Genomic DNA, 143,093 nt, shown 5'->3' on the forward strand with positions numbered 1-143,093 from the left:
AGTAAAACAAAATCTTTCTATACTCAGTAAGTAAAAAGTAGAGATTTACATATAACACCTCCAACAAGTATCTTAAGTTGCTTGATTTCATAGTTTTCCTCTGCACAATGGAAGAGCTGTTTAAAATTCATCCACCTAATGTACAGATATTTACCAAGCGCCATGGGAAACACTAGGGACTAAAGTTTAAACAAGATAACCCCTGCCCTCAAAAGGGGCTTACAGGTACACTGCAATTCTACAATTTTTATGATTCTATATAATTGTTGGTTTGTAATCTCTGTACTAGAGTAAAAGCCTACCACTTCCCACACTTAAACATTAAGAGATCTGTTGACAAGACACTGATGAACACACTGCTTCATTTAAAAAGTATATATTTAATTCAACCTTGAAATAAGAATTGAACAGTATTTAAAAACAGAACAGGTTAATGGCTAAAAAAAGGATTTTAATCTTTAGTTTCCTTTGGACAGGATTCTGATTGCCAGTTCCCTACAGCAAAACAATACAAAAAAAATTTCTTCAGAAGACAGAAATTTTCTCTGAATGTAAGTCTAAAAGGCCCAAAAGGGTTTAGAGATTATAAGACCCAAATCAGAAATACTCCATATTAGAGAAATCTCATTTGAATACCTAATTGACATAAATTTTATATAGTAAAAAGAGAAAAAAATGACAACCAACAAATTAACTACTCAGCATATTCAAGAGGCTAACATTCCAGATCATCAAGACACCTGGCAATAACTCATCCATTACCAGCTTCTTTGTTCTTCTAGAGCCTTCTTGGTTTCTATCTAGGCCATCCAAAGACACTGTGAGGAAAATAGATATAGATAGATGCCCATTTCTCCTACAGTCCCTCTTAGCATAGCACATAGACAATCAATGAGAAAAGGCATATAATCCATAAGATATAGTCTACACAAGGCCTCATTCAATTTGAAAAATTGCCAGTTCTGTCAAATATGCCAATACTCCAATAAGGTATTTATGACATAGAATCTGGAAGAAAAAAAAAAGATTTAAGATTAGAATAGAGTTAACTTTTACAACAAAGCTATTTGATATTTGGATCACATTACACTGGTATAATTGCTGAATTCAGTCCTTATGTTCACAGAAATTAAATCATATATATTTCTTTTAAAAAATCTTCTGCTAACACTTACATTTTTGCTATCACTGTACATTTAACTTCACAAAAGTGACAACTCAAGAAAAAAACAATTTATACCTCCTATGGGAAAGACGGATTGATGATATTCTAGGCTTATTTTAAATTCCCTATCTGCAAGTTAAGAGATGAATATGAACCCAAACCACTGCTGCTCTAAGTCAAATAAATTTTATTGAACAAAGAGTACAACTTTTAATAAAATTTACAGGGGGGGCGGTTAGAAATAATAAGACCAGGGTTCTTTTTTATTCTGGTTTTCAAAGGGATAGGGATAAAGAGGAATATATCTGAACCTTCTGCACTTAAATGCAAAATTGAGTATCCACATTTTCTAGAAACAGGCGCCATAGCTTTGTGACTCTCAGAGGGATTTATGATTCCAAAAAAGTGCCCTGTAGAAACTAAGTAGATGGCAGAAACCTGGCTGATAAATTTCAAACTTTTGAGAGGCAGTATAGTATTGCACTGAAGAACATAATCTATCAAGAGGGATAAATGGGATCAAATTCTGGCTCCACTTACTAGCTGTGTAATCTTAGGGACTTATCCTCTCCATGCTTCAGGTTGTTGTGAAATCGAATGTGATAATGGGTATAGAGTGCTTAACAATGCCTGACACAACTTAGTGCTCAGTAAATCTTAGCCATCATAATGGTACTCTTTGAACCTAGAGCCAAGTACTATCTTACATCATTAAGAGAGGGTCTTAGATTTAAAATAGTCCAAATTAAAAAAAAAAAAAAAGTTTAAGGCCCTCCCTTATATTCACAGATGGATAACAATACAATATATCAAATAGTTTTTAAATGTAGTTTACTAATAGAATGTGGGCATATAGAAACAAAATTTTAAAATATATAGACTTTATGACATTGAATTTGGAGATGCTAAAACTTAAATCATTCTTTATAATACCAAAGTAACATGGTATAATACAGTCTTTCAAATGTTTTACTGTAAACTCTAGTATGAACTAAATTTAACATCATGACTCAGTACATGCACCATGTACCCTTACCATGCGTACTACACTCATTTTTATATTTTCTAATCTTTTTCTTCCTGATTTGACTTTTAAAGGTTGTTTCTTACCATCAAAATTATTTCCTAACTCACTGTTATGCTGTGACCTTCAGTTTGAAAAATCCCAATACGTTCCATAGAATATGGACTTCTTGGAAACTAATATTTAAGAGTTCAAATATTGATTCTTCCTCTTATTACACTATCTTGTACATGTCATTTAAACCACCCTTGACCTTAGTTTCCTCGTTTTAAAAATAAAATATAGATTAAAAACACCTAATTATAAGGTTACCCTAAAGGTTAGAGTTATGTTAGCCCCTAGCACAGTGACCAGAGCACACAAAATATCCTCAGAGTATTTATTATGGTTGTGTATTTTAATATATTTCAGATGTGAACACTCAGTTTATTTTTGATACTTCATAGAACTATGAAACACTTCATAAAAAGTAAAACAAGATATTTCAACAATAATAGTAGGAAACTTCAATACACCACTCTCCTCTATAGCTAGAAAAAACAGACAGAAGATGAGCACAGAAATAGAGAAGTTAAATAACTTGATAAATGAATTAGACCTAACAGACATATATAGATCATTGTACCCCAAATACAAGGTTATACATTCTCTAGTACTCATGGAACATTCTCCAGGATAGATCATATGTTGGGGCACAAAACAGGTCTCTATAAATTAAAAATAGCGAAATTATTCAAAGCACTTTCTCGGATCACAATGGGATGAAGTTGAATCTCAATAATCACCAAAGAATGAGAAGATTCACAAATATATGGAAATTAAATAGCACACTCTTAGACAACCAGTGGGTCAAAAAAGAAATTGCTAGAGAAATCAGCAGCTATCTGGAGATGAATGAAAATGAGAATACAACTTATCAGAACTTATGGGATACAGCAAAGGCTGTGCTGAGAGGGAAATTTATTGCCTTAAATGCCTATATTAAAAAACAAGAATGAGCAAAAATCAAGAACTTAAGAGCAAACCTGGAGGTACTTAAGAACAGCAAACTAACCTGAAAGCAAATAGATGAACAAGATTGAAAGGGATTGTATAGACCTATGTGTCCACTGACTCACACGAGAAATATGAATGAGTTCTTGAAAGAATTACTTCAAAGATATGATTCTTGTATAAAGAGTGCTTAAGTCCCAGGGTACAGGGGGAAAACTGCTATTACATGCTATAAGCTATGTTCAAAAGGAAACCATCAGTACTACCACAGCAACAACACAGGTAAATAATGGGATGAGGGACGAGAGTTAAGAGGAAGTTAAAATTTCCTATTTGGTGAGGGTGTGTTTAGGGTTTTCTGTCTCTTTGGAACAATGAAATTATCTAAAATTGAGAATGCAGATGGGCTGTGGACTTTTGGGCCCTCTACATGATGCCCAATGAAAGCAGGTGGCTGAAGACAACAATGGTATGGTCACCTTTAGAAAATGCTTACAAGAAAACAGGAGCCTAGATTGCAAGCTTTTAGAGCAAACAAATTAAGTCTGGACTGGATTTCGAGAGGCTGTTGATATATATAAAACCTGATATTTAGAGATAATGAAGCTGAACAGGCTGGGGTTCAAGTAATTCAGAACATAGGGGTAAGGAAGACACTGTCTATATTTTAGAACCACACATACTCTTTGAAACCAATGGAAGAAAGGTTTATTTGGTCTGAACAGAAATTTTCTGTAGTGCATAATCTAAGTCAACCTATCTGTATAGCTCATTCAAATGTATAGCTCATTTGAAACACAGAGAGCACAGAATGAGAAAGAGGTCCTTTAACCCGTGTAGATTATTGTAATGCCAGGAAACATCCTAGAGTATAGTATGCAAATAATCAAAAAGTATTTTTCCCTCTGAGGGAGGGGAGAAAGACTATGCAACTATTAAACTTTACCATCAGGAAATCCCTTGATACTGTGTCAAACTTTAGGGACACCCAAATCAATTGGCCAATCCCTCAATCATGAGGCTTACTCTTGTAAAGCTTATGTAGGTAGCACAGAAGCTTAGACTAACTATAGACATGCCTAAGAGTTACTTCTGGAGGAACTCTGTTGTTGCTCAGATGTGGCTTCAGCCTCTTTAAGCCCAACTCTGCAAGTGAAATCATTGCTCTCTCTATGAGGGACATGGAATCCAGGGGTGAAAGTCTCCCTGGGAAGGTGGGAGAGGACTCCCAGGGATGAATCTAGAACCTGGCACCATGGGATCAACAATTACATCCTGACCAAATGGAGGGAAAGAAGTGTAATTAATAAAGTATCAGTGGAAGAGAAAGTTCAAATAGAGTCAAGAGGCTACTCTGGAGGTTGCTCTTACGCAAGCTACAGGTAGACCTTGCTACCTATCATAACATGCCAACCCCCAACCAGGACCATTCCAGACAATCCTAAAGAACACCTAGGGCAATTTATAAGATTCCACAAGGGTTCCAGGTGCTAGAGTAACTTGCCAGAAACCTACAACCTCCAGATGAGTCCCTGGTTCAGATAAGTTCTGAAACCTAGCACAGCCTCTCCAGAACATCTTATAGTTCCATCTCCCTACCCCACATTAGTGACAGACCCTTCCAGTATCAAAAATTTAGAATTGCCATAGCCAAACAACCCCAATGAGAGGTATGGAAAGATCAAAGGTGATGGTGGAATTATACATAGAAGTTAGGACTTAACAAATGAATATGGATGCTGAATCATTAAATTGATATCTCTTTTAGTCTCCAGTATTTTAGAGCAGCTAAAATTAAAAACTAAAATTATGAAATTGTAACCCATGTCAAGCTCTGAAATATGTTCTACAACTAACTGTGGTGCTGTGCTTTGAAATTTATAGCTTTTTTGTATATATGTTATTGTTCACAAAAAAAGAAGGAAAAAAAATCGATTGTAAGGATAAAAAAAGTATTTAAGCCCTGTAGCCTCCTATATTCTGGAGCAGCTAGAAGGAAAAATATAAGAGGATCATTATGGTAGCTCATAACAAACTCTGGGATCTATTCTGCAACCACTTTTTGAAAAGTGCTTTGAAAACTATTGCTTCTTTATTTCTTTGCTTTGTATATGTTATACTATACAAAAAAAAAGTTCAAAAAAAAGTAAAACAATGTCTGTATTCCTTCTTTCCTGGTGGAGATAGAAAAAGCCTAAATTATAAAGATGATATTTTAGTTCTGCATTTCTGGCTTTAATTTTCTTGCCTTATAAACAGAATCCTGTTACTCTGATAATAATTTCAACATATGACAAGAAAATTTTGAAAACTTCAAAAATTACAGAAAAATAATTCATATTATTACCAATGTATACAGCATGCAGTATAGTGTCCTTTCATTATAAAGTTGCATCTAGAATGCAGAAGACTTAAGTCATTTATAAAGTTTCTCAACTGTCTTGAATTGGCATATATTTAGATATGTTTCTTCAATATGGAGAACACAATAACAATACATTTTGAATACTATGCAACAATAAGGAAAATTACTTAACTAGATTTAATTGTGCAAACTAACCTTTATTTTTCCATCAGTATGTGCTGAAGCTACAGAAGTTGAAACACGAATTAATCTTGCAGCTGATAAATGAATTTTGAAATGTCTATGGAAATGTGAATAAAGGCAGTCCATAAATAAGTCAACTTCCTCCTGGGTAACCTCTCCCGGTGTTTTGTGGACACTGTCCCACAAAGCTTTTGCATCCTCTGGATGTATGGCATAGGAAATATCCAGGCTTTGAGGGCTACAGGGTACAGACCAAAGAAATTCAGTAGCAGCTGTGTAATAGTCCATTTTACACGCAGTCCACATAGCAACCATCCAGGTAAGATTAAACGCATTGATTGCTAATGGACTGAAATAGCAGTCAAATGTTTTCTGAAACCAGGTTCCAATTATGGCTGTATTAGACTCTGCTCCATTTGCAAGGAATAAGGGTAAGCAGGTGAAATCTTCTGAAGCAGTCTCCAGAAGACTATCTCCAAATATACAGCAGAACCAACCAGTCCATAACACTTTCCCTTCTGTGTTCTCAGATGGCAATTGAGATTTTGATAGAATCTATAAAATAGGAAAATAAAACAGGCTCATTAAGTTCATAAGCACATTTACTCCTAAATTACATCTCAAAATGGATTAGTACACTGTGGTAGCTTAGAGCTATGTACCCCAGAAAAACATGCCCTTAAACATAATTTATTCCTGAGGGTGTCAACATATTGCAAATTGGATTTTTATGTGAGGTTTCTTCAGTTAGGGTGTGGTCCAACTGACTCAGGATGGGTTTTAATCCTATTACTGAAGGACTATAGGGAAAGAAAGCCACAAGGAGAAACCAGAAACTGAAAGTCAACAGATCCTGGAAGAAAAAGGAGAGTCAGGAGTGGCTGACATGTGCATTGTCATGTGATAGATAAGCTAAGGACCAAGAATCACTGACAGCTAGCCCCCAGAACACTAGTCTCCTGGGAGGAAGCATGGTATTTGCTTTGACAGCTAGGAAACTAAAACACATGCACTGCTGTATTCCTTGCAAAAACCACAGAGGTAATAGTTTCCCTAATTGTTAGAGTTCATCAGATTAATTGACCTTTCCCCCAATATTCTTATATAGTAGAAAGATGGTATATGGCAAGATCTTAGTGTAGCCAAAATGCAAAATAGGAGATGCCAATATGGAATAATCAGGGGCTGTATCCTGAAAAAGAATCAAAATCTCAACTTTAGAAAGGACTGTAAAAGGTCACCAAATCCAATTTGAATTCTCCCATAAAGGAAGACTTCAATATTTACTAAGGTAGATCTTTTCTATCAACTTAAAATGTTTTTTCATATATCAGGCCCTATAGTTTTCACCTACTAGTCCTGCTTTTTGCCTTATGTTCATATAAAACAAATTTAACCTAAAGGCTCTTTTACAGTAAAAGACCTTCAAATATTTCATAGTCCCTGTCACATATACTGTCCAGTCTTATCTTGCCCAGGTTCTCCAGTTTCTTCAACCATTCCTGCTGTAACACCATTCAAGTCCTCACACTTTCATAGTCACTCTTCTCCAAGGCTCTTCTGCATGCAAGAAATCCATAAGTGAACATAATTACTTCAAAAAGTACTGAGGAAATTGCCAAGATGGCGGCTTAGGGAGGTATAGCATCTAGTTCATACTTCAGAGCAGCCAGTAAATATCCAGAATAGTACAGAACAACTACTGGGGCCACATCAGTGACTGGACACACAGCGTACACCAGTCTGGAAAAACTGAACCGGCTGTGACCTCACACAGAACTCTCATTAGATAGAACTGCAAGGTTTCTGAGGCTCCAACTGCTCCAGGCAACAGCAGAATTAAGTTTGTGTGAGAGACAAAGTGGCTGGTCACTTGAAACGGGTTAATTTCCTAGAGACTCTACCTTCCCCAGGAGAGCGGTAGGGCCCATCTCAGGTGGAATCCTTCCCTCAAAGAATTCAGACCCCTGGAAAATGGAAGCAGTTAAAGCCAGCCTACGATCTCTCCTCTGTTTCAACCACACCCCCAGCAGGGAGAAACTGCTGAAGTCAAAGGCACCGTATCACTTTATGCTGGTGGGAAGCTGCAGACAGACAAGCACCACATACGGACAGTACAGGAAAAGCACAGAGTCTAGAGGCTTCATAAGAAAGTGTGCTGATGGTGGGGCCAAGATGGCAGCTTAGCAATGTGTGAGTTTTAGTTCGTCCTCCAGAACAACTACTAAATAACCAGAAACAGTACAGAACAGCTCCTGCGGCCACGTCAGTGACCGGACACACAGCGCACCCCAGTCTGGACGAGCTGGACTGGCTGCAAGCCTCCCCAGAACTGTGAGTTCCCCAAGCCGCGGTGGCTGGCACCCCTCCCCCACAGGCTGCTTCCCAGAGGGGAAAGGAAAGAGACTTTACCAGCAGCAGGGGCTGAGCCCAACCAAACGCCAATTGTGGAATTAATTAACAAATTCTAACTACTAAAAATAGGCCCCCAGCTCAGGTGAACCTGGTCAAAGTGGGTGTGGCTCATTTTTGCCCTGGTGCCAAGGGGGCAGGGCTGATGGAAAAAGAAAAAAAAAAAAACGAAACAGAGGTTTTTGTGGCTGTGTTTCTACAAAGGCTTGACTGCCTTTGGACACAGCAACAGGACTTCTCAGGCTGCAACTGCCCCAGGCATAGGCAGAAACAAGTTCTTTGAGGGCTTGTCTGGAGCCTGTGCCTTCCCCAGGGGAAGGGTGAAGCCCAAATCAGGTGGAATTCCTCCCTCAAGGAATTCAGACATCAGGGCTTGGTAATTTGAAGCCATTAAAACCAGCAACAACCTCTCCTGTGTCATCACCATGCCCCCAACACGGAGAGTGTGCCAAAGTTAAAGGTACCACATCATCTTATGCTGGTGGGACCTGCAGGCCCACAGACACCACACACTGGGCAGGATAAGAAAAACAATGTCCAGACACTTCACAGGAAAGTCAACCTGCTGGGTCTCACCCTCAGGGAAAACCAACGCTGGTGACCCTTTCCTCCTGATAGGAGGCCAGTTTGGTCTGGGAAAAACCAGCTGGGGTCTATAATACCTAAATACACCCTCCTAAGGATGGGGGGGAGGGGAAGGCACCATACAAGCAGGACAAGAAATAAGAAAACAACTGAAAAATTCTCCTCTGTTAAACAAAACCTAAGCTAGAGGTCCAGAAAAAACTGAATTGAATGTCAAAGAACAGATAGACAATAAATTCATCCAGCAAGAAAACCCTAGGTAAAAGAAGTGAAAGCAATCTCCAAAATAAACTAATTAAGGTAATTAAATGCCTACATGCCAGCAAAAAATAACAAATCACACCAGGAAAATTGAAGATATGGCCCAGTCAAAGGAACAAATCAACAATTCAAATGAGATACAGGAGCTGAAACAATTAATTTAGAATATATGAACAGACATGGAAAACCTCATTAAAAACCAAATCAATGAATTGAGGGAGGATATAAAGAAGGTAAGGAATGAACAAAAAGGAATCGAAAAAGTCTGAAAAAACAAATCACAGAACTTATGGGAATGAAAAGGCACAGCAGAAGAGACAAAAAAAAAAAACAATGGAAACCTACAATGGTAGATTTCAAGAGGCAGAAGAAAGGATTAGTGAACTAGAGGACGGAATGTCTGAAATCTGACAAGAAAAAGAAAATATAGGGAAAAAATGGAAAAAGATAAAAAGGAACTCAGGGAACTGAATGACAATATGAAGCACGCAAATATATGTGTTGTGGGTGTCCCCGAAGGAGAAGAGAAGGGAAAAGGAGAAGAAAAACTAATGGAGGAAATTATCACTGAAAATTTCCCAACTCTTATGAAAGACTTAAAATTACAGATCCAAGAAGTGCAGTGTACCCCAAAGAGAATAGATCCAAACAGATGTAATCCAAGACACTTACTAATCAGAATGTCAGAGGTCAAAGAGAAAGAATCTTGAAAGCAGAAGGGGAAAAGCAATCCATCACATACAAGGGAAACCCAATAGGACTATGCATAGATTTCTCAGCAGAAACCATGGAGGTGAGAAGACAGTGGGATGATATATTTAAATTACTAAAAGAGAAAAACTGCCAACCAAGAATTCTATATCCAGCAAAATTGTCCTTCAAAATGAGGGAGAAATTAAAACATTTTCAGACAAAAAATCACTGAGAGAATTTGTGACCATGAGACCAGCTCTGCAAGAAATACTAAAGGGAGCACTAGAGACAGAAACGAAAAGACACAGAGAGAGGTGTGGAGAAGAGTGTAGAAAGGAAGACTACGAGTAAAGCTAAAAAGAAGGATAGTTAGATATGACATATAAAAGCCAAAAGGCAAAATGGGAGAAGAAAGTACTACCCATACAGTTAATAACACTAAATGTTAATGGATTAAACTCCCCAATCAAAAGACATAGACTGGCAGAATGGATTAAAAAACAGGACTCATCTATATGCTGTCTACAGGAAACACATCTTAGACCCAAAGTTAAACGTAGGTTGAAAGTGAAAGGTTGGGAAAAGACATTTCATGCAAATAACAATCAGAAAAGAGCAGGAGTAGCTATACTAATATCCAACAAATTAGACTTCAAATGTAAAAACAGTTAAAAGAGACAAAGAAGGATACTATGCATTAGTAAAAGAAACAATTCAGCACGAAGACATAACGATCATAAATATTTATGCACCGAACCAGAATGTTCCAACATACATGTGGCAAACACAGAAAAGAGAAATAGACACATCTACCATAATAGTTGGAGATTTCAATTCCCCATTCTCATCAATGGAGAGAACATCAGGACAGAGGATCAATAAAGAAACAGAGAATTTGAATAATACAATAAATGAGCTGACTTAACAGACATTTATAGAACATTACACCCCACAACAGCAGAATACACCTTTTTCTCAAGTGCTCATGGATCATTCTCAAAGATAGACCACACGTTGGGTCACAAAGCAAGTCTCAAAATAAATTTGAAAAGACTGAAATCATACAAAACACTTTCTCAGATCATAAAGGAATGAAGCTGGAAATCAATAATAGGCAGAGGGCCAGAAAATTCACAAATATGTGGAGGCTCAACAACACACTCCTAAACAACCAGTGGGTCAAGGAAGAAATTACAAGAGAAATCAGTAAATATCTCAAGGCAAATGAAAATGAAAACACAACATATCAAAATTTATGGGACGCAGCAAAGGCAGTGCTAACAGGGAAATTAATTGCCCTAAAATGCCTATATCAAAAAAGAAGAAAGGGCAAAAATCGAAGAATTAACTGTCCACTGGGAAGAACTAGATACAGAACAGCAAACTAACCCCAAAGCAAGCAAAAGGAAAGAAATAACAAAGATTAGAGCAGAAATAAATGAAATTGAGAACATGAAAACAATTGAGAAAATCAATAAAACCAGAAGCTGGTTCTATGAGAAAATTAATTAAGATTGATGGACCCTTAGCAAGACTGACAAAAAGAAGAAGAGAGAGGATGCAAATAAATAAGATCAGAAATGGAAAAGGAGACTTAATCACTGACCCCACAGAAATAAAGGAAGTAATCACAGGATACTATGAACAGCTTTATGCTAATCAATACAACAATGTAGATGAAATGGATAAATTCCTAGAAAGGCATGAACAACCAACTTTGACTCGAGAAGATATAGACGACCTCAACAAACCAATCACAAGTAAAGAAATTGAATTAGTCATTAAGAAGCTCCCCAAAAAGAAAAGTCCAGGACCAGATGGCTTCACATGTGAATTCTACCAAATATTCCAGAAAGAATTAGTACCAATCCTGATCAAACTCTTCAAAAACACTGAAGAGGAGGGAAAGCTACCTAATTCATCCTACGAAGTCAACATCACCCTCATACCAAAGCCAGACAAAGATATTACAAAAAAAGAAAACTACAGACCAATCTCTCTAATGAATATAGATGCAAAAATCCTCAACAAAATTCTAGCAAATCGAATCCAGCAACACATTGAAAGAATTATACATCATGACCAAGTAGGATTCATCCCAGGTATGAAAGGATGGCTCAACATAAGAAAATCAATTAATGTAATACACCATATCAACAAATCAAAGCAGAAAAACCATATGATCATCTCAATTGATGCAGGAAGGCATTTGACAAAATTCAACATCCTTTCCTGTTGAAAACACTTCAAAGGATAGGAATAGAAGGGAACTTTCTTAAAATGATAAAGGGAATATATGAAAAACCCACAGCTAATATCATCCTCAATGGGGAAAAAACTGAAAACTTTCCCCCTAAGATCAGGAACAAGACAAGTATGTCCACTATCACCATTGGTATTCAACATTGTGTTGGAAGTTCTAGCCAGAGCAATTAGACAAGAAAAAGAAATACAAGGCATCAGAATTGGAAAGGAAGAGGTAAAACTCTCACTGTCTGCAGATGATATGATACTATATGTCGAAAACCCTAAAAAATCCACAGCAAAACTACTAGAGCTAATAAACGAGTACAGCAAAGTGGCAGGTTACAAGATCAACATTCAAAAATCTGTAGTGTTTCTATACACTAGTAATGAACAATCTGAGGGGGAAATCAAGAAACAAATTCCATTTACAATTGCAACCAAAATAATAAAATACTTAGGAATAAATTTAACTAAAGAGACAAAAGACCTATACAAAGAAAATTACAAGAAATTGTTAAAAGAAATCACAGAAGACCTAAATAGATGGAAGGGCATACCGTGTTCATGGATTGGAAGACTAAATATAGTTAAGATGTCAATTCTACCTAAATTGATTTATAGATTCAATGCAATACCAATCAAAATATCAACAATTTACTTTTCAGAAATAGAAAAACCAATAACCAAATTTATCATTATTGCAGGGTACTAAAAATAGATGGTAATTAATATTTTAAAATTTCACCTTATGTGTGAGACAAAAGCAAAAAATGTTTATTTGGTGCAAAATTTATATTTGACTAGTGCATTTCCTAATATAACTTACGTAGATAGCTTGATTGAACTACCATAAGTACTTAAAATCTTGGTAGGACATGAGATTTTGTTAGTTTGTCCAGAGTGATGCCCCAATGAATCCCAGAGTGATTCGATCAGTGACTGGAAAAGTATTTGCAAAGTCCCCTTTGGGGAAAGGTGAGAACGGGGAGAAATTCAACTTCCCATAGTTGAATTCTTGATATTCTCACAAGCAGTGTGGACAACTAAAGCTATAGGCTGAGCCCCCAGTCTTGGGGTTTATTCATATGAAACTTAACCCCACAAAGGATAGGTCAAGCATACTTAAAATTTAGGCCTAAGAGTTACCTCCAGGAGAGACTCTTTTGTTGCTCGGATGTGGCCTCTCTCTCCAGCCAACACAACGGGCAGGCTCACCGCCCTCCCCCTGTCTGCGTGGGACGTGGCTCCTGGGGGTGTGGACCTTCCTGGCGGCGTGGGACAGAGATCCTGAGGTGGGCTGGGATTCAGCATCGGGGGATTGGATTGGGGGAAACCTTAGAATGAGCTGAGATTCAGCATCGTGGGATTGAGGGAACCTTCTGGACTGGGGCGGGGGGGAAGAGTGAAGTGAGACAAAGTGTCAACGGCTGAGAGATTCCAAACGGAGTCAAGAGGTTATCCTGGAGGTTGTTCTTACGCATTGAGTAGATGTCGCCTTGTTGTTCACGGTGTGGTGGGGAGGCTGGGGGGAGGTGCCTGGGTGGTAGAGCTGTGTTCCAGTGGCCGTACTTCTTGGTGATAACTGGATGATGGTGTGGCTTTCACAGTGTGGCTGTGTGATTGTGGGGACCCTGTGTCTGGTGCTCCTTTTATCTGCCTTTTCGGTGGACGAGTGGAATGTATGGAGTAGAGGGGGATAGTGGGGGGAACAAATGTTGGGGTGAATTTGGTTTGGGGTGCTAGTGGTCAGTGGGGGCGAGGGGTGAGGGGTATGGTATGTATAATCTTTTTTTTTCTGTTGTCTTTTGTTTCTTTTTCTGGGTTGATGCAGATGTTCTGGGAAATGATGAGTATACAACTATGTGATGATGTTGTGGATTGCTGATTGTATGTACAGAACGGAATGCTCATATGTTGATGTTTTTGTTCGTTTGTTGTTAAATTTTTTTAAATTAATAAATAAATAAATTTAAAAAAAAAAGAAAGAAAGTCTGCCAACCTGATGGGTCTTACCCTCAGGGAAACCTAATGCAGGTGACTCTTTCTTCCTGAGAGGAGGCCAGTCTGGTATGGGGAAATCTGACTGGGGTCTGTAATATCTGAGTAGACCCCTCTGAAAAAAAAAGAAAAAGGTTCCATGTAGGTAGGGCAAGACACAGAAAAACAAGAACTGAAAATTCTGATCAGTTAAACAAAACCTATGCTAGAGGTCTAGAATAAGCTGAACTAAATGTCAAAGAAAAGATAGAGAACAAAGCTATCCAGCAAGAACATCCTAGGTAAAAGAGTAAAAACAAGCTCCAGAATAAACTAATTAAGGAAATCAAATGCCTAGGCACCAGCAAAAATGAATGAGTTATTCTAGGAAAATTCAAGACATGGCCTAGCCAAAGGGACAAACCAACAACTCAAATGAGATGCAGGAGTTGAAACAACTAATTCAGGATGTTTGAACAGACATGGAAAATTTCATGAAAAATCAAAATAATGAGTTGCAAGAGGATATAAAGAAAGCAATGGACAAACAAAGAGAAGAAACTGAAAAGAACTTATGGGAATGAAGGGCACAACAGAAGAAATGAAAAAAAAAAGGAAACCTACAACGATAAATTCGAAGACACAAAACAAAGGATTAGTGAACTGGAGGACTGCACTGTACATCTGGAATCCAACACATAAACAAAAATCAGGGAAAAGAACAGCAATATATGAGCAGGGTCTCAGGGAACTGAATGATAACATGAAGCACACAAATATTTGTGTTGTAGGTATCCTAGAAGGAGGAGAAAGACTAATGGAGGAAATTATTACTAAAAATTTCCTGTCTCTTATGAAAGACAAAAATCAGATCCAAGAAGTGCAGTGTACCCCAAACAGAATACACCCAAATAGACATATTCCAAGACACTTACTAATCAGACTGTCAGATGCCAAAGAGAAAGAGGGAATCTTGAAAGCAGCAAGAGAAAAGCAATCTACCACATACAAGGGAAGCCCAATAAGATTGTATGTGGATTTCTCAGCAGAAAACACAGAGGCAAGAAGGCAGTGGTATGATATATTTAAGATGCTAAAAGAGAAAAACTGCCAACCAAGAATTCTATATCCAGCAAAACTGTCCTTCAAAAATGAGGGGGAGGGTGGTTCAGTGATAGATTGCTCGCCTTCCTTGCAGGAGACTGGGTTCAATTTCTGGACAACGCACCAAAAAATAAAAAAAAAGAGAGGGAATTAAAAAAAAAATGAGGGGGAAATTAAAACATTTTCAGACAATCACGGAGAGAATATGTGACCAAGAGACTGGCTCTGTAAGAATTACTAAAGGGAGCACTATAGGAAGATAGGAAGAGACAGGAGAGAGAGGTGTGGAGAAGAGTACAGAAGTGACGACTATCAGTAAAGGTAAAAAAGAGAAAAAAAACATGACATAAAATCTAAAAGGCAAAGTGGTAGAAGAGAGTACTACCTTTACAGTAATAACAATGTTAATGGATTAAACTCCCCAATCAAAAGACACAGACTGGCAGAATGGATTAAAAAACAGGATCCATCTATATGCTGTCCACAGGAGACACATTTTAAACCCAAGGACAAACATAGGTTTTGACTAGTATATTTCTTAATTTAACTTATATGATCAGTTTAACTGAACACAATAAGTACATGGAACCTTGCATAGGGCATGAGATTTTGTTGGTTGTCCAGGTTAGTGTGAAGCCCTGATAAATCCCAGAGTGATTTAAACAGTGAGTAAAGAAGTATTTGCAAAGTCCTCTTGGGGAAATGCGGAGAAAGGGGAAAAAATTTCAACTTCCCCCTTTGGAAAATTCCTGATGTTTTCACAGGCAGTGGAGACAAACAAATCAATAGGCTAAGCCCTAGATCTTGGGGTTCACCCCTATGAAACTTATCCCTGCAAAGGATAGGCTAAGCCTACTTAAAATTAGGCCTACAAGTCACGCCCAAAGACATCTTTTGTTACTCAGATGTGGCCTCTCCCTCTCTAAGATGACAAAACATCTCTAAGATGACAAAACAAGTGAATTTACTGCCCTTCCCCTCTAGGTGGAACTTGTAGGAGTGTAAACCTCCCTGGCAACATGGGACAGAAATCCTGGGATGAGCCAGAACTTGGCATCAAGGAACTGAGAAAACCTTCTTGGCCAAAAGAGGGAAAAGAGAAATGAGACAAAATAAAGTGTTAGTGGCCAAGAGATTTCAAACAGAGTTGAGAAGTTATCCTGGAGGTTATTCTTACGCCTTACAGAGATATCCCCTTTTTAGTTTATGGTGTATTGGAGTGGCTAGAGGGAAGTACCTGAAACTGTGGAGCTGTGTTCCACTGGCTGTTTCTTGAAGATGACTGTATAATGATACAGCTTTTACAATGTGTGTGACTGCGAAAACCTTGTGTCTGATGCTCCTTTTATCTACGGTATGGACAGATGAGTGAAAAATGTGGGAGAGAGAGTGAACAAGCAATAAGGGGAACACAGTTTAAAACAGGGTAGACTGAAATACTGTGGTCAATGAGAGGGAGGGGTGGGGGATATGGTATGTGTGAGTTTTTTCTTTTTTATTTCTTTTGCTGGAGAGATGTAAATGTTCAAAAGAATGATCATGGTGATAAATACACAACTATGTGATGATATTGTGAGCCACTGATTGTATACCATGTATAGGCTATTTGTTTATTTGTTAAGGTTTATAATAAAAATTTAATTAAAAAAAGTACTGATACAAGACTATCACCATTTTAACCTAGATTATACATCTGTTAATGTAATCTTAGATTGCTGTAGTTTTATGGTTTTTAGTTGATAGCTTTATATAAATTAGTCCAAGATATTCCACTTTTGCTGGTAACAGGCAAATCCCCAACCTATACTGAAACAGTAAACTTATTTCTCTTAAAATCCTAATCTCCTTTGATTTAGCCCATCATGCCAATCCATTCAGATTTTTTTAGGATTCTAATTACATTTTCTAGTAGAATGACTAACCTTTCAAACTTCGAATTATAAATCATGTGATAAACCTCTTTAAGAAGTTTATATTAAAATATTGACGAGGACAAGGGTTAAAATCACAATCCTGTAACTTGCCACACTACTCTTAACATTCTTCATTTATCATATTCTTTTAGATATAATCATCCAAATAATTACTTTTACCATATTTCTTCTTCTTATACTTATATCTATCACACTTTCATGATCTAAGTGTCCTGTAACCCTGTCAAAAGTGAGACATAATTTGAAAACTATTACTAACACCACACTAGGAATTCAAGAGATCATTTATAACCCTCACAACAACATTTGCTTAGCTAAGAGATACAAGTCACTTAATTTCTCTGGGCATCAATTACTTCAACTGGCAGAGACTGCTAATTATCTACCCCATGTTCATTTATTCCCTCATAACAATAAATCTGCCAACCTTTTATATAGGTTGGCAATGTATCCACTAAAAACAAAACAAAACAAAACTCCTAGTCTCATTTCCAACCAGGATGGAAACAAGATATTAGGTGGGACTTTCAGTAAGTCTTGTTAAAGAGATTTACACAGTGGAAGGAACCCGGCTTTTCCTTCCCATCTTCCTTCTACTTCCTGTCTGGAACTTAGAGCCATCTTAAGGTCACCTTAAGGATGGAAGCTATGCATTAAGATGAAGAAAAATGGAAGGAGCCTAGATCATTCATGATTTCATGAAGCATTATACCAGTCTTGGTATACCTTTTTTTTGGTAAGACAAATAAATAAACCTCAATTTTGTTTGTTATTTAGCTTTCTGTTATATGCAGCTGAACCTAATCCTAGGACACTATTTTAAGATTCTTGCTAATATCACAACCTATTACAGCAAATTTTTAGGGTAAAGGTCAGATAATAAATATTTTAAGCTTTGCAGGCCATGTGGTATCTACCATAACTACTCAATTCTGCTGCTATAATATAAAAACAGCTGGAGACAATACATAAACAAATGAAAAGATGGTTATGCTCCAATAAAACCATATTTACAAAACAAGCAGCAGGCTGGATTTGGCCTACAGGCCATCAGCTGCCAACTCCTGAGCTATACAAATAAACCAAGACAAATTAGATTTCATTTAAGGTGAATATGTTAACTCAGAAGAAATAGAAGCAGTAGGCTTGAATAATGAAAAAAACTAAATCCAGGTTATTAATAAGTCAAAAGATAGTTCTACACTACTATTAGGAAGGATTGTAAGATGTCGCCTGACATAATGTATCACGATATGTAATGATATATTATCTATTCTTTTACTAAATTTCTACTTCTAGGCACTTAATCCTAGTAAAAAATATACAACTATGCAAAGATACACCTACAAAAACATAGAATGTCTAATGACATAAGTAATTATCTACAATATTGATTAATAAACATGCCATAACACAAAAGTACGGGCAAGATACTTTTCAAATGTACATAATTTTAAGAATGTGTACACCAGGTGATCAAATAGATATATACCAAAATGTTAAACTTTGACTTTTAACATTATTTGTACTTTATGTATTTTCTAGGTTTTCTAAAATAAACATGATGATATTGTAATAAGGAAAAAAAAGTTTAACTTGGCCATATATAAAATAGATTATAAATCAGAAGCTTGGGAATTTTAAAATATAGTAAGAAAATACCATAAAAATTTCCAAACCAAGAAAATGGATTTATTTTTTCCTAGGAAACCAGTATTGCTTACATACTATACCTGGACAAGAAATGCTTCAGAGTCCCTTTGTGTTCCTTTCATTCCTGGGAGGGGAGAGAAAATCACTTTGATGTTGAAGTCTTCTCCCACTTCCACAGCAAATCCTTTTTGCTTTTCAGCAGTAATAAATGCGCTCAGAAGTCTAGAATATTCTTTGAGATTGGTATAAGAGAATCTATATAAAGGAGTTAAACTATATAAAGTCCATTGTTTACGTAGAAGGAATGCAATCTTTTGAGTATCAATATCTTCCTAAAAAAAATAAAGGCAAAAGAAGTTTAAGAATTAAGAAACATTACTTAGAATTTAATCATAGTGTAATAAATAATATGAATCTACTACTGGTATCTGACTATTACACTCCAGCCACACAAGACTCTTTGAAGATCCTCAAACAGGGGTTTGCCTTCGCTGTACCTTCCATTGTAAATACTCTTTCTCTGGGTGTTCACATGGCATGTTCTTTATTTCATTCAGATCTCTGTCCCAGTGTCAATCAAGAGACAACCCCAATCTAAAGCAGCACACCACCCCCAACTCCAACTTTGTCACTCTATATCTTCTGACCCTGCTTTAATTTTCTTTATAGAACTTATCACCGATATTTTACATTTATCTGATTTTTACTGTCTATCTTTCCTACTAGAGTATGAGTTTCGTGAGAGCAGAGAGTTTATCTATTTTGTTTACCACTACATTTCTAACACCTAGAATAACACCATCTAGGAGCTGGTGCTCAAAAAATTTTATCAAATAAACATTTTTATTTTCAACTTTTTTATGGTTTAGTATAACATATACACAAAGCAAAGAGATAAAAAAGCAATGGTTTTTAAAACACTCTTTAACAAGTAGTTACAGAACAATCCCTGAATTTGTCATGGGCTACCATATGATCCTCTCATATCAAATGAACATTTATACTTCCCTTTTAGAAACCTCAAATTTAGGTTTTAAAATGAGTAACTATTCCCAATGTGTCTACTTGGGCTTTAATTGAATAATTTTTAAAAGTTTTAACAGTGAATCTACTCTTAATATGTAACAATGCCTAATTCAATAAATTAAATCATTAGATAGAGGTATTCTTTTTATCATGTTCTATTAGGACCACAGGTACCAACAAAAACAATCTCTTTAATGGCTGAAGATCAGTGCCGCATCTCTTGGGCAACATTGACAATGTCCTCACAAGTGATACGACTACTATGCTTCTTATATTTCTGCTTTTTTTTCCTTTCTCTGGGTGGTTCCTTAAGGCTTTAATGATCAGGAAGGCAAAAGGTACTACCTCAATCTGTTGAATGTTCAGTTTCACCATTATCCTTAGACCCTTCCAGTCACCAGTTGCCTTGGCAATGTCATCACCAAACCAACCTTTTTGGAGAAAGACCCAGGGGACTGATCTTGGGGGCCAGGGCAGATGTGGCACTGACATCCCCGGTACACCAGAGGTACTTAATCCCTTGGAATCAAACTTGGGCAGCATGGCAGAGGCAACTGGTGTTGGATGAACCCAGATGTGGAACAACCAAAGACAATTTCATCCTGGCCTCCTCTGGGCTGAAAAGACAAAAGGACCCTGTGGCATTACTGAGGTTGTTCAGGTATGTCCCCATATAGCCTGCTGATTTTCTCCCAAACAGAATTTTCCTATGGAAGCCCTACTTCCTGAAATAATCTAACAGCTCAAACTAATTTTAGAACTTTCACAATAGTTGCTACAGAATGCTTATTCTGGCTAAAGCATTCACTGAAACAGTTATAAACTTTCTTCTTACTACCATCAAAATGTATGGCAAAATCATTTGTACCATGGTTAAAAGAAAGCACTGAATTGGACATTCCAAACTGTAATTTATACAAAATTTCTGTTTTCTGGTTAAGAACCATAACTTTAATTACCAGCACTAGCAATTTTTTTAAAGAAATTCTTCAAAGAGAAACAAAAATGTTCTCATCTCTCAACAGATACTAAATACACAATGACAAGAGAACAAAGCTACAATGAAAGTATAGATGATTGACTGGCGACTCAAAACTACATGCCAAACTTGTACTGGGTAGAATTTTACTTCATGTTTCATAAAGTCACAAATTACTAATGTTATATACCTTCAGTATTGTTTGTTTTTGTTTTTTTTAACTTTTCTTTAATTGTGAAATATAACATATATACAGAAAAAGCAATCTATTTCCAAGTATGTTTTAATAAGCAATTATACAACAGATTTTAAAATCTGGTATGGGTTACAGTTTTTCATTTTTTCTTCTAGCTGCTCCAAGACACTGGAGACCAAAAGAAATATCTATATAATGATTCAGCAGTCATATTCATTTGTTAAATCCTATCTTCTCTGTCATACATCTCTTTTTTTCTTTTTTGTAAAAAATAACAATAATACAAAAAAGCAATAAATTTCAAGGTACCTCACATTTAGTTGCAGAACAGATTTCAGAGTTTGGTAAGGGTTACATTCCACAATTTTAGGTTTTTACTTCTAGCTGCTCTAAGGTACTAGAGACTAAAAGAAATATCAATTTGACTCAGCACTCACACCCATTTGTTAAACCCTACCTTCTCTGTATAACTTCACTATCACATTTAATATTTTTCCTACTCTTTAGGGGTATTTTGGGCTATGTCTATTCTAACTTTATCATGTTGGAAAGGGCTGTCAATAATATGGGAAAGGGGGATGGAAGTAGCTGATATTCAGAAAAAAACAGCCCCTCTGTATTTCAGGACCCACCTGGAGGTTGTAGGTTTCTGGAAAGTTACCCAAGTGCATGGAACCTTTGTAGAATCTTATATAATGCCCTAGGTTTTCTTTAGGATTCACAGGAATGGTTTTTTGGTTGATGTTTGGCAAGTCATGATAGGTAGCAATGTCTAACTTTTCTTTTCCCCCTTTTGGTCAGGAAGGCATTGTTGATTCCACGGTGCAAGGGCCAGGCTCATCCCCGGGAGTCGTCTCCCATGCTGCCAGGGAAATTTTCATCCTGGATGTCATGTCCCACGTAGGTGGGAGAGCAATTGTTGCACTTGCAGAGTTGGGCTTAGAGAGAGAGGCCACATCTGAGCAACAAAAGAGGTCCTCCAGATTGACTCTGAGGCATACCTGTAGGTAGGCTAAGTTTCTCCACTATATACTTAAGCTTCACAAGAGTAAGCCTCAGGATCAAGGGCTTGGCCTATACTAATGTTTAACACAGTATCAGGGATTTCCCCCATGGTAAAGTTTAATAGTTCCTTCAGTACTGTTTTTAAATTATCAAAACAGAGCATTGTCAGCAGCCATATCTGTGACAATTTAAGCACCAAAATAATTTAGTAAAAAATTATAAACCCTTGAAAAATAGTAATTTCATGAGTCCACATTGATAACAAATAAATAAATGGAGGATAAAGGAAAAGGCCTTACAGTAAAATGCCAAAGGCTGGCTGGTAAATATGGACAAAGTGCTAGAGTTGGAAAATCATTATTTTGTCACCAACATGATAAAAACTGGATCACCCCAAAATTATCAATGGATGCTAAGGCAAAAGGGAATTAAAAAAAAAATTTTTATTAATAAAACCAATCAACATACAATATGAACATTCTATTTTTTCTCCATCACATAGTTGTATATTCATCATCATGATCATTTCTTAGAACATTGCATCAATTCAGAAAAAGAAATAAAAAGAAAACAGAAAAAAATTCATACATACCTTATCCCTTACCCCTCCCTTTCACTGATCACTAGCATTTCAATCTACTGAATTTATTTTAACATTTGTTCCCCCTATTATTTATTTTTAATCCATATGTTTTACTCATCTATCCATAAGGTAGATAAAAGAAGCATCAGACACAAGGTTTTCACAATCACACAGTCACATTGCAAAAGCGGTATCATTATACCATGATCTTCAAGAAACATGGCTACTGGAACACAGCTCTACATTTTCAGGCAGTTCCCTCCAGCTTCTCTGTTACACCTTAACTAAAAAGGTGTTATCTATTTAATGTGTAAGAATAACCTCCAGGATAACCTCTCGGCTCTGTCTGGAATCTCTTAGCTATTGACACTTTATTTTGTCTCATTTCTATCTTCCCCCTTTCGGTCAAGAAGGTTTCCTCAATCCCTTGGTGCTGAGTCCCAGCTCATTTTAGGATTTCTGTCACATGTTGCCAGGAAGATCCACACCCCTGGGAGTCATGTCCCACGAAGAGAGGGGGAGGGCAGTGAGTTTGCTTGTCATGTTGGCTGAGAGAGAGAGGCCACATCTAAGCAACAAAAGAGGTTCTCTTGGGGGTGAATCTTAGGCCTAATTTTAAGTAGGCTTAGCCTATTCCAAAAGGGAAATTTTGATGAGGAGCAGAACGTTTGCATTATCTTAAAGTGTTTTCCCACAGATTGATTTTTAGTTGTGAAGCGGGGTGGGGAGAACAGTAATTATACAGAAATCAGGCAAAACTTTCACTGGATGATCAAAATTAACATCATCTGTGTACTACGAAATGTGATTCCCCAAGGACACAACAGTACCTATACAGTATTTCAGCCAAAAATACATAACTTCAATCTAATTCTTGAGGAAATATCAGACAAATACAAAAGGAGGAATATTCTATTTAAAAAGGAGAGGGGGGAGACTGTATTCTTCAAAAATGTGAATGTCACAAAAGACAAAGAAAGGCTATGGAAATAATGCAGATTCAAAGTTAAAAGACATAAAGAGGTGGTGCTGATAGTGAGAAATGAATGTTTTTCTTCAATTGTTTCTCACTGATTTTGTTACCTGAGAGAACAAGAAGACACTGAAAATACTATGAATAGTACCCACAAAATTAAAGTATCTTATTCACAGATGTTCATCATTAAGGGATAATACAAAAGAACACAGAAATCATACCTGCAATTGTGAACACTGGGGAATTTTTCTTCTAGGTGAAGTTGGGACAAATGAAGTCTGCTTCCTGACTGATTCTAATCGTTTCTGAAGAGGGGTGGCACCTATAAAGTAATCTTTAAGCCTTGACGATGCACTTTGTCTAGGAGTCAATTCTGATGCATCAGAAGGATCCATTATCTACATGAAGAGATGTAAAATCAGAGTCCTAAACACTAAAAAGTTAATTCATGCCCACAGTTACACTGATTTCTCTCCCCAATATAGAATTCTTTCTCTTACCCTCCTCCCCCCTCCCATGTATGACTTTTCAACCAATTCCTGTATTACTCACTGGCCACAGGCCATTTTGATGAATATATTACAGAAACTCAAATACAATATGTTCAGAACTAAATTCAACTCCTTCCTTTCTAAAAAAAGACTAAAAGAGATGTTTATAATATTTAATTTAATTTAATGATTTAGCATCATATTCATTTGTTAAGTCCTATCTTCTATGTATAATTCCACCATCACCTTTGATCTTTCCATACCTCTCACTGGGGTTGTTTAAATTATGGCAAGTCTAAATTTTTTATATTGAAAAGGTCTGTCACTAATATGGTAGGGAGATGGAACACTCTGATGTTCTGGAGAGGCTGGGCTATATTTCAGGACTTATCTGGACCAGTGACCCATCTGGAGGTTGTAGGTTTCTGGCAAGTTACTCTAGTGCCTGGAACCCTTGTGGAATCTTATAAATTGCCCTAGGTGTTCTTTAGGATTGGCTGGAATGGTCCTGATTGGGGGTTGGCAGGTTATGATAGGGCACCTTCCTTCTTTAACACATAGTCATTAAGCACATTCTTTTGAGTTTTTCCTTCAACAGTGTCTCATCCATTTCCAAAGCTACTTTCTCAGCCAAGTTCTTATACCTTAACTAAGAATTCTCCTTATCTAAGGGTTATCTATTCTTCCAGATATGCAACTTCATTGTTTGTCACCTGTGCAGTGACAAACCTTTATGCTGACAAGATAAATTCTAAACTCATCTGCTGAGTATTTAAGAGTCATTCAAAATTTAGCTTTTCCTTATCCTCCTACTTCTCTCCATCCCAGGACATAGATATATTGTCATCTCCACATTTTTCTCTATCAACTGTAGTTCCTATCTGAAGTGTCCTTTTCCTATTCCAAACCCTTTAAGAATGTAACTTGCTTAAAAAATGGAAGATTTTATTAACTTTTCCCTCTGGAACACCTAAGCACTTCCGTCTGCATCAGTGGCTCACTCATGGCAATAAGAGAGGGAGAATATGCATGCATGTACTATGAGATCTCAGGGATAATTGCCTTCTAGATGATTCTAACAAAACCCCTAAAAAAGTTCTATAAAATCTTTGGAAATTAGTAATATACCAGCACACACACTTCTTCTCAATCACCTAGTCTGTATCACTCTATATGGCCTGATTCACATACTTCGTTGTACTAATTTTTGGTGTGTATTTCTTGCCTTCCTGGCAAACACTAAACTACTGAAACCATCCTTTACTACTTATATTGTTTAATTGCCCAATACAATGCTGAGTGCCATTTAATTGGTAAACAAGTATTGGTTCAATCGAACAGAAGTATTTCATAGAGCTCCAAAATTAAAATACAACTTTCATCAGAGGAATTATCATTTAAAAAATTATATTACTCCCAAGAACGGTGCAGTTAATTTTAAAAGCTTTTCACAAACAAAAAGCTATCCTATTTATTATTATATTTAAATTTAAAGATGTTAAAGGAGGGTACGCTCTACATTTTGTACAAAACTCCATAAACATATAGGACTCAAAGCTCCAGAGCAACTCACAATTTAATTAGTAGTTACTCTAAGGCCTTCTGGTTTTAAATGAATACTGAATTATCTGTCTAAAGGGAAATTTTAATCAGTTACACCTACATAGACTGTTTCTTTCAAATTGGTTACTTGGAATCATAAATACTAACGTTTAGTGAGCATTCATTATATGGCAGGCACTTTTTAAAACTCTTAACAAATATTGTCTCATTTAATTCTCAATCCCATAAGATGGGTTATTCCTAAATAACAAATGGGAAGATAGAGAAGTTAAAGTCATACTGTTACAAAGTGGAAGAGCCATGAAGCCAGGATTTGATTACAGACTGCTTTTACTCTAAATCTAGCGTTTAGCTACTTCTTTCATATTACCTTTCAATATGGATCAACTTCAGGGTGAAGAAAATGTAAGTCTTGAATTTTATCCCTTAAAAAACAGAAAAACTATGAATTCCAAAATGACTTTAAAGTCTAGCTATGCATTAAATCTAGATGAGAAAATAAATGCCTATCAGCATTGAGAGAGTTGGTTTTGAGAAAATATTTCCGTTGAGTATTTAATGTTAAGGTAATGTGAAAGAGAACAATCCATGCATTAAAGTTAGAAATGATTAATACATACTTTACCTTCTTACTTCAGACTCAAGAATGTGTAATTTTACCCAGCCCAATAATTAAGAGATTATAAATAAATCTTGACTCAATATATTACTGTCTCAATATTCTTCTTTCTAATCAAGGAAAGAAGTTCTTTTACTTGTCTTCTAAAGCTATCTATCTATCAATGTTCTGGATTCTCATATCCCTTGGATGCCACCTGCTATGTTAATTTCAACCCGCTATCTAACCTCTCCTTCACAGGATCCTTTTCTTAAACTGCCAACCATGTTCTAGTATTCCTTATTCAGATATTTTGTTTAAATCCAATTCATCTCATTTCTTTTGAAATCAGTCTCCTGGAAACGTTTTATACAACTACTGTTTTCACTTACCAATAAATATTTTAGCAATCTCTCTTCTGCATCCATCACCATAAAGAAACTGCACTTTTGAAAATTACCAACCTTTTTGCCAAAACAATTGCCAAATATTTTCTTCAGGTTGGTTCATCTTTACTCCTTTAAACTTTCTGCTCCCTTGTTTTTTCTGACATTCAATTTTTGTATATTTTTTCACTTCCTTACTTCTGATAGTTCCTTCAGAACTATCATTTAGTTCTGAACTATCTATGATAGTTCTATCATAGATTAGAACTATCATTTGCTGAGTCCTCTCTTTCCTCCTGTCCCATCAGTGAGTGCCCCCCCAAACTCTGAAATCACTCATTCTAAGGTTTAAGCATTTATTCTTTATGTGACTCCTAAATCTCTACCTTCAGACTTTTTTTTTTTTTTGCATGGGCAGGCACCAGGAATTGAATCTGGGTCTCCAGCATGGCAGGCGAGAACTCTGCCACTGAGTCACTGTTGCATCGCCCTTTTACCTTCAGACTTTTGCACCTGCATCCCAGCCTTGCATTTCCAATTCCTTATAGGACATTAAATTTCCATGTCCTCAAACTCATTAAGTTTAAAACTAAACATTTTTTCACACCCCATTTAAACAATCTTTCCTTTCCAGCTATCCTGTTTTCTTAGTAATAATACCATTCCTCTTTCTCATTTTCTTTCCAAAAAAAAAAAACATCTTGAGTTATCTTTTACTCTTTCCTCACCTTCCTCCTTACATCCAACCTGTCATCAAATTCTGAAATCTTTCTTAAAATATACTAGGCCACTCAGATTTGGCCTTTGCCTCCATTCTGAATTAAGGTTAGCTATCTTGTTTCCAATCTTAACCTCAATCCACAGCTAGTCTTCCCATAGATGCTACTTTTACCTTGTCATTACCTTGCTTACAGTCTCATAAATCCCACTCATCTTCTACATGAAGTCAAAACTCCTGTGTCTAGGTTTCAAGGCACTACATTATCTGATCTCACCCAGGTTCATTTTCTACTGCTAGAGTTCTTACCCTGAGATCCACCGACTAATCGCCTTTTCAAAATCCAACAACCTTTAAGGTTGTATAAAAAATACGGCATGTATGTGTATTTGGTGGAGATGAGAGCAAAGAAACGTCTAGTAGCCAATTCTTTAAAACATTAAGATCCACTACTCTACACCCAAACATCTCACACACACTCTATACTGATTATCACTCTACAGCTTTTCATGCCAGTCATGTTTGTCTTCTGCTTTTTAACTTTTTATTCAACCTATCGCCAATTAAGAATACATCTTGCCTAACCAAATCTTATCCATATTGCCGGTTCCATCTCAGGAGAACTTTCCAAATCTCCCCAGCAAACTTTTCTTGCATTTGTAGCTCATAACCCACAGCTAAAACTTTGTTTAAATCCGTGAGGGAAGGAACCATGCCTGACTTAATTTACTGACTTAAATTACTTTTCTACAATACCCAAATCCTACCGCCCCAAAGCTAATGCCTAGCCGAAGGCTAAGCACATAGTAAGTGTGTAACACATCTAAACACACAAATATTATAAAGATAACAACCACCCAAGAAGGCAAATGTAAAAATTTACTGCCAGTCCTGAACCGAGACAAAATATCTTACCAATAAAATGCCGTGATGACACTGTCACCCATTTCTGCTTCACTAATCATTCTTCAGGAGTGCCTTCAAACTTATGTCAAGACTGAACTTCCTGAAGTAACAACGTCGCCAAAGTGACAGCTGAAAGAGAGCTCGGACAACCCCTGGCCCTCCCAAATTCCCTCTCGCTCCACAACAGCCGAGTTCATCAGAGACGCAAACGCGCGGGATAAGCAGACTCCCGCTCCTTCAGACGCCTGACGAGACTTGCGACTTCACCCCGGGAAGGACATTCCGCTGACCTAGTCGCCCACCTCTGAGACCCTCGCTTCTGCTGGGGCGGCTCCTCCCCGTGGAGGGCGGAGGGCAAGGGACAAAGTGCCCAAATCAACTGAGCCCTCAGGGTCTCAGTCCAGCTCTGCCGTAGAGAAGCGGCAACACAGGGCTCAGCCGCCTCTTCAGTTTAAAACCGTTTCCCGACACTCTCTGCGGCCCGACACAGGAAGCCTCGGCGTCCCGCCGATTCCAAGTCTGTGAAGTAACTAAGGTCGCCATTTTAATTGGGGGCAAAGCCGAGCAGTCTAATCACTACCGTCAACATTGCTAATACCGCGGTAGTTCTTTCGCTCTTGTCCCACGAGTGTGAAGCTCGCCTCCAAATTTCCGCCCTCAATAATCACGGCGGCAGCATCTCGGAGCTGATTGGTTAAATGCCTTTACCGTAATCGTGGGCGACGTGCGGTGTTTGGTTCAGTATCCAAAGGCTTTTTGTATTCGGTCGCGTTTCTCTCTTACAGTACCCGAAGTCTGCCGCCAGTTTTGGGAGATTTGAAATGCTAGACTGATTTTCTTCCGGTTCTGCCTGCGGAAACTATTTGTGGAGGCGAAAAAGGAAGGGAGTGGCGTACGCCGTATGATCCCTGCCTCTGGACCGTCGTGAGCTCACGCTTTGCACTGCTGTGTGGATTCTTTCTCGTCACTGTGGCCTCAGCGTCGTGTGTAAATTGAAGTAGAAACTAATGCATTGCACAGGGTAGGGGGGGAGATCTTTTCCTTACCAACTCCCCCAAGAGCCCCCAAAGACCGTGGAGATTTATCTGCTTGCTAGATATGCGCGCTTGAATGTTCAGCGAAGTTGAAATATTGAAGAAGACAGTGGAAACTCCTCGAATTTTAAGGGATTATATGTATATTTCCAAAACTACCTTTTGACCACCATCCGACGGTGGCAGCGTGGGATTCGGGCGTCTGTCGTCATCCTGTGATTCCAACATGTACTTTCCCTATAGGCTAAGTCTGCTGTACTGGGGTTTATCCAGATCCATCGGAAAGACCACCCAGCGGATCTGGGGTTCTTTCTCCAAAAATCTGGTGCTGAGTTCACAGACGAGACGTCCAGGTGAAAACAAGGGCTCCGTCCTCTAAACAGCATTTCGTTTTCTTACAGCCGCTGTTCTCTTTCCATCCCCCTGTCTCTTCCAACTTAACTGGATAACCTTATGTGAGGAAGCAGATCATTCACTCATCTTGAATTTTTAGAAACAGATAACCACATTGATAGAATAATCAGCATTTACGTTGATACTACTAATAAGAAATTTTAAAAAGTCACACCAGAAAACACTTTTAATGTTGTTTTCTTCTGTACAGGTGGCTGTACACTTCTGTACAATTAATTACTCATTAATTTCACACAAACTGAGATTACTGCACTATCACATATCAGCTGTAGTTTCTGGGATCATAATTTCATTTGAAGAAGAAATGTACAATATTAAGAGTTGAGCTTTTTAAATGTTCTAAAGAAATTATCGTGATGATGAATATACAACTATGTGATGATATTGTGAATACTGATTATATATGAAGAAGGAATGATCATATGGTAAGAATGTGTTTGTATGTTGGTATGTTTAATAAATGAAATTTAAGAAAAAAGAAATGGACTATTAGGGTTTTATGTCAGTGCAAATACTAGATGGTCAAAAGAAATAGATTTCCAAACACAAGGCAAAAATCTTACCTAAGAAAGTTATTCACTTGGCTTTTGGCATTTGCAGCTCAATTGTATAATGGATGCATCAAAGTGTGTACTCGACTTATTTTCTAAACTTTATTCACTGACCTGAATTAGTCAAGATGTTGCAACCCAGAGTTTTATTTTTAAACAATTTGAAGTTGAATGATATATGTGTTTTTAATCTAGTTTGTTTGTTCATTTGTTTTTAAGAATTCAATAGCTTTATTGCCAGAACCAACACCTGTGGAGAGTTGCGGTCTTCTCACTTAGGTCAAGAGGTCATCTTGTGCGGATGGATTCAGTACCGAAGGTAGATTGAGGCAGAGAGCTTAAGAATGCATGATGGTTGTTTTTCCAAGGCAATTTCAAACCTTTTTTAAGGTTTAGTAAAACCTTACTAATTTTCAACCAGTCAAAAGAATGAAAGTCTTGCAATTCCTTCAGAATCTCATAATTCATTGGATTTTCAGTTTTGTTTTTATTTTGAAAAACCTAAATGGTGTCACTGTCAATAACACTAATGAATCTGGTTTGACCAATAGACTGAAAATGACCCTGGACTTACTAAGGTTGAAGAGTTCCTAGGAACTGTAATTAAGAATGGGTCAGCATGCTGCAAACCAGTTGTTAAGCTCCAATAGCATGAAAAAGCCTATTTTATTCTAAGGTTAGGTACGGAAAAAGCCTAAAATTGTGAAGAACAGTGATTCCCTAAGATCAGAACCCTTTTTTTTAAATTTCTGTATTCCAGAACATACTTGAATAGTACATTAATGCATAGTTAAGAGATCCAAAATACATAGGTTATGTGACCTTCCTTAAAAATGTCAATGTGGATGGATATTTGACACATAAATTTGAGCACTATCTCCTGAACTTAAATTTTTAAGAGGCTTTCTGTACCTCTTCCTGGTTCTAAGGGCAGTGTGAGAAATGTTGGTTGGATGCTGAAATGTTGCAATTTCAGGGACCATTTGGTGGTTTATAGAGAGATTAGATTAGCAGTTAAAACTCTTCCAGAAAATTTTAGTAACAGAAATGATCTTATATTGTTATTTTTAAAAAATAACCAGATGTTTCTAATATACTAAAATGTTTTTGGATTTTACATTGGAAAAAATCCAAATTTAATAAAATTTTTTTATGACAACCTAAGCCAGTGAAAATTGAAAATAATAAAATCTGCTTTACATTAATAAACCATATGAATAGCATGTTTAGATAGCTGATAAAAATTGAAATTGAAAAGTCTTTTTTTAATAATTTAATAATAAGCTACATAGATAATTGCATGAATGTGGCTAGTAAAAGCACTTATTTATTATAAAGAAGAAATGTTTGTGGGGTTTTTTTGCCTGCTTAAATTTTGGACTTAAAGATTTTATCCTAAAATGTTCGTTTCCTTTCATTAATCAGGCAAAACATCTTCCTGGTCCTGAGAGATTTCCATGGGCTTGTTCAAGTTGTTATTCCCCAGGACGAGGTAATAAGTTTCCTACTGTTATCTCAAAGCCACTCTTTGATGCTGTGGCTAGAGTGAGCTAAGTATGTTTGAGGTTTTAAATTCAGAAGTTTACTGTTAATGAAAATTGGAAACTATAATAAACAGTGCTTTAAGGTAAACTAGGAAAAAAGATAAGCAACTCTAATCACAAAGAGCTAATTTTTATAATATATAAAAGGCTACAATAAATCAATAGGAAAAAGACCAGTGACCCAATAGAAATATAAACACAGGATATGAACATAAAATTTAAAGAAAAGTAAGTGACTTGAAGGGGTGCGGTATGTATGAGTTTTTTCTTTTTGATTTCTTTTTCTGGAGAGATGCAAATGTTCAAAAAAATGATCATGGCGATGAATATACAATTATGTAATGGTATTGTGAGCCTCTGATTGTATACCATGTATAGAATGTTTGTATGCCAAGGATGTTTGTATGTTTGTTTGTTAAGGTTTATGATAAAAATGTGTATTTTTTAAAAAGAGTGTATTTAATTTTTAAAGCTTATATAAACAATGTAGGATTTTAAAAAAAAGTAAATGACTTGTACAACATATGAAAATATATCCTCCATCACTCAAAAGTAGACATATTTAAATTTAAATTAGTGAAATTACTGATTTTAACACACTGAATTGACAGTACTCTGTGATTGGGAAAACAATTATTCATACGTTTCTACAGCAAGTGTAAATTGGCACTAGCTCTATGGAGAGCGATTTGATAAAATCAAAATTATAAATGCATATGTCCTTTGAATCAGTAATTCTGCTTCTAGTAAATTTTCTTACAATTATCTTACTACTAGACTTATACAGATGCAAAATGACATATTCGTTGTAGGATTGTTTGTAATATTAAAAAATTTGGGAATAACCTAGATGTCCTCCAGTAAGAGGCTGGTTTTAAAAATAACATACATCCTTCAGTGGGATAATGTTCAGTATAGAAAAAGAATGAAGCTCTTTATTGCTAATATGGAAAAAAAATCCAAGGTCTATTGCATTTTATTGAATGGGAAAATAGTAATAGAGAGAAGGAAAGAAAATATATGTACACTTAGGGGTTGGAGGACAGGGATAGGATGGAGATTTTTCACAGTGTGTTTTTTTGTACCCTTTGAATTTTGAGGGTATTGGCTGCTTAAAAAAATAGTTACAATTCAAATTAGATAAAGAACTTCCATTTTGCTCATTGGGCAATATTTGTTGCTGTTGTGGTGACTTTCACAAATGCTTCTATGCCTAAGAGAAATATGATTTACTCAGCTGTGAGTGTTTGAAATAAGACAAGAGCAGTGAATTGTCTTTCAGAGATCAGAATCCAGAGATGAGCGTAGCTAATCTAGGAGAATTTCTTTCTCTTTGTATTCCTTTATTGCTGTTTGATTTAACTGTTCTTAAAGCTAGCCCTGAAGATAGTTGCCTTTAAAATTCATGGGACTTATTTGCATTATCATTCTTATTTTCCTTTCAGGAAATTTTTGAAAACTCTTATGTAATAATTTTACTTGTTTGTATTAATGAAGTCAGAATGAGGGGTGCAGTATACCAAATTCTATAATAAATTACTGCAGTCAATAACTCAGTTCTGTAATCCTGGGCAGCCCAGTCTTTATGGCAATTAAGAGTGCAGTATTAAAGTCTTTCTTAACCATAGATTTCAGCCACTGCTGATCTCTTTAAGTTCATTTGTTTCTTGGAACTGTTTTCTACCTCTTATTCTGTAGTCAGCGGCTTCTGTGAAGAAGATTTTGTGTGAAGCCCCTATGGAATCTGTGCTGCAAGTGTATGGGACAGTTATTTCGCGACCTCCAGGACAAGAGAATCCAGTTAGTGATTTCTAAAACTACTGTATATTTTACCTAAACGCATTTGCAGTGTCTATGTTCACACTCAAGCAACATGGCTGAGCACCTATTAGATACCAGATACTAAAGTTCTGTAAGTGCTAAAGATGAACTTACAGATTTCAAAGTCTTTACTACGAATATATACACCTATATAAATATACATGTTACGAAATTTGTTGATGAACACATTGGCCACAGATATGCATTAGAATATCAGGGTCATGCATAGATTTTTATGCTTTAGAGACTAATACACTGTCAGCACCCTCACATTTTACATATACAAATAAATACATGTGTTTTACAAATATCCTGTGGAGTGATTTTTAAAATAGGTCATTTCTCTCTCTCTTTAAGATGATGCCGACAGGTGAAATTGAAATCAAAGTTAAAACAGCTGAGCTTCTGAATCCCTGCAAGAAGCTGCCCTTTGAAATTAAAGACTTTGTGAAGGTGCCATTCTCTGTTATTCATGTAGCCTTTTCTAGAAAATGTTGACACTACCATCAAATATTTTCAGAGTTTAAAAAAAAAGTTAACTTCTACAAAATTAAACATTTTACATAGAAGTATGATGGATTGTTCTGTTAGCCCTACAATTTTTTGGTGAACTGTCCTGTAGTTCATTAAGCTGTTGCAGTTCCTAAATACCTAGACTGTTTTTTTTTCAGACAAGTTGAAGCCTGGCTTTATCCCTAAGACTTGAAATGTTATGTTGTTCATGAGTTTTTTGTTTTTGGGGGTTTTTTTTTTTTTTGGCTGCTATTTGTTTTACATTTTGAGAGGAACTTTATAAACTAGGTTGGAAATGGCCAACTGACATAGGGATTCCTGCACCTAGTAAGTTTTAAGCCTCTAACAATGATAAAATGTGTATTTAGAACAACTTTTCACTTCCCAAGCATATAAATTTGATTATTTTAATTTAAGACCTTCTTACCAAAGTTTAAGGGGTTGATGGTGTTAGATAGCATGAGGTAAGTATACCCAGAGGATTTTCAGGTTTGTTGCAATTGTTGACTTGTATATCCCTAATTTTTAAACTGATTTTAAAGTTAATTGCATGGCTACTTAGCCTTATATTTACATTCCCAATTAATCCTTTAATTTAAAAAGCAGTACAATTACAGAGTTGAATTTGTTGTGGAAAAAAAACCCCAGAAATACCGTTTTTCCCAAGACAAGCTTTCAGAAAGAGAAGATCTGTATCTAGTAACTACTAACTAGTAACTGTATCTAGTAACTAGTAACTGTAACTAGTAAAAGAAATATCCTATTCCTGGGGAAGCAATCCTTAAAAAAGTTCTCAGTCAGTGAAGGCGAATGTTAATAATACTAGTAAAAACCATAAAATCTGTATGAGCAATAAGCTTAGAAGTTGTAAGAATTAAAGATGGTGATGTATGCACAAATGAAAACAGCATGATGATGGTGTAAACTAAAGACAGAATTAAGGTTTTTGAAAATTCAAGGTCTATATCTAAAGATTAGCATCCTTCTAATTTAAAAAATATATTTAAATATAATCTTTAAATCTCTTTAGAAAACAGAGGCTCTTCGTTTGCAGTATCGCTACTTAGATTTGCGTAGTTTCCAAATGCAATATAACCTGAGATTGAGGTCCCAGATGGTCATGAAAATGCGGGAATATCTCTGTAATCTACATGGTAAGGAAAACACCTGAATGTTCTTTTGTGTTTTTTAGCATCTCTTCTGTTTTATTCAGCATTTTTATGTCATCCTCTCCTTAGCATCTTTGGGTTAGATGTTGCCGAGATGTTTGGAATTCACTCCATGTAAATGATACTTTTTGAGAAAAGGTTAATTTTTAGAGTGTTTGTTCTTAAGCATAATGTAGAAACTAGTACCCAGGTCACAAAGAGTTATTTTAAAGATGATGGTGCCTGATACGTTATGTAGGTCTTTCCCATCACTATTGAAGGCATAACAGTCCTGTAATTGTTTTCTCTTTTTAAAATTCTTTGTCATGCCCTATACTTCATTTGCTGACAGCTCAAAAAGATCATGTAAATTAAATTAGACACATGGATCAGTCCTGTTTTCTTCTGTTCTATTTGTGTTATTTTTGTTAAACTGACAGAACATTTAGAAAACCAGAACAGTTCAGAAACTTAGATCAAGTATTTAAAATTATTTCATGTCAAAAGTATCACCTTTATTGAATTCATTGCCCTCCCCACTATGTGGGACATGTCTCCCAGGGGTGTAAATCTCTGGCGGTGTGAGACAGGACTCCCAGGGATGAGCTGGGACCCAGCATCATGGGATTGAGAAAATATTCTTTACCAAAAGGAGAGGAGATACATGAGATAAAGTAAGCTCTCAGTGGCTGAGAATTTCAGCTTCAAGACATTATCCTGGAGGTTATTCTTATGTATTATATAGATAGCCCTTTTTAGTTTATGGTATACTGAAATGGCTAGAGGGAAGTACCTGAAACTATTGAACTGTGTTCCAGCAGCCTTGATTCTGAAGACAATTGTGTAACTATATACTTTTAGAATGTGACCGTGTGATTGTGAAAACCTTGTGTCTGATGCTCCCTTTATACAGAGTATTGACAGATAAGTAAAAAAATAAAATAAAATAAGAATAAAAAATAAATAAATAATAGGAGGGGATAAAGGGAAAAAATTGGGTAGATTGAAATACTAGTGGTCAATGAGAGGGAGGAGAAGGGTATGGAAACTATGAGTTTTTTCTTTTTTTGGAGTGATGCAAATGTTCTAAAAATTATCACGGTGATGAATACACAACCATCTAATGATATTGTGAACCACTGATTGATTGTATACTATGAATGAACTGTCTGTGTGTGAAGAGTTCTCAATAAAAATATATTTTTTTAAATATCAGTTTTATGAACAGAATAAGATTCTGTGGACTCTTCAGCTTGCTTTCCTCATTTAATAGAATTCAATTTTTGTGGAATCAGTAGGCTTCGTAGCTTATTTCAACCCAAATTCCTACTTAAAAGGTAGCTTCTGATTTGTTGGACTCTACTTTAGACATCATTATTTAACAAATTCCAAATTCGTGTGTATTAAATTCTGTTTCTCTCTTTTTAGGGTTTGTGGATATAGAAACCCCAACATTGTTTAAGAAGACTCCAGGGGTATGATATTACTTAAATTAGTCTAGTAATGATGTTCCGTTAGTTATGAAACTGGACCACTTTGCTTTTTATACTCACTTACTTGGTCTTTATTTTTATTTTATTACTTATTTTATTTATTATTTGGGTGCATGGTCTTGGAATCAAACCCATATTTTATTTTATTTTGTTTTACTGCCTCAGGATGCTCACATCACACTAACGAGCTCTTCTTAAAATAATCAACAAAATACACGGGTCAGGGAGGGGCCAAGATGGCGGCTTAGTAAGGTACGTGCGTCTTAGTTCCTCCTCCTCCAAAGCAACTACTAGGTGAACTGAAACAGAGCAGAACAGCTCCCGGGGCTACGGCAGGGAATGGACCCACAGCGTACCCCAGTCTGGACTGGCTAGTCTGACTGCGAGACTTGGCTGCAGTGAGATCCCCGAGCAGCGCGTGATTTCCCGAGCAGCGGCAGCTACGGCGGCCGGACCTACTCCCTCCCTCCTTCCCGGGCCAGCTGAGAGTCTCGGAGAGGCAAGTTTCCTAAGCCGAGGCGGCCGGCACCCCTCTTTTGCAGGCGGCTTCGAGTCCGCAGCTACGAGTCTCGGATGAGAGGGCTATCCAAGCCGCGGTGGCCCCCCCACCGCGGGCGGCTTCCTGGTCCGGTGGGGAATTCCCCAGGCCGCAGCGGCCGGTGACCGACTCCCCTCCCCAGCGGGCGACTTCCTGGTCCGGTGGCGAATTCCCCGGGCCCGCTGCGGCCGGCGACCAGCCACAGGGTCCCCTCAAGCCGCGGCGGCTGACACCCCCACCATGCACGGCCCCTGAACCAACGGAGAGAATTGGATCGGAAACCCCAGGCCGTGGAGATCGGTGACCGGGGGGATCCCTTCCAAACACGTGAGACAAACGTGTGCCACAAGCGCCACCTACTGGGTGGGATAAGAAAAACAGAACCCAGAGATTTCACAGAAAAATCTTACAACCTTGTTGGGTCCGACACCCAGGGAAATCTGACTAAATGCCCAGACGCCAGCAGCAGAAGATAACGGTCCACGCTCAGAAGATTGAGAATATGGCCCAGTCAAAGGAACAAACCAATAGTTCAAATGAGATACAAGAGCTGAGACAACTAATGCTGAATATACGAACAGAAATGGAAAACCTCTTCAAAAATGAAATCGATAAATTGAGGGAGGACATGAAGAGGACATGGGCTGAACATAAAGAAGAAATAGAAAAACTGAAAAAACAAATCACAGAACTTATGGAAGTGAAGGATAAAGTAGAAAAGATGGAAAAAACAATGGATACCTACAATGATAGATTTAAAGAGACAGAAGATAGAATTAGTGATTTGGAGGATGGAACATCTGAATTCCAAAAAGAAACAGAAACTATCGGGAAAAGAATGGAAAAATTTGAACAGGGTATCAGGGAACTCAAGGACAATATGAAGCGCACAAATATACGTGTTGTGGGTGTCCCAGAAGGAGAAGAGAAGGGAAAAGGAGGAGAAAAACTAATGGAAGAAATTATCACTGAAAATTTCCCAACTCCTATGAAAGACCTAAAATTACAGATCTAAGAAGTGCAGTGCACCCCAAAGAGATTAGACCCAAATAGGCGTTCTCCAAGACACTTACTAGTTAGAATGTCAGAGGTCAAGGAGAAAGAGAGGATCTTGAAAGCAGCAAGAGAAAACAATCCATCACATACAAAGGAAACCCAATAAGACTATGTGTAGATTTCTCAGCAGAAACCATGGAAGCTAGAAGACAGTGGGATGATATATTTAAATTACTAAAAGAGAAAAACTGCCAACCAAGACTCCTATATCCAGCAAAATTATCCTTCAAAAATGAGGGAGAAATTAAAACATTCTCAGACAAAAAGTCACTGAGAGAATTTGTGACCAAGAGACCAGCTCTGCAAGAAATACTAAAGGGAGCACTAGAGTCAGATACAAAAAGACAGAAGAGAGAGGTATGGAGAAGAGTGTAGAAAGAAGGAAAACCAAATATGATATATATAATACAAAAGGCAAAATGTTAGAGGAAAATATTATCCAAACAGTAATAGCACTAAATGTCAATGGACTGAATTCCCCAATCAAAAGACATAGACTGGCAGAATGGATTAAAAAACAGGATCCTTCTATATGCTATCTACAGGAAACACATCTTAGACCCAAAGATAAACATAGGTTGAAAGTGAAAGGTTGGGAAAAGATATCTCATGCAAATAACAACCAGAAAAGAGCAGGAGTGGCTATACTAATATCCAACAAATTAGACTTCAAATGTAAAACAGTTAAAAGAGACAAAGAAGGACACTATCTACTAATAAAAGGAACAATTAAACAAGAAGACATAACAATCATAAATATTTATGTACCGAACCAGAATGCCCCTTTGAAGTGAAAACACTTCAAAGGATAGGAATACAAGGGAACTTCCTTAAAATGATAGAGGGAATATATGAAAAACCCACAGCTAATATCATCCTCAATGGGGAAAAATTGAAAACTTTCCCCCTAAGATCAGGAACAAGACAAGGATGTCCACTATCACCACTATTATTCAACATTGTGTTGGAGGTTCTAGCCAGAGCAATTAGACAAGAATAAGATATACAAGGCATCAAAATTGGAAAGGAAGAAGTAAAACTATCACTGTTTGCAGACGATATGATACTATACATCGAAAACCCGGAAAAATGCACAACAAAACTACTAGAGCTAATAAATGAGTACAGCAAAGTAGCAGGTTACAAGATCAACATTCAAAAATCTGTAGCATTTCTATACACTAGCAATGAACAAGCTGAGGGGGAAATCAAGAAACGAATCCCATTTACAATTGCAACTAAAAGAATAAAATACCTAGGAATAAATTTAACTAAAGAGACAAAAAACCTATATAAAGAAAACTACAAAAAACTGCTAAAAGAAATCACAGAAGACCTAAATAGATGGAAGGGCATACCGTGTTCATGGATTGGAAGACTAAATATAGTTAAGATGTCAATCCTACCTAAATTGATTTACAGATTCAATGCAATACCAATCAAAATCCCAACAACTTATTTTTCAGAAATAGAAAAACCAATAAGCAAATTTATGTGGAAGGGCAGGGTGCCCCGAATTGCTAAAAACATCTTGAGGAAAAAAAATGAAGCTGGAGGTCTTGCACTGCCTGACTTTAAGGCATATTATGAAGCCACAGTGGTCAAAACAGCATGGTATTGGCATAAAGATAGATATATCGACCAATGGAATCGAATAGAGTGCTCAGATATAGACCCTCTCATCTATGGACATTTGATCTTTGATAAGGCAGTCAAGCCAACTCACCTGGGACAGAACAGTGTCTTCAATAAATGGTGCCTAGAGAACTGGATATCCATATGCAAAAGAATGAAAGAAGACCCATATCTCACACCCTACACAAAAGTTAACTCAAAATGGATCAAAGATCTAAACATTAGGTCTAAGACCATAAAACAGTTAGAGGAAAATGTAGGGAGATATCTTATGAATCTTACAATTGGAGGCAGTTTTATGGACCTTAAACCTAAAGCAAGAGCACTGAAGAAGGAAATAAATAAATGGGAACTCCTCAAAATTAAACACTTTTGTGCATCAAAGAACTTCATCAAGAAAGTAGAAAGACAGCCTACACAATGGGAATCAATATTTGGAAACGACATATCAGATAAAGGTCTAGTATCCAGAATTTATAATGAGATTGTTCAACTCAACAACAAAAAGACAGCCAACCCAATTACAAAATGGGAAAAAGACTTGAATAGACACCTCTCAGAGGAGGAAATACAAATGGCCAAAAGGCACATGAAGAGATGCTCAATGTCCCTGGCCATTAGAGAAATGCAAATCAAAACCACAATGAGATATCATCTCACACCCACCAGAATGGCCATTATCAACAAAACAGAAAATGACAAGTGCTGGAGAGGATGCGGTGAAAGAGGCACACTTATCCACTGTTGGTGGGAATGTCAAATGGTGCAACCACTGTGGAAGGCAGTTTGGCGGTTCCTCAAAAAGCTGAATATAGAATTGCCATACGACCCAGCAATACCATTTCTGGGAATCTACTCAAAGGAATTAAGGGCAAAAATTCAAACGGACATTTGCACACCAATGTTTATAGCAGCGTTATTTACAATTGCAAAGAGATGGAAACAGCCAAAAGTCCATCAACAGACGAGTGGCTAAACAAACTGTGGTATATACATACGATGGAATATTATGCAGCTTTAAGACAGGATAAAATTATGAAGCATGTAATAACATGGATGGACCTAGAGAACATTATGCTGAGTGAGTCTAGCCAAAAACTAAAAGACAAATACTGTATGGTTCCAATGATGTGAATCGACACTCGAGAATAAACTTGGAATATGTCGTTGGTAACAGAGTTCAGCAGGAGTTAGAAACAGGGTAAGATAATGGGTAATTGGAGCTGATGGGATACAGACTGTGCAATAGGACTAGATACAAAAACTCAAAAATGGACAGCACAATAATACCTAATTGTAAAGTAATCATGTTAAAACACTGAATGAAGCTGCATCCGAGCTCTAGGTTTTTGTTTTGTTTTGTTTTGTTCTTACTATTAATACTTTTATTTTTTTTCTCTATATTAACATTCTATATCTTTTTCGGTTGTATTGCTAGTTCTTCTAAACTGATGCAAATGTACTAAGAAACGATGATCATGCATCTATGTGATGATGTTAAGAATTACTGATTGCATATGTAGAATGGTATGATTTCTAAAAAAAAAAAAAATAGACAGCAGAATACTACCTAATTGTAATGTAATTATGTTAAAACACTGAATGAAGCTGCATCTGAGCTATAGTTTTTTTTTTCTTATATATTTTTGTATTTTTTATTTTTATTTTTTCTCTATATTATCATTTTATTTCTTTTTCTGTTGTCTTGCTATTTCTTTTTCTAAATCGATGCATATGTACTAAGAAATGATGATCATACATCTATGTGATGATATTAAGAATTACTGATTGCATATGTAGAATGGAATGATTTCTAAATGTTGTGTTAGTTAATTTTTTTTAATTAATAAAAAAATGTAAAAAAAAAAAATGATGAAGGAATTTTTAAATAATATTGCTAGCTGTAGTCCATAATTTGTATTAGGCATATTTCCCCATATACCATCTATTATTAATACCTTGTAATAATAGTGCCATGTATTTATTGTAGTTCACTTAAGAACATTCTTATATTTGTACTATTAACCAATGACATTGTTGACCACAGAATACATTGTGGTTTGCAATCCCAAGTTTTTCCTATAGCTTTTCTTCTAGTGGTGTAAACAGCCCTATATTCCCTTTTCAACCATAGTCACATGCATGATTCACTGTGCTAAATTATACTTACAATAATGTGCTACCATCACTGCTATCAATTTCCAAACATTTACAATCAACCTAATTAAAAATTCTCTATAAATTAAAAAAAAAAAAATACACGGGTCAGTATTTTGAGTCAGAATCCTTTTATTCTATGAGTTTTCTTTACCTTGAAAGAGGTTTATAGGTGCAAATCATTAATGAATTGGTTTCTTAAAACAAATTCCTTGTACATTAAAAGCTAACAGTATACAACATTGGTTTTTGTATCCAATCTATGGATTTACAATTTTAGGTTTAATTTTAAAAAGCGGTTAGAAATTACTTGGATAGGAAATAATGCACAGAATTTTTTCAACTAGTACCAGAATTGGAAATTATTTCACTAAACATACAAACTGCCGTATACAATTGTACCAGTATTTAAAACCCACTATGTACAAACCTTTTTTAGGGAATAGAAGATGAGCAAGAAATGACCCCTGTCATGGTGGGAACTTTGTACTTAGTTAATTTCATTCAGCATCTCAAGTACCAACTTCTGTCATTCACTTATACTCATATGCAAGCTTTGTTTTGATTTAACTATTCCTCTTCTGTCACTCTTCCTTGTTCTCATTAACAGGGTGCCAAAGAATTTGTGGTAGCATCAAGGGAACCTGGAAAGTTTTATACTCTCCCTCAAAGTCCTCAACAGTTTAAGCAGCTTCTGATGGTGGGCGGTTTAGACAGGTGAGCTTTCTTTATGCTAGTAGGCATAGGAAGGAGAAAAGGAGGGAAAGAAAAGAAACACAAAATTGTGTAATCTCTTGAGAGAAGGTTAGAAAATTAGAGAGTTTTTGAGAATAGCCTGAAAAAAAATGTGTAAATTTGTAGTCATCTTTATTAAAGATTTATTGCACCATGTGCAAAGTTAGTAAATATGACAGGGTAATATATACATAGATCTTGCTCTCAAGGAGGTAATCTATTAAGGCAACATAAGATAATAAGCCAATTACAATATAAACCAAAATACAAATACATTGAGAGTTGTAAACTAGATATTAAGAAATTTGAAATATATCATTTTGGGAAATATTAAAAAGCTTTCTGGAATTGAGCCCTCTGGAACAGAGCTGCATTTCTTTTTTTCCTTTTTTCTTTTTTGGCATGGGCAGGCACTGGGAATTGAACCTGGGTCTCCCGCGTAGCAGGCAGGAGCTCTGCCTGCTGAGCCACTGTGCCCTTCCCCAGAACTGCCTTTCAGCAAGTAAAGATGAGTATTGGAAGAGCATAGCACAGGAAAGCTCAGGTGGATTCCTGAAGCCATGAGAAATTTAGTTTGGTCAAAGCAGAATAGTATGTATAAAGAAGCAAGGACTACCTTGCATGCCAGTCTATTGTATGAATATGCAAAGATACCAGATATATTTTAAAGACAGTATGTAGAATATTTAACTTCTCGTGTGTCAGTTATGTATCTTATTAAAGCATCATAAAGGATTTTAAATGTTTTCTTATGCACTATAGGTATTATTAATTTGTTTTGTGACCTGCATTGCCATAAATTTTGGGGGGAGAACTGTGTGTATCTTCCTAGAATCATGACTTAATTAGTGCTATTTTTCAATTGTAGATATTTTCAGGTTGCCCGATGTTACAGAGATGAAGGTTCAAGACCAGACAGACAGCCTGAGTTTACCCAGGTATGAAGTTATATTCATTTGTGTCTTGTAAATTCAGGACTGTTACAGCCAATATAATGGCTGTAACATACGTTATTTCACATTACATTTTATCCCTCAGATATTTTGTCAAAATAATCTGCACTAATTATTTAAATTTATATCCACTTCATGTGTCTTTTTATAAGAAGTTTAATCAGCAAACGAGAAATGCCAGAGGGTCCTACAGTGTTTTAATGCTCATGATATGATCAAGTTCTTAAAATTAATCTCTTCTACATTAAGAACTGAAAGTTCTGTACAATGAGATTTAATCTGTTTATCTAATCTGTGGATTTATCAAAGCTATTATGATTTAGTCTCTGTATGATGGAGTATTAACTAGTATGGTGAAGTGCAATAGTATAAGCTTTAGGAGGTGGATCAAATCTAGCTTCAGTGCTTTACTGATTGTGTATATGCAGGCAAGTACTTAGCTTCACTGAGCCTTAAGCCACATGATAGTTGTGGGAATTAAAACAGGTTAATGTATATAAAACATTAGTACAGCACTTGATATAAAACAGAAACACAGTAATGTTCATTTATTAAGTATTCATGTAGAAATGCATCTATAAATTTTAATATTGTGACTGTTCAAGTTAGTTTCCATATATTATTTTGGTTTCAGATTGACATAGAGATGTCTTTTGTAGACCAGAGTGGAATCCAGAGTCTAATTGAGGGTTTGCTTCAGTATTCTTGGCCCAATGACAAAGATACTGTGGTGGTTCCTTTTCCTTCAATGACTTTTGCTGAGGCTTTGGCCACCTATGGAACTGATAAACCTGACACTCGCTTTGGAATGAAGGTAATTATCTTCACTTATCCAGTACTGTGCCCCTAAATGGCCTTGCAGTCTTTTAAACCACTGTGAAATTGGCAACCAGTTACGTACTACATTATTTTTTTTGTTGTTCTTACCTTTGTTGTTATGAAGTTACATCAAGAGAAAATAATACTATTATTATTATTATGTTATATATGTTTTATTAGTTATTATAATTGTGTAATTACAGTATTCTTTTTCTATCTACTGCATCTTAAGAGCCATTTTCAAGAGCAAGATTCTTGTTATAGTTTTTATTACTAGCAAGCTATTGGGTATATGGACGTGGAGGGTCTAACTTGAAAGAAAAAAAAACAAGACTATTCTTTCCACTTCAATTTTTTAAAACCAAAAAGGCACTTAGAAGGTAAATTATTAAGAGCTATGTTTTCTTTTACCCCGGTCTATAGAGAACTGAAACAAATGAGAACATTTATTGTAGTTATTGAGATCTATAAGTAATTAACGAAAGATAAAATCAAATTTATACAGAACAGTTTCCACCATTCGTCCTCTCACTATTTGTTCTTAGAGAACAACTTGCCTTGGTCTCTGTAATGCTGATGACATTTCTGTATCTTAATTCTCAGTGAAACTTCCTTAGAAATTGAATTCTTCATGGTCTGATTATCAACAGGCAGCGCGCAATTCTTAGAACAACAACAACAAAAAATTATAGCAAGGAGCCTGAAGAGACATGACAGGGGACATCCAGAAAGATGGTTTAATAGGGAGCATCAAGGCTCCTTCTTCCACCGAAACACCTAGAAGACAGGCAGAAAGTTTCCAAAGCAGCAGTTCTGGGGCTCCGGAGGCCAGGGAGTACTAGGCAACATCCAGGGAAGAGTGGGTCGAAGAGACGAGACCCAGGAACCACAGTGAGTGACTTTCTCAGCCATAGACCATGGCACCCATCCCCCAACCTCAAGGCAGTTAGCTTCTGGTCAGTTGGGTCCCTGCCTGGCAGGCTGATGTGGACAGAGAAGGCCACGGAAATCATCCTCCCCAGGTACAGAGGGCAGTGTGGCACAGTTCTGATCCCTCTGTTCTCCAGTGAATCTGGACCACCGGGTCCCATAGCCTTGGAACCATACAGGTGTTTGCCACACTATTGATTCAACTCAGGTCAGAAGCAGAGTGAACAGAGGACTAAAAATACCTTGCATTTTTAGGGCTATAGGGAATATATTGCAGAAGAGTGCCACCTGCTGGCTATGAAAGTGCAGTCTTGGGAAGTTGCTTTCCTGATACTCTACCCAGGGCCCTTTGGACCTATCCTACACTCCCTGTGAGGGTCCCTGGCCCTGTTGTTTGACTGGGAAATACTAATGAACCAACTGCCTCAGAAGAGCCTTAACATGAACCCAATCAACAACAAAATCCTAGACAAGAGTGGGAAATCAACCTTCAGAAAAACGTCATCAAGATAAATCAGGTGCTCAGATACCAGCAGAAAATTACAAGCCATACAAAGAAACAAGACCACATGGCTCAGTCAGAGTAAAATGTAAAAAGTTGGAGGAGATTCAGAACTTAGAACAACTGATCAAAGATGTTCAAACATATCTTTTAAAACAATTCAAGGAAATGGAAATATGGCTAAAGACATAAAGGATATTAAGAAGACAGTGGGTGAGCATAAAAATTTCAGAGGGTGCAGAGAAAAATAACTTATGAGAATAAAAGGCACAATAGATGAAATTAAAATATGCTTAAGACATACAACAGCAGATTTGAACAGGCAAAAGAAAAGATCAGCAACTTAGAAGAGAAGATGTCTAAAATCAAACAGACTAAAGAACATATGGAGAAAAGGATGGAAAATTTGAGCAGAGTCTTGGGGAATTGAATGACAGCATGAGGGGCACATACATGACATGGGTGTCCCAGGGGAAGAGAAGGGAAAAGAGGCAGAAAGAGTATTTGAGGAAATAATAATTGAAAGTTTCCCAACTCTTATGAAAGACATGAATGTACATGTCCAAGAAGCACAAACATACTCCAGAATAAATCCAAACAGACCCACTCCAAAACACATATTAATCAGAATGTAACCTGCCAAAGAATTCTGAAAACAGCAAGAGAAAAGTGATCCATCACATACAAGGGAAGTTTAATGAGACCTGGTGCCTATTTCTCATCAGAAACCATGGAAGTGAGAAGGGGTGGTATGATATATTTAAGATACTGAAAGAGAAAAACTACCAACCAAAAATTCTTTATCCAGCGAAACTGTTCTTCATACATGAGGGAGAGTTTAAAATATTCACAGAAAGAAGTTGAGAGGATCTGATAAGAGTCCTGCTGTACAAGAAATACTAAAGGGAGTTCTGCAGGTTGTAAAAAAAAGACAGGAGAGAGAGACTTGGAAAAGAGTATAGAAAGGAAGATTAGCAGTAAAAGTAACTAAAAAGATAAAAGACAAAAATAAGATTTGACATATAAAAACGAAAAGATAAAATGAAGTACTGCCTTTACAGTAATCACATTGAACATTAATGGAATAAACTCCCCAATCAAAGGACACAGATTGACAGAATGGATCCCACTATCTGCTGTCTACAACAGAATCACCTTAGACATAAATAGACTGAAAGTGAAAGCTTGCGAAAAAATTTCCACACAGTAACCAAAAAAAGAGGTGGGGTAGCAGTACAAACATCAGACAAAATAGAGTGCAAAACTGTTACAAGACAAAGAATGACTATATATTAATAAAGGGGAAATACACCAAGAAGAAATAACAATCATAAATATTTATGTACTTAACAGTATGCCCCAGAATACATGAGGCAAACACTGGGAAAACCGAAGGGAGAAATAGACGTCGCCACAATAATAGTTGTAGACTTCAGTACACCACACTCATCAATAGAGAGAACATCTAGACAAAGGATTGATAAGGAAACAGAAAACTTGAATAAAATGAAAAATGAATTAGACCTAACAGACCTAAACAACATTTCGGCTGAAAACAACAAGATATATATTCTTCAGGTCTCAATTTAAAAAAGTTGAAAACATAACGAAGAACTTTCTCTGATCATGGTGGAATAAAGCTGGAAGTCAGTAATAGGAAGAGAATGGGAAATTTCATAAATGTATGGAGGTTAAACAACACACTCTTAAAAATATTTTTATTGAGATTATCTTCAGCACCATACAGTCCATCAAAAGTATACAGTCAATGGCTCACAATATCATTTACATATGTATTCATCACTGTGATCATTTTTTGGAACATTTGCATCACTCCAAAAAGAAAGAAAAAAGAAAAAAACCCATACATTTATCCCTCCCTCTCATTGACCACTAGTATTGCAATCTACCCTTTATGCCCCCCTTTTATTTATTTCTTTTTTTGTTCTTATTTTTTTACTCATCTGTCCATACCCTAGATAAAGGCAGCATCAGACACAAGGTTTTCACAATCACATAGTCACATTGTAAAAGCTATATAGTTACACAGTCATCTTCCAGAATCAAGGCAACTGGAATATAGTTCCACGGTTTCAGATCTTCCCGCTAGCCACTCCAGTACCCCATAAACTGAAAACAGATATCTGTATAATGCAAAATAATTACCTCCAAGATAGCCTCTCAAGTCTGTGTGAAATTTCTCAGCCATTGGAACTTTACTTTCTCTCATTTTTCTCTTCTACCTTTTGGTTAAGAAAGCTTTCTCAATCTCATAATGCTTGGTCCTAGCTGATCCCCAGGAATCATGTCCCACATGATTGTCAGGGAGATTTACACCTCTTGGAGTTATGTCTTACATAGGCAAGGGAGCAGTGAGTTCACCTGCTGAGTTGACTTAGAGGGATGCCACATCTGAACAACAAAAGAGATTCTCTGGGGCTGACTTCTGAACATAATTATAAGTAGGCTTGGCTTCTCCTTTGTAGGAATAACTTTCATAAGGGCAAACCCCAGGATCAAGGGCTCAGCCTATTGAATTGCTTGTCCCCCTGCTTGTGAGAATATCAGGAATCCCCCAGATGGGGAAGTTTAGTAGTTTCTCCTTTCTCTCCTGTCCCTCAAGGAGACTTTGCAAATACTTTTTTATTTTCTACCTGAATTACTCTGGGATATTGGGGCATCACACTAACCTATACAAACCAACAAGGTCTCATTCCCTACTCAAGATTCCATGTAATTGTGGTGTTCAAATAAACTGACCACTAGAATTTATAAAAATATAAATTTTGCACCAAATAAACATCTCTTCCTTTGGTCTCACATAGAAGTTGAAGTTTTAAAATATATACCATATCTTCCTTTACCTTGTTTTCTGATTTGCCCAAGTCCTATCCAGGTCAGCTTCAATCATATCTCTAGTCAAGGTGTGATCACTTTTTCAGCTTTTTAAACAGTTGCTGTATGGGGTAATGCTGACCTTCATAGCTTCAGAACTCTAACTCTGAGTCTCAGGTATCACACAAATACCGGAAGTTTCAAGGAACAACCAGGTTATACACAAAAAGCACAGCAGCTCAGAATTTAGAAATAAGTTACAACTCCAGAATAGATGTGACTGCTGTAAGACCTTACAATCTAGGACCCTTTACAATAGGCCCCAACCTGCTAACCCATGGTCTCGACTTCAGTTCTCCAAGTTTGTGTATTGTTAGTTCATATGAGTGAGGCATGATAATTGTCTTTTTGTTTCTGACCTTTCATTCAACATTCTTTCCTCAGGGTTCATTCACCTAGTTGCATGCCTCACAACTTCATTCCTTCTTGCAGCCACCCAGTCGTCCACTTTATTTAAACACTACAGTTCCACCTTCCATTCCTCAGTCGACGTACGCTTAGGCCAACTACATCCATTGTAAATTGCAAACACTGCCACCATAAACACCAGCATGCAAATGTCCCCGCTTTCAGTTCCTCCAAGTGTATACCTAGCAGCTGGGTTGCAGGAACATATGGCAACACCACCCCTAGCCTTCTGTGTAACCACCACACTGCCTTCCAGAGGGGCTGCACCTCTCAGCTTCCCTACTGACAGTGAGTAAGTACATTTCTTTCTCTACATTTCCTCCAGCACTTGTTCCTCTCTGTTATTTTTTTTCATGGGCAGGTATCGGGAATCAAACCTGGGTCTCTGGCATGGCAGGTGAGAACTCTGCCTACTGAGCCGCTGTGGCCTCTGTTCATTTTTAAACAATTTTATTTGCACATCATACAATCCAACTTAAGTAAAAAAATCACTAGGTCTTTGTGCAATCACATAGCCAAGACTTCGCCACTACAGTCTATATGAAGACATTTCCTTTTCTTCAGCAAAGAATCCCATATCCCACTTCCGTATCTCCCACTTGTCGACATTTTCTTTTGGCATAATGCTTTTGTTTAACATTAAGTAGAAGCATATTGCAATGTTACTGTTGACGATAGACCCTAGCTTGCATTGATTGTATTTTTTCCTGTATACCATCCGATTTTCAGCACTTTGCAATGTTGACATTCATTTGTTCTCTCTCATGCAGAAACATTCTTATATTTGTAAACTTAATCACCATCATTGTCCATTCTATGCATTCCTAAATTATACCATGTCAGTCTTTATCCTCTTTATCCATGCCCCCAGCCCTTCTCCCTCAACCATATTCACATTCAGCTTCACTTAATGTACTTACATTATTTTGCTACAATCAAATAGTATTGTGCTATCCATCTTTGATTCTTTACAGTCAGTCCTGTTGTACATTCTGTACATCTTCAACACTAAATGCCCAGCCTCTACCTTCTGACTGTCTCCTGAGAACCTGTGTTTTTAACTTTAACTCTCAAAGCTCACTCATTAATGTTAAACATATTAGTGAGAATGTACAGTCTTTGACTTTTTGTTTCTGGCTAATTTCACTCAGCATAATGTACTCAAGGTTCATCCACAATGTTACATGCTTTATGACTTTATTTTGTCTCACAGCTGCATAATATTCCATCATATGTATATATCACAGCTTGTTTAGCCATTCATCCATTGATGGACATTTGGGCTGTTTCTGTCTCCTGGCAATCATGAATAATGCTACTGTAAACATCAGTGTGTGAATGTCCGTTTGTGTCCTTGCCTTCAGTTCCTCTGAATATATACTTATAATAGGGTTGCTGGAGCATAGGGCAATTCTATACTTAGCTTTCTGAGGAACCACCAAACTGCTTTCTGGAATGGTTGCACCATTCTACATTCCCACCAACAGTGCATAAGTGTGCCTCTTTCTCCACATCCTCTCTAGCACGTGGTTTTTTGTTTGGTTGGTTTTTTGATAATGGCCATTCCAGTGGATGTGAATGATATCTCATTATGGTTTTGATTTGCATTTCCCTATTAGGCAGTTAACTTGAGTGTCTTTTCATATGCCTTTTAGCCATTTGTATTTCCTCTTCTGAAAAGTATCTGTTCATGCATTTTGCCCATTTTTTAATTGGGTTGTTTATCTTTTTGTTCTTGAGTTGTAGGATCTCTTTTTATATTCTGGATATTAAACACTTACCTCATATGTGGTTTCCAAATATTGTCTCCCCTGCTTAGGCTGCCCTTTTACTTTCTGAAAAAGCTTTCACTTTGATACACAAAAGTGTTTAATTTTGAGGAGATCCCATACATCAAATTTTTTCATTGCTCACATTTTGGGTGTAAGGTCTAGGAAACCATTTCCTATCACAAGATTTATTAGATATTTCCCTACATTTTCATCTAAAAGTGTTATGGTTCTAGCTCTAATGTTTAGGTCCTTGATCCATTTTGAGTTAATTTTTATATAGGGTGTGAGATATTAATCCTCTTTCATTCTTTTGCATCTGGAGATCGAGTTCTCTAAATACCATTATTGAAGAGCCTGCTCTGTCCCAGTTGGGTTGGTTTGACCACTTTATTGTCCATAGATGAAAGGGTCTATTTCTGAATATTCAGTTTGATTCCATTGGTCAGTATACCTATCTTTATCTTAGTACCTATGCTGTTTTGACTGTTGTAGCTTTGTAATTGCTTTAAAGTCAGGTAGTGTGAGACCTCTCACTTCATTTTTGTTTCTCAAGATATTTTCAGCTTTTCGGGGTACACTGCCCTTCCAAATAAATTTGGTCATTGGTTTTTCTGTTTTCTGTTTCTGCAAAGTAAGTTGTTGGGATTTTAATTGTTATAGCATTGAATCCATACATTAATTTGGGTAGAACTGACATCTTAACTATCTTTGGTCTTCCAATCCATGAACATGGTATGCCCTTCTATTTAGGTCTTCCATGATTTCTTTTAGAAATTTATTTTAGTTTTCTGTGTAAAACAACACTCTGTTAAACAATCATTGGTCAAAGAAGAAATTGCAAGAGAAATTAGTAAATACCTCAAGAGAAATGAAAACAACATAACATATCAAACCTTACGGGATGCAGTGAAGGCAGTGATGAAAGGGAAATTTAGAGCCCTAAACACTTTAATTAAAAAGGAAGAAAGATATTCTTATGCATTATATAGATATCACCTTTTTAGTTAAGGTGTAGTGTAGAGGCTAGAGGAAACTGCCTGTGTCAGTAGCCATGTTTCTTGAAGATGATTTTATAATGATATAGCTTTTGCAATGTGACAGTGTGATTATGAAAACCTTGTGTCTGATGCTCCTTTTATCTACTTTATCCACAGAGGACTAAAACATATAGATTAAAAATAAATAAATAATAGGGGAAACAAATGTTAAAATAAATTTAGTAGATTGAAATGCTAGTGATCAATGAAAGGTAGGGGTAAAGGGTATGGTATGTATGAATTTCTGTTTTCTTTTTCTTTTTCTAAATTGATGCAGATGTTCTAAGAAATGATCATGATGTGAATATACAACTATGTGATGATATTGTGAGTTATTGATTATATAACAAGAATGGAATGATTATATGGTAAGAATGTGTTTGTATGTTGAATAAAAAATAAATTAATTTAAAAAAAAGGAAGAAGGAACTAAAATCAAAGCCCTAACTACACCTGGAGGAACTAGAAAAAGAACAGCAAATTAATATCAAAGCAAGCAGAAGGGAAGAAACACAAAGATTACAGCAGAAATAATTGAAACTGGGAACCAAAAAAAAATAGAATTAACAAAATCAAAAGTTGGTTCTTGGAGATCCGTAAATTGACAAACCCTTAACTAGACTGACAAAGAAAAAAAAGAGAGAAGGTGCAAATAAAATCAGAAAGGGGAGAAATTACAACTGGCCTCAAAGAAATAAAAAATATTGTAAGAGGAAGCTATGAACAACTGTATGCCAACAAATTAGACAACTTAAATGAGAGAAATGGATAATTTCCTAGAAACCATGAGAAACCAACACTGCCTCTAGAAGAAATAGAAGACTTCAACAAATGAATCACAGGTAAAGAGATTGAATTTAGTCATTAAAAAGTCTCTCAACAAAGAAAAGCCCAGGACCAGATGGCTTTACGTGTAAATTCAATCAATAATTCCAATAAGAATTAATACCAATTCTGAAACTTTTCTGAAATATTGAATAGAATGATAAAACCAGATAAAGTTAGTATAAGAAGAGAAAATTACAGACCAATCTCTCTAATGAACAGTAAAAATCCTCAACAAAATACTTGCAAATCAAATCTGTTTGGGGAAAAAACAGATGATCATGTCAGTTGACACAGAAAAATTGTTTGACGACATTCAGCATCCTTTCTTAATAAAAACGCTTCATAATATAAGAATAGAAGGAAACTTTCTCAACATGATTAAGGGCATGTATGAAAAACTCACATGTAACATTATATTCAGTGGTGAGAGACTGACAGCTTTCCCTTTAAGATAGGAACAAGACAAGGATGCCCACTATCACTACTGTTATTCAGCATTGTGCTAGAAGTTATAGCTAGAACAGTTAGGCAAATAAATAAATAAAAGGCATCCATATTGGAAAGGATGAAGTAAAACTTTCACTATTTGCAGATGACATGATCCTATATTTAGAGAGTCCTGAAAAAGCTATAGCAAAGCTACTATTGTTAATAAAGGGGTTCAGCAAAGTAGCAGGACACAAGGTCAACAGTCAAAAATCAGTAGTTCCTATACATTATTAATGAGCAATCTGATGGGGAAATCAAGGAAATCAATTGCATTCCATTTACAATAGCAACTAAAAGAATCAAATATCTAGCAATAAATAACCAAGTGCATAAAGGTCCCATTTTCAGAAAACAACAAAACATTTTAAAAAGAAATCAAAGAAGACCTAAATAAATGGAAGGACATCCCATGTTCATGGATTAGAATATTAAATATTGTTAAAATGTCAGTTCTACCCATATTGATTTACAGATTCAATGTAATTCCAATTAGAATTCCATAGTTGTACTTTGAAGAAAGGGAAAAGCCAATTGTCAGATTTAGTTGGTAGGGTAAGGGACACTAAACAGCCAAAAATATTTTGAAGTAGAAGAATGAAATTGGTATCTCACACCTTCTGACTGTATAGCATATTACAAAGCTACAGTGATCAAAAGAGCATGGTATTGACATAAAGTTAAGCATATTGATCAATGGAATCGAATCAAGAGTTCAGAAATAGACTCACACATTTATGGTCACTTGATTTTTGATAAGGCTGCCAACTCCACTCAGCTGGGACAGAACAGTTTCTTCAAAAATGCTGCAGGGCAGACTGGATATTCATTTCCAAAATAATGAAAGAGGAATCCTATCTCACACCTTATACAAAAATTAACTCAAATAGTATCAAAGACCTAAATATAAGACAGGACCATAAATCTCCTAAAAGAAAATGTAGAAAAGGGCTGTGCAGTAGTGGCTGAGTGGCAGAATTCTTTCCTCCCATGCCAGAGACATGAGTTCAATTCCTGGAGCCTGCCCATGCCAAAAAAAAAAAAAAAATGTAGGGAAGCATTTTGAAGATCTTGTGACAGGCACTGGTTTCTTAGATTTCACACCCAAAGCCCAAGGAAGAAAGAAAAAAATAGATAAATGGAACTTCCTCAAGATGGAATACCTTTATACATCAAAGTACCTTGTCAAAAAGGTGAAAAGGCAGCCTACACAATGGGGGGAAATAGAGCACACAGCTGATAATGATTTAATGTCCAGAATATACAAAGAAATCCTACAGGTCAACAATAAAATGATAAACAATAAAATTTTAAAATGGACAAAAGACTTGAATAGACACTTTTCCAAAGAGGAAATACAAATGGCTAAAAAGCACATGAAAAGATGCTTAACATCATTAGCTATTAGGGAAAAGCAAATCAAAACCACAGTGAAACAGAGTCAAGAGGCTGTCTTGGAGGTCACTCTTACACATGCTTCAGTTAGACATTGCTACCTATCATAACTTGCCAAACCCCAACCAAAACCATTCCTGCCAATCCTAAAGAATACCTGAGGCACTGTATAAGATTCTACAAAGCTTCCATGTACCAGGATAACTCTCCAAAACCTACAACCTCAGTTGGGTCACTGGACCAGATGCCCTTCCAGAACATCAACTAGTTCCATCCCCTTATCCCATATTATGGACAGCTGCTTCCAACATGAAAAAGTCAGAATGGGAATATCTCAAATACCCCTAAAGAGTGGGAGAAAGATCAAAGGTGATGGTTGGGCTTAACAAATGAGTATACGGGTGCTGAATCAATATACTGATATTTCTTTTAGTGTTCAGTAACTTAGAACAACTAGAAGTAAAAACCTAAAATTGTGGAATTGTAACCCCTACCAAACTCTGAGATCTGTTCTACAACTAATTGTGGTGATGCACTTTGAAATTTATTTGCTTTTATGTAAATATGTTACTTAGAGAAGGAGGGGCATAACAGAGATGATAGGATTTAACAAATGAGTATGACTATTGAATCATTATATTGCTATTTCTGTTGGTCTCCAGTGTCTTAGAGCAGCTAGTAGAAAAAATGAAAAATTGTTGAACTGTAACCCATACCAAACTTCAAAATCTGTTCTATAACTACTTGTTAAAATATACTTGGAAATTTATTGCTTTTTTTGTATATATGTTATATTTCACAATTTTAAAAAAAGACAATGAAACATTTCAAATCTAGAATAGCACAATTAAGACACTACGGGTATTGGAGAAGATGTGGAGAAATAAGAACACTTAACTGCTGGTGGCAACATAAAATGCTCCAGCTGCTGGGCAGGAAAATCTGGTGGTTCCTCAGGAAGCTAAGTATAGAACTGCCATATGATCTAGCAAACCCACTACTAGGTATAGAATCAGAAGAATTGAAAGCCGGGACATGAACAGAAATTTACACACTGATGGTCCCAGTGGTATTATTCACAGTTGCCAAAAGATGGAAGCAATCCAAGTGTCTATCAACAAATGAATGGATAAACAAAATGTGGTATATAATTATGATGGAATATTATTCAACAGTAAGAAAGAATGAAATCCTAAAGCATATACAACATGGATGAACCTTGAAGACATTATGTTAAGGGAAATAAATTAGACATAAAAGGATACATTTTGTCTGATCTCACTGATATGAACTATTTATAGTAAGTAAACTCACAGACAAAATATAGGTTAACGGGATATAGAATGAGGCTAAAGAATGGAAAGTTTTAGCTTAATATGTGCAGAATGTTTAGGCTAAACTTAAACCTTTGGAAATGGATATATGTGATGGTAGTACATTATTGTGTGAATAATTAACAGTACTGAATGGTGTGTAAATATGGAAGAAAAGGAATGTCACCAGAAGGAAAATTGGAGGTTAAAACATGGAATGTATAACACAGTGAATCTTGTGGTGGACAATGTCTGTGGTTAATCTTACAAATATTAAAAATTCATGAACTAGAACAAATGTTACACATCATTATGAGTTTGTAATAGAGGGGTCTGTGGGAAAATTAGTACTATTGCAAACTATAGGATATAATTAACAGTAATTTAAAAAATGCTGACAAATATTCATACACATAAATGTGTATATATGTGTATACATAGTGTACAATCAATGGCTCAATATAACAGTAATATTTTAATATTCTTTCATTAACAGTAACAAATGAACCGCACCAGTATTATGGGTCAGTAATAGGGAGGGATAAGAGGTATGGGAGGATTTTAGTTTTTTTATTTTTATTTCTTTTCTGGAGTAATGAAAATGTTCTAAAATTGATCATGGAGACGTATGGGCAACTATGTGATGATACTGTGAGCCAGTAATTATATACTTTGGATGATTTGAATGGTGTGTGAATATGTGTCAATAAAACTGCATTTAAAAATATATATATATATATATTCAAATTGTAAGAGAAATGCGGTCAGATATTAATAATAGATGAATCTGGGTAAAGGGTTAAAATTGGTATTCTTTGTGCTATTTTTGTTTTTACAACTTTTTGTAAATGTTAAATTATTTGTAAATAAAAGGTAATTTGTATAACATACGATGGAATATTATTCAACAGTAAGAAGGAATGAGATCATGATGTATGTGACAACATGAATGAGCTTCGAGGACGTTATATTAAGTGAAATAAGTCAGGTGCAAAAGGATAAATATTGTCTGATCTCACTAATATGAACTAATAAAAAATAAACTCATATAATTAGAATCTAGAGTATCGGTTACCAGGAGATGAAATGAGAGTAGAGAATGGGGAGTGGATGCTTAATTTGTGCAGAATTTTTAATGTTTGGAAATGTTTTAGAGGTGATGGTAGCATAAATGGTGAGTGTAGTTAATAGCACTGAATTGTGTGTGTGCTTGTAGTTGAAAGTGGAAATTTAGGGTCAAGTATGTCACTAGAGGGAAAGCTAGAGGATAAAATATGGGACTGTTTAACATAGTGAACCCTGTTTTAGATGATGGCTGTGGTTAATAATGCAAATATAAGAATGTTCTTTCATGAACCAGAACAAATATAGGTCACTATGGCATGGAATTAATAATAGAGTGGTATATGGGGAAAAATGTACCTAATGCAAACTATGGACTATAGTTAACAGTAATATTTTAATATTCTTTCATCAACTCTAAAAAAGGTACTACACTAATGCTAATGTGGGTAGACACATGGTTTAAGGTTTTTCTTTTTGGATTAATAGAAATATTCTAAAATTTATTGTGGTGATAAATGTGCATCTCTGTGATTATACTAAGAGCACTGATTATATCCTTTGGCTGGATTGTATGTTCTGTGAATATATCTCAATAAAACTGCTTTTTAAAATCCAATTATATATGTATACATATATACCCAAAAAGTCATTACGGCCTAGTTGCAGCTGCTAACTTACCATTCTTTTTCTTCTTTTATAATATGGAAGAAATAATAGTGTAGTTATTCTTAAATCAGACTGTCTAGGTTGGCTTTTCCATTTATTAGCTGTGGCATTTTGGGCAAGTTACTTCTTTCTCTTTACCTCAGTTTCCTCATCTATGAAATAGGGATGATAAGAGTGCCTACTTTATGCTCTTTTTGTGAAGATGAAATGAATGAATGCATGCGAACCACTCATCACAGTGCCTGCCACATTAAACACTCTATTATGAATGCGTTCTGTAATTGTTAACTATTGTTGTCATCAAGGTCTACTGTCTTCTTTAAAGTCATGCCTATAAAGCATTTGGGGATAAAAAATACTTCACATTTAGTTACCCCTTTTTGTTACCCATTTTTCAGATTGTGGATATCAGTGATGTGTTCAGAAACACAAAAATTGGATTTCTTCAGGATGCACTTACTAAGCCCCAAGGAACCATCAAAGCCATATGCATCCCTGAAGGAGCAGTAAGTGAAGCACAAGTCTTTGTTTTCCCTAATGTATATTTGGGAAGTGGGTATGTTCAACATTAGCCCATTCAAGCTTCAGAAAGGATGGTGTCTTTAAATATGAATATGTATTTTATGTAAATTCCAGCAGTGCTCCTAAAACTATAATATCAGTGGAAAACAATGAATACTACTTTACACTCAAGATCTGGAGCTCCCTTTCTCCTCACCCTTAAACAATACTGTAAATTACTCCTGTGTATATACTTTCTTTGAGCTAATTTCTACCAATTTTGAGTGTAAAATTGTATTTATTACTCTACCTGCAGCCTCATTTTGTCCAAAGGCTGTAAATGCCACATCAGCTCCAGCATTACCCTTGAATGTTGATTCCTGTTCTTTTGAGGGTTCTCGTCTCAACTGCATTAATAACAGGGGGACAGAAAAGAGATGGAGCTAAAAGGGAAGGGGGGTTAGAAAAGAAAGTGAGCATGTTTGCAGGGTAAGCATTGACGCTGTAGTTAATGCACCTGTTTTGAAAGTTATTTAATAAGAGAAATTCCAGAGATATTTTGAATAACATTACTATTTTGAAAGACTACACACTTTTAAATATGTAAGTATACTAGTATATGGGTGTAGGAAAAAGAAATGGTCTCATTACTGTTTTTTTTTTTTCATATGTTCAATGGAAAGTAATTTGGTACCTCCAGTCAGGAGTAACTAATGTGTTCAAATAAGCCCAATAGAACATATTTTGCTTATTATTGCTATTTACTCCATTTTGAGTATGGCCAGTCTTCTCCAAGTAGATTATAAGAATTGCAGGAGTGTGGACCATGTTTTTTACCATTTTATACCTCCCATGGCTAGTTAGGTGCTCCATGAGTGTAAGTTAATGATGATAGCCATAATGCTTCATAAAGATAGGTATATTGAGATCATTTACAAAAAAATAAGATATAAAGAATTTTAAGAAACCTGAAATTATCAAATTCTGAAACTATCAAAGTTCAGTTGTAGAGATGCAGGGTCTTCTGTGGAATGAATGCATTCACAGCTATTTCCAGTGAGAACTGAATGACTGGAAAAAAAAAAAGCCCCATAACAAGCTTTGAAAATTTATCATTTGGCAGTAGAAACTAAATTTTTATTGAATCCCACTGTTGTGATGAAGAAGCACAAAATTTGTGTCCTGTTTGCTATCATAAATATATATTTATGAATGCTAACATGTCATACTGACAAGTTCACTTTTGTTTTCTTTTCCTCAGAAATCCTTAAAAAGGAAAGACTTTGAGTTCATTAGAAAATTTGCAGTTGATCATTTTAATCAGGTAAGGAGTTAGAGTCGTTTTTTCCCTTTCTTTTGGAGATTCAGTACTCTGAGCTAATAATTACTTGAGCCCATAAGCTATCATTAGTTATTTCAGAGTATTCTTTTACTTTTTCTTTGATTTTTAAAGTTAATAATATCCTTTGATATAACTCTAAGACTTCGATATAAATCACAGAATTCACCATTAACCAGAATGTGAAAGTCCAACCCAAAGCTTTTTAAAATAAGCAAAGGTATTTTACTCCAGTTAGGAAAAGAAGCATAGGCCATTGTGCCCAAGGTTTAAAAGAAAGCGTAGAAGTTGGTGTGAAAGAAAGCCTATTACGTCTTCATTCTTCCTCTATACCCTCTTTTGAATTCTGAGTATGCTTTTGACAGACACATTTTGTTTTCTTGGCTTGTTGGATGGTCATATTAAAAAGGAGGGACAGGAGTAGGGAATAGGCAATCTCATACATTGTTTCCAAGAGTGAATTGCCTCAAAGATTTTTAAATCAATAACTTTAAAAATAGTCATGCTCTTTGAGTCATGAATTTTCTATGCCTTGTTCTAAAGAAAGGATTCTAAACATGGGGAGACTTTATGCTCATCGGTATCATTTATAACAAATAAAATGGAACCATGGAAAATGATTAAATTATGGTACAATCACAGGAATTAATATTAAAGTTCCTTTTAAAACTGTTTCCTAAGAGCTTATAAAATAGGAAAAAATAGTAAGAAAAGGGTCAGAATTATATACATTGTGATTATAACCATGTATAAACATGTTTGTGTACTGAAAACAGACTAACCACACCCTGTCCACCACTCCATCTGAAGGGTCTACCATAAATAAGCTCAATGAAGGCATTTTTCAATAAGAAAAAATATGTATATATTATGAAAATGGTTCAAGACAAAATGAAAAAAGGAATAGAGAAAGCTTTTCAAAAATTTAAATCCATTGGAAGAACTGTCCATTATCTTTTTTTCTTTTTGCCGTAGAAATGTTCTTCCTTTTATAAAATGATGGTAACTACAAATGATATTTTTATATTTTTATGCCTTCCTTGATAAAAACTAAATTGAAAATCCTATATCTCCCAATTTTGTTTCTGCATTTTTATTTTACTAGTCTGTGAGATCTGCATCTCGGAACTACAGTATGAGTATATAAAGCCTGACTGTTCACTTTGGCAGTCCTTAGGTTACATTTTCTTCTTTTATTCTTATTCTTCTTCTCTTTCTATATTATTTTTACTTTCCTAATTTCCTAAATTTTTATTTAAGTGGGTACCACTACTACTTTTAAAATTTATTAATATGTTTTAACTTGATTTCATACCTCCAAATGTTTCTAAAATATGTATTAGTTTTTAGCAACATCATGTGTACACATGACTTAAAAAAATCATATAGTTCAAGAAGGAATAATGACAAGCAATATGCATTTGCTCCAACCCGCCCCACCTCAGACCCATTCCCCAGAGTTTTAGTGTTTTTAGAAATGTCTGCCTACTGCCATTTTTTCTATCTAACCATTTTAGACTTTTCTGTTAACTTCCTTCATGAGATGAGGCCATATACACAGTCCTCACCTTTTCTTCTTTCTTCTCCTAAAGAAGGAAGGCACTCTTTTCTTAGATCTCCAATCTTAGTATATTTTTAGCTAAAACATATCCTTAAGTAACTTTCTAAGAAAGCATGTGAGAGAGAAACTTTCTTCTCATTTCCCATCATTTTCCTTGTCTTCATTCTACTTTTCAGGAGATTTCTTCAACTTTTTGTGTTATTTATTTATTTTTTTTATTTCAGTAGTCATATTTGTATTTCCCAGTAGCTCTTTCTTGTTGTTGTTTTTTGCCATTGCATTTGTTCTGATTTTATTGCTACAGCATCTTTTCAAATGCCTTTGAGGATTCAAGTCCTCTTCTGATCCATAAATTATCATTTTTCTCTATCATTTTTTTGTTTTTTCTGTTTATCTTGTTTGTTTGCTATTTCATGCTGTAAACTTTCTTCAATGTGTGGTGTTCCTATTTAAGAATGAGACATTAAAACAAGCTTGTCGGGAGGACTGGAGGGGCTTTGTCAATTGATTAGGTTAAGTTTAGGGTAAGCAGCAAAGCCACTGGTTGTTCCCTGGAGGACCTGAGGCTTCTTAAGAGTCCTACACCCCTCCAGGATTCTGCGGGGCAAAATCCATTAGTTCATTAGTTCCTTCTTGTGCTGCAGCCATCACCATTGTCCTCTAGGCCACAGCTTCCTTTTTCTTATTTTAATCATTCCTATTCCATCTACTTGCAGTCTTCCAAAAACTTGTGGAAATCTCTTATCTGCTGATACGTCACCACCACCACCACCACCATCCCCCCCCACGCACACACAAACACACCCTCTCCACTCCTATTTTTTTTTCATTGTGCCAGGCTCACTTTTTAAAAGTCATTTAGTACCATTATGAAAGTGTCTGGGGAAGGAGCAGAGATAATCTCAGGTAGGTTGTTTCGCTTCTTTTAGGAACAAGAAATCTTATACTACCTTTATGAAAAACAAAATCAGCCACACTTGTTTTTCAAAAAGGTAAATAAATCTTTTTATTTATCACAGGAAGTCTTACCAGTATTCCTGAAAGGTAGTAGAAATCAGAATTCTCCAGTTGCTAAATTCATAATGGAGGAGCAAAGATTAGAACTAATCAGATTAATGGAGATCCAAGAAGATGATGTGATCCTCCTGACCGTGGGAGAGCACAAGAAAGCAGTAAGAAAAAACACCTCTAAGTGTCTGTGCTGTTAATGCTGAATGATGCCTTTCTTCACCTATATAAAGAGTGCATATTGAAATTGACTATTAATTTTATGAAATGGAGCTGCTTGGCATAAGTTTTTATATAAATGAACTTGTCTTTCAGTACTTTATGACATACTGAATAAAAGCTACCTAGTTTTTTTCATCTACTCCCAGCCTTCACTGACATTACTCACAAAGATTGGATCTGATTCTGATAGGAAAGCCACTTAGGTATAGGTATAGGTATTAGTTGTATGACTATGAAAAAATATTTTCATTTTTGAAGTTTTGCAAATGAAGAAAATTTGGTAGTCTCAAACTATGTTATGCATTCCTGAAAATTTAGAGGGTCAGATCAGGCTGCTGGAGAGCTGCTTGGCTGGCAGACACACCTGACCCAACGTAGTGAAGACAGGACCCCTTCCTCAAGAGCAGCAGCTGACAGGTGGTGAGTGCTATCAGACACAAGATAAAGTCACGATTCTTCAGGGGACATAGAAGACTGAATTTAGCTTCAGAAAAATACACAGAAGTGTGATACAGAAGTCAAACATGAATATTGAAAATAAAGTCAAGTTTTGAAGTTCAAGCATGGTATATTTATTTTTACACTTCTATAGTTATAGCTATATAATTATATATAACTATATACATATATAGTTTATCATAGTGCCCAATCAAGTTCATTCTTCTAATTTATATTTGCAATAAGCTTATACATTTGTCTTTTTTCTTCCAAAAGAAAAATTTCAGAGTTCAGCTTCAAAGCTAAATGTCACCCACAGTCATTACTTTTCCCGGCAATAATCAAGTAAAGTAATTTAATTACAAATTTTATTGTCAATACATTTATTTAAAAAGAACTTGGGCGGGCCACAGTGGCTCAGCAGGTAAGAATGGTTGCCTGCCATGCCCGAGGACCCAGGTTCGGTTCCCGGTGCCTGCCCATGTTAAAAAAAAAAAAAAAAAAAAGAATTTAGGGTTTTGTTTTATATGTAAATCCTGCCGCGAATTAACTTGACTATTACATTTCTCCCTGACATGAACCAAAAATTTGCTGCCCCTTTTCAATATGATATAGTTCTAATTCCTACCAGGCCTTCCTTGAAAGAAAGATAGAAACCCAATTCATGAGGTATAACATTAACACTGAAAATATCAAACAAAGAGATGCCTCATGTGACTATTTAAGTGAAAGACAGGCCAGGGCACAAAGTGATATCCCATGCCTGTCTCCAGGCATATTTCAATTTCTGACTGCTTTCTCAGGGAAGACCTGCACATCACAGTCAACACTAATTAAGCACTTCCTATTTGCCAAAGACAGTTGTAAGCACTTTGTATTTATTAACTCATTTAATCCAAATGCCAATTCTATGAGAGAAGTACTGATAGTTACCATTTGAAAGATAAGAAAACTGGGCGGGCCATGGTGGCTCAGCAGGCAGAGTTCTTGCCTGTCATGCCTGAGACCCAGATTCGATTCCTGGTGCCTGCCCATGTGAAAAAAAAAGATAAAACTGAGGCACACAGGTTAGGAAGCTAGGAAGTAGAGGTGCCAGGAATCTAATCCACAATGTCTGGTTCCAAAAGTCACACTCTTTAATTACTCTTCACTTAATCCATACCACCTTTCTAAGATTGGCCAATGCTTATTAAACATTTACTATGTGCAGATACGCATCAACTCCTTACCACGCCCTTCAGGAGCAGTGAGAAATAATAATCATAATAGTGGCCATTCACGTACCTGGTCAGATCCTGGACCTTACATACCTTGTCTCACTTAATCCTGATAACGATCTTTTGGAGTAGGTATTTTTATCTCCATTTTACTATGAAAAAGGTGCAGATAAGTAAGCAGTCAAGCTGAGATTCAGATCCCTGTCTATCAAGCTCTGATACTCATGTTCTTAATCACTGTGTTATCAGATTGACAGTTCTCAACAATATGGCAGTTAGATCATCCTCAGATCTTTTGTCTACTGACAGGCAGAGCTTCTCATCTATTAACTGGCTAATCTTTTGTCAGAGAGATGCTTAGCTTCAGAATCCAAGTTACTGCCTACTCTTTTACTGTCTTAACAGTTTACTGTCTTAAAAGCCTGGGCATTTGTTTATGTCTTCTGTTTGCAGTGCTCTTTGTTGGGAAAATTACGACTGGAATGTGCTGATCTACTAGAAGCAAGGGGAGTGATGCTCCGTGACCCAGCTGTTTTCTCTTTTCTTTGGGTGGTAGATTTTCCACTCTTCCTTCCCAAGGAGGAAGATCCCAGAGAGCTGGAATCAGCCCACCACCCATTTACTGCTCCCCACCCCAGTGACATCCATCTTCTGTACACTGAGCCTGAAAAGGTATCTGTACTGCCAAATAAAAAAGAAATGTATACCTAAAGGCAGAGCACTTCAGATTTCACAGTCTGACCCAATTCTGGAAGCCCCAGAAGGAAGTTTAGCATTTGAACCAGTAGTTAATACATTGTCTCTAAGTAGTTATAATATCTTCAAGCTATAGAACAGAAAACCAGAAATGCTTTCTAACATAAAGGCTCTGTGACTCTTGTAGGTCCGTAGCCAACACTATGACTTGGTTTTAAATGGCAGTGAAATAGGAGGTGGTTCTATCCGAATTCACAACGCAGAACTACAGCATTATATCCTGGCAACATTACTAAAGGTAACAAAGATTATATTCTCACCTGGCCTTATTTTTTTATCAGAATATTTTGCCAGTTTTATTAAACATTGGGTATGAATGAATAATTTGCTAGATGCAGAATATTGCTGGTTTATCTTTCTACCTTTAGGTAAGATTTGAGAAGTAAATAATGATAATAGCTAGTTTACTGACTACTTGCCATGTGCCGGGCACTTTATATGCATAAACTCCTTTAATTCTCAGTTACTGTATGAAGTGAGTACCCTTATTATGCCTTATTTTCACAATGAGAAACTGAAACAGAGAAAGATTTTAATTAACTTGCCCAAGGTCATGCAACACAGAAGTGAGCCAAGCCAGTGTTGATAATGCTAGAGAAAGAGGGAGAGGTTTGAAAGGATTTTATATCACTTAATAGATGGGCATTGTAAATTCCCTTATCTCCTCCTCAAGTCAAAGCCTCCCAGCCTTTTTCATTCCTTTCATGTCACACTTCACAGAAGAGTCCATGAGAATACATTGCTTCTGCTTCTTCCTTTCACACCAGTGGTTTTCAGACCGGACTGCACATTAGAATAGGATCACCTGAAAGTGTAAAATTTTAAAAAGAAAAAAAAATACTGATGCTCTGGCCCCACCCCAGACCAGTTAAAAATCTCTTAATGTGAGGCTTGGGCATTTGTTTGTTAAAAGCTCCTCACGTGATTCTGATCCACAACCTAGAAAGAAAACCATGTCTAAACATTTTCGATGTTTCTACATGTACCACCCCACCAAAGTTGTTCACATAGTTAACAACTCCAGTGGCCTATTCCTGGTTCTCAAACTCTGTCTCCCAGTGCTATCTGATCCCATTGTGCTCTTACTTCAGGTTTTCTTCTCTTAGCCCCTTTGACAGGACAATTTCCTGCTTCCCATCTTTTACCTTTCTAAGCCCTATCCCCAAGTCCTTGATTGGTCTTACTCTGTTAACAATACTATAATAGCTGCTATTTAGTGAGCAACCACACATTTTTCTGCATGTTGTAATCATTTATGTACTAACCTTATTCCCTCCCTAGCTAAACTGCAAACCTCTAATTTTTTTTTATAACTCAACAAAGTATTCCCTTTAACACCTAAGCTTACTGGGTAGCACTTAGTAGGCCCTAGAATGTATTTAGACTGAAGTATCTTTTGGATTTTCAGGAAGATGTGAAACTGCTTTCCCATCTACTCCAGGCTTTAGATTGTGGGGCGCCCCCTCATGGAGGAATCGCCTTAGGTAAGCAGCCTGTCCGTTCATAAGCTAAATTTTACTCCATAGCACTGACTCAAATATGAACCCTCCGGAGTCCAATATATTTTACCAGTTGTGAAGATATAACTTAAGTGATCATTTGCATTTGAAAGATTTTTTTTTAAAGAATAAAACTGAGTTGTCTTTAGTTAATATTTGCTTATTTTCTAGGAGTTCACAGGCACACGCATAAGGAGTGCTCCCTACTATTCAGCTTGAGAGTAGGAACATGCCAGTGTGCTTCTGATTGCCATTAATTGCTCATCTTGCCTGTTTATTCAAGCAAGCAAAAGTGTTGAGAAATTCTAGAAAGCTCAGGTACATTGTAGGCAGACTTGCTTCTGCTTTATAGTTCAGCCTGTATTGAGCACTTACTAAGTCCTTAACTTACTTATTGCTATGACTACTAATCTCAGTAGTATGAACATTAGTCCTAGGCATTTTTCCAGAATAATAGAGAATTGCCTTTCAAGCACAAGTTTCTAAAAAGGTAGGGAAGTATGCTGGGCTGCATCTTGTTAAAGGTTCTTACTTAAAAGTTCTCTTCCTTATAGAAAAACTTTACATTTCTGATTTTCCTTTTTATTTTACTCACAGGATTAGACAGACTGATGTGCCTTGTCACTGGAGCTGCCAGCATCAGAGACGTGATAGCCTTCCCAAAATCCTTCCGCGGGCATGACCTCATGAGCAATGCCCCAGATTATATTCCTCCTGAGGACTTGAGGCCCTATCACATCCAGGTCTCTTGGCCAACAGACTCAGAGGCAGCAAAGAGCTCATTGAATCATCCAACCCATCAACAAAGTTGAGCTTTGGAATTCTGTCCTCTTTGCTTTCAACTCAAATCCCAAATTCTGCCACAGATTTAACAATCAAGTCTTTAGATCAAAGGAATCCAGGCAGCATTCTTCTTCACCATGAAGAGATAGAAAATGGGTGACTTGATAACAGGCTTCACTGGGTTTTTGTTAGGTTTTTTTGGTTGACTTTTTTTGACATTCCTTCTTATTTGTACTGGTGTGAAAGATGGCTTTGTTGGAGTACTATAATGGCTTAATGTTTTCTAATCATGTTTTTCATTCCCAAGTAATAGTTTATTTAGGACAGAAGCAATCAGATCATGTATGAAATGTTAGAAAATGCTTGCCCCTTTAAGACTGGTCAGTTGATTGAAGGGTTGCTTCAATTTAACCTTAAGAGAATCCTATTTATTAAATTTTATAGTGTTATTTTAATAATATGAACAGTATTAGTTCATTATATTAGTATAATGCAAAAAAATCACTCAAATGAGTCAGTCTGTGTTTTACCTTGAGCAAGTTAAACCTCTGAGCCTCCCTTTCATTTACATAAAATACAGTACTTGCCTAGTTACCTCACTGTTAGCAGAATCAGAGATAACTGTGGGAGATAATGTAAGTGAAAATACTTTCAAAAACTATAAAGCATTACACAAATGAGTAATCATTAATCCCTGAGTAACTTTCCCTCTTCAAGCAACTGAAAATACTAATTGATTCTAGATCAACCTTAAATGTATTCAAAAAATGAACATTTGAGCTCAGGTTTGGTTATAAGTTCTGACACAGAAGTTTACAATTACTTAATTGTAAAGAGTATAAACCTTGATTAATGAATTTGCATTTCTTTTCTACTTAATCACTTTTGCCTTGTCATTTTAATTTAAAAAACATTGAGTATCAGTTTCATATCCCTGTTTTTCTCAGCCCCTAAACAATGGGATACTGTAGTTTAAGATAATAGCAGCTTCATGCCAGTTGTTTGTGGTACTTAATAAGCTATAAAGAATATGTCCACTGCAGAAAGGTGGTTCACTATTAGTGGAGCTTTCCCTTATAACTTGTCCTTGAATCCCAGTCTCACTAGTGGGTGTGCTCTTGAGCCAGAAATCTTGTTGGCAGGGTCCTCGTGGTCAGAAAACGGGCCCCACTCCACTGCTCTTAAGAGAATGTTCTGGATATGCCCTTTGTGTTCTGGAGATGGAGTAGGAAATTACTTTCATCCACCCCACATGGGCATTACATGAAAAATCAGTTTGAAGTCTAATTTTGAGCAGAATTTTCTTTCTATTCTGGAACCAATTACAGAAGATAGAACCCAGGGAATATTGACTCTAAGTACCACAAGTCCTAGATTCCCCAGCTGTCAATATTACATTGGCTTCTCAGAAAGCTTTTGGACATTATTCAGTCTCTTCAGGCTTATCAGGGCAAAAAACCACCTTAGTCTGTAATTCAGAGAAATTTCACTTGGATCAGTTTTCAATTTAGCACTTAAAAAAATACGCCAACTTCTCACATTACTCATCCCAATTGTTTTATATTGTGCATTACTGTAATACCTTTGTTGTAACTGATTAATCACTACATTAACTACTCCATAGTACATTATTCACTGTTGTAGGTTCTTTAGTTTTTTTAATTCTGAAAAAATATTTTTCAACTATAAACTGAAACTGAAAACACAACTGAGGATTTTGGAATGCACAAACTAATCTGAAACTAGTTTTTCAATTCCAATCTTCCACTTTAAATTCTTAAAAAAAAAAGGTAACTGCCAGCAACAGCAAATCATTTACTTCAAGAACTTGGTCCTGTTAATTTCTCCTTGTTGAGAGATGTCTGATGAAGTCTGATGTCCTTGAGCATTGTACAGCCGTTTTTCCCAAAATTCCCCACTGCAGACCCAGAGCTGACACTGATCACATTTCTTGCTGTTAAGCCCCCAGATTTGGACTGCCAGATGGATTTTCAACCCATTCCCACTGTTCTTTGGGCATATTCTTGTACAGAAAAGACATCTAGTTTGGACTATGTTGGTACAGGTTTTATCAATAAAAGTACTTTCTAAAAAAGACACCTAAAGGGCAGGCCACGGTGTCTCAGCAGTTTGTGCCTGCCATGCTGGAGACCTGGGTTTGATTCCCAGTGTCTGCCCATGCCAAAATAAAAAAAAAACATCTAAGGCTTTTATTTTTCTAGTCTCCAGCTTGCACTGTTCTTAGAGGTGTCTTTCAGGTTAAAAATGTCATGGAGATTTTTGAGTCTCTAGAGTCAAAGCAAAACCTATGGCAAATCACTCACTTCTTTTAATAAAGAATGAAATGCTACATGCAAGTAGTTTTTTCCTCAGTATAAACTCCATTTTCAAGCACAGAACATCCTGTGAAATACCTATGAATATTTAACTACCACAGTGCATATTCTTTAAAGCACTGCAGTCACCAAATGCCTGGTCTCCCAGGTAAACGGTGATATGATAAAGCACAAGACAGATGTCTATACCCTAATTCAGTACAGAATTTTACTCCCTGCCCATTACATAATTGAAGCCGACTCCAAATGGGTTTGCAGAAATTTATTTTAATGTTTTAAGTCTTAGATGCAGAGTATCCATCCAGATGCCTGCAAAAATCAAAAGCAAATACTTTTTAAATACAAATCAAGTTTTCCATTTAAATAGTATTTAGGGTACACAGAACTTCAGATCTTTTATCATCATCACATAATCAGTGAGAGAGTTCAAGTTGGAGTGTGATCATCATGTATTCTGGAATTAGCAGTGCAGGTATTTTTAATTCTCACCTTTCAAATAGCTATGGGTGCTGCCATCAAGTCCTAAAAGAAAAGAATATGTATTTAATCATAGTAAAAAAAATCATTAGTGATGCTCTTCAAAGTAAAGTAACCTCAGAAACAATATGGAACGGTTTTATAAGTGATATCATTCTACTTCATTTGGCAGAATCATTACATCACTGGTTACATTCAAACGTACTTTATACGCTATAAAACTGGGCTTACCTTAAAGCCTTCAGGCAAATGAAAGGTTTACCTGTGTGAGGGAAAAGTTCATTAAAAAATGGTCTTCAATTTTTCCATTTTTTGTAAGCTAGCTTTAAAAAGTTATACCTGGCATAATCTTCAGATTAAAGCATATAGATGATAAACATGGTTTGAACTAACCTTTGTTCTCCCTAAAGGTGAATTCCAAATCCTGAAATAAATACAGAAAATTGGTATAAAACCCCTAATAATCCAAAGCCCTGAACATTTTCTGTGGAAGTGGCTAAATTCCCTTTTCCACAGGTATAAATTGGATTGTTTGGGCCAGATACATCAGATAGGAGCGAAAGACTTAGTGTAGTTCATCATTTTAGTCTGCTGAACTATGTTATCATCATTGTATCAGCTTTAACACAATTTACATAAACCCAAGACTTAGGGAGTACTATACCTTGTTTTCTAAACTTTTCCATGTATTTGCATTGCAGCCAGGGTGTCTGACACCTGCAGAAATTTAGTCACATTTAGTAGTAGGTATCAACTGGTAGACTTCTCAGGCTTTTTAAAAATTTACTGTTTCAGTTAAAAATTCAACTTCATTCTCTTTCTGAGAGATTCCCATGTCTTAATATTAAAAACCATCATTAACAGCTTTATTGCTTATTTTATATAAAACTAATAAGATATATACCTTTAAAACGTCTCCACAATCTGCACCTGAAACAAAGTATTTCTTTAGCTGCAGTTACTACAAGCCTGTTTTTTCTTTCAGTGAACTTATCCAGATTTCATTCACAACACAAGAAAACTCTCCCTCACAACTAGATAAGCACATTTCAGAAACATACAAACCAAAAATGCAGGAGTCGATTTCGATGTCTTTAGCATAGCAAGCCGTCCGTTGATAAAAATGTACCATGGAGCTAGAATGGAAATAGATTTTGCATTAAAATGCTAAGCATTATTAAATTCTTCTCATTGTCTTCTATGTCAGAGGGTTCTTCAGCACTGTTATTTGTCTACACGGTCATTTCAGGTCAGACATTTGTTCAACATCATTTTCAACCCTATCAAAAGCATTCTCAAATGAAATGGTTAGTAGCTCAATAGTAATTATACTGTCATTAAGAATGGTGATGAAATCCTATTTTAACATTTTTTGACACTCACCAAATACAAAGCTTGTACAGACAGGTCAGACTCGGGTCACCTAAGAAAGAGTGAAATTTTATTATAATAGCCAAAGATGAATTTTCCTTCCTAAAGCCTAATAAAAGCCTGATTATCAGTTAGAGCTAATTAAGACCTTCATATTCAGTCAGCATTTGCTTATCATCATACAGGCTGCTTTTTACAAACCACAAGTTTCTTCTACCTATCAGATAAGAGGATAAGAATTTGGCACAAATTTAATGCATTCAGCATAATATTCGAATTATCTTTTCAATCTCAAACATTACATGACAGGATTGCTTCCTGTGTATTACCACACTGATATCACAGAAAAGCCATTTGTGCTGTTGTGTCTCAAATTTGCCCAGTTACTTTTAATATGTGGAGTTTATCTTACCATTAATTCTGGTTTAGTGCCTACAAAAACAAAAAAAGCAAAATTAGTATACCGACTTTGTTTACCAGCATACCAGCTTTACTTTTACAGCCGCAGACACATCAGTAAAATAACAACTTCACAAATCAATCTGCTGAACTATGCAACCATCATAGTGTCTTGTTTTTTTTCAAGGTTCCCCAAACATTGTAAGCTTTTCACAAAACGGACAGATTTGTGAAAAAAGATTAAGAACCCCTAACGCACTAAAAGCATTGACAGTACTTTAGCATTTGTATTTCCTTAAAATAACAAGGGGGAATATATAAAGTTGTCTCACCTGTATGCTCATGTCTAGACTAGAATGAGGCTTGTTTGCAGGACCTGGTAGAATAAGCTTCATGTCAATTTAGGTAAGATCTCTTTATCTCCCCCCAAAACACTCTTCGTGCCTCAGCTGGGATAATGGTGGTAATACTACTCATCATTCTGACTGTCAAGAGTAGCAAATATAATGTCATCATTGTGGCATGTTCAGTGAAAGTCACCTAACCTCCCATTGTACGAGAATTTCAGTAACTCACCTCGGTATCTTTTCATCCCCCTTTGGCACAAAACTGCAATAGTAAACAAAATAGATTTTCACATTAGTAGAACCATCCTGTGTAGCTACATCAAGTATTAATGCCAAGCTATTAAAGCCTCAGTACAGAATTTCTCAGAAATCCGTTCTGTCCACTACTCTTACACCATCACAGGCTTCGAATATAAGTTTTCTTTATATCGAATTTTCATTCTTACCTGTCCAAAAGATGCCACAAAAGGCCACATTTCATCCACGCCTAGAACCATCCCTGTGGAAAATATTGTAGGTAATACATTGTTCATTTTGCTATGCTACCCTTAAAGTAGTGTTTCATTTTTGTATCACTTGAACATCTAACTCCCATCACCCATAAACATTATATAAAATATTATACCAAATTAAGCTTAAGAACCACTAAGCCAAATGGCGCAGTGCGGTAGGCAGCACATGCACTAACCCAACCACCGGGACCCTTTCGAGAACAGCAAGCAGCAGCCCGCGGTGACACGGGCCAAGTCGAATGGCTCGGCATGCCCCGCCATCAGAGCCGTTGGCATTCATCAACACTGTCAGATGTCCCTACCAACAAGGCTTCATCAGAGGCAGGACAAGACCTCTCTGCGGGTACCGCCCAAACACCCGCACAGCTGAGTTTAATTCGCAGGGCACCCAACGTGCAATCCTGCACCATCCGCATCTTGTGAGCCGCGGCTGGCTTACGCGATTTAAGGGATCATGATTTCCAAGACTAGAACCCCTAAAAACAACCTTATTAAGCAGCCGCCAAAGCAACACCGACCTCCTAAGACGAAGATCCCAGCCTCGAAAGAGCGAGATGGCGCCCAGAGGTCGGTATATAAAGCTCCTTTTCCATGACGTAACGACGCACCCTACCCGCGAACGTCCGCATCAGCTCCTCCCCCTCGGCGCCTTCCGTCTCCTGCTCCTCCTTTAAGCCCCTCCTCTGTCTCCACCCCCTAAGAACAGCCCCCGTTGTGGGAGGGGACCACGATTGCCCGCGTGACGCAAGGCTCCCGCCCTCCTCTGACCCGGGAGGAAGAGAAGAGAGGGGAGGGGGCGTGAGGGACGCAGAGCGCTGGGAGAGGGGGGAAGGGGGGCGGTGTAAGGGTGAGTGATTTCCTTCCGGCACGTCGCCTGCTCCGGGGGTGGGGGTGGGGGGTTTCACTTCCGGGACGGTGTTCCGGCCGATTCCGGCCCATTTCCACCCCCGGAGGTAGGTGCTGTTCCTCGACTGGACTCGGGCCCCGCACCCCAGTCCCATTGGTCTCGCACCGGGACCAACTCGCCCTGTCTCCACTGTAGCCCGTTCCTGGGGCGTGCAGCCACTTCCCTTCACCTACCCAAGGCACCGGGCGACCTTCCACCCCTTGGCGCCGGGCCGGGCTGAGTTGCCGGACCCGCCCCCTTGCGGGGCCCCTCCCTCAGGACCCCGGGATGGGCAGCCCTCTCCTTCTCTCCCTCCTCAACCCGAACACTCCCAGATACACACATCTACCTTCCGGCAGCTCCCCGCCCGCCTACGCCTACTCCCTGGACCGGGTCTCGGGGCACCGCCCCCTTCCCGGCCCTTTACTCTCACCTGAGCGCTCGTTCCCTGGCCCGACCCGTCGCTCACCTCTCCATCCCATTCCTCCATGATGTTTCGTCCCTCCGCCAGTGCCCCTCTGCCCGCTTCTTAACGCAGACGAAAGCCGCTCAAGTACCAGAGTGGCTGTCACCAAGCCGTTGCCGATTCTCCCTCTTACAGCTATCACCCCTCCAGTGCCGACGGTAGAGAAAGACTTTACTCCAGGGGCTTCCTTCTCTTGGGGAATTGCCGGAAAAAGCAAACAAAAAAGGCGCTGGTGTGGGCTCCAAAATAAGCACATCTGAATTCATGATGGCATCGACAGAGGCTCTTATTGGACTAAAAGTTTCAAAACAAACAAAAACGCTTTGGAAAAAGGTTAGATTGGCTAAAGTTGGTTCTTGAAAGCAGTGTATATGCTTCCCTTTTTACTGAAAAGTGTGTTCTTGTCAATACGGGGCAATACTATGAGCTTGTCAGGAGAAGGTCCTGAAGTTTTATGGCTTTTGTAACTATGTAATGCTTTTTAAATTTATAGATATAGAGTGAACATTGGGCTGAAGTCAAGGTCTAACAATTAGCACTATAACATTGTACTCTCACCTACTGAAGACTATTGGATACAATTACAGGCTTAATTTTTCAGTATTTAAATTTTAATGTAAAATTTTGAGTCATATTTGATATGGATATAAGTCACTATAAAATAGTGAGTATAGGCCATACAGAACTAACTATGAGATAATATTAAGACGTATAAAATTGCATTTATTTTGAAAGTTGGTCTTCCAAAAAAAAATTACGAGATTTTGTACAAGTAACACTTTTTTAAAAAACATAAATGCTTGTCCCCCAGCCCACCCCCTGTTCTGTGGAACTCTATCTGTTTTGATGGTGTATGACTTATTAATAAGGAGAGTATAGTCACAGCTTGAATTTTTAGGAGTATAATGATTGCTTTTTAATCTGTCCCCTGCCTTGAAATCTTAACTAAAAACCTGTTGGTGCCTCTGTTTCCACATCCAAACATAAGAAAGATATCTCTCTTGAGGACTTTGAAATTTTACCAAATAATGTTTTAAGTACATTAGAACTAGAGAGCACCAGAGGATTAAAATTATAAATACTAATGAGAATGTGGTTTCCTCTTTCAGCAGAGTTGAATGCCTGCCTGCATCCACAGGCACGACCATGGAGAAGGGTGGGAACATACAACTGGAGATTCCTGACTTTAGCAATTCTGTCCTGAGCCATCTGAACCAGCTGCGCATGCAGGGCCGTCTCTGTGATATTGTGGTCAATGTGCAAGGACAGGCTTTTCGGGCTCACAAAGTGGTGCTGGCTGCCAGCTCCCCCTATTTCCGGGATCACATGTCCTTGAATGAGATGAGTACTGTCTCCATTTCAGTTATCAAGAACCCTACTGTTTTTGAACAGCTCCTTTCTTTCTGCTATACGGGGCGGATATGCCTGCAACTGGCAGATATCATCAGCTACCTGACTGCTGCCAGTTTTCTGCAGATGCAGCATATCATAGACAAGTGTACGCAGATCCTGGAAGGCATTCATTTCAAAATTAATGTGGCTGAGGTTGAAGCAGAATTAAGTCAAACAAGGACAAAGCATCAAGAGAGGCCTCCGGAGTCTCACAGGGTTACACCAAATCTAAACCGGTCCCTTAGCCCGCGACATCATAACCCAAAGGGAAACCGGCGAGGTCAAGTTAGTGCTGTGCTAGATATCAGGGAGCTAAGCCCCCCTGAGGAGTCCACCAGCCCTCAGATAATTGAACAGAGTTCCGACATAGAGAGCCGGGAGCCCATTCTTCGAATCAACCGAGCAGGGCAGTGGTACGTAGAGACAGGAATGGCAGACCGGGGAGTCCGTAGTGATGATGAAGTTAGAGTTCTTGGAGCAGTACACATCAAAACTGAAAATTTGGAGGAGTGGCTCGGGACTGAGAATCAGCCTTCTGGAGAAGATGGGAGTAGTGCAGAGGAAGTCACAGCCATGGTGATTGACACCACAGGCCATGGTTCTGTAGGACAGGAGAATTACACTTTAGGGTCTTCAGGAGCCAAGGTGGCTCGGCCAACAAGCACTGAAATTGACAGGTAAGTTTTTTTGTATGTTTTCTTTTTTTGACCACTAATGGCTGTTGTGCAGACATGGCTCAAGTGAGCTCTCTGCATGGTGCAGAGTATCTTCCTTATCTGATGTTCTTAGCCAAAATAAGTGGATGTTGGGGAAATTGGAGGTTTGCCAATAGACTTGCATTCTTATTTTTTTAAAGCAGGAAGCTCCTAGTCCTGAAGTATTTACAATGTTGTGAGAACTATGGTAAAGTTAGACACTTCCATGAATCAGAATAGCATCTGCAGCCACACTAGGATCAGTAATTGCCAGGGCTCCTCGGGATTCCAGGCAGGAAGCTGATCATCAGCTGGGAACCTGGCAGCATTGCTCTTCCTTGGTATGTTATTACACAGGTAGGTGGCCTCGGGGAGTTTCATTTTCTTCTGTAGCACTTTTCTTTGCCCCTCGCCTACCAAATTAGAAAAAGTATGGTGCCAGCAGTGATTGTTCTTGTTAAATTAGTATAAACAGAGTAATTTCAAAGAAAAGTTTTTGGATGTCTCTTCTTCCTTTTTAGCTTGTCATTTGATGATATCTTTCAAATTTTCTTTCATTAATGACTGCTGCCACCACAGGCCTGAGAATCTCCTTTTTTTTCCCCACCCAGTGCTACTATGCCCTATACTTCACTTTTCTCTTTCCAGTGTATTGATGTAGTTAGAACATTTATTTTTGGTAGAAATAGCGTAAGTTTTAATCTAAGTCATTTGAAAGAAGTATTATTACCAGTTTAGATTGGTAATAATTTTTCTTATCCCTTCTTAAAGAGAAAGGAACAAAAGCTAAACTAAAACAACAACTAAAAAACTATTACTTTTGATTTATGGCTGGTCCTGAGAGACAAATGTGTCACAGAAGTTCAGATAGTCTGTACAATATCCACCTCAGGTGATCTTGATTTAATTTCCTTCTTGTGTCCTTTTTATAGTTAAAATATTCTCAAACACAATATTATTGTCTCTCTGTGCTAGAATTGTTGTCCTCCTATGTTAGAACTATATCAGAAGTAATGTCAGTTTAATGCAAAGACTTTTAATTTCCCTGATCCATATGAACACTCTGAAATATATGACAGGTTATATGCTTCCATTACTTATTTAAGGATAGAAACTTATATTTAGCCTTTCTTAGGTTCACTAGCTCACGTGTTCTATCTGATGTCATTTCATAGTTCCTAAATTTACTAGGGCAAACCTTTCTTAAAGATATTTTGTTTCAAATAAAATCCTATATTGGGGGTACAAGGGTAGTTCATTGGTAGAATTCTTGCCTGCCATGCGGAAGACCCATGTTCAATTCCTGGCCCATACACTTCCCAAACAGACAAGCAAAGAAACCAACAACGACAAAAAAATTCAACAAAATGGTGCTACAGTAACGGAATACTCACATGGAAAAAGAATGAAATGTGACCCTGCCCTGTAGCATACAAAAAAAAAAAATGACTTCAGGAAACTATTTCCTAGTTACTATATTGTTCACTTTGTTCCGGTTTCATCAACCATTAGAAAAAGGGGGGAGACATCACCATTTTTAAGTTATTTGACTCTACTTTTCTATTAGTCCCCTTTATGCTTCTCTTTCCACAGATTCAGCCCCTCTGGCAGTGTTGTTCCCTTAACGGAGAGACACAGAGCCAGAAGTGAATCTCCTGGGAGATTGGATGAGCCTAAACAGCCTAGCTCCCAGGTATGTTAATTTAGGATTGCTGCTGTGTTGAAGGAATTGCCATTTGTATGAATAAATAAAGGAAAGAAATAGGAATGGTGAAAGTGGCTTTGTTAAATAAATACTGTTTATTTGATGATTTTTTTTTTTTTCTAATTCTTCTGAGCATGCAGAAAATTCATTTTTGGTGTCAGTGGAGTTTGGGGAGTAGAAAAGTTAAGAAAATTTTGGAACTCTTTCCTGAGTGTAATCAGTAGTCCTGAGAGTTATAAAAAACTCTTTGAAAACTGTGTATGGATAATTTAGGACCTGGGATGAAGAGAGTCTGATTTTGTACCTTATGTGAGTGTAACCCCTATATGTGTGTGTATATATGTAGTTACTGATTTATGTTGTATTAAATATTTATGAACATATTGCTTATGCATATTTGTATGTTTAATGTTTTGTATGCTTGTGTGTTTTTCTTTAGCTTCTTCGTGAATCTTTTGTTAGACCAAAGTGCTCTAGAACAATGTCTTCTATTCCTTTGCAACTGTCCTTTAAATGTATTATAAGTCACTTATTTTTTTTGTTTATTTACTTTTTGTTTTTACTCATAGCTTTAAGTAATTGAAGGTTGATTTTTTTAAAAGATGGTGAACTCACAGAGTAGGATACAATAAATTGTAAACATTTTTCCTTTAAAATGGAAACACTGGTGGATTTCTTGTTTTTTAATATATAAATTTTTAAGATTGCATAACTAATGTTTTTATCTTCTGCATTATAGTGGTAGTATCTTGTTCAAATTTCATCTAAACCATTGAATGTTTATTGTATTCATGATGTATTAATAGCAACAAAACAATGTTTTAACTGTATTTACTTGCATATCATCATGTTGAGTTTTTTGGTACCAGAAAAGGAATTATGACTATTATGAGATATGAAATTTTTTTTTTAAATAAGGAGTTGGAGAAAATGTTAGTAGGTTGAGGGAAAAATAAATTTATTCATTTAAGTAAAGCCCTTTTTCTCATCCCTCAAATAGAATATGATAAATAAGTGAAGGTGACCATTATGCAAGTAAATACAGTAATAGACCTGACAACTTAATTGGGGGGATGACAGACAAATAAACAAAAAAACATATTTATAAATAAGACTATATAGATTTCAATAATAGTGTTAGGAGGGGTGTATTTATAAGGTAGTTACTTAAGAAAAGTGTTATTAAGGAGAGTTTGAATGCAGTTTTTAAAGAAGATGGGAATAAGGAGGGGTGAGGCGTATGGTGTATATGAGTTTTCTTTTTTCTTTTTTTTTTTTTGCTAAAGTGATGCAAATGTTCAAAAAATGATCATAGTGATGAATGTACAACTAGCTGATGATATTATGAGCCATTGATTGTACAACGATACACGGAATATTTTTGTGTCAAAAATATATGTATGTTAAGTTTTTACAATAAAAAATATTTTTTAAATGTCAAAAAAAAAGACGGGAATGAATATAACATATTCCATATGTAGATAGAATAGGGTGGCCTGCCTTATGATGAAAAATAAAAATTGGAATTCTGTAAGAGTTTTATTTGCCTGAAGAAGAAGGTACAGGCTATAAAGCAACAGAAGATAAGAAATAATGTCTAGCCAGAGATAATATAAAGGGATAAGTTAATATTTGCCTTAACATGTATACATGTTTGTTATGGTGAGTCTGTTATTCAGTTATTTTCCCCTACCTACAGAATGAAACAGAACATGGATTTACATTACAGTAAGAAAAAAAAATTGATAGATTTAAGAAGAGCTGCTTTTTTGTTTGTTTGGTTTTCTTTTTTTTTCTTTTAAGAAGAACTTTTTAACTATAATGGTTATTAAACTGGTATAACTATTAAGTTCACTAATTTAGAAACATTCTGTGGCTTTTTCTTTCTTCTCTCATAAGAAGGTAGTGATTAAAATCTTTGTCTAACTTTCCAAGTAATTTATAATCCTTCTAGCCCAACTTTCCCCACAATTCGTCAGCATTCACCATCTGTCCCAAACACGCAGGCTTTCTCTGTGTTTCAGAAGCACATCAAATTTATTCCTGACTCTGCACCTTGATTCTGGGATGCCCTGTTTTTAACTTCCTGTTCCATCTGCCCTAATTAACCCAGGCTTCTTTGACCTTTCCTTCCTAAACCATTATCATATTTACAGATATTGCCATATAATTTTTTCCCCTCTGGTTGATTGATTTTTCTCTCTATATATAAGTGAAGTATTTTAAAATCAAAGGATATTCATTCTTCCATCCCTCCCTCAGTTACCTTAAGGCAAACCTTTTTTCAGATGTGGAGATACTTTCAGGACTGCAGGACAAAAACCTGAGACATTTTCATAGTGTTGATCTGGTGAGGTGCAGTTGGTACTCGGATTTACCCAGCAGTTCTGTCAGTTTCAGGCACTCCTCTCTGCTTGGTCTCCCTTCTGCTGCTCCTGTTCCAAATTCTGCTTGGTTTCACTGATTTCTAATCTTAGTTTTTCTATTTCCTGATCTTTAATTTCAAGATGTCTTTTAGTTTTTGTTCTATACTTTCTGTGCTCCTTTTCTGCCTCATCCTTCTCCATTTTTATTTTATTCAATTGATAGTGCATTTCTGCACACACCATTGTGACATCCATTTCCCAAAAAGCAAGCTGGTTTTGAATTTCGTCTAACTGATTAATAGCTGAAATCTTCTCTCTTGTAACCTTTTCCACCTGAGCCTCTAGGTGGACAATATACTGAGACAGGATCATAACCTTGACTCAAGGAAGAGTAATTTGGGAAGACACGTGATGTGGCTGGTGTCTGCTGGTCCTTATTCCCAGTTCTGTTGCTTCCAGATTCTGAAGACAGTGGTTCCCTCTTTAAATGTCTATGGGCACTCACTTAGCTGCTCTGGGACAAAACACTGGGTTTCATCTCTTAGTTTAGCATCTGCAGGGCCAGAGATTTCTTTTTTTCAGGTTCTGGCTGTTCCTGGAGTCCTTGCTTAGCACTCAGGCTATTTCTGTCTCAGTCTTTAAACGATTATCTACTGACTCATAAAATTTGTTCTTATTTGCATTAATTTTGTGTCTCCTACAAGACTGAAATCTCCTTGAGGGCAGAAACCGTATTTTTTAACCTTCTTTACATCTCTGGCATTGTCTTATCAGGTGCTCAGTAAATAGGGATTAGTTGTTTTGGCTCTAAGTAAATTACCCTAAGTAAGTTTGCTTAATAGGTGCCTGTTAAAAATTACAGATAGGGGTTTACTTAGGTGCTTGTGAAATCCCCAATTTTGGAGGTCTTTAAATAAAATCAGCATACTAAATCATGATTTTTGATCATCCTTTAATTCTTTGAGTCTGTGATTAGTAATTGAAGATTGAGTTTGTGAAGGACTTCATAGTGCATATCAAGAATCTAGACTGATACTTGTTTTGGAAAAAGTAGAAGTTATTTACTTATACAGTCATTCATTAAGAAATAGTTATTGAATACCTACTACAGACCAGGCACTGATTGAGGTCCTGGATATTCCACAATTCAAAATGTCTCTGTGCTTGCAAAGTTAACAGTCGAGTAAGGAATTTACCAAGTAGAAGTGAAATGATCCACCTCTTAGTGGCAGATATATTTGGGGAGACAGCCGTTTTTGCCCTTGCTTCTTTTCAGAGTTGAAAGAAATAGAACTACCAGAGATATGATATATTGCTGCTTTTAGCAAGGAGCTAATCTACATTTTATACTCATTTATTGTTTTATTACAACTTTGCTATGGTGATTTCTTAGGTGAGATTCACCATAAAGTATGATTTTTATGATTGTAGCTCATCACAGATATTAAATACATTTTGCTTTCTATTTTTATACAATGCTGGCATGACATTACTTTCCTTAAGTTGGACAGGTATTTTTAAGGAAGTTGATATGAGATTATAAGTAATACCGTAAGTTTGTAAAGCTTAATAACAGCTAACATTTACTGAGGACGTACCAGGTGTTATATTAAACACTCTAGTGCTTTAACTCCATTCGGTGCTCAGAACCATCTATAAGCTGGGGGGGGGGGGGGAATATGTATTATTATATTCACTTTACAAATAAGGAAACTAAAGGTTAGAGTAGTTAAGTAACTTGCTCAAGGTTACATAGTAAAGTAGAAATCACATTTGAACCCAGGTTCCAGAACCCCTTCCAGCACCCTTAATTGCTACACTGTACTACACATTCAAAATATTTCAAGTAACTGTTACGACATTGGATTCTCACACAAATCCTATAAAGCTGGCAAAGCATATAAAATTTTCGTTTTATAAATGGGAAGCCTAAGTTTTCAGATAAGTTAATTCTGTGCTTTGTCCATGGTCACCCAAGACCTTTTAGTGGGATAATCCTTTATTCCTTATGTTAGTTCTATTTTGATTGTTCAGAGAAATAGAACTGTAAGATATGCCAGAGATAATCTTAAACCTCATTGTACTATTCAGCCATTGGCTTCATATATTGCTTCCCAAATCTGCTAGATGAATTAATTAATTTTTCCCTAGTTAATCCAGAGTCAACTTTGATATACTCTCCTTTTTGCACCATTACTTTAGCTTCTGCTAAGAATTCCCTCCCACATATTTTAAAAATCAAAGTGATTTTCCTTATATAATGACTTCAGAAGTCAGCAGGTGAAAAAAAAAATCAGTAAATAATTTTTGAATATTGATATTTTAGTATGGTATTTTGGAAGAAAAGCATTTATCAAACACAATTTTTTAATTTTTCATCCAAAGGAATATTTTATTCCTACTCTCTCCCTGCTTTTATATTGGAAGAACTTATGTTTATTTTGTGTATTATATGCTTTTGACTCTTTAGAGTGTTATGTACAGATTAGATTAAACAAGATTAAAATCTTATTTGATTGATAGTAAGAAATTATTGTTTTAGGCATAATCATGGTATTTTGATTATATTAAGAAAGTGTCCTCATCTTTTAGAGATACACGTTGGAATATTTATGGATGAAATCATGTCTGGAATTTTCTTCAGAAATAATGTAGGAAAAGAGAAAATTAGATGTGAGTAAAGAAAAAACAAAATTGTCTATGCGTTGATATTATTGGATGATGGGGATTCACTATGCTAGTCTGGCTGAAGTTTTCAGTAGCAAAAAGCTTTAAAATATGTATGATTTGACCTTCATTAAAGAAATAAAAATAAATCTTTTTTATATCTTTGAAGTATTTGATTTTACTATCTAATAGAAATTTCTGATAATGCCAGTTACCATGTAACAGAAGAGGAGAGCATTTATTTTACAATAAATCAGAGTTAATTATCTAATAACAGAAAAGTTCTTTTCCTCCTTTCATCACAGTTGCTTTTTATGTAAATACATTATCACAGCTAAGAAATTTAAGTTGAGGGAGAGGGAAAGGAAATAACAAACTAAGGGAATTTGAAAAACTAATATATAAGTCACATTATTCTGTTGCCTCTTAATAAGCTATTTTAAATCAATTCAAAGCACTGCATATAATAAGATAACATGTCTAAAAACTAAATAAAATAAATAAATGAATAAAAAATTTTAAAAAGAAAAAAAAACATGTCCATGCTCTGTATTTCAAGAACAATTGACTTTAGTATAAACAATTTGAAAAGTGAATAGTGGCAACATCAGAAATATACATCTCCCTTGTTTCTCTTTGTTTTTGACTAATCGTTTGTTAGTAAATTTTTTATCTTTTTATTCAGAGGGCAAGATTAGAAACAGAGTCTTGTACTTCTTTGTCTTTGGTGCCTCTCATTGTATTTGGTAGATAATGGTCATTCAGTAAATACTTACTATCAGTTTGTGAAAAGGCCGTGGAAAGGAATAACCAGGTTAGTAATATCATCTCATAGTCTAGTTCCCTTTCCAAGCTCTGCTGCTAATTTGCTCTGAAGTTGGTTCAAGATTGAGACGTCTATAAAATGAAGGTAATAAGTTAGTATGATAATGAAATATTTTTGTTGAAAAATTTTGTTGAAAATGTATGCCTATATACAATGTAAGCATTCTGTTGCCTACAATGTATATACAGCTTTGTAAAACTAGTTACTACTGGATTAAAATTTGGTATTAGTGAAAATATAAATAGAATTTATAATGTGCTTACCATTAGTTATTCTCTTCTGTCTCCACTGTCCAACATGTTAACCATTAGCCACATAAGGCTACTTACATTTAAATTTTAATTAATTAAAAGTAATTAAAATTGTAGTTCCTCTATCATATTAGCCATATTGCAGAGGTTGTCTAACTACATGTGGCTGGTAACTACTGGTTCAGATTACAGAACATTTCCAATATCACAGAAAGTTCTGTTGAACCAGTACTACTTAAGTACTTGATTGTCTAAAATGAAACTGCAAGAGTAGGGTATAGGAAAATGGTATACAAGATTCTGATTTCTTAACTGTAACATAAGACATCCAGCAAAAGTTTAGTAAGCCTTCAGTTAGTGTGTAAGCCAGAAAGTAACTTCAGTAACTTGTCCTCTTTTGGTAATGGAATAGATGTCTTAGTTTTTGTTGTTTTTTTAAAAATTTTTGCTTTTACATCTTTATATCTTGGAAGTAATTAATTTCCTGTTTGGTTCTCCACATAGAATAAGGACGTAGCTTATTAGCAGAGGTAAAAATATGTTAGAGGGTGGGCCACTGTGGCTCAGCAGGTAAGAGTGCTTGCCTGCCATGCCCAAGGACCCGGGTTCGATTCCCGGTGCCTGCCCATGTATTAAAAAAAATAGATTTCTTTTAATGTGCATGCTTAATAATATGTTCTTTCTTGCATATTGGCACAGGTAGAAGAATCAACAGTGATGGGAGTAAGTGGCTATGTAGAGTACCTCCGAGAGCAGGAAGTATCTGAGCGGTGGTTCCGGTACAACCCCCGTCTCACCTGCATCTACTGTGCCAAATCTTTCAACCAGAAGGGAAGCCTGGACCGCCACATGCGCCTGCACATGGGGATCACACCATTCGTCTGCCGCATGTGTGGCAAGAAGTATACCCGGAAAGATCAGCTAGAGTATCATATCCGCAAGCACACGGGCAACAAGCCCTTTCACTGTCATGTTTGTGGCAAAAGTTTCCCCTTCCAGGCCATCTTGAATCAGCACTTTCGCAAAAACCACCCTGGCTGTATACCCCTGGAGGGGCCTCACAGTATCTCTCCTGAAACAACTGTCACTTCTCGAGGACAAGCTGAGGAAGAGTCCCCTTCACAGGAAGACACAGTTGTCCCTGGAGAAGCAGCCCAGGGCTCTGTGTCCACCACTGGGCCAGATTGAAACATCGAGGGGGAGGGGGCAAACCTCCTTCCCCTTTGGGCCATAAGCAGCCAGCATCAGGGCCATGGGCTGATACTTAGATTCACAAAATGCCACATCACTAGACCAGAAGAAGTTCCCAAGATGTTGCCAAACTAGAGGGTCAGCAACATACACAAAAGCGCTAAAGGCTCTTCCCCTCCTCCACACCTCATACTTTGGAAAATAATCAAGCAGATCAACTTTATAATTCAGGGATCAACAGCCTTGGTTTGTTAACTTTATAAGAAAAAATTTTTTAACAAAACAATGATAAATGGTCATTTATCTGCCAGTCATGTTTCAACACTGTACTTTGGTCCATATCATCATGGTGGCTGTGATTGCCCAGTTCTAAAAAATACAGCAGGAGCCTTCTCATCTGAACCCGCCAGCCACAAGAGAGAAGGAGGTAGTCACAATGGTAATGAGGAGGAAGAGGAATTTTTCCTCTAACTTCCCTGCCAGATCATGCAGTTCCGTATTTCAAAGAAAAAGTTCTGGTAGCCCTTGTTGTTTTGAAATTTTGACTGTCTTTGCCTTGACTAGGCATCTAATATTTTGCCAAATTATTTCATGTAAGCAGCCATTTTGGAATAGTATTCTAGTGGCACTTTAGGCAACTAAAAGTGAAATGAGCAGCACAGTATTTGCAATAGGTACTGCTACATTTGGGGTCCTGAGTGTTATGTTGAGGAAGAGGGAAGCAGGGAAGGACGTAAGTGTTTTTATGTTTCTCAGATGTCAAACAGCAGAGCCATACTGCAACTTCCTGACTAGTATTTGTAAACCATAGTGCTTATATATCTTCAGTTGTTAGGAAGTGGCTCTATTCCAGATGAATTAATGTGTTAGGCTGACTACCAAAGTTTCATCCAGTCTCTTCGGCTCCTACTTTCACATAACAGCAATATTGTACATCAGAAATGTCACTTTCCAGTGCATTGAGCCTGGATTGTATTTTTAAATCCACAGGTTTCCATATTTGATAACTTTTATATGAAGTTTTAAGCACATTTCTTCTGCAATATTGTGGTTGAAGAAATTCAGCGCAATGGTTCTTAATGCAACCACAATTCTATTTCTTTCTCCATGTGTTATAGTTTATATTTTCAGTCCAATAGAAAAACCTCAGTAAATCAAAGTCTTGGGTCTGCAAACCTAGTAATTCGTAAACCAACCATTACTAAATTGCTAATAACTCCAAGAACTTTGCTTTTTTAATACACTAACAGGGCATTTACCAGAAAACATTGCACAGTCATATTGCAATAAATGACCAAGGGATCAGTTTTGATCAGGTTTGATTACTTATTCATTCCTAAGATTTTTAAAACTTTAGAGGACCTTTTTGGTAAATCTAGGTATTTCTGAGATTTCGTACTCCAGCACTGAGAGTCAAAGAATTTACATGTAGAGCTTCAGATGCCCTGTCTTGCATTCAAAGGGAAAAGGAGATGCAGGCAAGTAGATGCTTGCAAGTTGTGCAAAAAGAAAAGAGAAAAATCTCGATTGTGATCTTAAAAAAGAAATTATTGTGGTTTAAGGAATTATTTAGGGACAAAGGTACAGATGATTGTAAAAGAGATTTGGGAGAGGGGCTGGTCATGCCTGCGCTAGTGAACCAATTGTGAGAGTGCTTTGTGATATGTGGAAAGGTGGGTACGAAAGAATGGCATTTCTTTGATGATAAGAAGTTGGAGTGCAAAGGGTAGGTCTTAAGCAGTCTGATAATTATCCATATATGTGTAGCTGCACCCTGTCACGAGAGAGGTTATTTTCTCTTCTAGAAATGCATTTTTTTTTTGGTAGTAATAATTATGTTACCATAATAAGAATCTAGCCTTAAGGTAGTATGGGAGCTACACTTTGTCTTTGGGAGACGTAGACTGGGGCATCATCCTCTTTGGTTGGGCACCAGAATAATAGAGTAAAACTGTCTCCAAGAGTCATGTTAGGGACCAGCAATGCTCTTTTGCATAGAACAGATGAAGTTAAAATTAGACTGAAGTCCTTAGGGAAAACATTTCAGCTGATACTCAAGCCTCAGTATATGGATTTTACCATTAGTGAATAGACAGGGAGGTGAGAACAGAATATGCTGCTTTAGATGGCACTTTGAAGCCTACCAAAAATTATTTTTAAGTCCATCCTACTTTTGAGGAATAGTATGCTAGTAAGTTCTTTATTGCTTTGTTAGTTTCTTAGAAGATGATATGTGAGAAAATAGAGCTTTTAAAACTATTACCAAATGGTAAAGGTGAAGTGTACTAATTTCTGTGAAAAGAAACTTTGCAGCGTTTGTCAACACTCCATCCAGGTTTAACAACAAATGTCTTAAGTAATTCATGTGGAAATGCTATGAGTGTTGCTAAGTTCCCCTTTTTCCTTCTCTTCTGATAGGTTTTTAGTGTGTTAATACTGTGAATAAGGTGTTTCCCAGTCATCTAGGACCACATGAGCACAATCATATTTGCTTGTTCTTTCCTCTTAATTGACCTAGCCAGAGTCATGAAATTCATGAAAATTCAAGCCAGGCTAGCTGTTATACATATTAAAGTTTCTGAAAGCAATTTCTCCATCTTAATTAGAAATACTGTTTTACTTAATAACTATCCAAGTTTCTTCTCCAGGTTCCTTGTGTTATTGTAGTTCATACCTAACATTACTGTAGGGTCATAAGAGTTAGTAGTGTTCTGTCTATATCAGTGAATAACTATATTCGTGTGCACGGAGGATACCTCTCTTAAGGATGTACTAAATGGACGTTAGCTGATGCTACAAACCTACCACCAAATCTTAACTTGCACGTGTCACCTTGTGAAGGGAACTGCATTAGCAGTGAGATTTAAATCACCATGAAATACTTTAATGCTGTGAAATTGCAAGCACTGGGACTGTTCTCATTCATTGAGTGGCACTTAATAGCAAAGAAGCTACCCAGTATTCTCAGCAAAAGAAGAGAGATGGCAATTTATTAATCCAAGATGCATCATTTATTCTCTCTGAACACTGATCTGATCACCAGTATAAAATATAACATTGGAGGCGGGCCAGGGTGGCTCAGCAAGCAGAGTTCTCACTTGCCATGCCACAAACCCGGGTTTAATTCCTGGTGCCTGCCCATGCAAAAAAAATTAATAAACATTGCCACGAACACTGTAGTTAGAAAAGCTCTTTCTAGTGATGTATTCTCTCTTTACTCAGAACCATATTTACCTCTGAACTTTAGTTGAGTTTTATTTTATGTAAGTTGCAAACTATCCCAAATCTCTTTATTATATCAGAGGATTAAATCTGATCTTGAATGTGTTAAAAACAAACAGATTTGTTAAGGATAGCGATTGGAAAAGAAGGGAGATAGCAGTTAAGGAAAGTTTTCATGTTGTGATTTTTTGTGTGTTTTTTAGATGTTTCCTGTTCCCTCTACATTAATGAAATAGGATTTCCCAAAGGTAGTATAACAATATTAATAGACCATTTTCCCCTAACTTAATAGTAGAAATCTAGCCTTGGTTAAAGTGGTCTGGTGAAACAGTGAAATAATATACTTCATCCTTAATAGCAGAATAATCTTTGATCAAGAAATAATTTTTTCAAAGTTTTAGCTGTTACTTGACACTAACTGCATTTCCTTTAACTGGTAAAAGCTACATATTGTTTGACAAGAAAAATCTAGTACGCAATGAATAATGGAAAGGAAATTGAATTGGACAAAGACAAAAGACTTCTTAATCATATTGAAACGCTTTTAATCAGAAAGGAGCTGTGATCCTGGAAGTTTTCCTTTTTTCAGATGCAAAAAATGTGATTTTTTTTTCTGTTCCTCAAATGTCCTTCCCCTTATCTGTGTACTTATTTGTTCAAGGAATAACAGATAAATATTTATTGATTTATTGAACTCAGTCTTTAAAAGTGGGGCTCTATACTTATGCCAAATGGATAAGAACACAAAATATTGGAGTATTTTGGTTGCTGGTTTATAGAAAAGGGACAACAAGCGATTAAGACAGCTGAGTCTAAGAGGATGCCTCTTAGCAAAGTATGTATCACTAGGATTTATAAATTACATTGGAGTTAGGCAAACTACAGCCCCCAGGCCAATTTATACCTCCTATTTGTGTAAATAAAGTTATATTGGAATAGGGCCACACCCATTTGTTTAGGTATTTTTTATGATTACTTTCCTCAGTGATGGCAGAGTTGTGTACTTGGGAGAGAGACAGAATAGCCTGCAAAGCCTGAAATATTTTTACTGTCTGGCACTTTACAGAGAAAGTTAGTTTACCCCTGAATTAGATTTAAAAGAATTACCCTCCAAATTTGTCATTCTAGCTATTTTGCCTTTATCATATATAGGCTGAGAACCATATATGATACATACATGCATCAGTTTCTTGAAAGAGATTGCCATTTTTTCTAGATTCTTTCATCACTTGTGTGATGTTCTTCTTTCATGATTCCTATTGCTTTAAAAGAATAGGTCTTATGATTTGTCCCTGTCTTAAAGGTGCAGATAGATTAAAGTTTAGGAGAGGTGTTAATAGATGTGATAAGATCATTTTTAAAAGTAATTTCCATGCATAATAATGTAGTGTTTAAGGGGATCATGTTTACGTAAGGTACCTTTAAAAAATGTTTTTATAAGTTTTGCCATTTCACAGAGATAGCTTGAACTGGTTTGCATGGTAATGGAAAGAATGGATTTATTTCCACTAGGATTAAGTAATTGATTTCTGTTAAGAATAGGTGTTAGTTCTTATCATGAATATTGTTTTTCTAGATTAGAAACCTCTGCCCTTACCCTGGCATATAATCTTTATTTTAATTTCCTCATGCAAACCTTTCTATTCCACGTGGGGTAGTAAAAAGCCCAATCTTCTTCCTAATCCCCACCTTTTTATCTGGATGTTTTAAAACATGTAAAGAAACATCTGAGGATTTCAAATTCTCAGATCTATCTTCCAGTTTCTGTTACTGTATGAAATTCTTATAAGTCTGTGTTGAGTCATCATATATTTGCTTTGTGAATGTTTATTCTTAGTGTTCAAATAGCTTATTTATGCCAGAGGTAGAAAAAAATAGAAAAAGTTAAGGTAGTAATCAGAAATTCTTGCAAGGGGAGAATTTATTATCTCCCCATTTGGAAAAAATATGTGGATTTTTAAGTTAAATTTATTTATCTGGACAGAGTTTTCTAGGCTATGCTAATATAATATAATGAATTTGATTCCTACTTTGTTGTGAGCACTACCACTTATAGACAGATTTTGAGTGAGTGACACAGCCTCTGGTTAGGTGCCTCTTCACAAGGCAATTTAATTTTTAAAGATGCCTTCTTCCAGGTTGAACATGACTAACTTCATGTGATATACCCTCTGAAAATTGATAACCCTTGTCTGTAAGGTTCCAGAATATTTGCCTTGGTTAAATCTGTCTCTCTTAAAGCACTTAAACCCATCATAATGTTAGGTTATTGAGATTTTAGAACGTTGTCTCTGTTTGGAGTGTTGTTTCTGGGATTCTGATTAATTTAGTATGTAGAACTTGTAAAAGAAATTGGATTTAGATAGCCCAGTGAATCGTCTGCATCCGACAGTTTGAAATCTTGGTAATGGATGTCATTTCAATGTGAATCTCTTGAAAGCAAAATATTGCCAAGCATTACAGTTTCTTTCATAATTGTCAGTCATATTTTTTTCCTTCTTTGCTTTCTAGTCTTTTTCTCTGTCTTCAATCTTCTTATTCTTAAATGGTGCTTTTCCTGGGCCAGTCTTTTTACTTTGCAATGAATAGGTTTTCGTGTTCAGAACAGATGTTCTGAGTACATTGAAACTTCCGAATTAGTTACATTCCAAAGGATATAATCATTAATAGGGGACAATACCTGGGAGATGTCAACAGATGATCTGCTTTTGTTGTGTAGGCAGATTACCATTTCCTTCAGCTGTGACATATAACAGTGACTTGCTAAACAAATATTACATGCAATCAATATTATCCTGATTCAAGGGGAGAGAAAATACCCTACCACTTGATGGGAGGAATGTCAAGAAATTGTGGCCATCTTTATTCTGTTAAAGGTAGCATTAGGACTTCTGATTTTTGTTGTGTCTTGAGCTCTTCTGTGTTCTTTCATTTAGGTCAGTTGTTTGTGCCGTAGAGACTATTTATTATATCTACCATGGTTCAGTAAAGGAGCTAGAAAGACAATGAGACAAATATTCTGGGACAGATTTCATTAGCTAGGCACTAATAAGGTAAGTTTCATTTATCTTATAACAAAATTTCTACGTTTTTCTTTTATACCGTGTTCCAAGTTGTAAGTGTTTGCCTATCTTTTTTTGTGAGGCCACAGTAACTATACATGCTGAGCCAAAAATACTCCAGCTAGAGGAAAAAGCCTGCAGTTATAGAATTTGATTTATTAGAGATGTCAACTGTAGTTTAAGTTTACAAATAGCTAAAAGCTCCTGTGGTATGGAAATTTTATGTGGCTACTAAATCTCTTGAAACTGGTGTTTCTGTTCATTGGCTAGATGGATCATACTCTTGAATTGAAAGTTTTAATATATTGAACTTAGTCCCATCTCTATTGTCGTCATATCTCCTTCAGTAAAATTGTGGGCTAAAAGATTATGTTCATCCCCCTCTTATTATTTTTCCTATGGGAAAATCCATTGCTCAATTTTATATGCTTTTAATCTTTTAAAGTTAGCACATACTGCCATTCTGTCCCATCTAAAACAAGAGATCATAGAAGTTTTATGATTTTTGCTTAGATTTGTAAAATTTAGGATGCCATATTTAAATTCCTGCTAACTTGAAAAAAAATATGGGCAGAAAATAAATTCTACTTTCCAAATGATCATCACCAAATCAGTACACCTTCTAAAATAAGAAAGGTTTGGAATTACCCCATTCCCTGTGTGATAGATTCCTGAAGAATTCACCAGGAGGGTTTGTTTTGCTAGTAATCAGGTAGTAAAGGGATCTCTGTCCCTAGGCTAGACCTCAGGTAACTCCTGAGGACATACAGGAAATAGCAGGGGTACTCTGAGCCAAAGTCTTCATTTAGGGTTGTTCTGTGAAATGCTGGGAAGAGGGGGAAAAGACTTAGGTATTTGTATTTACCAAGGATGGAATATTTGAAGCATTACACATGAAGATTAATTCAATTTTATCATATAAAATTGGGGCTGAGCCTTAAAACTTTGTTTTTGATCCCTACATCCATTCTCATGTCATGTACTTACCTCAGTGTGCTCTTCCTGACAGAGAAAACCTTGGAAAACATATCCCCCGGAAATGAGAAATCTTATTTTGATGATCTGTGGAGATATTTCTCATTCTGTCTCAGCTCTTTGTGCCCTCCTCTAACTTCTCTGTGAACCTTAGGTTTGCAGTCATCTGGTGGTTGCATTAAAGTTAAATTTTATAACTTAAATTGCAAAAGGAAACATTGTAAACTGGCAAAATATTTATTCATCCTTTTCGGCATCACAAGTTTAAACCATTTCAAGCCAAGTACAAAAACTGAATGTGTGGAAATTCCTTGAGATTTAGATTTTATTTTCAATCACATCTTAAAGCAGATGTTTATCACATATTTGAAGTTGATCTACTGAGTTTCCTATAAAGTAATAGAACCTTAACTACAGTGACTATTTTGGAACCACTGAAAAGCAGAATTACGAAGCAGGGAACAAAGCTTCTCTGGAAGCCAAGGTGTTAAAAACAGGGGTCATGAAGAATGTGACTGAGATCCACCTCTAGAATGATTATCAGATAGCAGAAATATTTAGAATTTATATGATATTTCTAGTATTTTTACAAAAGTACTTTTAAATCATGTAACTTGCATTTTTTTTAAATGAGCCTATTTTCTTTTTGGAAAATTGGCTCAATAAAAATAACACTAATATAATTCAGTTGTATACAAACATGCATTGAACACAGAGTGGTATACTAAAAATTGATGCAAATAACTTTTGTGGGAAGTTTGGCTATTTTCTTAATATCTTTTATCATAAATATATGTTTATAAATATATTTACATATCCACTGTGCCCTTGATAGCATAGAAGCATTTTGTTAGTTGTATTATTGATTCTAAAAATCAAATTCTTGGCTTAGCAGAATGTGAAAACTTTGTATTACAGCTAAGAAGATTATTTCCTTGCACTTTCTTTTTATAATGATGTTATAACACAATGCACCCACTTTAGTGCAGATCTTCCTTATATACAAAAAATATAGGTGTTAAAATGCTAAATGCTAACAATGTTTAAAAAACTAGCAGAAAGGAGGGACCTCAAAACAATAAACTTGGCCTGCAGCTACCTGAGAAGAGCTGAGAAATAGTATAAAAATTAGTTTAAAATTAGGCATGCTTTGGCTGTCAGTTGCAATAATGCTGTGAGTTGCTAGTTATGTCTATGTGAGTTTATGTATGTGTGAGGAAAAAAGGTGTTTGAAGGCAGATATGTCAATGTAGGATATTCTACCTCCCATTAAAGACTGAGCATATTCCAAGATAGTCTTTGGGGTTGAGAGGCTGGATCATCAGCCACTGTCCACCCCATTCTCTTCTATACTCAACTTCAGCTCCTCTACCTCCAAGCACTTGGCTGAAGAAAGAGTGTAGCTCTCTGTAAGGAGCAAAGGAAAGCCGGGCACAAAGTACAGAGGCTGAAGTATCTGAAATTATCCTTGTCATGTTCAGATGTTAATGTTTGATTTTGTTGTCCAAATCAAACCAGTGTCAGAATCATAGGACTTAGTGCCACTACCTTCTATTTGGAAAGAGTAGCCAGTGGACATGTAGTCTTTCTGTTTGGTTTTTGTTTGTTTGTTTGTTTTTGCATGGGCCGGCACTGAGAATTGAACCTAGGTCTCTGACGTGGCAGGTGAGCACTCTGCCTGCTGAGCCACCATGGCCTGCCCTCTTTTGTTTTTAATGATGCACCCAACTCCTTTTAACGGGGTGAAAAACTTGTTTGAATTCCGAATAATTTTTTTCTTTGCCATTTGCAGTCCATTTTTTGATGGACTTGAATGTTAAGCATATTTTCCTGATAATGAGCCTTCTGCCAATAATCTTAGATGGAGATATGTAAGACATGGATTTTCCAATGGCCTGTTTGCTTTTAGTCACTCCAAAGAGAGATGCTCTTATTTTTTAATGCTGATACTATTGTAATAGTCAAGATGGCCTCTCTTGAAGTTTGTGTCAGAAAAGTCCATTTTGATAGTGAAATGCCACTATGCAGACCACCTCGTCTTTAAGTCCAGTTGCCATAGCACTCAACTGGTTTATTTGGGACATTAATACACTGAGCCAAAACAGGTTACTTAACTTTTGAACATGTGTTACCGCTGAGAAATGACTACTGGCTCTTTAACAGTTATACTGGAATGCTTTCGACCTTTTCATTCTAATGCACTGGCTGGTTCTGTCTAAACAGGGGTTTAACTGGTTAGAGTGGAAATATGAGACTACTCTCTACTTTCAAGTTTTTAGAGGTTGACATCTGTGTTTCAGGTATTGGTGGATAAGTATTATCCTGGTGACTTTAGATAGGGCAAGCAACAGTGCTAAGAATGTGAAATTCCAAGTAAGAAGCAAACATCACATATAGCTGAGAACTTATATAGTAACCTCTTCTTGAATACAGTATGAAACCTGTGGGTAGATGAGGCAGTAGAATCATGTGAATCTAGTCACCACAACTTTTTTTTTTTGCTCTCTGTCGAATAGTTCTCAGCCTATTTGAAAGCCATGCTAATAGTCTAGACTCAGGAATTAACTCCTGTTTAGGAAACTTCTTCCTTCTGCTAGTCTATTGTTTGTGCCCAGGGACATTGTCTTGTCCTAGGTCCATCTCCAAATGCTTTACTATAACATGTGCTTAAGGCGTAGTCATACCTAAATCAGTAATTTACTGTTGGTGTTGCTGCCTCATACAGCCAAAGTGATTTATGTAAAAACATAACAAACAAAAAAGTGAAAAGTACCTAGATAATTTTGTTGAAACATGCTAAATCTGTGAATCTGAAAGGAAGCCATGAAGTGTCTCACCTTTCCATTTATTTGAATGAACATTGATCTTAATTTAGTTACAGAAGCAGTTGACCTAGACCAGCTGTTCGCCATCTTGGCTATTCATTAGAAACACCTGGAGCACTTTAAACTAGTACCCACCTCCAGAGGTTTGTATTTACGTCTGGTGCAACCTGGGCTTTCAAAGCTCCCCACAAGATTTTAATGGGCACTCAAAGTTGTGAATCACTGCCTACGAAATCCTTAGTGGTCTTCGGCACGATATCTTTAATGTTTCTCTTTTTGGTATAATATACCTTTATTGATATCCTTGCCATTGACAGAATTTAAAGCTTGCAGTGGATCAAGGCTCATGTAGTAAAGTGGATCATCCATCTGTCTTCAGAGTAATTCTGGAGGAAGATGTTGCCATCTATCCAGTATCCTCTATGTACCAAAAACAAAATATGCATAAGTAAGCAAAACTTAACACTCAAAGTCGAGTCTCTAAAACTCTCTTTACTTTGTGTATGTGATGTAAGTGGAGATTGCTCGACTTTGCTAGCTGAAATGGAGCACCTGAACTTGTTAAAAGAGCAAGCCCAAGCCGCCAATAGTGATTTCCATTTGAAAAATAAACAGGTAGCAGTTAGATAGAGTTAATGCAGAAAAAGAAGGATTCTGCCTGGTGTGATCAAAATACATCTGATTGTCTCTTAGCCTGTCTTCTAAGTGGTATTTCAATGTAAAATGTCTTTCACTTTTAGTTGATTCTTTGTGAATGAAATGCACTAGCTAACACCTAAATATTTCAGAATTTTATATGAAGTGTGAAATGAGTCATGTTAGCATCTTTGTTCCAGAATGTCAAAAACCTAACCCAGTCATTCCCAAATGAGGTTACCTATTGTCCATTCTCCCCACCCCAGGTAATAAAGATGGTTTAATGGCTGCCGCAGGTGGAATTTCCAGGACCCTTCTTAACTGCCCTGGGCAACCTCATACACAGTTACAGGGAAGGAGAATTGTTCCATTACTCCTGAAATGTGAAAACCACTGTTCAAACCAGCTACCAAGTGATTCCTAATTCATGAAAGAAATTTCAAATGTACCTATCTGTCTTCTGAGAGAATTCATTCAGAGACAATTCATATTGCCAACAAGTAGTTGATCATTTGAACTTCAGATAGGTGTGTGTGTATGAGAAGAAAAAGTGGTCCCAGATAAAAGCTGACTAGTGAAGATGACTGAATTAGCATCAGGCTCTGACATTTCAGAAAAGTAGTATAAAAGGCCTGGCTATTTATTTATTAGCATTTAAATGCTGCAGTGTCAGAGAAAAATTACACGTTAGAAAATTCACTGGGTGAAATAAAAAATTGTGTGGGACTGGCACCAATGGCTTAGGGTTTTCATACTGAAGATCCTTGTGGAGTACTGTGAAATCTTTTTAAGTTTATGTAAAATCTTACTGCACTGGATTTTTAGATTTTGGTAGGGAGAGTAGATGAGGAGGTTGAGGAAAGTAATGATAAAAGATTAAAGTATAAACTTATACTTTATTTTAAATAAAGGATGAAACAAATTCCTTTTCAGGAATTTCCTTTCAGAAGGTGAAGTTCTTCCGCACTATTTGGTTGGCTTGCTGATTCCTCTTAAATTTCTAGAAAATCCTTTCTGAAAGAGCTAAACAAATCTGAATCTGACTACAGTTTCACACCCTACCCCATACCTGTACCGCAACAAAAGAAAAATTCTCACTATAGGCTAAAGAAATGTGTTCTATCTCAGTCCATTAGCTTTTTATCTGCTGTGATCTGAGGTCACAGTTTTAGCCAATTACACTATTCTGTGATTTGATGGCAGAGCTTAAATGGCACCTATGGCTTCTTTAAGAAATCTTACAATTGGAACTCTGAATTTTTGGCATGTCAGCATAAGTGTGTCAAGGGAGAGCACTGAATATCCTGTTTCCCATAATTTCAGTATGGGATCCACTTACACTCTTCCTCAGAGAAGAGAAGGCTGAGGGCTGAAAGAAAAGACAATGTAGCAGAAATTTGGTTTCCTTCAGATGGACACAGTCTGAAAGAAATCTAACTATTCTCTATGGTGCTTATAATATGATGGGTGGCCACTGTCCCCCATCTTCTGTCCCTGGCACTGTGCCTTCTCACTAGTCACTGTGAAAAGCAGATCACACTGGACTCAGAGGCCAGAATCCAGGACAAGTTCCCCCCTTCTCATCTTGAGCCCATCACTTCTTTGTACAGTTGATAATGTAGCATTTACTTCTTAGAAACTCTTGGGGATTTCCCCCCTCCCCCCAAGAAATTGTGAAGCATTTAATGGGAGATAGAAAATAAGATTCTGGTGGTAGCTATCAAATAAAGGAATAATAGGAAAATTTTACTTTCCCTGAGCTGATAATGATTGATAGCAAGGATCAACTCTGCCCACCTCTGCCTGTGTTTTTAAAGGCTGCCATAGTATTTGTAGGCAACGAGCTCATCTAACAACGTTTTTTCACAACTTGCTAGTCAAGGATTCATGTTAAAACAGACAATCAGTTTCTAAAATGTTGTTATCCATGAAAGGGAATGGGATGGAATATTTTTAACTATTAGAACTTACCAGTCTGTTTTTTTCCCTTTGAAAAAACTAATATTTGATGTTTGTATCTTTCATCTGAAGCAATTATTCCATAAGATGCATCAGAAAAATCATGAGCCAGCATAGCATTCTTGTACCACTGAGGGTGCTGGCCTGGATTTGTACATCTTATTTCCTCAGAGAATATGTTTTTATTATGTCCTTAACTATAAATACATATATATATATATATATATATGAATAGGATTTTCTCTCACCCCATGCTCCTTTAATCATTATCACTTAAGTGTAAGCCACCACCTCCCTTTTCCCCACTACCCCTTTACTGAAAAATGCACTTTAATTCCTAATGAGAGTGGCTGTTCCTGGCCCTGAGGCCAGATTACTTCAGGAGGAGAGTTGAGGTAGGATCTTGCCAGACCACGTTAAATTAACCAAATTCCTTAATGAAAACACAAATAATAACATCCATTTTTTTAAAGTGCCCCCACCCCTTGCCGAAGGGAAAAAGAAACAACAACCAAAATGAAGAGTTTTCAAAATGTTTGCCCCAATCTTGAGAATTTCACTAGAGAGAATACCTGCTTATTTTCTCACCTATCAAATTGTCTGAAACTTCTGTGTTGTTTTGTGGGAGGCTGTTGAAGTCTTTTTCAGAAGTCAAGTGAAAATACAAAAGCTATAAAGCAAGAACCTAATTTGTGTCATTCAAAGTATCAGGTTTGTTCTCTCCCTTAACTTGACAGTTGTGCGCAGTCTCTCCTCCTGTAGATTCTGTCCTTCCCCTGATGACAAGCTAATACTTCTTGGAGGGGTTGCATGTCTCCTAGAGCCCCAGGAACCCTGTTGTGTCGGGGGAGGGGGGAGGGCATGCGGGTGGGCAAGAAATTGGGGTTGGGGAGGGAGAGTCAAAGAAAGTAAAGATACGGATTTATATAAACATATTTAAAGCAGTTTAGCAAAAGCTTTCTCGTTGAACAGCTTTAAGAACAATGTGAATGAAGTCTTAGCAACTTGGTTAGAAATCTGAAAAGTCTATTAATGTATACTTGAAATTCTGTTTGTATACAAAATGCATTTTCTTCTTTATTTTAACACTGTGTAAAAGAACATTATGCATGTGAGTGGTTTGAGAATTAAATGATTTAATACTCAGATTTGAATTGCTTTTCTATACATAGATATTAATTTAAATTTTTTTATTCTTTTAGTATGATGATTCAAGCTCCCCCTACCCTTTCAGTTGCCTGAGGTCTTTCAAGATAAAGATAATATCATCACCCTCCTTTTTTGACTTGACCCAGGTGTTTTCACTGAATCAGTTGAAAGAGTCATTTTACCAAATCACTATTCTTGTCGCCTTTCCTTTTCTGTTTCAAGTGACAATGTCCATTCATAATTGTGAGATGGGAGCAGTTGTATTTGTTTTTACTTCTATTCACAAAGCAAAATAGGAAGAGATACAAAGAATCAGAACACTTTAGTTAACACAAGGGTTGGCTACTCGGCCCATGAAGAGAATAGTGTTCAGAGCAACTTCCCTTATCAGAACCAGAAAGGGCTTATTGGCCTTGAAGGTCACCCTGTTGGGGTTCAGCGAACGACCAGCAATCCCGACAAAGGTACTTGCTGCTGCTTCACTGCCTTCCTCGTTTACCTGCCAATCACATAGGAAACAAACCACAAGATTAATCTGTAGTTCATTTTAGGCAGGTAAATCATCCATAGACATGGCAAATCCTCAAAATGCTCTTTTCCAATAGAGAATACAATTGGATCAGTTTGGGTGCTCTCCAGAACCCTACTTTTATTCATCTAATGGATATTGATGAAAGCATTTGTAGTTGAAGCCTTGTGCTAGATCATAAGTGCAAGAGTTCCATTCAGTTAATCCCTGAACCAGAACTCTGGATGTATACAAAGTTGATAGATTTCTGGCTAGAACCATTGTACTTGATGTTATGAGAGGATTATTTTGCACTAGCCACTAAAAGAGATCTTGACTCAAGATCAGAGTTCTATAGTCAAGATGGTTTTGCTCTTGGAGTAGAGTAGCAATACACCATATATAATTGCCCCAAGATGCCACTCAGGACCTAGCGCTTATGGAAAGAGCAGGAGCCTCTGGTTGGATGAGATGAATTTTGTTCTAGACATTCAACATCTTAGTAAGAGATGCTTTCAATATCTTACCCTCCATTTCTTTGATCTCATCAAACCCAATGAGCATCACATCTTCACTCCACTTAAGCAAACCAGACCCATGGCTATACCTTATAGACTTACCATCTCTCAAAGTTTCTCTACTTTTGAAATTATAATTACAGTGTCCTCTCACACTAAGTTTGTTTTTCAAGCTATCACATTTCCTCACTCCAATTAAAATTAATTTGACCTCCTCCTAACCTTTGATCCCTTTACTTTTCTCCTAACCACAAATCTCCCACTAAGCTTAGACCCTGGAACTATAGTTACTAACACCATGCTCTGAACTTCTTTGACCACAATCTCCTTTATTCCTGATTCTCTCCATCGTGTGAACTTTTCTAACACTGGTCCATCTTCTTTCCCTCATAAACTGCCCTCTTACCCCCTAAAGAATAGTCTTTATCAGTGGTTCCCAAACCCAGTTGTAAATCAAAATCCCCTGAGAAGCTTTGTAAATACACAGATTCTCAGCCCCATCCCAGTATCTCCAAAGGTCCAGTTCCCCAGATGACTAAACTCCTGGTCCATAGGTCAGTATTTGTTTGAGATCCAGAAGTCCCACTGGCTATGCATAATTATTACCCCAGAAAAGATTTCATGGGTACATCAATTGGGGAAATACTAGGTTAAGCAATATTCAACAGTTTTCTCCACTATAGGACTTCTCAGATTCCAAGACACCAGTGTGCATTATTAATCTCCCAATAAGAGGATATGCATTTATTCGACCATCTAACCTTGTTTTCTGCAGTGTAATCTAGTGCTCTAGTCCTCTGGAATATACTTTAAGACACTCACACAGCTCCCCTTCCTCACCTTCCATTTGCTTTTCAACCATTCCAATTAGGCATGTGCCTCCACTATTGTGTTCCGTTTCCTCAGGGAAAGGTAACCTATAGTCATTTCTCAATCTTCCTAGACACTTTTTGTTCTCTTAGTACTCCCATCTGGGTTTCCATAACCATATACTCTCTTGGTCTTCCTTCTTCCCTCTAAATTTCTTCCCAGTGGCTTTTGCTGTCTCCTTTTCCTCTGTGTGTCACCCTCTCCAAATGTTGGTGTTCCCCAGGAATCCAGGCTCAAAACATTTCTCTTCCTATTCTATGTTCTTGACCTGCTGCAGGAGAGGTGGGGGAGGGAAGTCAGAACAATTAGACTACAGGGGCTTCAGGGGATGGCTGCACTGAACTAGGCCACAGGGCAGAGGGAGCTACAGATAATGGAGATCAAAACGTATCTTTCACCATAGTTGTGTCCTGCTCCTCTTGCATCTGTTATCTTTATACCATAAAAGCCAATGGAGCAAGAACTCCACAGTTAGAAATCAAATGAGATATCCATGTACTAGCAGAAAAGCAGCATAGGAAGAGAGAGCAAAGGAAGGTGGACTCACTTCAAGAAATGCCTTATGGAATGCATCTGAAACATAGAGGTCATTCCGGCCTTCTGCAATAATACCTGAAAGAAAGACCAGAGAAGGTGAAGCTCTGTAATATGGGACAAGTTTGGCTTCAACCCACAGAACGAAATTCCATTTGAATTGAGGCCCTTTTGAGCTTTTGTAAAAAGTAGGAGGAAATACTGGACACTCACCTAATGACACCCCCAAGTGAATACATGCTAAAAATAATAAAATATTCTGTGTTTGTTCAATTTGGTACCTATGAAGTTAATTTCATGTTTCAGATCTGGAGAGGATTCTGTTCCTAGAGAAAAATTCATTCCATCTAGTAAGAATATTTTTCTCTCTAGTATGGCAACATTTTTAAGAGAGGAATTTGTTTTCAGACCTGGTTTAAAGACAGTCAGTAAAGGTCGATTCAATCACCGAACATTATGAGTTTCATTTAAAAATATTTTAATGCATATTTTAAAGGATAATGGGTTGAAAGAACCAAATTAACCAAACACCAAACTGAATATCACAATCACAAAAGGTTAGATATTTCTGTCCAGGTATGACAATATATGAGCCCTTTGGAATCAGGCAAAGGACTATTAAATGTCAGCTATGCCAGTTTTGTGTGACCCAGACATCACTAGCTCTTAATCATATCTGTCTCTTTGCTCTGAATTCCACCCGGTCCCATCTCCTCTATCAGTTACAGACCTGTAGGATGCCAGTGCCAGCTGAGTCCATGGAGATCCTAGAGCAACCTCCCTCTTTTACAGACAAGGAAACTGAGGCCTTGAGAGAGCTAGCAGTAGAACTGGGGTTAGAACCCAGGTGTCCTGGCTCTGATCTTTTCTACTCTTTCTTCTCCAACTCTGGCCTTTGATGAGATCTCCTTGGAGACAGGGAAAGGAGGAACATCCTTCTTTGATCTTTTCTATTCTTTCTTCTCCAACTTTTGGCCTTTGATCAGACCTCCTCGGAGACAGAGAAAGGAGGAACATCCTTCTTCCACTCACCTGGGAGCTTGGCCTTTTCAGGGCTGAACAGGTCCACAAGGCCCATATCTTGAAGTCGCTCTTTCACACTGAAACTGTCCTCAATGTAGAAGCGGGGCACATGAGCTGCCAGCAGCGTCTCCGACAACTCATCCAACCACTCCTGCATCAACTCTGGGGTGAGTTCTTGCTCCACCTTGACCAGGCTCTTTTCACGTTTGGGCAAGATAAGCACCATGGTGATGTCATCACCCTTAAACGGCAATTCGAGCACCTGGGTGCCTTCTGCCACACGCCGATAGCGGAACTTGCCTTCCTGGTACATCATAGACACTGTACATGTCTCTCCATCAGCCTTGTAGAACAATTCCTTCCTTGTGTTCTCAGGGCTGAACTTGGATTTCCACAGGCCCTGGAAGAAGAGGCAAGAATTACAAGGCAAGAAGAATTAAAACACCCATAGGAGAATATTTATTGACAAAGGAAATATTCACATTATTACATAAAATTGGAAGAAAGTACATGAAAAGGTTTGTGTCAAAGTGATGGGATTGTGGGGGTTTTTTTTCCTATGTACTTTTCTGTATTTTCCAGATTTGCAGCATTGACTTTTTGCCTTTATAAACCAAAAAAATAAAAACTAAAACCAAGACTTGCAAGTCTCTCTTCAGATCTCAAGTTTAACTTTAATTACCTTTTGCTTTCTGCCTTCCACCAGCCTCTTCCCTGACAGCCACCCTCCAAGGTGCTAGTCTCTGCCACAGCTGAAGAAAGGCCAGAAACAGATGGCCCGAGAATTGCCTGCAAGCCCTGTCAGGCAGAGGGTGAATCCTGGTTGACATCCTGTTCAAAGTGTGAGGGTCTCTGAGGAATAAGACACCCCTTTGACATTTCCGAGTTACAATTACCATTCCTTATCACTTCATAGCGCTTTGATTTGGGGACAAATCATTTAACTCTTCTGAGTATTAGCTTCTCATCTGTAAAATTAGGAACTAATGATCACTAATATTTATAGAATGCTTACTGTGTGCCAGGCACTGCCATAAGCATTTTAAATGCATATACTTATTCATTCCTCTCGGCAACCCTGCAGAGTAGGTTTACCATTGTTATCATTTTATAGGTGTAGAAATTGGGGCATAAAAAGTTCTCAGGTAGCTTCCAAGTTCCACAGTTAGAAATGGAAGTCAGGATTTAAATCAGATCATTTTTCTGAGGTGCCCATCGTCTCACTGGTGATGTTGTGAAGGTCAAGAGATTAATAAATGGCATTGTGTTCTGTAAAAGTTAAAGGGCAAACACATTGCAAAAATGCAACCTACTCCATTACCAGGGAGAGGGAAACCCCAAGAGACAAAGTGGTTGGTGACAGCAGTAACTGGCAAAATCCCTGGGGCCCATGGGAGAGAATTCATATTGTCAAAGGATGGACAAATGTGTCATAGGTCCACCTGATTTAAACTGGTGGTCCTCCTGAGTCTCAATGATTTGTTTAGTCCCACTTCCCCACCTCCCCACCCCCCATCCTCCTTCCCAAATACAAACAAGCTAGAACAGACATTAGAACTCTTGACTCTAGGCAGAAGATTAGTCCATATTGGTCAAATAACAAGGTCTTTGCTAGATTTGAGGTGAGCCTGCTACCTGGAAGTTTGGATGCTATAGCAAGGGAACATTTGAGAGGCTGTTTCAGGTAATGGAGAAAATCTCATCACTGAGGATTGCTGATGGATGCTGTCATTTTGTTCCAGATTTCAAAATGGAGCTAACCAGACAGCAGAACCTGTCTCATATATATGTATATGAAAATCAGTTTCCATTTTCCAGCTGCTAAAACAAATACTGTAATACCATACAATGGGTTGACTTAACAACAGGAATTTTTTAGCCCATGGTTTTAGAGGTCAGAAGGCTTGCCTCTTCTCTGGGTCATTATCTCCTGGCTGGCTAGCAATCTTTGGAGTTCCTTGTCTTTTCCATTACATGGCAATGCCTATGGCAATGTCTTATGGCAGCATCTTCTCCTTTCTCCTCTGGCTTTTATTGACTTCCAGCTTCTGGCTGCTCCCTATAGCTTCTCTTTCTGTGTCCGATTTCCTTCGCATGTAAGGACTTCACCCATATTGGATTAAGGCCCATTCACATTCAGTTTGGTCACTCCTTAACTAATGACATCTTAATAAAGGTCTTATTTACAAATGGGCTCATACCCACAGGGCAGGTGGTTGGGACATGAACATGCCTCGTGTGTGTATGTGTGTGTGTATGTGTGTGTGTGTGTGTGTGTGTGTGTGAATATGATTTAATCCCCAACAATCACCATGTACACATTGCAGCTGTGCATACTCTACCCTGAGCCAGGGGCACTGCCAGGCCCCTCTGGGCCTCAGCCCAGCAGATATGACCCTACAAGTTCTGGGCTCTTAGCAGATTTGCCTGTCCATTCAGTCATGTATGAACTATTGCTCAGAAAGGATCTTCACATGCCCAAACTTCTGCTTGGTGTGGGAGAGTGTGGGCTGGAAGGCAAGAGGAACTCCCTAGGGTCTTTCCTAGGCCATTTTGAGTACCTTGAAGTAAATGGTATTAACCAGCACCAGGACAGTGAGTTCGTTGATGGCGTCTGAGGGAACGACGTCTGTGATGCGCCCTTCGGTCTTATTGGCCACCCAGTTGTTAATGGTCACTCGGGACTGCTCTGCATTTCCCTAAGGGGAACAGAAACAAAAACTACCCATTGTACTATTCAGCTAGCTTTTCCATTTACCCATGCAGCATTTTATTTTGCTGATCATCCCTCTGCTGTTCCCAGCCTTTCAGTTAAGAAATTATCTCTCCAACCCAAACAGTGAAAATCCCGCATATCTAGTATAGTGCTGTGAATCTTGCATATAGATAATATATATTAAACAGAAGAAAGGAAAAGGAAAGAAAGAGAAAAAAAGAAGAAATATAAAATGTAGGGAAAAAAGTCTAAAAAAAAAGAAAACAAAAATATCTTCTTTGACTTTTGAAAACTTGAATTCATGCAAGTAGTTTCCAATATATGTTCCATGGGAAACTAATGAGTTGGGGGGGAAGTCCCATGTAGTCAATGGATTTCAGAGATGCTGACTGAATAAAGTCAACAGATTTCTTTATTGCAAGACATCTCAGACCATTTAATAGACTCATATGCTTTATAAATCTCCAAGAGGAAAATACACAACATACTCCAATTTTACTTGACTATGCAACTTAAAAAAATTGGCAATGTTATCTTATAGAATGGGTATCTCCAGAATGCCCTTTAGTATTTATTTTAACTTGATAGATGAAATGAAAAATTTATTATTTATCTGACTTTTTCAAAGACACCACTGCATTGTAAGCCATAGATGCCATTGAATGCAATGGCTGATTTCTTGAGTTTTAAGCAAGAATAAGTATTCCAGGGGCTCTGACTTGCATCAGCCATCACATAGCACAGTAGTGTTCATTTGGACCCTGCTTCTGTACTTCCTCAGTCTTGGAATCAGGGACATGTACAACTCACCTTGAAATCCAGAGGCTGGAGCTTGGCTCCATATACTACCTCACTGATGTCCTGGTAGGTCTCATTGAACGTAAGGGATTTGTCTCCAAAAAGGCGGTTGGCTGATACCAACTCAGAGGATTTGTTGGCTTTTCGATAGAGTCGGCAGTTCAGTTTGGCGAAGAAGAAGTGGATCTTATCAGATGTTTTCTCAGAGATGGTATCGAACTTAAACACCTGTGGAAGCCAAATGAAAAGGGTGGTGATATAGTGGGGGATGATGCCTTTGGCCAAAAAGCTTGGTGCTGAGATTCTATTTTCTCCAGAGAAAGACAGTCCCACCCCACTTTCACCCCACTTTCCCAACATCTGACATCTTGTTCATCTCTTTCACAGAAGAGGATGAACCAAAAGATATGCTTGTTTTGTGAACAGTGTTCTGCACTGACCTTCTTGTAGGAAGGGTCAAATTTAAGATCTCACTTAGGGACAGACATGGGGGGGTGTAGAAGTGCTTTGAGACCAATACCAATGTCTGTCATAGTTAACTGAGGGCCCAGATAGCTACAGTTTCTTTTGTGCAGTGAAGGCTTTGGTTAACATATCCCAGAGAACTGAGCAGAAATGATGAGTTTCAGTGGAAATATGACCACTAGAGTAAAAGTAAACCTTCCTGAGATCCACAGACTTTAGTGTCTACGATTCAAGTAAATACTCTTTACCATGCTGAAGATCCTTATACCTCCCCGTTGATTATCTTTGCTTCCCAAGTGTGATCCAACATCAAGGAACCCAACCAAGCATGCAAGCCATGGGGAGATTAATGATCAGGATTTCCATTCATGCTTATTATAATTATAGTGATATCAGTGGTTACTTAATCCATGACTTTTCTTTCAATCTTGTCCCAAGTGCTTCCCAGCAAAAGGGGAGAAACTGAGTCACTGACTTTAAATGATCAATTCTGCACAGAGCCAGGAAAGGCTGTCACAACTTAAGTCTTTTCTGAACCCCAAATCTCAACATATGGTCCTAGAATCTTCACCCCAAGAGCCCATATGCCTGAGTTCATGAGATGGTAGGGTCCCCTAAGGCAGGAACTGGGAATCCCCATCCAGTACAATGCCTGGCACAGAAGAGGTGGTGAATGAATAAACATACAAATGACCAGGTGAATGAATAAATATTCAAATGAAAGAATAAGAAGAGAAGCAGGCCTTCTCCCATTTTAAGATAATCCAAAAGAGGGAACTCAGATGTAGAAAGCATGCATCCAGATAGTAATTCCACTCCTAATTTAAAAAAAAAGAAAATGGTTTTTAAAGGAAATCATAGCCCATAAGTAGCTCCTTTGGTAAACTTTAGTCTTGGTTTAGAAGTCATTAGACTTATGGAAACCTAAAAGGTGATCCTACCAAGTAGGCTAAGTAGAGGACTTTGGATTGTACCTCCATCAGCTGCTTGAGAGTGTTGTCACAGGCACCCAGCTTCGTCATGGCAAAAGCTGTTGAGATACTCAAAGGTGACAGAAAAATGTTATCATTGTCATCTTTGGAGTCTGCCAGGTGTTGATAGAAGGTAGTGGCAAAGCGGGAGTTGGCCTTCGACAATTCCCAGACCCGCCGGTTAGTGGCCTCAGGGATCTTCTGCTCTGAGCCTTCATCCTCAGCTGCCTTCTTCTCTGGGGAGCGGTAAATGCACATGGGATTCACAGGAAAGTCCCGGGGCTTAGCCATGCAGATGTCCTCCACAGGACTCTTGTGACAGGTCGTACAGCCCCAGAGTTTGACCAACAGCAGGAAGAGAAGACATACCTTCCTACAGGAAGACAGAAAGCTGAATTAAGCCAAACTGGGAGATCCCCTTCCCTCATTGCCTGCCACAGACTTGCCCCAGTAAAGCACAGGATTCAGTACACCTAATGTGACTAGGAGGTGGGTCAAAATCTTTGAACAAAGTACAAGGGTCCAGGTACAAGTCAAACCCAGGGTATTCTTACTTGCTTGGACATAGTCATGTTGGAGTTTGAATCGATTGATGGTTATTAAAAGTATTGTGTGTCCAAGGCTCAATGCTGAGAGGCACTGGAGAAATAAGGACTACAAAACTTCTGGTTGATGAGATGTGACACACACATGAAAAATATGCAGAGAACTTTGCTCTCTGCTCAAAATATGCTCAATGAATGTCAGGATTAGGGCACTAAATGAACCATCTATCAAGTTTGCTTATGGGATGCCTCATAAATGGATGGAGTTTAACTTGGATGTTAAAGGATGGGAAGGATTTTTTTTTAGATTATACCATCTCAGTCTTTATAGGATGGGAAAGATTTTGATCTAAGTATAAAAGGGATTTCAGTGGTAAAGAGGGGTAGAAATAAACAGATTAAGCAAAAGCACTACCTAGGTGCTCAAAGACACCCAAATCTCATGCTCTAGCCTCAACTTTCCACTGAGTTCCAGATCCATTGTTTGCTGAACAATTTCACCTGGATGCCTACAAGTTCCTTAGCAGACATGGCCAAATGGCGTTTGCAACTCTTACCCACACACCTGCTTTTCCTTCTGTGTCCTCAACTCAGTGAATGGGACCCTCATCCACTCTGTTATCCAATCCAGAAACCTGGGAATCACCCTCCTCATCCAGTCAAAACCCAGATTCCATTAATTCTACTTCCTTACTCTCATTGGTTATTGCCATCGCCTTCCTTCAGGCCCTCATCATTTTTGTTACCTGGCTGTGTTAACATCTTCCAGACTTATTTCTCTGCCTCTTGTCTCACCCCATTTCAATCCATTCTCCTTAATGTCATTGAAAAGGTGACCTTTCTAAAACATAAGTCCAGTGACATCATTCCATTGCTTAAAAGTCTTTAATTGTTCTCCATGGTCTACGTAATTAAGTCCAAAGTCTTGAAATGACAAGCAAGACCCTTTATGACTGGCCCTGGTTGACTTTTCAACCTCAGCTCTTCTGCCCCCATCCTGCATTCTAGCCATAGGCCATTGGAAGTTCTCCTAACTGGATGCTTTTTCTCACTTGCCCCACCTATCCACACACCACAGGCTGGAATACCCTCCTTCCACTAGCCTGTCTAATGAAATCCTTTGATTTTTGAATGTGTGTGTGTATGTGTGTGTGTGTGCGTGTATGTGTGTGTGATGGGGGCAGGGAGGGAGAAGGTGTATGGATCAGTAATCAAACCCTGGTTTCCCCACATGGCAGGCGAGTATTCTACCACTGAGCTACCCATGCAACCCTCCTCTCCTTTAGTTTTTAACACTCAGTTGTCACATTCTCATGAAGCATTCCTTACCTGACCTCCCCAGACTTGTTGTGTATTCTTGTAGAGGAGTTACTACATTGCAGTCCTTATTGTTTAGAAGCCTGTGTCCCTTATTAGTCTGGGCCTTCAGTAAGGTAGGATTATCTTTGAAGCCTTAGTGCCTCATGAAGTTCTTGGCCACATTGCAGGTTCTTAATAAGTGCTTTTTGAATGGCAGAATTAGGAAAAACCCTGAGATAAGCTAATCCAGGTTGTATGGGGAATAGAGGGCACCATTTGGGCAGGAGTGAAGGGTTTGTATTATGGGGTTGAGTTGATGAACCTGGAAATTTTAGAATCAAATGAAGTGGATCCTTTGGTCCCACTCCCTCATTTTTACACATGCAGAAACTGGCTGTTTAGTGGCAGAACCAGTTCTAAAACACAGGTTCATCAGATCTTCCACTTCATCATTCTGTCTTCAAAACTGGGGAGGTAAGTTGAGAGCAGATTGTGGGGGATTAAAGGAAGTCCAAGTTTATAAATTGTAGGTTATAACAACCACAGTGTTCTTGGTTATAGGAGGAGCCATAAGAAGTTTCTCAACTGAAACTGATGAAACCAGACTTTCTGTGACCTGCCCCTCACCCTCATTCTCAGCCTGCCCCACCTGCATATTCAAGTACATCCATACCAGACTTCCTTCCATTCCTCACTTCTCCCTGCCCCAATACCATCTCATCTGCCTGCCTACCCCTGGCTGACCTCTCCACATCTTGCACTTCTCAGCACAGTTGAATGAATGCATGAAGGCAATACCACCAGAAGACACCAGAAAAGGATTCCAGGAACAAGTATCTGACTTCTTAGATAGATGAGTGTCTTAGGGCCTCTTTAATTCTGCTTACAATTTTTGTCAGAGGGAAACTGTAACTTCACATTTTAATATGAGGAAACAAGTAAAATCTCAGAGAGGTAATTGAGAATTGTTAGGTGACATTCGTGATGAGGACAGTGGAAGGGTACACTGTGCTTATAAAACAAACACCAGAACTTGCAGAAGGGCAGCTTATGTTAATTAGGTGTACATTTTTAAGGAAATCTGTGGTCCTAAAGGAGGAAGTATGGTGAAATACTGGAGGGTAAACAAGGTGTGAGTTTCTAAGTGTTTCCAAAGAGTGCCCATCTGGGGGGTGATGCAGATAATCGAAATGATGTCAGTGCTGGCAATATGAGCAAGACAGGGAGGATTGGGGGACTTGGGTGATTAAGAATCCTACTGGAAGTAGGTTCTGATAAAAACATCTGCAATATTCTTGATTTGATGAACTAATAATCTTATTAGTTTGAGAAGGAAGCAGAATCTGCTACTTTAAGGCCTATGTTTAACTAAGAACTGAAGTGACGAAATCTTGAGAAAATCAAATGACCATAACATCCTAGGCTACGTGAGGCAAGGGCAAGGTATTGGTAGGAATCGGGAATGGATTCCAGACTTGAAAGAAAAATATATTCTGCCCCAGCCAGACACTGTAAGAGGGATGTGGCTAGGAGAAAGGGGAGCAAAAAAAGTAAATTATGACAATATTGTCATTCCCAGAGAGAAGAGAAGGGGAAGACATATAAAGACGTAGATGGGGTCTCATAAGACACCTTCAGCTGGGCCCATTTTAAAAGATCATGTAACAAACTCTGACCCAGATCCAAGAGGAGGAAACACAAGGGTGGGAATGAGCAGATGCTGGTAGAAATTACAGGAGATAGCAAGGAGGGTAAAAAGCAGTAAGAAATGAACAAGACAAAGACATACTATCCTTTGGAGAAAGGATGCAAAGTTAACTAAACTTCACTTCCTCTTTCAAACTGGCAAGAATGGAACAAAGTTTGTAAGGTAAAGAAGTGAAATCCAAGAATTAGATTCAACTACCATTTTCTAAGTGCTGATATGTTCCTGGTGCATGCTTGGCGCTTTGATCTATAGTTATTTCTCATGCCGAACACGGGAGGATGATGTGTCTGGCTTAATATTTACGAATGAGGAGACTGCCCCAAGAGATATAGATAATGATGCTCAACATCACTCAGCAAGGAATGCTAGTCCAGCGACTGTTAAGCTCCATCTTGCAGATCCCAGAGATGGTCAGAGGGACCTGACCATTGTCAAATGGGTTAAAGGTGCCTACAGAAATTCTTGCTATGCATGCCCAAAAAACTTACAGACAAGATGACATTAGTGATTTTAGAGAAATTCTGGAGAATGTGAGACATGGTGAAGGACTAGAAACAGGTAAACTTCAGAAAAAGGGGAAGTATTGACCCCAGTGAATACATAGAGCCCAACCGAATGCCAGTCTTCGACAAACCAAAAAATTATCTAAAAGATGGTTTGTGAGTCTTTTAACAATATATATAATGATCACCAGCCCTTAGCATGAGTTCACTGACAATAAATTAAGGTAATTTTTTTTTGGAATGAGATAACTTGGTTGGCAAATTAGCAGAACTGGGACACCCCATGAAACAAACCCAAAGATAAAATCACTTATAATATCTTTGTAGACAATAAAGAGAAATATGAATTTTAATACAATTAGGTAAATGCATATCCTCCCAAGGTCCAAATGACTTCAACTTGAGGGCCAGTCAATAGCAATATGCCACCTGGCTCTGTTCTTGTACTTGTCCCCATTATATTTCTTTTTATCGGCAATGTGGTTGAAGAAATGGAATGCATGTCTATCAAATCCTTGGCTGACACAAAGCTCAGAGGATGAGTTAACAAGACTAATAACAATGTTGAAATTTAAAACGATTGCAGCATGTTGAAGAAGGAACTAAAATCCAGTAACCAAGATAAAATGTAACTGAGATAAATGTTTTTTAAAAATCGATTGCACTAGTAAATAGTACAGAATATTTGGCTCAATATATGAAAAGTTTGTGTCAATCAGCAGTTCAATATGAGGCAACAGTGTGTTGTGGCTTCCAGAAACACCAGAGAGATTGTACTTTTACCTAAGAGATGTTCAGTGTTCAGACCCCCTAACAAATACCTTTGCTCTCACTTGAATTCTTCTCTCCTCAGGCCACACATATCCAAGTATTGGGCTTGGGTCTGGACAATGAATATTAGGAGGGGCACTGACAATCGGAGGGGTGACTGGGGTGAGCAGTAAGGATACCAAGGAAGGAAGAAAGGGAGCACCTTACATGTTATGCAAGAGCTATGGGTGACAGTTATGGAAAGGCTGACCTTGACTCAACGTAAGCAAGAATTTTCTGATAAATGCAATTAAAAGAAAATAAAACTGACCTCTTAGAAGGCTGTGATGCTCCTGTTTCTTGATGTGCCAAAGTGGAGACCAGTCAAATGCTCATTACTGATGTAGTCATAGAGGCTTCCTAACCTGGATGGGAATCACCCTAAGAATACTAGAAGCCCGTTTTATATGAAGTGGCTCTGACAGCTTTGTACAGGGTACCAGGGAGGCAAGTCAAGCAGACAGGGACCCTGTCCAGTGCTATGTCTGAGGAACACCACATCTGCAGCATCCAGGGCATATATAAGTGGAAGCTGATGGGGACAAAGAAAGGCTAAGATGGGAGAGACACAGCCTCACTTCTGACCTCCTATGAGTGCAGATCAAGAAGGGAGTACTTGTGTTATCACCGTGGGGAGTGGGGGGAGTCTCATTGTGAAGAAAGGAAATAGAGCTGAGGTCCTTTTATCAAAGTTCACCAAGATCTTGAAGGGGCACAAACTGAATGAAAGAAGGCAAAAAAAAAAATTTGTTAGGTGGTCCCCATAAATTAAATTTGCCTTCTTTTCAGATGTCTGGCAGGCTGTGGGAGTTCCGTCAGAGTATCCCCTGGACTGCCCTGAGTATGGGCGCTTGGCACAGCATCTTTCCATAAGGGAAGATATCCCACCTGTTTCCTGGGTCTAAGGTGTGGCTTAGGGAAGGGCCTTAACCCAAGAGGGGGGTGGGAGGGATGGTGCCTGGAATGACGTCTTCCAAACAAGTCTTTGACTGCAACCACCAGAGAGAGGGCCTGATCTTCTTGAAAGTGTTCCAGGTCATCTTTGTAGTCCTTCGGGGATCAGAAAACCCAATAAAGACAAGCAAAGGGAAAGCTCACCCCTCTTACCTTTTTCTAGTTTCAGTTCCTTCCCCAGTAGAAAACATGGTCACTAATCTTCCACAGGGCTGGGTGAGTGGAGATAGTGTGGTCTGAAGCAATCTCTCTGAAAACTGGTCTTTCCCCTAAATCTGTCTGAGGTTCCAGAGGGGGAGGGAACTGGTCAGGAGAGGAAGACTGAGGTTAAAGGCTGATGACCAGCTCCCAGGGTTAAGTAAAGGAAAGAGCCCAGTGTTGTTTATTTAGTAAAGAAGTTTTAAAGTTCAGTCAGACCCAGGGAAAGTATGGCCCACCTTTTCTGCCCACTCTCTCCTCCACTTGTAAAGAAGAAGGAAACGGAGGCCTGTTCATAAATTTCAAACTTGGCCAGAAAATACCTGACTGAGAACTTTATCTCAGTAGTTCTCCCCACCCCCACCCCAATTAACCAAACCAAGAAGTAGAAATAGGTGAACATAATTGGTCAAGTTGAATGTTCAGAAACTTCTAGCCCTCTTTCTGCTCAGTCCAATACCTCTTCTCTCATAGCTTTCTTTAGGGAAAGAGAGAAATTTCATAATGTCTAATCAAAGGAGGGGGGAAAAGAGGAATTTTCTGAGACAAGGTGCTATCTCCAGGCTATCAAGAGCTAAGGTGACCCTGACCCTTAGACCAGGATACAAAATGTTTATACCAGTCATCCACAGATTGATCATTCCCCACTCAGTCCTGAAGTGGTGGGACGTGGGGTACAAGAGCAGGAGCCTCAGGGTGTGTGTCAGGAGTACATGTAAGGGAGTTAAGCTGGTTGGGAGATACTTAGCAGAATTCCATTGGGAGATCAGGAGACAGTTAAAAATATATATGCAACTGCTTAAATATATATGTAACTGAAATACTTCTTAAAGAACAAACAGCCCAGGGCCACGGTGGCTCACTGGCAGAGTTCTTGCCTGCCATACCAGAGACCTGGGTTCAATTCCCAGTGCCTGCCCATGAAAAAAAAAAAAAAATCAACCCAAAAGTATTGTTACTTTTACTAGTTATTGGAGAGCTTACGTTAATTCAAATGAATCAGAATAAAAGGCAGGTTTGTTTATATTTCCCTTTTCCTAAACAGCAAGAAAAAAAAAATCAACATCACTGGGATTGCTGCAACACTGTTCACAGGATAGATACAGCACCTTTTTGCATGGTTGAAGACTCCTGAAGCTGTTATTTCAGTAGCAGGAATTTAGAGAGTTCTTTATTCTTTAGACAGATAAGCCCTTTCTAGACTGAAGCTGTGTCTAAGTTTTTGGATGATTCAGACCCTGGACACCCTGAGGAGTCCCATGTGCATCTTGGACAATTGGGAGGAATTGTCCCATAGGATGCCAGAATGCTCAGGGTCAATTGCCACCCTTGATTAAAGACAATTGTAAAGTCTCTTGCTCAACCACTGTGCTCAACAAACACAGGAGTGCTACCCTTTGCCCACATGCACTGTCTTTAGGACTGGGGGATTCTAGTCGTGGGAGGCATGCAGAAATTACATAAAGAAATCAAAATATGGAAAATAAATATGTAATATGTCAGATAGGTGTTAATAAGGGCCCTGGCAAAAAGTGAAGCAAGACAAGGGGATAGAAAGTGATGGGGGCATTAGGGGTGCCATTTTAGAAAGGGTGGTAGGAAAGGCAACCTTCATGAATTGACATAAGAAGAGATCAGAATGAAATGAGAGAGGGAGTCATGTAAATAAATATCTATAGGAAGAACTGTCCATTTGGAAGAAACAGGAAGTACAGAAGTCCTGATTTGAAAGTATACTGTTCAAACCTATTGTTCCAGCTTGTAGGAGTCATGAGACTTGTATCTTGTAAAGAAGATCCTTCAAAGAGGGCAGGTGAGGGGGTCCTGTAAAAGGAGTGGGGGTGATCTGGTGAATATCTGCAGGAAAAAAGACAAGGGTGCATATACCGTCTCCAGGGAGTTAACTGCATCAGGGATTGGATTAAGTTCATTCATTCACTGAGCCATATGGACACTTAATTAACATTTAGTAAATGCCTATATGTGCTAGGCATGGTGCTGGGTCTTGGGATATAAAGAAAGATGAATAAGATATGCACTCTACCCTCAAGGAGCTCAGTGCTCAGTAGGAGAACCCAAACATGAAGGTAAACATTCCAATCGATTCCCTGGTCACATGACAGAAGTGTGTATAGGGGAAGGGGAAGGGCGTATAGGAGGGTCTGGTCAGTGGAGCTGGGGAAAGTGGGGCAGGAGATAAACAGGAGATAACAATGTTGTAAAAACTTTGCAATAATAGGCTAATTTTAAATTTTGAAATAATTTCAGGCTTACAGAAAAGTTGCAAAATTACTACAAAATGTTTTTGTGTATCTTTGTATTATTAGTCAGTTTTCTCTAGAGATACAGAACCTGCAGGAGACGTCTGTAAATATGAGATTTATACAAGTGTCTCACACAATCATGGGGATATAAGAGTCCAAAATCTGTAGGGCAGGCTGTGAGCTAGCAGATCCAATGAAAGTCCTCAATGAACTCCCCAGGAGAGGCTGGCTGGTGGAAACAGAGAGATCATCTCTCCTGTATTCTCCTTAAAAGCCTTCAGGTGGTTAGATTAAATGTCACTCAGCAGAAGACACTCCCCTTAGCCAACTGCAGATGTAATCAGCTGTGAATGAAACCAGCATGTTCATGATTTAAGTCCATGAAATATCTTCACAACAACAGATAGGCCAGTGCTTACTTGACCGGACAACTGGGTACCATCACCTGGTCAAGTTGACAAAGGAACCTAACCATCATAACTTTTCACTCAGATTCCCCAAATGTTAGCATTTTACCATGTCTGCTTTTCATTCTCTCTCTCTCCCTCTCTCTTTCTCTATGCATATGCGCACGTTATTAATCTCTTTTCTATTCTATTTGAAAGTAAGTTGCAGATACAATGTCCAACTACTAAGTAGTGTAAAATTCCTAAAAACAAAGACATTCCCTTATAGGACCACAGTATAATGATCAAAATCAGGAAATTAACACTGATAATGCACTATTATCTAATCTATAAATCTTATTCTAATTTTGCCAGTTATCCCACTAATGGTCTTTATAGCAGAGGTTCTCAAACTTCTTGGTCTCAAGATCCCTTTATAATCTTAAAAATTGTCAATGACCCCAAAGAACTTTTGTTTCTGTGTGTTATATTTAGTGTAATAGAAATTAAATCTGAGAAATTTTTTAAACACAAGAATGCATAAGCATATTTTATTAGCCATCAGAATGATGACATCATCACACATCTTGTAGCTTCTGGAAAACTCTACCATATACTTGTGAGAAAATGAGAATGTAAAGCCAAAAAGTCAATTATTATTATTAAAATAGTTTTGAGGGATCCCCAAGTTCCCTGGACCACGTTGTCACAAATCAACAATGATTGATTTATAGCAATATATATATATATATATTTTTTTTTTTTTTTGCAGTAATTGTCATGTCTCTTTAGTCTCCTCCAGTTTGAAACAGGTCCTCTTTCTTTATTTTTCATGACCTTGACATTTTTGAAGTTATTTTGAAAAATATCTCTTAATTTGTGTTTGCCTGAGGTTTCCTCATGATTAGATTGAGGTTATCATACATTTTTTTGGCAGGAACGCTACAGAAGTGATACTGTGTCCTCTGCTTAGGACATCACATTAGGAGACACAACGTGTTGACTTGTCTTGTTCCTGGTGATGTTAGCTTTGTGCATTTGGTTAATGTGCTGTCTGGCAAGTTTCTCTATAAAATTACAATTTTTCCCTTCTAATTTAAGAATATCTTGTGGGGAGATACTTTGAGAGTATGTACATACGTATTTCTCATCAAACTTTCACCTGCTAATTGTAGCATCCCTCAATGACTTTTCTAAGACTTTTTAAGCATTGTAGGTTCCCTGTTATTTCCTATATTTTCCCCAAAAGATTATCTCTAATACATTAAAATTAAAAGAAATTGACTAAATTAGACAACACACTCAGGTAGGCTGTGAAGAAATAGGGCCTTTCATCCAGTGCTGGTGGGAGTGCAAAATGTTATAACTTTGAAGGGAAATCTGGAAATACTAACCAAAATTAGAAATGCCTTTACTCTTTGAACTGTAATCCTACTTAGGGAAATTTATCCTGCAGGTATAACTGCATGGGTATAAATGAGGTTATCACTTGTAACCTGATTTGTAATAGCAAAAGACCGGAAACAACTTTCATCTGTAGGGGACTACCTAAATAAACCAAAGTACACCCACACAATTGAAAACTATGCCACTGTCAAAAAGAATGTGGATACCTTCTATGTATTCCTATGGAAGGATCTCCAGGATAATTAGTAAGGGAAAAAAGCAAGCTACAGAACAGTGTTCATCAGTGAAAAAACAACAAAAACAAAACAACCATAGGCAGCTATCATAATATTCAATACAATAAATTCCTGAAATCAAAAATTTAAAAATGTTTAGTAACTTAGGTCACCACTATAGCAAAGCTGATATTTGTAGTAACTTTCTACTTGATATTTTGAGAACACATACAGTTCGGATAGTTAATCAAATGGTATTTAAGATAGTGTTTAATATTTAGAATCTAAGAAACTTTGATATCTGTACCTGTAGATTTTTTCCTTCCTTGCTTTAATTTTAAATTGGTTTATGAACATATTATACGGATAGGCTTTACAATGATTATCTGGTCATTTTATTTAAATATTCCTATGGATAAGCTAATTAAGATATCCATTTTAGTTGGCCAAGATTTTCATATGTTAACTGTAAAAACATTTGTATTTTCCTATTTTCCTGAAATCAGGAAAATGTTTAGTAACATAGGTCACCACTACAGCAACATAGATATTTGTAATAACTTTCTACTTGGTATTTTGAGAACATTCAGTTTTGACAGCTGAGTAAATGATATTTTAGCGTTTAATATTTAGAATTTAAGAAACTCTGCTATCTAAATTTGTAGATTTTTTTCCTTGTTGCCTTAATTTTTAACTGGTTTATGAAACTTACTGTGTAAACACAGGTTTTACAATGATTATTTGGATACTTTATTTAAATATGCTTATGATTAAGCTAACTAAGTTATCTAGTTTTGGTGATTCTAAGTGTATTGTTTGTTTTTTTAAATAATTTTTTTTTTAAAAGAACAGTGTTTCTAGTATGCTCCCCCCTTTTGTATGCCAAAGTGGGAATGATAGGGGTTGGGGGATGGACAGGTAGAGGTGGGAGTGAAACTTCTCAATAACAAAGTATATTTCTATTTTTTATCCCTCAATGAATCACCAATTAAAAAAGGTCTTGACTTTGTGAATAGCAAGGGTGTCAGTGTTATACTCCTAGGGAGATAGGAGCCCTAGGGCATGATGAAGGGAGTGACGGCACCAAAGAGGAAAGAGAAGCAGACTGAGTCCCTGTCTACAGATGAGGCAGAGGAGAATAGGGTAAGCCCAGTTCAGTGTCTGCAGGTAGAACAGATGTGTTTAAGTGTACCTTGCCTGGCAAAGTAATTTCTAATGTCTGGTAATATTCCATTGTCTATAATTTAAGTATTACTTTACTGTTAGATATTTGCTTTGATCAAACTCTTTAAATATTGGAATATGAAAATAATAATAGGTGTCATTCAAAAATACTAACTAGGATCTATGCTAAATGCTTTACAGGCATTAGCTTAAATAATTCTCTAACTCTATCAGGTAGATAGTATTATCCCAATTTAAAGATTAGAAAACTGCTAATTATGAGGGCTAAATACTGGGCCCCAAATCACAAAGCTAGCAGAGCTGAAATTCAATTCCCTGTCCTGCCTGTTTCAAAGGTCTGGTGCCCTGACATGAGAGTAATGAAGAAAACAGTATCCAATTGTTATTCCTGAGACAGGGTTCATGACATGTCACCATCTGGTTCTCCTCTAGATAACCTCTGTCAAGTTTGTCCACGATTCTCTCAAATTCGAGGGCCTAGAAATAAACCCAGGGGCTGCCCTCTTTTTCTTTGGTTATCCGTATTTTATTAGAAGGCATTTGTGTCTGATGCACGTTCCAAGTGAGCACAGCCACAGCACGATCCGGGCAGTCCAGTATAGTAGCTCTTCCTTTTTTGGGTAACTCAGTCTACAAACATCATGATGGAAATGAGGCTGGTCCTAAGCCCTGGGAGTTATCAGCCCAGGCTTTTCCCACCTCTGCCTCGTGGCCTTGGCACGTATGGGAAATTGGGGTCCTATGCCCCGGAAAGAGAGAAAATATCCTAACTATGTTTCCTGACAGAGGAACAATGTGCCTGACTCTGTCCTATCTGTCAGTGCCATCAGCAGTTTGGAGGAAGACACACTCAGGAAATAGTCCAGGAAGAGGGGGAGCAGCAATGCTCTGTGCCCCAGGCTGCACTTCCATCACTATCCTATTCCAGCAGGTCTCCTTAGATTTCTCGTTGGTCTTTGGGAGTCTTTAACACCAGCCTAGTCTCTGATACATGCTACACACAGCTTCCCTTGGCTTTCCATGTCTAGATTTGGATGACTTCAAATCCTTTCTCTTGGTTCATCTTCATTTTGACAAAGGAAAAAAGAGCTTATATGTCAGGCAACCTAACTTTTATATTGAAATATATTAAAGTATACTTAGGGCAGTGTGACAGTGGCTCAGTGGCAGAATTCTTGCCTGCCATGCTGGAGACCTGGGCTCAATCCAGTGCCTACCCATGCAAAAAAAAAAAGTATACTTAAAATTCTTAATGGAAACTTCCAACCATTTCTGAAACTGGAAGTAGAATTTATTACAGCTAAAAGTCAGTTTTTTTGAGGAGAATTCTCCCTTCTTTGTAGCACTGTTTTTCTCTATTCTGAGTAGAAAATAGATTAGAAGGAACACCTAGGGCTTCCCTGTGCTTTGCTTTGTGAGGGGTAGTTTCATGGTGTCATGCAGAGAAAAAATGTAACATTTGGTCACCTTTTCCTTTAAATTCTTTCTTCCCTAGTTCTGACCTATGGTTTCAGTAGTAACTTCTATGAGCAGGTAATTCAGCTAATCCTTGTCCATTGCTTCACTCCTGGACTGATCTATTCTTTTCTTTGGACCCAAGAGTAAGACTTTAGCAGAGAGCAAACAGTAGGGCTGAGCTCCCAGTATGGTTACTGAGTAACTCAAAGTTTAACTCTTCCATAGAAATGTGGCACAAAAACAAAGTCTCCAGCTGTCCTGAATTTCCAATTTACTAGGTGATTATGACATTTTAATTAAGATGAAATGAAGTTTATCAAAATAAATTCTGCATTTTAATTTGTCAGCTTTCAGCAGTGGCTCTCAAAGCATCTCATTGGAGTTTATCACAAATCCTCATATCTGTTAGAATGCTCAGTTTTGGTTTCAGGGAAACCAAATCAAAATAGCAAATATTTATTGAACACATCCAGTGCACACGGCACTGGGCCTTGAATGAGCCAGGTACTCAATAAATATTTGTGTTTGAAGAACCCAGTTCCAGAGTAATTTTGCTGACTTATCAACAGGAAAATACTTTAAATTCCTTCCACATGGAAGGTTAAGACTATCAACTAAGTCAAAAATGCTTACTTATCCAGTAGAATTGACATCTTACATAACAGAAACCCCAGGCAAGGGTATTCCTGATCAAGAAATGGGTTCAAATGTCATTGCTTCTATATTAGTTAAGGAAGTTGTAGGTGGTGAAAGAGAAATGGGAAGAAAGCAGAGCGCAGAGGTAGTGGGAGAAGTTTCCTTGGTGAGATGGGATGGATTTGGATCGATTCGAGAAAGTAAGTCATGAAGATCATGGTAAAGCTAGGACCAGTGTGCTTGTTTTAATAAACACAGGTCAGTTATGTGGTTGGCCACTTTGACCCACCTCTGCCAAGGGCTGCTCTTAGGTAGAATTTGACCAAGTCCATTTGAGGGATGTGGTGGAAATGAGAACCTAGGACTGCTACAACCTGGCAGCCTTTTTTATTTTATTTTATTTTTTAGCCCGGTAGCTTTTAGGATACATCCGGACAAATAGTTGCTGTGAGGCCCTTCCCAAATGTGGACTGTTGGCTAGTGCTGGAAGATAACAGATGCTGCTTGAATATAGGTTGCTCTAACTTCAAGTGGAAACAAGCTTCAGGATCATATCTCGAAGTAGGCTATGTCAGGGTAGGCCAGCCAAGTAGGAAGTGATTCTGGAGGTGAAAGCCTCACACTGCTCACAGTTAGAGGGAGAAACTGTCCGGCCCACTCTGGGGAAGCAGCCGGGGTCATATCCTAGGTCAGGAGTTCATCAGGTGCCCTAGCTTATTGTCAGGCTAACAGAAAGCCTGGGCAAGGACAAGGGCAAGCCTAGGGACTGAGAAGATTAGAAGGCACCTCTCGGATCATACTAACCTGAAAACTGTGGACTTGGGAGGATAATAGGAGGAGGATAAACTGTGATAACTGCACATTTTCCTTGAAACTGAGTAATTCAAGGGCTTTGTTACTGCAAAGGTAATTTTTTGATCCTTAACTTGGTGGTGTGGGAACAGATCTAGTGCTTGGTCAAGAAAATTATGGGAAGTAGCCAACTTGGTGGCACCTGCTCAGATGTTTAGTAATGATCATCATGCTTCTGTTATCTGTTCTCAAGATAATGGCTCCATTATCCACTGTCTCAGAAATTATTCCCTACTTCTTCGTCCCCATTTTCCTCTTTCAGACCCTCATTATTTCTTGAAAGTCTATTGCAACAGACTGATAACTGGCTTAGGCCCTATTCTACCTCAAACCAGAATCAGCACATCATTTTTTTAAATATGATGTTAGCTGTGGGGTTTTCATTCTTTTTTCAAAATTCAATTTTATTGAGATATATTCACATACCATATAATCATCCAAAGTATACAATCAATGGTTCATGGTATCAGCATATTGTTGTACATTCATTATCACCATCGATTTTTAAACATTTTAATTACTCCAAAAACAATTAAAATAAGAAAAATAAAAATAAAAGTGAAAAACACACACACACACAAAACATTACACACCCCTATAACCCTATTATTTATTTTTTTGTATTTATTTTCTTACTCATTTGTCCATATGTTGGATAAAGGGAGTGTCAGTCACAAGGTTTTCACAATCACACAGTCACACTATAAAAGCTTTATAGTTATACAGTCATCTTCAAGAATTAAGACTACTGGATTACAGTTCAACAGTTTCAGGAATTTCCCTCTAGTTACTCCAATACACCAAAAACTGAAAAGGAATATCTACATAATGCGTAAGAGTAACTTCCAGGATTTCTCAACTGTATTTGAAATCTCTCAGCCATTGGCACTTTATTTTGTTTCATCTCTCTTCCCCCTTTTGTTCAAGAAGTCTTTCTCAATCCCATGATGCCAAGGCCATGCTTAGCCCTGGGAGTCATGTCCTACATTGCCAGGGAGATTTACACCTGTGGGAGTCATGTCCCATGTAGGGGGTAGGGCAGTGAATTTACCTGCAGAGTTGACTTCAAGAGGCCACTTCTGAGCAACAAAAGAGGTTCTTTGGGTGTGTCTCGGGCATAATTATAAGTAGGCTTAGCTTCTTCTTTTGGGCTTTTCATATATGCCTTTTATTATGTTGAAGAAGTTTCCATCTATTCCTGGTTTTCTAAGTGTTTTTATCAAGAAATGATGCTGGATTTTGTCAGATGCCTTTTCTGTGTTGAGATGATCATGTAGTTTTATCTTTTGTTCTATTATTGGGATTAAATTAATTTATTTTTTAAATTAATTAATTTATAAAAATTTAACAAACGGACTAAAACATTAACATGTGATCATTCTGTTCTACATATATAATCAGTAATTCACAATATCATCACTTTAATTGATTTTTTTATGTTGAACCACCCTTGCATACCTGGGGTAAATCCCACTTGATCATAGTGTATAATTCTTTTAAAGTGCTGTTGAGTTTGTCTTGCTAGTATTTTGTTGAGAATTTTAAAAATCTATATTCATAAGGGATATTGGTTTGCAATTTTCTTTGTGGTACCTGTCTCTGGTTTTTTTTTTTAGGGTGATGTCGGCCTCATAGAATGAGTTAGGGAGTGTCCCCTCTCAAATCTTTTGGAAGAGATTGAGCAGGATTCGTATTAATTCTTCTTAGTGAAATTCCTCTGTGAAGCCATCTGTTCCTGGACTTTTCTTTGTTGGAATGATTTTGTTTTCTTTTCCTTTTTTTTTTTTAACTTTTTTTATTAATTAAAAAAATTAACAACAAAACATTAAGATATCATTCCATTCTACATATACAATCAATAATTCTTAATATCATCATATAGTTGCATATTCATCATTTCTTAGAACATTTGCATCGATTTAGAAAAAGAAATAAAAAGACAACAGAAAAAGAAATAAAACGATAACAGAGAAAAAAAAAAGATTATACATACCATACCCCTTACCCCTCCCTTTCATTTACCACTAGCATTTCAAACTAAATTTATTTTAACATTTGTTCCCCCTATTTATTATTTTTATTCCATATGTTCTACTCTTCTGTTGATATAGTAGCTAAAAGGAGCATCAGACACAAGATTTTCACATTCACAGAGTCTCATTGTGAAAGCTATATCATTGTTCAATCATCATCAAGAAACATGGCTACAGGAACACAGCTCTACATTTTCAGGCAGTTCCCTCCAGCCTCTCTGCTACATCTTGAACAACAAGGTGATATCTACTTAATGCATAAGAATAACCTCCAGGATAACCTCTCGACTCTGTTTGGAATCTCTCAGCCATTGACACTTAGTCTCATTTCACTCTTCCCCCTTTGGACAAGAAGGTTCTCTCAATCCCTTGATGTTAATTCTCAGCTCATTCTAGGGTTTTTCTCAGTCCCTTGATGCTGAGTCTCAGCTCATTCCAGGATCTCTGTCCCATGTTGCCAGGAAGGTCCACACCCCTGGGAGTCATGTCCCATGCAGAGAGGGGGAGGGTGGTGAGACTGCTCGTCATGTTGGCTGGAGAGGGGCCACATCTGAGCAACAAAAGAGGCTCTCTTGGGGGTGACACTTAGGCCTAAATTTTAAGTAGACTTGACCTATCCTTGGTGGGGTTAAGTTTCATATGAACAAACCCCAAGACTGGGGGCTTAGCCTATAGCTTTGGTTATCCACACTGCTTGTGAGAATATCAAGAATTCAACTTGGGGAAGTTGAATTTCTCCCCACTATCACCATTCCCCGAAGGGGGCTTGCAAATACTTTTCCAGTCACTGATCAAATCACTCTGGGATTCATCAGGGCATCACTCTGGACAAACCAACAAAATCTCATGTCCTACCTGAGATTCCAAGTACTTATGACATTCAATCAAACTATCTACATGACTTATATTAGGAAATGCTCTAGTCAAAATCTAAATTTTGTAACAAATAAACATTTTTTGCTTTAGTCTCACACATGAGGTGACATTTTAAAGTATTAATTATCATCTATTTTCAGCACCCTGCAATAATGACATTCCTTTGTTCTTCCTCATGCAAAAACATTTTTAAAATGTGTACATTGTACATTTCACTATTATTATACACTCTAGGCATTCCTACATTATATGTCTGTTCATACATTCTGAATTAATTGTTTCACCTCCTATATGTCATTTGAATTGTTGGTTTGTTCCTTTGACTGGGCCATATCTTCAATTTTCCTAGTGTGATTTGTTATCTTTTGCTGATGTCTAGGCATTTAATTACCTTAATTAGTTTATTCTGGAGATTGCTTTCACTTCTTTTATCTAGGGTTTTCTTGCTGGATGAATTTGTTGTCTATCTGTTCTTTGACATTCCGTTCAGCTTTATCTGGACCTTTAGCTTAAGTTTTGTTTAACAGAGGAGAATTTTTCAGTTCTTGTTTTCTTGTTTCTTGCCCTGCTTGTGTGGTGCCTTCCCCCACACACACTTAAGAGGGTCTACTTAGATATTATAGACCCAGCCAGATTTTCCCAGACCAAACTGGCCTCCTATCAGGAGGAAAGAGTCACCTGCGTCAGTGTTCCCTGAGGGTGAGACCCAGCAGGTTGAAAGACTTTCCTGTGAAGTCTCTGGACTCCGTTTTTCTTATCCTGCCCTGTGTGTGGCGCTTGTCTGACTGCAGGTCCCACCAGCATAAGATGATGCGGTACCTTTAACTTTGGCAGACTCTCCCTGCTGGGGGCATGGTGGAGACAGAGGAGAGGTTGTAGGCTGGTTTTAATGGCTTCAAATTACCAAGCTCTGGGGTCTGAATTCCTTGATGGAGGGATTCCACCTGAGTTGGGCTTCACCCCTCCCCTGGGGAAGGCACAGGCTCCAGACAAGCCCCCAAAAGAGCTCACTTCTGCTTATGCCTGGGGCAGTTGCAGCCTGAAAAGTCCTGCTGCTGTATCCAGAGGCAGTCAAGCCTTTGTAGATATACAGCCACAAAAACCTCTGTTTCTTTCTTTTTTTTTTCCCCCCTTTTTCTGTCAGTCCTGCCCCCTTGGTGCCTGGGCAAAAATGAGCAACCTCCGCTTTGATCAGGTTCACCTAAGCTGGGGGCCTATTTTTAGTAGTCAGAATTTGTTAATTAGTTCCACAATTGGCGTTTGGTTGTGCCCAGTCCCTGCTGCTGGTAGAGTCCTTTCCTTTCCCCTCTGGGAAAGTGGCCTGTGGGGGATGGGCGCTGGCCACCGCAGCTTTGGGAACTCACGGTTCTGGGGGGTGCTCGCAGCGGGTCCAGCTGGTCCAGACTGGGGTACGCTTTGTTTCTGGTCACTGATGTGGCCCCAGGAGCTGTTCTGCACTGTTTCTGGTTTTTTAGTAGTTGTTCTGGAGGACGAACTAAAACGCACAGTTTGTTAAGCCACCATCTTGACCTGGAAGTCTCCTCTTTTCCTTTATTAGAGAAGTTGTAGTTGTAGAATTAGAGAACAATTATGTATAAAACAGAGGATTCTCCTTTACACCCCACAACCAGCACTTTGCATTGGTGTGAAACATTTGTTAAAATTTATAATGAATTTTTATAATTGTATTAATTAAAATCTGTGGTTTAATTTAGGATTCACTGTTTGTATAGTTTAGTTCCATGGATTTAAAAAAATTTATTCTGTTACCTTATACATAATCTAACACTTCCTCTTTTTTTTTTTTTTGGAAGAAAATCACTTTATTCTAATTAGTCACAGATAATAACATTATAGCAGCTGGTTTAAGGAGGCAACACAAACATCTGTCCAGCCCCAAACTCTACACATCTCAGTGAACTCTTCTATAAGAACACCCTCTCCTTTTGTGATTCTGAAGCAAAGAAGCTACTGATAGAGAGGTTTAATTGGTGATTTTACACTTTATACTTTCACTATCAATTACAGTCTTATGCTAAATTAACTTGGTCATTAGATCAGATTTTCCATTTCTTCATTTTCAACTTCAGATTACACTATTCCATTTGCAATTCTGCACTGCTTCAGCACCTCACTGAAACCTTCACAAAGCTTAGCATCAGGCTGGTTCTGGGCACACTCCAAAAACTGCTTGATCTCAAAGAGGCAAGGGCCATACTCCTGCTGCTTCTGGTTTGCTGGTTGGGCTCCCTGAGGCTCCTGGTAAGTGATGTCAGGACTTGAGGGCTCAGCATTGCTCCCGGCACCAAGCCCCCCCCCCCCAGTGATGGCATGACCCAGAGTATGGCCAACAGCAGAACCCACAGCCACGCCAGCTGCAGTGGTTGCCATCTGGGCCATCAGACCTGGCTGCCAGGGCACAGCAGCAGGTGAAGCAACTGCAGATGGTGGGGCTGGTGCTGGTGGCTGAGCTGCTGGCGCTGGCCCTGGCCTGGGCACAGCTCTCATCTGAGGTGCCCAGCTGGCTGGAGGGGCCATGCGTGAGGTACGGCTTCGGCTTCCATGCGGCATCACAATCAAGCGGCGGTAGAGTCTAGAAGGACGAAAGCCTAAGAAGCTAGCCTGGCAGCTATTGGGAAGAAGAGTCAACATTTCCTCTTTTAATCATATTCAGATATATATCTCAGTGCTGTTAATTGTATTTACAATGTTGTGCTACCATCACCACACTCCATTTCCAAAACATTTCCATGACAATCCATTGCTGTTCTAGTTTGCTAGCTGCAGGAGTGCAATATACCAGAAACAGAATGACTTAAAAAGGGGAATTTAGTGGGTTGCTAGTTTACAGTTCTAAGCCTGAGAAGATGTCCCAGTTAAAGCAAGTCTATAGAAATGTCCAATCTAAGGCATCCAAGGAGAGATGCCTTGATTCAAGAAGGTCGATGAAGTTCTGGGTTTCTCTCTCAAGTGGAAGGGCACACGGCAAACACAGAGTTTCTCTCTCATCTGGAAGGGCACCTGGTGAACACGGCATCATCTGCTAGCTTCTTCTCCTGGCTTCCTGTTTCATGAAGCTCCCTGGGAGGCATTTTCCTTCTTCATCTCCAAAGGTCACTGGCTGGTGGACTCTGCTTCTTGTGACTATGTCATTCTGTTTTGCTCTCTCTGAATCGCTCATTCTCCAAAATGTTTCCTCTTTTATAGGACTCCAGAAACTAATCAAGACCCACCCAAATGGGTAGAGACACACCTCCACCTAATCCATCTTAACAACCACTCTTGATTAAATCACATCTCCAGGGAGGTAACTAATTACAGTTTCAAACATACAATACTGAATAGGGATTAGAAGAAATTGCTGCCTTTACAAAATGGGATTAAGATTAAAACAGTTTTTCTAGGGTGCATGTATCATTTCAAACCAGTACGATTGCCAAAACGTTTCCATCATTCCAAATAGGAACTCTATACATTTAAAGCCTAAACTTCCCATTCCCTATCCACCCCCCATCCCCTGGGAACCTATATTCTAAATTCTGACTCTATGAGTTTGTTTATTCTAATTGTTTCAAATCAGTAGGAACATACAATTTTTGTTCTTTGGTGTCTGCTTATTTCACTAACATGTCTTCAATGTTCATCCATGTTGTTGAATTTATCAGAATTTCATTCCTTTTTTTTACAGTTGAATAGTATTCCATTGTATGTATGTACCACATTTCATTGATGAAAACTTGGGTTGCTTCCATCTTTCATCAATTGTGAATAATGCTGCTATGATCATCAGTGTGAAAATGTCTATTTGAGTCCCTGGGCTCAGTTCTTTAGGGAATATACCTATGTGTTGGTTTGAAAGTGTTGTGTACCCCAGAAAACTATGTCCTTTAATCCTGATTCATTATTGCAGGTTGGAAACCCTTTGATTAGATTGTTTCCATAGAGATTGACCCACTCAATTTTGGGTGTGGCCTTTGATTAGATGGAGATCTGACTCCACCCATTCAAGGTGGGTCTTGATCCATTTATTGGAGTCCTTTAAAAGGAGAAACATTTTAGAGAAAGTTCAGAGTCAACAGAGACACTTGGACAACATTAGCTTCAGAGCCTACAAGACACAAACGTTTGGAAATACAAAAGCCCCAGGAGATGCCAGAGCTAGGAGAACTGGCAGAAGCTAGACAAGAACCAGAGTTGACACAGACAGAGAGGTTTGGAGATGCAGAAAGAAAACACCCCTGGAGAAGCTGTTTAAAACCAGAATCCAAAGGACCAGCAGACACCAGCCACAAGCCTTCCCAGCTGACAGAGGTGTTTGGATGCCGCTGACCTTTCTTGAGTCAAAGTATCTTTCTCCTGATGCCTTAGTTTGGACATTTTATGGCCTTAGAACTGTAAACTTTTAACTTAATAAATCCGCTTTGTAAAAGCCCAACCATTTCTGGTATATTACATTCCAGCAGCGTTTAATAAACACAAACAGCCTAGTAGTAGGATTGTTGGGTCATATGATAGTTCTATATTTAGTTTTCTGAGGAACTGCCAAACTATTTTCCACAGTGGTGACACCATTTTACATTCCCACCAGCAATGAAAGAGTATTCCTATTAATTTGCATCGTCTTCAACATTGGTTATTTTTAATTTTTTTAAAGCAGCCGTTCTAATGTAGTTAAATGATATCTCATTATGGTTTTGAGTTTCACTTCCCTAATGGCTAGTGATGTTGAGCATCTTTTCCTGTGCTTTCTGGCCTTTTGTATATCTTTTTTGGAGAGATGTCTATTTAAGTCTTTAGCCATTTTTTTTTTTTAGTGTCTTCAAATAACAATTTATTATTCCACACAATCCTGTGGATTGCCTTGGCACTGCCTCTGTTGCTTTTTTTTTTTTTTTTAACATTTTTAATTGTGAAATATAACATATATACAAAAAAGCAATACATTTCCAAGTACATTTTAACAAGTAGTTATATTACAGATTTTAAAGTTTGGTATGGATAACTGTTCCATGATTTTCCATCTTTTTTTCTAGCTGCTCCAAAACACTGGAGACCAACAGAAACAGCAGTATAATGATTCAGCAATCATACTCATTTGTTAAATAATATCTTCTGTGTTATAATCCTCCTCTTTAAATAACACATATACTTAAAAGCAATAAATTTCAAAGTACATCACCACAATTAGTTATAGAACAGATTTCAGAGTTTGATATGGGTTACAATTCCATAATTTTAGGTTTTTATTTCTAGCTACTCTAATGTACTGGAGGCTAAAAGAAATATCAGTATGATTCAACACTCATACTCATTTGTTAAACCCAACCTTCTCTGTATGACTCCACCATCACCTTTGATCTTTCTCCCACTATTTAGGGGCATTTGGGCTATGCCCATTCTAAATTTTTCATATTGAAAGGGGCTGTCGATAATATGGGATAGGGAGATGAAACAAACTGATGTTCTGGAAGGGTTGGCCCCTCTACATTTCAGGACTTATCTGGTCCAGGGACCCATCTGGAGGCTGTAGGTTTTGGGGAGTTGCCCTTTTGCATGGAAACTTTGTAGCATCTTATACAATGCCCTAGGTATTCTTTAGGATTGGCGGGAATGGTTTGGTTGGGGGTTGGCAAGTTATGATAGGTACCAATGTCTAACTGAGGCATGCACAAGAGTGACCTCCATTGTAACCTCTTGACTGTATTTGAACTTTCTCAACCACTGATACCTTATTTGTTATATTTCTTTCCCCGCTTTTGGTCAGGATGGCATTGTTGATCCCAAGGTGCCAGGGCCAGCCTCATCCCTGGGAGTCATCTTCCATGTCACCAGGGAGACTTTCACCCCTAGATGCCATGTCCCCTGTGGGGGGTGGGGGGTGGGCAATGGTTTCACTTAGAGTTGGGCTTAGAGAGAGTGAGGTCACATCTGAACAACAAAAGAGGTCCTCCAGAGGTGACTCTTAGGCATACCTATAGGTAGGTTAAGCTTCTCTGTTACATACATTAGCTTCACAAGAGCAAGCCTAAAGATCAAGGTCTTGGCTTATTAATTTGGGTATCCCTAATGATTGGCACAGTATCTGGGATTTCCCCAGTGGTAAAGTTTAATAGTTCCATAATTTTTCTCCCATCCCTCAAGGGACCTTGCCAATACTTTTTGACTATCTGCTTAATATACTATGGGATGCATCCAGGCATTACATTAAGCTAAAAGGATTAAGGGCTCTTATTTTGGTCTACTTGTGTTTGGATTGTTTAAGTGATCTAACCAGACAAGTAAGTTAGATTAAGTGCTACAGAAAACCTAGGTTCTGAACATAATAAAACTTTCTTCCTTTGGTTTCAAACAGTAGGTGAAATTCTAAAATGCAGTCAATGTGTTCCTTACCCTTTTATTCTGAATTACCTTAATCCTGACCCAATCAGCTTCATTCTTACCTCTAAATACCAGTTTATGTACATATATTTATAAAACAGCCCCTCAAAATCCTAAAATAACAATTACCACTCAGGGCTAGTTTAGTGCATTTTATTATTGGGTTGTTTGTCTTTTTGTTATTAAGTTGGTAGTTTTCTTTTAATATTCTGGATTTTAATCTAACTGGGACTCCCTGTACATAATAACATGGATTCTCTCTTGCAGCTTTCACACCTCTCTTCCTGTCTTTGCATTCAGTAGTGTGATCAGTTATCATGGGGTATATTTTTCTTCATATTTATCCAGTTGGGTGTTCTCTGGCTTCTTGCATATGCATAGTTATGTCTTTCCTAAATTTGGGAAGTTCCTGTCATTGTTTCATTATCTATTCCTTCTGCCTCTTTCGTCTCTTTCTTCCCCTTCTGGCACTCTCATCATGCATATATTGATGTGCCTGGTGGTGCCCACAGCTGTCTTTGGCTATTTTTACTTTTAATATTTCTTTTATCTTTCTGATCCTCAGCCTGACTCTTTTCAAATATCTTGTCTTCAGGTTCACTGATTCCTTATTCTGCCGGCTCTTATGTGTTCTTGAAACCATCCTGGGCATTTTTCATTTGAGTTTTGTGGTCTTCAGCTGCAGTAGTTCTTTTTGTCGCCTTTAAAAAATATCCATCTGGGTGGTGTGACAGTGACTCAGTGGCAGAATTCTCACCTGCCACGCCGGAGACCTGGGTTCAATTCCTGGTGCCTGCCCATGAGAAAAAAAGTCTATCTCTTTAGTTAGACTCTTGTAATGGTCATTCTTAGTTTTCCTAAGGTCCTTTAGTTATTTCTATTTTCCTTCATCTCCTTATTTTCTTTTTATTAGCTTGGCCTTTTATTGTGTCATATAATATATATACAAAAAAAGCAATAACTCTCAAAGTACATTGTAACAAGTACTTATAGAACAGATTTCACCTCAACAGTAGTAGGCCCCAAAGTCAGGAGATTCAGCTAGATATATTGGGAATAGATTCAGACTGGTACCCATAGAAGGGAGAGAAAAATTTTAAAACAAAAAAATAAAAATCAAGAAAATAAAATTAAAATAATATTAATAACAAAAAATATATAGAAAAATATTTACTTATTAAAACCTAGGCACATAAGGAGTTTCCTAGACTGTGCTTACCACTTCTTCCCAGCAGGTGGCACCCCTGAGGCACCTCCTTCCCTCAGGCCCACCCCTTTCCATTTGCAGCCCTGGCTGGGAAGGTGGCATACACAGTGTGGTGGGGGAGTGGGGCTGCTCCTGGTCCCTGGTAGGGGTAAGGTGGAGCTAACCACAGTTTTTGGGGGAGCAGGTGGTCTTCAGCATCTGGTGCCCAGGACATCTGCTGTCACCATCCCCCTTGGGTCAGCCATTTGTGGCACCAGCTGGGTGATATTCCCAGTGCCTGAGGGCTGTAGATCCTCATGCTGGATGGCCAGGCACACCTCTGGCCTCCCCATGGGTGCCACCAGTTTCTAAGCCACTCTGGGAGGTTTCCCTAGAAAGCCAGAGCGGAGGGCTGGTCAGTTCCTTCCAATCTGCGTTTCTCCACAGGGTATCATTCATTGCTGGTGGGAGTCATGGCCAATCAGACCCACCCTGCTCTCCCCATCTCAACCCCCACCCCCCCGGCTCTCTCCTCCCCAAGAAACACTGAAGAACCACTTCGATTACTTGCCCTCCAGGACTGGAGTCCCAGTCATGGAGCAAGGATGAATTCAATCCACCCTACTCCTATATCTTCCCAGAAGTCCCTCTTCTTTTTTTAAATATAAGCATTTAGGGCAATAAATTTTCCTCTTATCACTGCCTTTGCCACATCCCATATGTTCTGGTGTGTTGTATTCTCATTTTCATTCATCTCCATATATTTACCAGTTTCCCTAGCAATTTCTTCTTTGATTCACTGATTCAGAGCGTTTTATTTAATCTTCATATATTTGTGGAAGTTTTGGTTCTTTGGTGGTTGCTGATTTCTAGCTGCATTCCATTGTGATCAGAGAAGAAGCTTTGAATAATTTCCATCTTTTAAAATTTATAAAGGCCTATTTTGTGCCCCAGCCTCTGATCTATCCTGGAGAGCATTCCATGTGCATTAGAGGAAGGTATATCCCGGTGTTTGGGGTATAATGATCTGTATGTCTATTAGGTCTAATTCATTTACCAAATTGTTTAAGTTCTCTATTTCCTGTTGACCCTCTGTCTTGCTCTGTCTATAGAGGAGAGTGTTGTATTGAAGTCTCCCACTGTTATTGTTGAAATGTCTACAGCGCCCTTCAGTTTTGCCAATGTGTGTCTCATGTACTTTGGAGCTCCTTGATTAAAAGCATCAAATTTATGATTGTTATTCTTCTTCGTGAATTGTACCTTTTATTAATATGTAGTATCCTTCCTTGTCTCTTATAACGTCTTTACATTTAAAGTTTATTTTGTCTGATATTAGTGTAGCTACTCCTGCTTTCTTTTGGTTATAGCTTGCATGGAACATCTTTTTCCATCCTTTCACTTTCAGTCTATCTGTATACTGGGGTCTAACATGAGTCTCTGATAAGCAGCATATAGATGGATCATATTTCTTAATCCATTCTGCCAATCTGTATCTTTTAATTGGTGAGTTTAGTCCATTAACACTCAAAGTTATTACCGTAAAGGTGTTTATTTAATACCATCTCATTCTTTGTTTTTCATTTGTCAGATCTATATATTCTTTTCCCTTTGTCTCTTTTGATCCTTTAAACTGCCCTTACTGGTACTCTCCAATTCTGCGCTCTCCTCCAGACTTCCCTCTCCTGTCTTTTTTTTCTTCAGCCAACAGAACTCCCTTTAGTATTTCCTATAGTGCAATTCTCTAGTTGACAAATTCTCTCATCCTTTGTTTGTCTGTGAAAATTTCAATCTATCTTTTACTCTTGAAGGACAAAAGATCTGGATAAAGAATTCTTGGCTGGAAGTCTTTCTCTTTTGGAATCTTAAAAATATCATAACACTGGGCAGGCCATCGTGGCTCAGCAGACAAGAGTTCTCACCTGTCATGCTGGAGACCCGGGTTCAGTTCCCAGTGCCTGCCCAAGCCAAAATACTATATATATACAATATATATATATCATAACACTGCCTCCTAGCTACCATGGGGCCTGTTGAGTAGTCCGAATTCAGACATATGTGGTTTCCCTCACATGTGGTGAGTCATTTTTCTCTTTCTGCTTTCAGGACTTTCTGCATCTCTTCAATATTTGACAGAATGATTAGTATGTGTCTTGGAATAGGCCTATTTAGAGTTATTCTATTTGGAGTTCGTTGGGCCTCTTTGATTTACATATTTATGTCTTTTTTATAAGGGTTGGGAAGTTTTCCCTCATTATTTCCTCAACTAATTTTCCCAGCCCTTTACTCTTCTTCTGGGCTATAGATTGTGCTTATATTTGTGTGCTTCATGTTGCCCATTATTTTTCTGAGATCCAGTTCAAATTTGCCCCCTTTTTTTTTTTGCCATTTGTTCTTTTGTGTTTGTATTCAATTGTCCTATCCTCTAGTTTGCTTATTTTTCCTTTTGCCTCTTCAAATCTGCTGTTGTGTGTCTCTATCTCTAGTATATATATATATATATATATATATATATATATATATATATATATATATATATATTTTTTTTTTTTTTTTTTTTTTTCTTGCCTGGGCAGGTACTGGGAATTGAACCCAGGTGTCTGGCATGGCAGGTAAGAACTCTGCCTGCTGAGCCACTGTGGCCTGCCCTCTTGTATATTTTTAATTTGGTCTACAGTGTCTTTCATCTCTGTGAGATCTGTTATTATTCTATTTAGTATTTCAAATTCTTCTTTATGCTCTTCTAGTGTCTTCATGATATCCTTTGTGTCATTAGCCAATCCCTTGAATTTATTTAGAAGATTTGTATTAACATCTGATTAGTTCTAAATTATGTGTGTCCTCCAGTGTTTTGATTTAGTCATTTGGGTGGGCCACAGCCGCCTGCATCTTCCATATGCTTTGTGATTTTCTGTTGGCTTTGAGGTATTTGGTTATCTTGATAGGACTATTTTGAAAGTGGATCTCCCTCAGTCACCTAAGGTTTTGTTTTTGCTTGGGTTTGTGGTGAAGATCTCTTTTGCACTTGGTTTGTCAGTAATTCACCGGCAAACCAAGATCTGACCTCATGCACAGGAAGCAACTCTACTTGAGGATCTGTTTAAAGCAAGACAGATAGGCAGCTTGCACTTTCCTTTTCTTCCCAGCAAATGGAGCTCTTGGGCCTCTTCTTCCCTTCAGGCCTGCCTGTCCTGTCTATGGCAGCTGGCTGAGCTGGAAGGAGACCCAGTGCAATTCCAGGTAGGTCTGCTGGTCCTGCTGCATGCTGAAAGCTGCCAACCCCAGGGCTGGGGGTGGACAGTATGTACCTCAGCAGTGATTCCTCTTGTGGGCTTGATGGGTCTGGTGGCCCCCAGGTTCTTGCTTGTAATGACCTTGGGCTGTGGGACTGGATATTTCAATTACTTGCATGGGGACGTGGTATGCAGTGCAAGGGTCATGGAGTGCAGTGCAGGGGCACAGAATGTGTTGTGTGGTGTGCAGCATGAGGGCATGGGGGCATGGCACAGGGTGTCAGGTACAGAGGCTTGACATAGCTTGCTTCCTTGACGCTGCTTCTCTGTTCATGCAGACCTGAGGGTTCAGGGCCTCTGTATGGGAAGGGGAGTGATAGACTCTATGCACTAGCTGGATGTTATCTGTGCACAGGGAAGTCTTCTGGCTTTCTGGTTTCCTAAGGAAGCCTTAGCTGCAGAGCTGAGGGGGCTGATCTTCCAAGCTAGCTGCAGGGGCAGTCATTTTCCTGCATGCTGCCTCTTGCCTTCAATGGAGTCATGACCAAGTATACTTATCCTGTTCTCCCTCCCCCAATTCCTCCACTTTTTCATCCAGGACCTCCCTATAGAGTATAGGAGACCCTTTCTGGTCACTCATACCCTGGAACTGCTCTCCTGGTCATTTTCTGACACTTCTCTAGTTGTTCCGCAGATCAGGGTAAATTCAACCTATCCTACTTCACCGTCTTTCCATAAGTTCCTCCTTGAGCATTTTTACACTAATTTTTTTAAAGTCTTTGTTCAGTGGATCCACATTCTGTTCTACTTCATTGGTTTTTATGGATTTTTATCCTCTTCTTTTGGATGGTCCATCATTTCCTGATTCTTTGTCTTGTACTCTCATGGCACACTGTACATTTTAATATTTTAAAATGTTACCTCTTGAATTTACTCCCTGGGATGTTTCTTGGTTGTAATCATTGGGTGATAAAACAGATTTTCTTGAGCTTCAGCCCTCCTATCAGGAAGGTCTACCCAAGGCAAATGCAGTGTGCAGGGTTTTCCCTGTCTTACTGGGTCTCTGTCTTGTTATGGGCTTTTGCTTGTTAGTTGTTTTGGTGTTCCCATTTTTACGGGAGTTTGATTGTCCCCACTGTTTCACAAGGAACAAACCTCCGTCCCCTGGGTATTTGAAATCAGCAGGTCTTTGTCCCAGACTGTCTGCCTCTATACATTTTTAGACTCCTTTTGTTGTCTCAGGCAAATTCAGGGAGGTGGGTCACCTCCTTTTGATCTTTCCCAGACAAAACAGGGCCAAAGACCCACAAAGAGGACACAGACCAGTTCAAAAGTGTCTTGTGGAGAGGGGTCAAGAAGGGTGGTTGCCAAAAATTTCTCTTCTGACTCCCCAAAGCTGAATTTTCCTGTCCTGCCTAGAAAATGCAGCCCTTCACCTAACAATACCCCACAGCCCTGAGGAAGACATGCATCTTTGAATCTCCACCATCTCTGCCCCTATCCTGGGAAAATTTAAACAACGGCTACTACTGACCCTCTCTGGGGTGGGGTTGAAACAATAGCTGTCCTCAGAGCCTGCTGGATCTGGCAATTTCCAAATTTGCTACTCAAAAGCTATGATCTGTGATTGACTATGCATACCACTATTCTTGGGGAAGAGAATTTTTATGTTTCTGTTAGCACGTAGCCAGAGTCTGGACCTTTTGGTGACTTTCTGTGAGAGGGGAATGGGTGCAGGTAGCCCCTCTGTTTAGAGAGCTATTTATAGTTTTTTTACTGTAATTTAACAGCCTCTTCCTCCTCCTGCAATTCTCTGGATGTTGTATAGTGTTCTTCCGGCCCATGGAATTTCAGACACTTCCTGTCCATTCATAATAGTTGTTTTGGTGAGAATAACCTAGTCCCTACTCTACCATACTTGTGTTTTCAATTTAAGGTGAGTTTCTTATAAACAGCTTATTTCAGTCATGCTTTTTTAATGCATTCTGTCAGCCTCTGCTTTTTGACTAGAGAATTTAATCCATTTACATTATAAATATATTTATTGACAAATCTTCACACACATACAGTCCATATATGGTGTAATCCATTTACATTGGAAGTAACTACTGACAGTGCATACTTTGTTCTGCCATTTTATATTTCTTTTTTGTAAGCCTTATACATTTTTGTTTCTTGATTCTTCTATTAATTTCTAATTTCATATTGTGCATTGTATAATTTTGAGTCTATTTTTTCTGCATATATGTTTCATATATAAAGTGGAGATAAATGAGATGGAGAATAAAAAAACAATAGAGAAAATCAACAAAACCAAAAGTTGGTACCTTGAAAAGATCAATAAAATTGACCAATGTTTGGCAATCTGGCAAAAATAAAAGGACAGGATATAGATAATGTATATCAGAAATGAAAAGGGAAACATTACTACCAACCCCACTGAAATGAAAATGAGTACAAGTGGATACTAGGAACAACTTTATGCCAATACAGTAAATAACCTAGATGAAAGGTACAAATTCTTAGAAACACACCAACTACCTACACTGACTCAAGAAGAAATAGAAGATCTCAGAAGACTGATAACAAATAAAGAGATTGAATAAGTAGTCAAAAATCTCCCAACAGATTTCTGGGAAAGATAGCAGAGTAGGGAATCTCCAGAACTAGGACTTTTAATGATAATAACTATTAAATGATCAGGAACTGTCTAAAACAACTATTTTGAAACTCCAGAGTTCAGAAGAACAATGTTCAGCATCCAGGGAAGACAAGGAAGAAGAGGTTGATAAATTACAGTAGAGAGATAAAGTAGAGAACAACAAGAACAAAAAACACTCTTTGTGGTTACCATGGAGCTAAAATTCCACATCCCAAATCTGTTTTTTTTTCTCCTTCTAGGATGTACATAATACATTTACTGGTATACTTGGTGGTGTACCATAGGAGTCTTAGGCTCTGTTTGATTTTTTAAATTCTTTTTCTTTCTGTTCCTCAGCCTGGGTAATTTCTTTCTTTCTTTTTTTTTTTTTTTAAATCTTTTTATTTTATTTTTTTAAATACCAAAAAACACAAAGAAAATGCAAACATTCCTATTTTGATCATTCTATTCTACATATATGATCAGTAATTCATAATATCATCACATAGTTGCATATTCATCATCATAATAATTTCTTGGAACATTTGCATCTATTCAGAAAAAGAAATAAAACAAAAACAGAAAAATAATTTATACATACCATACCCCTTACCCCTCCCTTTCATTGATCACTAGCATTTCAAACTAAATTTATTTTAACATTTGTTCTCTCTATTATTTATTTTTATTCCATATGTTCTGCTCATCTGTCGACAAGGTAGATAAAAGGAGCATCAGACACAAGGTTTTCACAATCTCACATTCACATTGTGAAAGCTATATCATTATACAATCATCATCAAGAAACATGACTACTGGAACACAGCTCTACATTTTCAGGCAGTTCCCTCCAGCCTCTCCATTACATCTTGAATAACAAGGTGATATCTACTTAATGCGTAAGAGTAACTTCCAGGATAACCTCTTGACTCTATTTGGAGTCTCTCAGCCATTGACATTTTGTCTCATTTCGCTTTTTCCCCTTTTGGTCGAGAAGGTTTTCTCAATCCCTTGATGCTGAGTCTCAGCTCATTCTAGGGTATTTCTCAGTCCCAGCCTGGGTAGTTTCAATTGTCTTGTCTTTGAGGTCACTGATTCTTTCTTCTGCCTGTTGCAATCTGCTTTTGAAATCCCCTAGGGTTTTTTTTTTTTTTTTTTCCAAATCAGTTACTGTGGTCCACAACTCCAGTATTTGTTTCATTCCTTTAAAAATTTTCTCTTTGAGATTCTCATAATGTTCTTTCATTTCCCTCCCCCTTCCCCAATATCCATTAGTTCTCTATGTTTTCCTTATCTCCTTGAACAAATCGAGGATCATGTTTTTAAAGTTTCTGCTTGGTAAGTTCAAAGTCTGGTCTTTGCTGATGGTTTCTGGATTTTTATTTCTTTCTTTGGATGTGCCATCATTTCCTTTTTCTGTTTATGTTGAAATCTTTTGTTGCACACTCTATATTTTAATATTCTAAAGTGTTAACACTGGGATTTAGCCACTGAGCTGTCTCTTCCTTAAATTGTATCCAGTCAGTGATGTGACAGATTTCCTTGAGTGCCCAGAGCCATTGAAAACAAACCAATGTAACAAATATCTTACAGTCATTGCAAATTGACTCCGCATTGGCTGGGCTTAGAGTCCGAGTTCATCCCTCTTACCAAGATCAGTCTAAGGCAAGTGCAAAGTTGTCATCTTTTCTGAGCTTGTGTCTTGTCCTAGACTTTTGCTATTTGGTGGCCTTTGGAATTCTCCCATTTACAGGATTTTGAATGCCACCTTTATTCCCTATGAAATAGACTTTCTTCCCTTCCTAGATGTTCTATTGTAGTGTATGAATTAAAGGTTATTCTTTGCCCAAGGTCACTTTGACTTATTTCTTACAGTTTTAGCTGCCTGCAAGCTGCCTCAGCCTGTACCTCATGTTCTGGAAGGGTGAGTACAAGAGGTTTCTAGCTCAATCTTTCAAGATACCATACCATAGATTAGCACCAAACTACCGGCACTCCGGTATATGCAAAGGAGTTGCTCTCCTCCCTCTGGAATAAGTCCAGTGACCTACAATGGGAGCACAGGCTGTCTCCACACTATCCTGTGGAGGGGGTGGGGGAGAGGCCAGCAAGGATTCCATGAGCTTCTCCTACTGCTTCTAAGACTGGGTTTTCGTGATTTGTCACTTTCCCAGTTACTGGCACCCTTTAACTGTTTTCTGGAATTTTGAAGAAGATGACTCTACCAGTTTTTGCTCATTGTTCATAGATTCTGAGGGGAAATGGTACCCTGGAATATCTATTTCACACAGTCATCTTGGCTGGCCAGAACTCCCAGAATGGGTGCTGAAATACCTTGTAATAATACAGAAGTCTATTCCAAGTTTGATTCCAACTAGTTGTAGGCCTATGGGTAAAGGAAGACAATGGGTGGTCTCAAAAGACAAGTAAATTAACTTTTGAAACTGTGCACTTCAAGTTCCATAATTAACATTTATGCTCCTTAAGAGTAGAGAATTTTCTTTGTGCTCTACAGTTTTGTACAAATGCTAAATATCGTGGTGAGTGTTCAGTGGATAATTGATGAGTTCACTTTTGATGTGCTAGGTGTTCCAAAAAAAAGTAGGCCCAACAACTAAATAAGTCCTTATGTTGGAAAGTAGAGGATTTAGTAATTTGATTATTAGTAGGTTTCTGGGATCAAAGCTCTAATGTATGTGGTATACTCATATTAGTGTATCAGTTTCAGTTAAAGGGGTCAGAAAATACCTCATTGCTTGTAAGCAGGGTAAGTCTATGTTAGTGATAAAGATGGCAAGATCTGGTTTTGGCATTCCAGTTGTAGAGTTTATATCATTCAGGAATGATTGCATCAGCTAAATCTTTCCTACCCTTTGAACTTTATTTTTTACCAGTTTTCTTTTTCTTGACCATAGTGTATCACCATCATTTTAAGCAAAACAGGATTTGGGCACTACATTTCTGCTCGCAAGCCTGGCTAAGTCATCCTTGCTTTGTAACGGTGAAGGCCTATCTTAGAATTGTGCTACTGTAAACAATACTTTTCTTTGGAAAACAAGTCCTATGGATATTTGCTCCCATTGAATTGGTTTAACATACTAATTTCTAGAGACCTAGTACATGCAGAGTTGTTAACTACAGGAGATGGAAGGTTTAAAAAGTAGATCCTCAAAGATGAAACAAGTCATTAAAGAGATCTTTTAAACAGTAAAGTGTGTGTGCCTCACAACACACACTTCAGTGATAAGTTTGGTCTACTAATGAATCTGCTTGCTAGCTAAACACATGAGACCACAAAGTTAACATTAGGTTACATAATTGTTACAACAAATGCTTACCTCAATCAGTTAAAATAAACCACCATGGAATGAGAAAAGAACTACTAGCTCTGCTTTAGTGCCTAAAGTATCACAGTATCATACTTTGAAGTAGAAAGGAATCTTATCTTCTCCTTACGTAGTTGTCATGCCATATACATTTTTATGTTAACAAAAATAAACAAACAAAAATCCTTGAAAATATACTATGGGTGGGAATAAAGAGCAACTATTGGACACATGTATGTGTATTCTGCAGGCAGAGCTCAGTCCACTTCCTCTATGTGTGAGGTATTGTCATCTTCTCAAGAGGAGGCATTTCTTCTGTTAGAGCAGTACCTGCCATCATCAGCGGTCAGCAGTAGGGCTGTCTTCATCAATACCCAGGCCAAGTTTGATCATCCTGTATGTAGATCCTGTTGGCATGGGTCTGGGGGTCTTCCAGACTGAAGCTGAAAGAAAGGAGTGTGGTTTCGCAAAGTAAGATGCTCAGATCCTTCACAGACATCATTTTTGTCAGCTTCTGTCTTCTGCCTTAAGGTTTTGATAATGGAATGGTCAGAGTTGATCTCCAGGTGTTTCTTTGCTGCCATGTAACCCATTCTTGAGTTGTCCCTTAGGGCTTGAGCCTTCATGATTCTTTCCATATTTGCTGTCCAGCTGTATGTGCTTGTGACAATGCAGCATGGGGACATAACCAATCGGTTTGACACTACCACCTTTTTGACTTTTTCCTCCAAGAGTCTTTCATGATTTTGCAGAGGTTTTCCAACTTTTTTTTCTCTTTTCCTGTTTCTTTTCCTTTTCTTCATCTTCCGGGAGTTCCAAACCTTCTTCGGTGACTGAAGCTAAAGCTTTCCCCTCAAATTCCTTTAACTGTTGGATACAGCACTCATAGATAGGCTCAATCATATAGATCACTTCTAGGCCATGCTTCTGGAGATGTTCTACAAAGGCAGAGTTGGCAACTGTTCTAGTTTGCTAGCTGATGGAATGCAATATACCAGAAATGAAACAGCTTTTAAAAAGGGGAATTTAATAAGTTGCTAGTTTACAATTCTAAAGCTGAGGCAATGTCCCAATTAAAGCAAGTCTATAAAAATGCCCAAATTTAAGGAGGTTACCTTCATTCAAGAAGAGGTTCCCTTCATTCAAGAAAGGCCAGTGAAGTTCAGGGTTTCTGTCTCAGCTGGAAGGGCACATGGCAAAGTCTCTCAACTTTGTCTTCTGGCTTCTTGTTTCATGGAGCTCCCCCTAGGGCGTTTTTTCTTCTTCATCTCCAAATGTCTCTGGTGGCATGGGCTCTCGGCCTTGTGGCTCTGCTCAGTTCCTCTATGACTTTCTCATGACTCTGAAAAGGGACTCTCTCCAAAATCTTTCCTCTTTTAAAGGATTCCGTTACGCAACCCCATTTTCAATGGATGGAGACACACCTTCATGGACATCATCTAATGAAAAGTTACCACCCATAATTGGGTGCATCACATTTCCATGGGAACAATCAAAAAGCTCTCAGCCAGCAATATTGGATGAGGATTAAAGGACATGGCTTTTCTGGGGTTCACCACAGATTCAAACTGGCATAGCAACCAACCTGGTCTTTGGTTTCATCGGTGATGTAATAGACATGTTTCTGTTTTTTCTTCATTCTGGTGCCCTAGTCCCTGACAGAAACCATCTTATCACCAGAGGCAGATGTGTAATATCTTAACAGCTCTGAAAACTTCTTTTGATTTTGAGAGTCTTCATGTATCCCAAACTTAATGTTTTTAGAGAACTGCTCATAAAACTTCTTATAGTTCTCTTTATCTTCTGCCTGTTCAATGAAGCACTCTAAGC

At 37.7% G+C, this 143,093-nt stretch overlaps 6 protein-coding genes, 10 non-coding genes and 1 pseudogene across 50 annotated transcripts; 2 read left to right on the plus strand and 15 right to left on the minus strand.

Annotated features, from left to right (window-relative positions):
* Positions 1-348: 348 nt before the first annotated feature.
* CENPL (centromere protein L) lies at positions 349-28,930 on the minus strand. Of its 3 annotated transcripts, XM_077157015.1 has the most exons (7): positions 28,033-28,930; positions 25,786-25,840; positions 23,583-23,759; positions 18,677-18,928; positions 13,928-14,041; positions 5,743-6,285; positions 349-1,008 (listed from the first exon to the last, which is right to left on the minus strand). In XM_077157015.1, exons 3-7 carry the CDS (start codon positions 23,754-23,756, stop codon positions 937-939), a joined length of 1,155 nt encoding a protein of 384 aa, XP_077013130.1. In that variant the 5' UTR covers positions 23,757-23,759; positions 25,786-25,840; positions 28,033-28,930; the 3' UTR covers positions 349-936. The 3 variants fall into 3 exon arrangements, with proteins under 3 accessions (XP_077013130.1, XP_077013131.1, XP_077013132.1); XM_077157016.1 differs by lacking the exon at positions 25,786-25,840 and having other exon boundaries at positions 350-1,008; positions 28,033-28,929; XM_077157017.1 differs by lacking the exon at positions 13,928-14,041 and having other exon boundaries at positions 356-1,008; positions 28,033-28,919.
* On the plus strand, positions 28,526-69,407 carry DARS2 (aspartyl-tRNA synthetase 2, mitochondrial). 3 transcript variants are annotated; one of them, XM_077157006.1, is made up of 17 exons: positions 28,528-29,410; positions 30,242-30,341; positions 31,448-31,514; positions 33,265-33,366; positions 33,745-33,840; positions 34,931-35,054; positions 36,477-36,523; positions 42,538-42,644; positions 43,531-43,600; positions 44,250-44,429; positions 58,130-58,237; positions 59,494-59,556; positions 62,152-62,304; positions 64,471-64,689; positions 64,901-65,011; positions 66,182-66,257; positions 66,870-69,407. In XM_077157006.1, the coding sequence occupies exons 1-17, from the start codon at positions 29,284-29,286 to the stop codon at positions 67,082-67,084; spliced, it is 1,965 nt and encodes a 654-aa protein (XP_077013121.1). In that variant the 5' UTR covers positions 28,528-29,283; the 3' UTR covers positions 67,085-69,407. The 3 variants fall into 3 exon arrangements, with proteins under 3 accessions (XP_077013123.1, XP_077013122.1, XP_077013121.1); XM_077157008.1 differs by lacking the exon at positions 64,471-64,689 and having other exon boundaries at positions 28,526-29,410; XM_077157007.1 differs by lacking the exon at positions 33,265-33,366 and having other exon boundaries at positions 28,526-29,410.
* LOC143680653 (uncharacterized) lies at positions 68,838-74,239 on the minus strand. 27 transcript variants are annotated; one of them, XM_077157029.1, is made up of 11 exons: positions 72,432-73,351; positions 72,215-72,247; positions 71,971-72,014; positions 71,652-71,671; positions 71,252-71,291; positions 70,930-71,004; positions 70,773-70,798; positions 70,533-70,585; positions 70,262-70,292; positions 69,881-69,913; positions 68,838-69,700 (listed from the first exon to the last, which is right to left on the minus strand). In XM_077157029.1, the coding sequence occupies exons 6-11, from the start codon at positions 70,998-71,000 to the stop codon at positions 69,654-69,656; spliced, it is 261 nt and encodes an 86-aa protein (XP_077013144.1). In that variant the 5' UTR covers positions 71,001-71,004; positions 71,252-71,291; positions 71,652-71,671; positions 71,971-72,014; positions 72,215-72,247; positions 72,432-73,351; the 3' UTR covers positions 68,838-69,653. The 27 variants fall into 27 exon arrangements, 19 of the variants coding, with proteins under 19 accessions (XP_077013144.1, XP_077013146.1, XP_077013135.1 ...); XR_013174107.1 differs by having other exon boundaries at positions 68,838-70,130; positions 70,934-71,004; positions 71,971-72,027; XM_077157031.1 differs by having other exon boundaries at positions 71,252-71,671; positions 73,016-73,351.
* On the minus strand, positions 69,772-69,848 carry LOC143681940 (small nucleolar RNA SNORD81). The gene has a single exon (XR_013174976.1). It is a non-coding gene; the product is annotated as a small nucleolar RNA SNORD81 (small nucleolar RNA).
* On the minus strand, positions 69,982-70,059 carry LOC143681944 (small nucleolar RNA SNORD47). Its single transcript, XR_013174980.1, has one exon. It is a non-coding gene; the product is annotated as a small nucleolar RNA SNORD47 (small nucleolar RNA).
* Positions 70,407-70,487, minus strand: LOC143681948 (small nucleolar RNA snR60/Z15/Z230/Z193/J17). The gene has a single exon (XR_013174983.1). It is a non-coding gene; the product is annotated as a small nucleolar RNA snR60/Z15/Z230/Z193/J17 (small nucleolar RNA).
* On the minus strand, positions 70,653-70,734 carry LOC143681942 (small nucleolar RNA SNORD79). Its single transcript, XR_013174978.1, has one exon. It is a non-coding gene; the product is annotated as a small nucleolar RNA SNORD79 (small nucleolar RNA).
* On the minus strand, positions 71,080-71,146 carry LOC143681969 (small nucleolar RNA SNORD78). Its single transcript, XR_013175003.1, has one exon. It is a non-coding gene; the product is annotated as a small nucleolar RNA SNORD78 (small nucleolar RNA).
* LOC143681947 (small nucleolar RNA SNORD44) lies at positions 71,363-71,425 on the minus strand. The gene has a single exon (XR_013174982.1). It is a non-coding gene; the product is annotated as a small nucleolar RNA SNORD44 (small nucleolar RNA).
* Positions 71,746-71,809, minus strand: LOC143681968 (small nucleolar RNA SNORD77). Its single transcript, XR_013175002.1, has one exon. It is a non-coding gene; the product is annotated as a small nucleolar RNA SNORD77 (small nucleolar RNA).
* On the minus strand, positions 72,080-72,161 carry LOC143681937 (small nucleolar RNA SNORD24). Its single transcript, XR_013174973.1, has one exon. It is a non-coding gene; the product is annotated as a small nucleolar RNA SNORD24 (small nucleolar RNA).
* LOC143681970 (small nucleolar RNA SNORD75) lies at positions 72,330-72,391 on the minus strand. Its single transcript, XR_013175004.1, has one exon. It is a non-coding gene; the product is annotated as a small nucleolar RNA SNORD75 (small nucleolar RNA).
* Positions 72,749-72,825, minus strand: LOC143681946 (small nucleolar RNA SNORD74). Its single transcript, XR_013174981.1, has one exon. It is a non-coding gene; the product is annotated as a small nucleolar RNA SNORD74 (small nucleolar RNA).
* ZBTB37 (zinc finger and BTB domain containing 37) lies at positions 73,355-99,916 on the plus strand. 5 transcript variants are annotated; one of them, XM_077157013.1, is made up of 6 exons: positions 73,355-73,450; positions 73,985-74,182; positions 74,959-75,918; positions 77,530-77,629; positions 82,600-82,680; positions 84,451-84,563. In XM_077157013.1, the coding sequence occupies exons 3-5, from the start codon at positions 74,996-74,998 to the stop codon at positions 82,660-82,662; spliced, it is 1,086 nt and encodes a 361-aa protein (XP_077013128.1). In that variant the 5' UTR covers positions 73,355-73,450; positions 73,985-74,182; positions 74,959-74,995; the 3' UTR covers positions 82,663-82,680; positions 84,451-84,563. The 5 variants fall into 5 exon arrangements, with proteins under 5 accessions (XP_077013128.1, XP_077013124.1, XP_077013125.1 ...); XM_077157009.1 differs by lacking the exon at positions 82,600-82,680 and having other exon boundaries at positions 84,451-99,916; XM_077157010.1 differs by lacking the exon at positions 82,600-82,680 and having other exon boundaries at positions 74,962-75,918; positions 84,451-99,916.
* On the minus strand, positions 99,009-113,308 carry SERPINC1 (serpin family C member 1). Its single transcript, XM_077157014.1, has 7 exons — positions 113,146-113,308; positions 107,177-107,546; positions 105,750-105,965; positions 104,785-104,922; positions 102,233-102,623; positions 101,214-101,278; positions 99,009-99,269 (listed from the first exon to the last, which is right to left on the minus strand). The coding sequence occupies exons 1-7, from the start codon at positions 113,181-113,183 to the stop codon at positions 99,093-99,095; spliced, it is 1,395 nt and encodes a 464-aa protein (XP_077013129.1). The 5' UTR covers positions 113,184-113,308; the 3' UTR covers positions 99,009-99,092.
* Positions 113,309-126,593: 13,285 nt separating this feature from the next.
* LOC143678857 (coiled-coil-helix-coiled-coil-helix domain-containing protein 2-like) lies at positions 126,594-127,076 on the minus strand. The gene has a single exon (XM_077155757.1). It carries the CDS (start codon positions 127,071-127,073, stop codon positions 126,594-126,596), a length of 480 nt encoding a protein of 159 aa, XP_077011872.1. The 5' UTR covers positions 127,074-127,076.
* A 14,444-nt stretch (positions 127,077-141,520) lies between these two features.
* The window catches only part of LOC143678859 (heat shock protein HSP 90-alpha-like), an 11,646-nt pseudogene continuing 10,073 nt past the window's right edge, over positions 141,521-143,093 (minus strand).

This window comes from Tamandua tetradactyla, chromosome 4 (genome assembly GCF_023851605.1).
Source record: "Tamandua tetradactyla isolate mTamTet1 chromosome 4, mTamTet1.pri, whole genome shotgun sequence".
NCBI lineage: Eukaryota > Metazoa > Chordata > Mammalia > Pilosa > Myrmecophagidae > Tamandua > Tamandua tetradactyla.

What these genes read in the sequence shown, in the direction of transcription:
- SERPINC1 (XM_077157014.1), bottom strand. Translation starts at nt 113,183, where the DNA reads ATGTTTTCTACTGGGGAAGGAACTGAAACTAGAAAAAG. An exon ending in CTCTCAAGCAGCTGATGGAG is followed by an intron (nt 105,966 to 107,176) that starts GTACAATCCAAA and finishes TGGCTTCCACAG; the next exon opens with GTGTTTAAGTTCGATACCAT. An exon ending in TCCAGCCTCTGGATTTCAAG is followed by an intron (nt 104,923 to 105,749) that starts GTGAGTTGTACA and finishes TGTTCCCCTTAG; the next exon opens with GGAAATGCAGAGCAGTCCCG.
- CENPL (XM_077157015.1), bottom strand. Translation starts at nt 23,756, where the DNA reads ATGGATCCTTCTGATGCATCAGAATTGACTCCTAGACAAAGTGCATCG. An exon ending in CTGAGGGTAAGACCCATCAG is followed by an intron (nt 6,286 to 13,927) that starts GTTGGCAGACTT and finishes CCTATTTTATAG; the next exon opens with ATTCTATCAAAATCTCAATT. An exon ending in ATACTGATGGAAAAATAAAG is followed by an intron (nt 1,009 to 5,742) that starts GTTAGTTTGCAC and finishes TTTTTCTTCCAG; the next exon opens with ATTCTATGTCATAAATACCT.
- LOC143678857 (XM_077155757.1), bottom strand. Translation starts at nt 127,073, where the DNA reads ATGCCGCATGGAAGCCGAAGCCGTACCTCACGCATGGCCCCTCCAGCC.
- ZBTB37 (XM_077157009.1), top strand. Translation starts at nt 74,996, where the DNA reads ATGGAGAAGGGTGGGAACATACAACTGGAGATTCCTGACTTTAGCAAT. An exon ending in ACAAGCACTGAAATTGACAG is followed by an intron (nt 75,919 to 77,529) that starts GTAAGTTTTTTT and finishes CTCTTTCCACAG; the next exon opens with ATTCAGCCCCTCTGGCAGTG. An exon ending in CTAAACAGCCTAGCTCCCAG is followed by an intron (nt 77,630 to 84,450) that starts GTATGTTAATTT and finishes ATATTGGCACAG; the next exon opens with GTAGAAGAATCAACAGTGAT.
- DARS2 (XM_077157006.1), top strand. Translation starts at nt 29,284, where the DNA reads ATGTACTTTCCCTATAGGCTAAGTCTGCTGTACTGGGGTTTATCCAGA. An exon ending in TGGGAGAGCACAAGAAAGCA is followed by an intron (nt 62,305 to 64,470) that starts GTAAGAAAAAAC and finishes TTCTGTTTGCAG; the next exon opens with TGCTCTTTGTTGGGAAAATT. An exon ending in TGTACACTGAGCCTGAAAAG is followed by an intron (nt 64,690 to 64,900) that starts GTATCTGTACTG and finishes TGACTCTTGTAG; the next exon opens with GTCCGTAGCCAACACTATGA.
- LOC143680653 (XM_077157021.1), bottom strand. An exon ending in GGAAAAGTTTAGAAAACAAG is followed by an intron (nt 70,293 to 70,532) that starts GTATAGTACTCC and finishes TATTTATTTCAG; the next exon opens with GATTTGGAATTCACCTTTAG. An exon ending in CACCTTTAGGGAGAACAAAG is followed by an intron (nt 69,914 to 70,261) that starts GTTAGTTCAAAC and finishes CTTTTCTTTTAG; the next exon opens with GACTTGATGGCAGCACCCAT.